General features: G+C 46.1%; 1 protein-coding gene across 2 annotated transcripts; it reads left to right on the top strand.

Moving 5' to 3' along the window:
- The first annotated feature begins 38,364 nt into the window (after nucleotides 1–38,364).
- On the top strand, nucleotides 38,365–111,103 carry NDRG3 (NDRG family member 3). Of its 2 annotated transcripts, XM_044296236.1 has the most exons (17): nucleotides 38,365–38,517; nucleotides 74,492–74,581; nucleotides 77,838–77,873; nucleotides 80,899–81,004; nucleotides 82,439–82,559; nucleotides 82,707–82,769; nucleotides 83,294–83,354; nucleotides 85,034–85,120; nucleotides 86,633–86,689; nucleotides 87,565–87,668; nucleotides 96,454–96,516; nucleotides 98,115–98,166; nucleotides 100,759–100,806; nucleotides 103,291–103,326; nucleotides 103,544–103,595; nucleotides 108,477–108,515; nucleotides 110,270–111,103. In XM_044296236.1, the coding sequence occupies exons 2-17, from the start codon at nucleotides 74,525–74,527 to the stop codon at nucleotides 110,449–110,451; spliced, it is 1,164 nt and encodes a 387-aa protein (XP_044152171.1). In that variant the 5' UTR covers nucleotides 38,365–38,517; nucleotides 74,492–74,524; the 3' UTR covers nucleotides 110,452–111,103. The 2 variants fall into 2 exon arrangements, with proteins under 2 accessions (XP_044152171.1, XP_044152172.1); XM_044296237.1 differs by lacking the exon at nucleotides 108,477–108,515.
- Nucleotides 111,104–144,179: the final 33,076 nt, after the last annotated feature.

Genomic DNA, 144,179 nt, shown 5'->3' with positions numbered 1-144,179 from the left:
TCCTGCTATATCAGAGCTATTTGAAATCTATCCCAAAAAGGGTATATAATATTCAAGGTGCACATTGGGTCATTCAGAATAACTTCACACACACGCTTCTGTGCATTTCCAAGTCTAATTCTGTCACTAAATCCATACCGGTCACCCAGCGCCTAAATACTAGGCCTCAAATTTATATCCCGCTGAATTTGAATACAATACATTGGGCCAAATAATATATTTGTTGTTGTGGTGAACCATAACAATGAGAAAAACATCTAGTAAGGGACGCGGACGTGGACATGGTCGTGGTGGTGTTAGTGGACCCTCTGGTGCTGGGAGAGGACGTGGCCGTTCTGCCACATCCACACGTCCTAGTGTACCAACTACCTCAGGTCCCAGTAGCCGCCAGAATTTACAGCGATATATGGTGGGGCCCAATGCCGTTCTAAGGATGGTAAGGCCTGAGCAGGTACAGGCATTAGTCAATTGGGTGGCCGACAGTGGATCCAGCACGTTCACATTATCTCCCACCCAGTCTTCTGCAGAAAGCGCACAGATGGCGCCTGAAAACCAACCCCATCAGTCTGTCACATCACCCCCATGCATACCAGGGAAACTGTCTCAGCCTCAAGTTATGCAGCAGTCTCTTATGCTGTTTGAAGACTCCGCTGGCAGGGTTTCCCAAGGGCATCCACCTAGCCCTTCCCCAGCGGTGAAAGACATAGAATGCACTGACGCACAACCACTTATGTTTCCTGATGATGAGGACATGGGAATACCACCTCAGCATGTCTCTGATGATGACGAAACACAGGTGCCAACTGCTGCGTCTTTCTGCAGTGTGCAGACTGAACAGGAGGTCAGGGATCAAGACTGGGTGGAAGACGATGCAGGGGACGATGAGGTCCTAGACCCCACATGGAATGAAGGTCGTGCCACTGACTTTCACAGTTCGGAGGAAGAGGCAGTGGTGAGACCGAGCCAACAGCGTAGCAAAAGAGGGAGCAGTGGGCAAAAGCAGAACACCCGCCGCCAAGAGACTCCGCCTGCTACTGACCGCCGCCATCTGGGACCGAGCACCCCAAAGGCAGCTTCAAGGAGTTCCCTGGCATGGCACTTCTTCAAACAATGTGCTGACGACAAGACCCGAGTGGTTTGCACGCTGTGCCATCAGAGCCTGAAGCGAGGCATTAACGTTCTGAACCTGAGCACAACCTGCATGACCAGGCACCTGCATGCAAAGCATGAACTGCAGTGGAGTAAACACCTTAAAACCAAGGAAGTCACTCAGGCTCCCCCTGCTACCTCTTCTGCTGCTGCCGCCTCGGCCTATTCTGCTGCTGCCGCCTCGGCCTCTTCCTCCGCCTCTGGAGGAACGTTGGCACCTGCCGCCCAGCAAACAGGGGATGTACCACCAACACCACCACCACCACCTCCGTCACCAAGCGTCTCAACCATGTCACACGCCAGCGTTCAGCTCTCCATCTCACAAACATTTGATAGAAAGCGTAAATTCCCACCTAGCCACCCTCGATCCCTGGCCCTGAATGCCAGCATTTCTAAACTACTGGCCTATGAAATGCTGTCATTTAGGCTGGTGGACACAGACAGCTTCAAACAGCTCATGTCGCTTGCTGTCCCACAGTATGTTGTTCCCAGCCGGCACTACTTCTCCAAGAGAGCCGTGCCTTCCCTGCACAACCAAGTATCCGATAAAATCAAGTGTGCACTGCGCAACGCCATCTGTAGCAAGGTCCACCTAACCACAGATACGTGGACCAGTAAGCACGGCCAGGGACGCTATATCTCCCTAACTGCACACTGGGTAAATGTAGTGGCAGCTGGGCCCCAGGCGGAGAGCTGTTTGGCGCACGTCCTGCCGCCGCCAAGGATCGCAGGGCAACATTCTTTGCCTCCTGTTGCCACCTCCTCCTTCTCGGCTTCCTCCTCCTCTTCTTCCACCTGCTCATCCAGTCAGCCACACACCTTCACCACCAACTTCAGCACAGCCCGGGGTAAACGTCAGCAGGCCATTCTGAAACTCATATGTTTGGGGGACAGGCCCCACACCGCACAGGAGTTGTGGCGGGGTATTGAACAACAGACCGACGAGTGGTTGCTGCCGGTGAGCCTCAAGCCCGGCCTGGTGGTGTGTGATAATGGGCGAAATCTCGTTGCAGCTCTGGGACTAGCCAATTTGACGCACATCCCTTGCTTGGCGCATGTGCTGAATTTGGTGGTGCAGAAGTTCATTCACAACTACCCCGACATGTCAGAGCTGCCGCATAAAGTGCGGGCCGTCTGTTCGCGCTTCCGGCGTTCACATCCTGCCGCTGCTCGCCTGTCTGCGCTACAGCGTAACTTCGGCCTTCCCGCTCACCGCCTCATATGCGACGTGCCCACCAGGTGGAACTCCACCTTGCACATGCTGGACAGACTGTGCGAGCAGCAGCAGGCCATAGTGGAGTTTCAGCTGCAGCACGCACGGGTCAGTCGCACTACAGAACAGCACCACTTCACCACCAATGACTGGGCCTCCATGCGAGACCTGTGTGCCCTGTTGCGCTGTTTCGAGTACTCCACCAACATGGCCAGTGGCGATGACACCGTTATCAGCGTTACAATACCACTTCTATGTCTCCTTGAGAAAACACTTAGGGCGATGATGGAACAGGAGGTGGCCCAGGAGGAGGAGGAGGAGGATGAGGAAGAGGGGTCATTTTTAGCACTTTCAGGCCAGTCTCTTCGAAGTGACTCAGAGGGAGGTTTTTTGCAACAGCAGAGGCCAGGTACAAATGTGGCCAGCCAGGGCCCACTACTGGAGGACGAGGAGGACGAGGATGAGGAGGAGGTGGAGGAGGATGAGGATGAAGCATGGTCACAGCGGGGTGGCACCCAACGCAGCTCGGGTCCATCACTGGTGCGTGGCTGGGGGGAAAGGCAGGACGATGACGATACGCCTCCCACAGAGGACAGCTTGTCCTTACCCCTGGGCAGCCTGGCACACATGAGCGACTACATGCTGCAGTGCCTGCGCAACGACAGCAGAGTTGCCCACATTTTAACCTGTGCGGACTACTGGGTTGCCACCCTGCTGGATCCACGCTACAAAGACAATGTGCCCACCTTACTTCCTGCACTGGAGCGTGATAGGAAGATGCGCGAGTACAAGCGCACGTTGGTAGACGCGCTACTGAGAGCATTCCCAAATGTCACAGGGGAACAAGTGGAAGCCCAAGGCCAAGGCAGAGGAGGAGCAAGAGGTCGCCAAGGCAGCTGTGTCACGGCCAGCTCCTCTGAGGGCAGGGTTAGCATGGCAGAGATGTGGAAAACTTTTGTCAACACGCCACAGCTAACTGCACCACCACCTGATACGCAACGTGTTAGCAGGAGGCAACATTTCACTAACATGGTGGAACAGTACGTGTGCACACCCCTCCACGTACTGACTGATGGTTCGGCCCCATTCAACTTCTGGGTCTCTAAATTGTCCACGTGGCCAGAGCTAGCCTTTTATGCCTTGGAGGTGCTGGCCTGCCCGGCAGCCAGCGTTTTGTCTGAACGTGTATTCAGCACGGCAGGGGGCGTCATTACAGACAAACGCAGCCGCCTGTCTACAGCCAATGTGGACAAGCTGACGTTCATAAAAATGAACCAGGCATGGATCCCACAGGACCTGTCCGTCCCTTGTCCAGATTAGACATTAACTACCTCCCCATAACCATATATTATTGGACTCCAGGGCACTTCCTCATTCAATCCTATTTTTATTTTCATTTTACCATTATATTGCGATGCTACCCAAAGTTGAATGAACCTCTCCTCTGCCTGTGTGCTAGGCCTAAATATATGCCAATGGACTGTTGCAGTGGTGGCTGACATGAAGCCTGATTCTCTGCTATGACATGCAGACTAATTCTCTGCTGACATGAAGCCAGATTGTCTGTTACGGGACCTCTCTCCTCTGCCTGGGTGCTGGGCCTAAATTTATGACAATGGACTGTTGCAGTGGTGGCTGACGTGAAGCCTGATTCTCTGCTATGACATGCAGACTGATTCTCTGCTGACATGAAGCCAGATCCTCTGTTACGGGACCTCTCTCCTCTGCCTGGGTGCTGGGCCTAAATTTATGACAATGGACTGTTGCAGTGGTGGCTGACGTGAAGCCTGATTCTCTGCTATGACATGCAGACTGATTCTCTGCTGACATGAAGCCAGATCCTCTTTTACGGGACCTCTCTCCTCTGCCTGGGTGCTGGGCCTAAATTTATGACAATGGACTGTTGCAGTGGTGGCTGACGTGAAGCCTGATTCTCTGCTATGACATGCAGACTGATTCTCTGCTGACATGAAGCCAGATCCTCTTTTACGGGACCTCTCTCCTCTGCCTGGGTGCTGGGCCTAAATTTATGACAATGGACTGTTGCAGTGGTGGCTGACGTGAAGCCTCATTCTCTGCTATGACATGCAGACTGATTCTCTGCTGACATGAAGCCAGATCCTCTGTTACGGGACCTCTCTCCTCTGCCTGGGTGCTGGGCCTGAATATATGCCAATGGACTGTTGCAGTGGTGGGTGACGTGAAGCCTCATTCTCTGCTATGACATGCAGACTAATTCTCTGCTGACATGAAGCCAGATTGTCTGTTACGGGACCTTTCTCCTCTGCCTGGGTTCTGGGCCTAAATTTATGAAAATTGACTCTTACAGTGGTGGGTGACGTGAAGCCTGATTCTCTGCTATGATATGAAGACTGATTCTCTGCTGACATGAAGCCAGATTGTCTGTTACGGGACCTCTCTCCTCTGCCTGGGTGCTGGGCCTAAATTTATGACAATGGACTGTTGCAGTGGTGGCTGACGTGAAGCCTGATTCTCTGCTATGACATGCAGACTGATTCTCTGCTGTCATGAAGCCAGATTGTCTGTTACGGGACCTTTCTCCTCTACCTGGGTTCTGGGCCTAAATTTATGAAAATTGACTCTTACAGTGGTGGGTGACGTGAAGCCTGATTCTCTGCTATGATATGAAGACTGATTCTCTGCTGACATGAAGCCAGATTGTCTGTTACGGGACCTTTCTCCTCTGCCTGGGTTCTGGGCCTAAATTTATGAAAATTGACTCTTACAGTGGTGGGTGACGTGAAGCCTGATTCTCTGCTATGATATGAAGACTGATTCTCTGCTGACATGAAGCCAGATTGTCTGTTACGGGACCTTTCTCCTCTGCCTGGGTTCTGGGCCTAAATTTATGAAAATTGACTCTTACAGTGGTGGGTGACGTGAAGCCTGATTCTCTGCTATGATATGAAGACTGATTCTCTGCTGACATGAAGCCAGATTGTCTGTTACGGGACCTTTCTCCTCTGCCTGGGTTCTGGGCCTAAATTTATGAAAATTGACTCTTACAGTGGTGGGTGACGTGAAGCCTGATTCTCTGCTATGATATGAAGACTGATTCTCTGCTGACATGAAGCCAGATTGTCTGTTACGGGACCTTTCTCCTCTGCCTGGGTTCTGGGCCTAAATTTATGAAAATTGACTCTTACAGTGGTGGGTGACGTGAAGCCTGATTCTCTGCTATGATATGAAGACTGATTCTCTGCTGACATGAAGCCAGATTGTCTGTTACGGGACCTTTCTCCTCTGCCTGGGTTCTGGGCCTAAATTTATGAAAATTGACTCTTACAGTGGTGGGTGATGTGAAGCCTGATTCTCTGCTATGATATGAAGACTGATTCTCTGCTGACATGAAGCCAGATTGTCTGTTACGGGACCTTTCTCCTCTGCCTGGGTTCTGGGCCTAAATTTATGAAAATTGACTCTTACAGTGGTGGGTGACGTGAAGCCTGATTCTCTGCTATGATATGAAGACTGATTCTCTGCTGACATGAAGCCAGATTCTCTGTTACGGGACCTCTCTCCTCTGCCTGGGTGCTGGGCCTAAATTTATGACAATGGACTGTTGCAGTGGTGGCTGACGTGAAGCCTGATTCTCTGCTATGACATGCAGACTGATTCTCTGCTGACATGAAGCCAGATTCTCTGTTACGGGACCTCTCTCCTCTGCCTGTGTGTGTGCTGGGCCTAAATATATGCCAATGGACTGTTGCAGTGGTGGCTGACGTGAAGCCTCATTCTCTGCTATGACATGCAGACTAATTCTCTGCTGACATGAAGACAGATTCTCTGTTACGGGACCTCTCTCCTCTGCCTGGGTGCCGGGGCCTAAATATCTGAGAATGGACTGTTCCAGTGGTGGGTGACGGGAAGCCAGATTCTCTGCTATGGAACCTCTCTCCAATTGATTTTGGTTAATTTTTATTTATTTAATTTTTATTTTAATTCATTTCCCTATCCACATTTGTTTGCAGGGGATTTACCTACATGTTGCTGCCTTTTGCAGCCCTCTAGCTCTTTCCTGGGCTGTTTTACAGCCTTTTTAGTGCCGAAAAGTTCGGGTCCCCATTGACTTCAATGGGGTTCGGGTTCGGGACGAAGTTCGGATCGGGTTCGGATCCCGAACCCGAACATTTCCGGGATGTTCGGCCGAACTTCTCGAACCCGAACATCCAGGTGTTCGCTCAACTCTAGCGATAACTCATCATGGCTTCCACATGGAGAGATCGGGGGTGCAGAATGGAGTTCCTCTCTCTCAACTGCGCATGTCTACCAGCTCATCATTGTGCGCACCGCTCCTCAGCCGCGCACCGTTTGCGTCACCCTGTATCATCGCATGACAATCATGTGAAAGTCACATGATCGTAATCCAGCTCCCGCCCATTTACACCAATAACGTCGGCTGCCAAGCGTCCTTATCACTATGGAGATACGCTTCGCAGGCAGAATGGATACACAAGCGCTTGCTATGTATAAGGGTGCAATCCCATAGACATACTCCACTATGGGACTGTCACCCACATATTTATGTATACAAAATGGATCAAGGCGGTCATATATATATTTTTTATACCGCCTATATAGTTATAAGCAGGATCCGGATGTTTCCATGGGTCACCAGATGCCATACACCATCTATAGAGAGTAATATAATAACAATAAATGACATGTTAAAAACAAGATAAAATCAAAAAAATCAACCGTCGAGAAGCATGCGCGCAGACGCACGCAGGTGACGTGCGCACCCCCCTTCCGGCGCCCCAAGCTCCGAGCCCGATGCGAGCACGCTTTGACCCAATGCACTGACGCCGGCTCAATTACCAGTCTGAGGCCGCTCCAGCTACCGCCTCGAGGCCGTCCTGGCTGATTCGATACTTGCACTGGGGCTGCCCTGACTACCGCCCTGAAAATGTTATTGCTACTACTTCGGCTATCGCCTAGCAAGCTTCTTAAATGATCGTCCAACCACCACCCTGCCTGTTGCTACCCTGCTGCCTGCTGGCCGCCTTCCATCTCCGCATGTGGGACAAGCATGCGGATCGCCCCCTGCCTCAGGAAATCGAGAGGAGAGCGGAGCTGCACGCAAGATCCAGGAGTGACAGTAGGTGACTCGGCTCAACGGGCGTGAGTGTCCTTTTTCCTCCCTCCATTTGTTGGCAGCGTGGTGAGAAAGACATTTTTGTATTTCCTGTTTGGAACTGTCATTTAATATTGGACATAGCAGCAAGTGAAGGTGCGGATTGGGGGGTTAGAGGGGGCCATGATAGCAGATCCTAAAATATATATGAGGGATTTGTGTGGTCCCCCCCCCCCCCCAGGCTCCAGGATATAAGAACTCAAATGGTAAGCTGCAGGGGGAGTCCACAACTTGGTGGGTTCAAGAAGACAGAGGGCAATCAGAATTGATATAGATGACCTGTCTGCATTTATTTGGAGTAATCAGAACAGCTGGTGACATACTAAGGGAAAGCTAGTCAATCTACCTCTATGGGTTTATCCCTAACGGACTTGGGGAAGACGGTGACGCTATAGTATGTGAGAGCTTCTACTGAAGAACGATATCACACAGGACGTGGGGAAACACTGGCAAATAATGAACTAATAAGAACTAACATGAACTAACCCTAATAATCTAATTAACTGGGGATTGCCAATGACCTATGGGCTTCTAACTATTTGAAATAGATGGACATATCAACCGTATAATCGTACAATTTAACAACGTCACTAAACTACTAAAGCAAGGAAGGACCGCTAATTGATAGTGACTATAGGAAAGCGGACTTGGTGGTTGAATGTGTATGTGCATGTTGGACTGACACATTGTTGCTCATTGGGGTGTCCATGTGTATTTTCCCCTTTTGCGTTTTTTTTTACTGTTAGAACATCCTGGGCCTGCGGGGGGATGAGGGAAGGGTGGTTAAGGGCGAGGTCAGAAGATGGCGAGACAGGCCACAGGGAAAAAGACAAAGGGACATTCGGAGTTGAAGACTAATATGCGTTGACAGAGTAGCCCCACAAATAAAAAGAAAGTAGACGGGCTCTTAGATCAAGAGGGCGAATCTCTTTTGAGGGAAAACTCCGGCCTGGTGCTATCTGAGGAGGGTTCTCAGTCAGGGGAGAGTGGTAATAAACAGTTAAATGAGGCGGAAAAAAATGCCTCGGAGCAGGCTCCAAGCCTGCAAGATATATTTCAAGAAATAAAAAAAATTATATGGCGATACAGGACCTCTCTCTCCAGACTGGGAACATTAGGGAGTCAGTGGGACTCCTCAGGGCGGATCTACAAAAATATAAAGATAGGCTGATGGAAGTGGAGAAAAGGACATCGGGAGTGGAGAATTTAATGCAGACAGTAGCCAAAGGAAAAAATGTAATGGCAGAAAATAAGGAATTAAAAAATAAACTACTGCACTTAGAAAACAGCTCTAGGAGGGCCAATCTGAGATGTCTGGGAATCCCAGAGGGCGCGGAGGGGCAAGACCCCCGTGCCTTCATACAAACGTGGTTCATTGGAACAACTGGGCCAAGACATCTCTGATTATAAAAACTTTGTGGAAAGGGCATATAGATTATCGGCAAAGATACCTCCCCAGGAACAAGACCGAGAGTAATGATGATAAACCTTTTATCAGTGAGATACAAGGAGGAGATATTACGCAGGGCAACGAGGAGAGGGAGGCTGGAATATTTAGATACAACAATAATGGTATTCTCTGATTACGCGAAAGAAACGGCAAATTAAAGAAGCCGTTTTTTTCAGTTAAAAAAATATTGCGATCAAAGAACGTGAAATACTCGATGCTGTTCCCGGCCAGGTTGAGGCTAGAATGGGAAAATAAAACGCTTTTTTTTTTATTCACCAGAGGCGGCTGGAGATTGGGTTAGAGATAAGATTAAGAGCTGAGTAGGAACAGGGCTGGGCGGGGGCCGAGAGGGGGAATGCTAAATTAGAGAACCAGGGCTTAGGCTATCCTGGCTCATTTAGGAGGGATGGGATGGTTTGGTATATGCGTACCGCTTGTTGTGTTTTTTTTATTTTTTATTCTTTCCTCCTTTCTCTCCCCCCGATATCGCTCCTCCTATCCCCTCCTCTCCGGGGTTTTGATAATACCTTGGAAACGGGTAAAAGTACAAACAATACCATATGAGAATCATCTCATGGAATATTAGGGGCTTGAGCAGGGGTATAAAGAGAGTTACTGTTTTTTATGCCATACTGTCACGGACGGTGTACAGGGAACAAGGCAAAGCAACAAGCATAAATGACTCGCTGGATCCAAAAGCTAAGGAACAAAAGGGAGACCCCTGCAGAAGACCTGGCACTTTCCCTGGCTGCTCAGCCTATGCAAAGATCCGAATGGTGGAAGTTTGCATATCCACGTACCTTGACTATATAATCCCTGAGCACCCTACAATAGTGAAGGGACACGACCACCGGCTCCCTACACAAGATACGGAGGGAGTCAGGGTCACCTGGGATCCAGCAAACAGAAAATAACAGATAAATGTTCAAACACTTAGCTTTGTAGCAGACAGGAGAACAAGACCAGCGTGCGCACACACTCCAGGAAGAAGTATAAGCCGCCCAGAAAAGCATTCTGGGGAGGAATTTAAAGGGAAGCAATTAGTCCAACACATGACAGCTGAGAGAGGCTAACGAGATGAGCAACTGAACAGCACAACAAGAGAACTCAAGGAGGAGGTTCTGAAAGGCCTCTGTCAGAGCTTCTCAGCTGTCTGGTTGTGACAGTACCCCTCCCTCTACGAGTGGACTCTGGACACTCAGAACCCACCTTCTCAGGATGGGACCTATGGAAAGCCCTGATGAGACGAGAGGCCTTAATGTCCGTCACTGGGACCCACATCCTCTCCTCAGGACCATACCCCTCCCAATGAACAAGGTACTGAAGAGAACCGCGGACAAGACGAGAATCCACAATCCTAGAGACCTGAAATTCAAGATTCCCATCAACCATAATCGGAGGAGGAGGCAAAGGCGAGGGTACAATGGGTTGAACATAAGGTTTCAATAAGGACTTATGAAAAACATTATGGATCTTCCAAGTCTGAGGAAGATCAAGACGGTAGGCAACAGGATTGATGACAGACAGGATTTTGTAAGGCCCAATAAACCTAGGACCCAACTTCCAGGAGGGAACCTTCAATTTGATATTCTTGGTAGGCAACCACACCAGATCACCAACATTCAGGTCCGGACCAAGCACACGTCTCTTATCTGCCACACGCTTATATCTCTCACTCATGCTCTTTAGATTATCCTGAATCTTTTGCCAAATAGATGACAAAGACGAGGAGAATCTGTCCTCATCAGGTAAACCAGAAGACCCCTCTCCCGAGAAAGTCCCAAACTGCGGATGAAACCCATATGCACCAAAAAATGGTGACTTATCAGAGGACTCCTGACGACGGTTATTTAAAGCAAACTCAGCAAGGGACAAAAAAGAACACCAATCCTCTTGATTCTCCGCCACAAAACAGCGCAGATATGTCTCCAGATTCTGATTGACGCGCTCTGTCTGGCCATTCGACTGCGGGTGGAAAGCAGAAGAGAATGACAACCGAACCCCCAAGCGAGAACAGAAAGCCTTCCAGAATCTGGAAACAAACTGCGTGCCCCTATTAGAGACTATTTCTGAAGGAATACCGTGCAATTTGACAATGTGATCAATAAATGCCTGCGCCAGCGTCTTAGCGTTGGGCAAACCAGGAAAAGGGATGAAATGCACCATTTTGCTAAAACGGTCCACCACCACCAGAATCACAGTCTTCCCCGAGGAACGAGGCAGGTCCGTTATGAAGTCCATGGACAGATGTGTCCAAGGACGGGAAGGAATGGGTAAGGGAAGGAGAGGACCTGATGGCCGTGAATGAGGGACTTTGGCACGAGCGCAAGTCTCGCAGGCTGCCACAAAACCCTCAACCGACTTACGAAGCGCAGGCCACCAGAATCTCCGAGCGATGAGATCCAGTGTGGCTCTTACCCCCGGGTGCCCAGCAAGGACCGTATCGTGGTGTTCTTTAAAAATCTTGTGTCTTAAAGCGAGAGGCACAAACAACCTCCCAGGAGGACAAAGATCAGGAGCCTCTGACTGGGCTGCCTGCACCTCTGCCTCCAATTCAGGAAAAAGAGCAGAGACCACCACACCTTCAGCCAAAATGGGACCCGGGTCTTCAAAATTCCCGCCTCCCGGAAAACAACGTGACAGGGCATCTGCCTTCACATTCTTAACTCCAGGGCGGAACGTGAGAACAAAATTAAACCTAGAAAAGAACAAAGACCATCTGGCCTGTCTCAGGTTCAGACGCTTGGCTGACTCCAAGTAGACCAGATTTTTATGGTCAGTAAATACGGTAATAGGGTGTCTGGCTCCCTCTAGCCAATGGTGCCATTCCTCAAAAGCCAACTTGATGGCCAACAATTCCCTATCTCCCACATCGTAATTTCTCTCTGCGGAGGAGAGTTTTCTTGAGAAAAAGGCACACGGTCGCCAATTGGCAGGAGAGGAACCCTGAGACAAGACCGCCCCCACACCCACCTCAGAAGCATCAACCTCAACTATGAAGGGTAAAGAAACATCAGGTTGCACCAAGATGGGAGCGGAAGCAAAACTCTCCTTGATATCAGAAAAAGCCTTACGCGCCTCTACTGACCAAGAAGAAAAATCTACCCCCTTTCTGGTCATATCAGTGAGTGGTTTAACAATAGAAGAGTAATTCAAAATGAACTTCCTGTAATAATTGGCAAAGCCCAAAAAACGCATCAGCGCCTTCTGATTCTCAGGAAGCTCCCACTCAAGCACAGCGCGGACCTTCTCGGGGTCCATGCGAAAACCAGAAGCGGAGAGAAGAAACCCCAGAAATTGAATTTCTGGAACCGCAAACACACATTTTTCCAGTTTCGCATATAATTTATTCTCCCGCAGGATGAGCAAGACCTGACGTAAATGTTCCTTATGAGTTTTGAAATCGGGAGAAAAAATCAAAATGTGATCCAAATACACTAATACAAATTTTCCCATCAAATGATAAAAAATGCTGTTCACAAAATGCTGAAAAACGGCTGGGGCATTCATCAAACCAAAAGGCATAACCAAATTTTCAAAATGGCCCTCAGGGGTATTGAAGGCCGTCTTCCATTCGTCCCCTTCTCTGACCCTGACCAGGTTGTATGCCCCTCTTAAATCTAATTTGGAAAAGACTTTAGCCCCAACAACCTGGTTAAACAGGTCCGGAATCAGAGGAAGCGGATAAGGGTCACGAATTGTGATACTGTTCAGCTCCCTGAAATCCAGACAAGGTCTTAAAGAACCATCTTTTTTCTTAACAAAGAAAAAACCAGCGGCAACAGGTGACTTTGAGGGTCGTATGTGTCCTTTTCTCAGACTCTGAGATATAAGCACGCATAGCGATCCTCTCAGGTTGGGAAAGATTGTATAAACGAGATTTAGGCAGCTTGGCGTCTGGGATGAGATTAATAGGGCAATCGTACTCCCTGTGCGGGGGCAAATCCTGAACTCCACTCTCAGAGAAGACATCCGAAAATTCAGAGAAAAAAGATGGTACAGTCTTAGTAGCAACCTCAGAAACAGATGTCATGAGGCAATTCTCTCTGCAAAAGTCACCCCAACCATTTATTTGCCTCGCTTGCCAATCAATGGTGGGGTTATGCTTAGTGAGCCAGGGCAGCCCCAACACCAGAGGGGTAAGCAAACCGCTAAGGACGAAACATGACACATCCTCAACATGAGCATCACTCACAATTAAACGGATATTGTGAACTATGCCCTTTAATGATTTCTGAGAAAGTGGAGTGGAATCGATAGCAAAAACCGGAATATCCTTTCCCAAAGTGCGCACCTGGAAACCATGAGTTATCGCAAATTGATTATCAATGAGATTGACCGCTGCTCCACTATCTACAAAAATCTCACAAAAAATGTTCTTGCTCTCTAGCGCCACCCTAGCCGGCAGGACAAAACGGGAACTACAAGCAAACGGAAAACCTTCAATTTCCGCCTCAACCCTGCCAATAGTAACAGACGGAACATTTTTAAAAGATTTTTTCCTGTTTGTTCCTTTATTACTCCCAGAAAACTGCCTGGATCTCCTAGAGGGACAAATATTTGCCAGATGATTTATACCTCCACAACAAAAACAAACCCTCCCATGCGAGCTGAATCTTCTATTGTCAGAAGCAATCAACCCCAGCTGCATGGGCTCCTGCTCAGAAGGGGCTGACAGCGACTGAGACCCCTGCGCACAGAATGGGACCGCTGCACTGTCCTGAGACCGAGTATGACAGGAAGGAGACATCTCTCCTCTCTCTCTAAGACGCCTGTCAATACGAACGGCCTGAGACATAGCAGAGTCCAAAGAAATAGGCCTCTCATGAAAGGCAAATGCATCTTTCAATCCCTCTGAAAGACCATGGCAAAATTGACTTCGGAGTGCAGCATCATTCCAACCAGTATCAATTGCCCATCTCCGAAATTCTGAGCAGTATATTTCTGCGGATTGTTTACCCTGGCGTAATAGACGTAGTCTAGACTCAGCCAGAGCAATACGATCCGGATCATCATATATCTGACCCAGGGCTAAAAATAATTCATCCACTGAACGGAGAGGCCGTGCCCCCTCCGGCAGCGAAAAGGCCCAAGACTGAGCGTTACCTCTGAGCAGCGATATAATGATCCCCACCCTGCGTTCCTCATCACCAGAGGAATGGGGAAGAAGGCGAAAATGGAGTTTGCAAGCCTCTCTAAAACGCACAAAATTCTCACTACCCCCGGAGAACGTATCCGGGAGCGAGATCTTAGGCTCAGAACAAACTCCATGAACGCAAGCTGAACCGGTCACTTGAAGCTGAGAAAAAGTCTTACGGAGATCAGCTACCTCCAATGAAAGACCCTGGAAGCGTTCAGCCAAAAGTGAAACCGGATCCATGCTTGAGACGGTTTTGGCGGCTTATAATGTCACGGACGGTGTACAGGGAACAAGGCAAAGCAACAAGCATAAATGACTCGCTGGATCCAAAAGCTAAGGAACAAAAGGGAGACCCCTGCAGAAGACCTGGCACTTTCCCTGGCTGCTCAGCCTATGCAAAGATCCGAATGGTGGAAGTTTGCATATCCACGTACCTTGACTATATAATCCCTGAGCACCCTACAATAGTGAGGGGACACGACCACCGGCTCCCTACACAAGATACGGAGGGAGTCAGGGTCACCTGGGATCCAGCAAACAGAAAATAACAGATAAATGTTCAAACACTTAGCTTTGTAGCAGACAGGAGAACAAGACCAGCGTGCACACACACTCCAGGAAGAAGTATAAGCCGCCCAGAAAAGCATTCTGGGGAGGAATTTAAAGGGAAGCAATTAGTCCAACACATGACAGCTGAGAGAGGCTAACGAGATGAGCAACTGAACAGCACAACAAGAGAACTCAAGGAGGAGGTTCTGAAAGGCCTCTGTCAGAGCTTCTCAGCTGTCTGGTTGTGACACATACACAGGTTTCTTCCTGCTATAATCTGCTTGCAAGAAACACTTCTGACAGATGAGACGATGGTTGGGGTTTCCAGGCTGTGGATGCAGTATTCCTTTTATTCAGTTTTTTTCATCATAAGCGAGAGGTGTGAGTATATTAATACATCGGGATATAGATATTAAAATAGTGAAAGTAGTCACAGATAGGGAGGGTCGCTATGTTCTGTTGGACTGCATATTGGAAGGAAGAGAATGGATAATAGCTGGTGTTATATACCGCCACAAGATAGACGTCTTATAAAAAATACACGATTATGCACTCAGTGCAGGGGATAAACCACTTTTAGTTATGGGAGACTTTAATAATGTAATGGATGGAAGACTAGATAGATGCAGAATAGGTAACACTCAAGTCTTTTTTACACAGGATCAAACTAAAAAAATATGGAAATGGGTTGTGTTGACATTTGGAGGGTAATGCATTCAAAATTAAGGAAATATTCATGTTTTTCAAAGACTCATAGGAGTCTATCACGGATTGATTTAGTTTTTACAAATAATAAAGGTTCACTAGAGATTGAAGGTGTTAAATATGGACAACGTGGAATTTCGGATCATATTCCAATTAATATAAATATAAAAACAATAAAAAAATAAAAAAAAGGGATGAATATAAACATAGGATAGATAAACATAATGGGGGTACATAAGAAGGTCTTGAAAGATATAACAGAGTTTTTTAGATAAATGATGGCTCTGCGGCAATTAACCCGGTATGGGAGGCTGCAAAGGCTTTTATTAGAGGGATCTTTATAAAATATACAGTAAGGTACAAGAAAGGAATAAGGGAAAAAATAACAAAAATTGAAAAAGAAATGGAAAAAAAAACATACTGAAAATCCCACACAGAGCAAAGCTATAAAGACTGGATAGAGAAGGCCTCTAAATTACAGGATGAATAGTTTATACTGGCAGAACATCAAAAAGAAAACTACGTAAGAGATAATTATATTTATGCACACATACCAGGTAAAAAGCTAGCAGCTTTGGTAGCGGCCCAAACAAAAAAGAATAACTATATCCACTGCTTAGTTGATGAATCGGGTTATAAAATTACTGAACAAACGGCAAAAATAGAACTGTTTAAAAAACATTTTGAAGACATATATAGCAGTAAGATAAATAACTAGAGGAAACACAACAGTTTTTGGATAAAATCTTTATTTCTAGACTAACAGCAGAACAATGCGAGAGCCTGGAAGTCCCCCTAACTTCTTTAGAAGTAGATGATACACTATCTAGGATAACAAAAAATAAGTCCCCAGGAATAGACGGCATTCCGTTTGAGGTATATGCACAATACAATGAAGTACTAATACCGAAATTGCTCAGAATGTGGGCGGAATCGAGAAGGTAGGAAGGTTGTGTTTTTCTTTTTTTTTTTTTCTTCTTTTGGAGCAAGCGGTGGCTAAAGGGAGGGGGGCTGCTCTTATTGTATGCAATGTAATGAAAAATTGAAGGACTTGTAAGATGCTAGTAAGAAAAGTAATAAAGATATAATAAAAAATAAAAAAAAGATAAAATCAGCATATATGTTCTATACTGAATCGGACATGTAAGATGTCTTACTCTTTGTCATTCATTACCATTCACATTGAATTCAATATTAAGGCCAAATGGTTATAGCGCTCAGCTCATAGCCTGAGAGAAAAAAAAGCCTCTCAGGCTATGAGCTGAGCGCTGCGATTGGCCAGCGCTACAGCATGGGAGAAGGAGACGCCGGCAGGTTCCACTGGGTGGAGCCTAACATATGAAGATACCGGAGGCTATACCGGGAGAACGGAGTGGCGCCCAGGGATAATAGTAAGTGCAGGGAGATCCCTGGGCGCCGCTCTCCATGTCTGTATAGTTAGTTTAGATTTTTTATTCTAGTGAAAGGTCCTCTTTTATGTAAAAATCCATTTTAGCAGCTTTTTTCCAAGGATGCGTTCTCTATCACCTCCTCTTCTCAAAACCCCCACTGAATCAATCACACGGAATCTCAGTTGGTTGACAGAGTGACCACACTCCACAAAGTGTTTCGCCACCGACTTATCCACCATTTTTTACGGATTGTACTCTTATGTTTGTTGATCCTTTCCCTAACTTCCATGGTTCTACAAATGTAGAAATCCCTGATAACATATTTCTTCCCACAGTATGGATGGACATATTACCGCAATTGTAGCATCCTAGGCAAGGAAAGTTGCCCATTTTTCTTGGTGCTAAATATCTGTCTCTTCCTACCTTTTCCTTCTGTGTCAGTCTTAACCAACTTGTCCCTCAAATTAGCATTTCTCTTGTATGACATCAGTGGTGAATTACTAAACTCATGTACTGTTGGGAGACCCCTATGTAGAATATGCCATTCCTTCCTCAATATATAGGCTATGTCCCCACTGTGGTTACCAAACTCACATTCTGTAGCAATCTCCGTGGATATCCTCTTCTGGCAAATTTGTAACAAATCTCATTTACTCTACCCTGAAATCTGTTGTCATCTGAAACCACTCTCCTCACCCGTAACAGTTGGCTCCAAGGTAGTGAGTTCAGCATCTGTCGTGGATGATTACTGTCACGTCTCAATAAATTGTTTCTATCAGTAGGCTTTTTATACAGGTCCGTCTTGCTCATACCTTCCTCCACATATACCCTAACGTCCAGGAACAGCAGCTCCTCCTGTGACGCGGATATTGTGAATTGCAGACCCAGCATTCCCCTATTCAGATGTTGATAAAAGTCATCTAGTTTGTCTTTAGTGCCACTCCAAATCATAAAAATGTCGTCAATGTAACGCCACCAACACAGGACTCCCTCCATAAATACAGATGCATACACCAGCTTGCTCTCAACATCAGCCATGAAGATGTTAGCGTAGGTGGGGGCCACATTGGACCCCATGGCCACGCCCCACTCTTGCTGGTAAAAGGTGTCACCAAAGAGAAAATAATTTCTCCTCAGGACTACCTGCAGTACAGGGAGTGCAGAATTATTAGGCAAATGAGTATTTTGACCACATCATCCTCTTTATGCATGTTGTCTTACTCCAAGCTGTATAGGCTCGAAAGCCTACTACTAATTAAGCATATTAGGTGATGTGCATCTCTGTAATGAGAAGGGGTGTGGTCTAATGACATCAACACCCTATATTAGGTGTGCATAATTATTAGGCAACTTCCTTTCCTTTGGCAAAATGGGTCAAAAGAAGGACTTGACAGGCTCAGAAAAGTCAAAAATAGTGAGATATCTTGCAGAGGGATGCAGCACTCTTAAAATTGCAAAGCTTCTGAAGCGTGATCATCGAACAATCAAGCGTTTCATTTAAAATAGTCAACAGGGTCGCAAGAAGCGTGTGGAAAAACCAAGGCGCAAAATAACTGCCCATGAACTGAGAAAAGTCAAGCGTGCAGCTGCCAAGATGCCACTTGCCACCAGTTTGGCCATATTTCAGAGCTGCAACATCACTGGAGTGCCCAAAAGCACAAGGTGTGCAATACTCAGAGACATGGCCAAGGTAAGAGAGGCTGAAAGACGACCACCACTGAACAAGACACACAAGCTGAAACGTCAAGACTGGGCCAAGAAATATCTCAAGACTGATTTTTCAAAGGTTTTATGGACTGATGAAATGAGAGTGAGTCTTGATGGGCCAGATGGATGGGCCCGTGGCTGGATTGGTAAAGGGCAGAGAGCTCCAGTCCGACTCAGACGCCAGCAAGGTGGAGGTGAAGTACTGGTTTGGGCTGGTATCATCAAAGATGAGCTTGTGGGGCCTTTTCGGGTTGAGGATGGAGTCAAGCTCAACTCCCAGTCCTACTGCCAGTTTCTGGAAGACACCTTCTTCAAGCAGTGGTACAGGAAGAAGTCTGCATCCTTCAAGAAAAACATGATTTTCATGCAGGACAATGCTCCATCACACGCGTCCAAGTACTCCACAGCGTGGCTGGCAAGAAAGGGTATAAAAGAAGAAAAACTAATGACATGGCCTCCTTGTTCACCTGATCTGAACCCCATTGAGAACCTGTGGTCCATCATCAAATGTGAGATTTACAAGGAGGGAAAACAGTACACCTCTCTGAACAGTGTCTGGGAGGCTGTGGTTGCTGCTGCACGCAATGTTGATGGTGAACAGATCAAAACACTGACAGAATCCATGGATGGCAGGCTTTTGAGTGTCCTTGCAAAGAAAGGTGGCTATATTGGTCACTGATTTGTTTTTGTTTTGTTTTTGAATGTCAGAAATGTATATTTGTGAATGTTGAGATGTTATATTGGTTTCACTGGTAAAAATAAATAATTGAAATGGGTACATATTTGTTTTTTGTTAAGTTGCCTAATAATTATGCACAGTAATAGTCACCTGCACACACAGATATCCCCCTAAAATAGCTCAAACTAAAAACAAACTAACAACTACTTCCAAAAATATTCAGCTTTGATATTAATGAGTTTTTTGGGTTCATTGAGAACATGGTTGTTGTTCAATAATAAAATTAATCCTCAAAAATACAACTTGCCTTATAATTCTGCACTCCCTGTAGTTGGAGAACAAACCGACACACATCAGGAGAGAGCCCTGTGCCAGTGAGTGCCACATCAACGACATTTAAACCATAACTATGCTCAATAGATGTATATAGCGATGTTACATCAAAACTCACCAACCAGAACTCTGCAGGCAAATCAATCCCTCTTAACTTGGTCAAAAAATTACCTGTGTTCCATGATATAGGAAGAAGCATTGATCGCATGGACCCGAAGCAATCTATCAAGTGACATAGCCACAGTGCTGAATATTGATCCCCGGCCAGACACAATCGGTCTGCCTGGTGGACCCTCAAGACTCTTGTGGATCTTGGAGAGGACATACAGCAATGGGGTGATGGGATGCTGTACTATCAATTATTCACTCAAGTCCTTGTCGATGAGTCCCTTATCCAAGGCGTCGACAACGTTCCCGAGTGTCTTGGTGATGTCCCACTTTGGGTCACCTCCCAGTACACCTCCCCATCCTCCAGCTGCCTACGTACCTCACCAATATACTTGCCTGTGTCCATCACTCCCCCTTATCGGGGGAGCTTAATTGTTATCTCCTTATTCTGTTCTAATGACTTCACTGCCTCCCTTTCTTGTTGCGTCAGATTATGTCTCAATGTCAAACTATCATGTTCTCTCAAATTCCTAATCTGTTTAGTCAGTATCTCAATATATGATTCAATGATATGATTGTTTTGTGGGGGCATAAAGTTACTTTGTTTCTTAAATGCTAGATCCGTTAATGATAATTCAACCATTTCTTTATTTGTTATCTTAGTGTCAACCACCGTGGAGAAAAAAACCTTTCAATCTCAGTCTCCTGAAAAAACGCTGTAAATCTAACTCAACATCAAACCAATTAGTGTCTACTACAGGGCAAAAGGACAGTCCACGTCCCAATACCCTAATCTGATCGACAGTCAGTTCCATAGAGGAGATATTCACAACCAGCTGTTCTATCTCTTCTGATTGCGTCTGATCGGTCTCCCCTGAACCTCTTTGTTGTAACCTGGAAACATAGGTAGAGGCAGGTTCCTTCTGGGACCTATGGTGCTTCCTTCCGTCCTGTTGATATTTCCTTCCATTGCGCTTCCTGTTTGTTCTAAAAAAGCCGATTTGACCAACTCATCAGTGGATTCCGAATCACAGGTGGTGAACCCAAATCGCCCCTGATCAAACTTCTTCCCCTCCTTTTTTCTTGGTCTGTTCTCACTCTGCTGTTTATGCCAATTATATACACGCCCAGACTGGTAATCCTCCAAATCTCTGTGCCACTTATCTCGTTTAGTTTTCTCGACCTCAGCCCTATGTCTTTGTATATGTTGGGCCATCTTCTCCTTATGTGCGGAGAAATCATCCGCCCCCAGTAGATCTTGAATCTGGGAATCCAATGTTGTTAGCGTTGTTTTAATGGCATCAGCCTCTTTATGAAGATATTCAATGTTTAATAACATCAATTCAAATGAGTATTTGTTATTCTCCAACTCCAATTTTTTTTTCAAAAGTACTCATTATTGGGGAACAAGTTGGGGCACAGATGGGACCTCAGACCCCTAGGAATTCTTTGTGTCTTGTAATATTCCCTCAAGGTATTGAGATGCAATTCAATAGTTATAAGTCTCTTAGCGTCTTGCTCATATTTCTTTCTTAAAAGGTCGATTGATGGTATCATGAAGAAAGCCGGAATTAGACTTACCAGTAATTCATTTTCCATGAATCCACCATGACGGCCCAGAGAGATTGACCCCTGACCTCTGTAGGGGCAGGAACAGAGATAAGAAAATGCGTATTATCGCAACCTTTGATGATGCCCATGAATCAGTTCGAGCTATTCTTGCCCAATTCTGGGGAATTCTACAATCGGACCCAGATGTGGGTCATTTGGTGGGTGATGAGCCGAGCATTACATATCGCAGGGGGAGAAATCTGCGCGATAGGTTGGTGCACGGCTTATACCAATCCCCTGTGGCACCTACCTAGCTAGGGACTAGACCAATGGGCACATTTCGCTGCAGTGGTTGTGTGGCATGTGGCGCCATTCAGACTGGGAACAGCTTTACCACTACTGTCACGCAAAAGCAATACGCAATCAGGTCATTTATCAACTGTAAGACCCGAGGCATTGTGTACCTGGCAACCTGCAATTGCGGGATGCAGTATGTTGGAAGGACGATCCGAGAATTCCAGAGACAGATCGGGGAGCACTTAAATGACATTCGAAAGGGTGCGGATACTCCCATTGCACGTCACATTGCTTCTACTCATGATAATGACCTGGATTCTATTCATTTTGAGGGAATTAAAATAGTAAGGAGATCTGTGAGAGGTGGTGACCATGACAAAAGAATATTGCAGAGGGAAGCACAATGGACCTTTCGTTTACAGACAGTGCGTGCGAAGGGGCTCAATGATTTTATTTATTTTGCCTGCTTCATTTGATATGGTCCTAAGTGTACCTTATGTAATCAATTGTCTGGTGAATGTCCCATCTAGGGATCCCCCTTTAAGCCATTAGCAGTAATATGTGGAGGGCTCCCATCGTGGGATCCCCCTTTAAGCCATTAGCAGTAATATGTGGAGGGCTTACTGATGTCAGGATCCATACTTATCCCTCTTGGGATCCCCCTTTAAGCCATTAGCAGTAATATGTGGAGGGCTCCCATCTTGGGATCCCCCTTTAAGCCATTAGCAGTAATATGTGGAAGGCTTACTGACTTCAGGATCCATACTTATCCCTCTTGGGATCCCCCTTTAAGCCATTGGTGGTAATATGTGGAGGGCTCCCATCTTGGGATCCCCCTTTAAGCCATTAGCAGTAATATGTGGAGGGCTTACTGACTTCAGGATCCATACTTATCCCTTTTTGGATCTCCCTTTAAGCCATTAATGGTAATATATGGAGGGCTCCCATCTTGGGAAGCCATTAGCAGTAATATGTGGAGGGCTTATTGACTTTAGGATCCATACTTATCCTTCTCACTTCTCATCATCATTTTTTGTAGTCATATAAGCTTCTGACAGCCCTCCCCATTCACGGTGAGGGCGCATAGGACTCAGTGCTATGTAATGTGATCAGATGCAAAGGGATAAGCACTGTTTGCTCCTTCTAACTCCGCGTCCAGCATATTTTGCTGCAGTCTAATGCCGTCCTGCTTCTAAAAGAATCGCCGATATATTCCTTTTATTATTTCTGGTGTTTTGACACCCAGGAAGATTCGCCCCTGAAGTGGGCATGGGGGGGGCATGGGCATGGGTGGGTGGTTTGCGATGCAACCGCACCTCTAGCCCCTTGATTGGCCGTCTCAGGGATGAGCTCTGCCCTTGATGGGAGTGACCTAGGTGACTTAAACAGCTGCTCCTGGCGCCCGCGTCACGGCCATCCTAGCGACGATGCTGCCGCCTCCACAACTGAGAGGGGCAGCTCTATGTGTTTGTCTGCTATATGTTGTGTGTCTAAGCCCCAGCTCCTGATGATATACGTTATAAGAAACGTGTCGAGCAAATAATGGGCATACTATAGACATACACAAACGCTAGCTGCTAGGTTCAAGGCGATGTGCCGTCCCGGGCACTGAATTATCTGTGAGAGGGTGGAATTATTTGGGGCTGAATTAGGAGTAGCTGGGGACCTTGGAGTAGCTGTGCAGGATGAGCATACAATAAGGCTCTGAATTTTACTGCAGACAGCACCCTGGCCCATGTCTCTCCTGGTTACAATTCCCCTCCCCCACCCCTCTCTTAGTGCTCGGTTTCTGCTGATTTACTTGTGGTAGCATCACATCAGAACTCTGGTGGATGCTCCACAATTGATAAGGGTTTATCTACCTTGTAAGCTTTTGTCCGGCGGATATATTCACCCCATGTACCCCATACAAGTGAAAGGGGTTGTAATATATGACTGGCCGGAGCTAGTGCCTTTTCTGGCATTTTTTGCTATACAAGGGATAACCTCTACTGTGAATACTAGTCCCCTTAGGACATCACTCTCGTTCTATATTTTAAGGTATACCAATAAAGTCTAACATTTTAAGTATACAACAATACAAACGTTCAGTAGTTCAGTGATCAGCAGGAACAGAGATAGGTTAAAGGAACCCTCCCACCACCATTCACCAGTGAGTTCCAGATTATAGTGCCACAACCACCGGTTAAGAAGTGAAACAACTCAAAAAAAAAATGTGGTTTTTTTTTTGGTATTAACTCATACCAAATCCGTATAACAATTTCTTGGGTGGGATATCATGCAGTCATGGTGGATTAGTGGAAAATGAATTACCGGTAAGTCTAATTCCGGCTTTCCACTTCACCAACATGACGGCCCAGAGAGACATAACAGATTATATACGTCTTAGGGTAGGACCTTGCGACCAAAGGCCAGGTCGGAAGACCTGGATAAGTCAAGTCTATAATCTTTAACGAAAGTGATACACTTGTCCAGGTTGCGGCCCGGCATATCTGATCTAGGGAAGCTCCTGCCTTTTTAAGCGAATGAGGCTGATATGGCTCTCGTAGAGTGAGCCCGAATGACATCTGGACAACTGATGCCTTCGATCTTGTAGCAGTCTGTAATAGCCTGTTTTACTCATCGGGCAATGGTAGATCGGGAAGCTGCCTTCCCTTTATTTTTACCACTGAAGAGTACTAGTAAATTGTCCACCTTTCTTAGGTCCTTAGTTACCTCTAGGTATTTTAGTACTGTTCGTTTGACGTCCAGGGTATGGAATCCTTCCTCCCCAGATTTTTTAGGATTCTCGCAAAAGGAGGGAAGAATGATCTCCTGGTTTCTATTGAAGTCTTTTACTACTTTTGGCAAAAACCCCGGGTTTAGCCTCAAGGTAATTCAATCTTCCTGGATTGTGAGGTATGGTTGTCTTATTGACAATGCCTGGATCTCGCATAGTCTTTTTGCTAATGTTATAGCTACAAGAAAAGCCACCTTCTGAGAAAGGTGCTTTAGGGAACCCGAGTCCAGGGGTTCGTAAGGCGGACAGAGATGGTCTTAGTCTGGCTGCAGACCTCGAAAAAAGCGCTAAGCGCTGAGACCTGGACTCTAAGGGTAGATGGACTTAACCCAAGACTCTAGTCCTTTTTGCAGGAAGTCCAGGATCCTCTGTATATTTGGTTTAGCCTGGTCTGGGGCTTCTTCACCTCACCAGGTGGAGAATCTTCTCCAGATTTTTAAATAGATGGAGTTAGTCACTTTATTTCTGCTGGCCTTCAATGTAGATATCACTCCCTCTGAGAGACCTCTACGTCTCAGAAGGTCGGACTCAGGATTCAAGCCGAGAGATTGAAGATTTCTGGATGTGGATGGAGAACCGGCCCCTGGATCAGGATATCTTTCCTCCTTGGTAGAATGAATACTTCCTGTGGGAGAGGTTTGTTAAGATCTAGAACCAGCTCCTCTTGGGCCAGTACGGGGTGACCAGGATTATTCTGGCCTTGTCCCTGATGATCTTCTGGAGAACCCTTGGGATTAACGGGAACGGAGGGAAGGCATATGCAAGATCCCAGTTCCAGTGCAGGGAGAAGGCCTGTCCCTTGGGTTTAGGGAGCAAAAGGTTGATACCTTAGCGTTTTTCCTAGAAGCGAATAGATCTACTAATGGGAGGCCCCATCTCTGGACAATTAGATTGAAGACGTCGATGTTTAGAGCAGGGCTGTGGAGTCGGAGTCGGAGGCAATTTTGGGTACCTGGAGTTGGAGTCGGCAAAAAATGAACCGACTCCGACTCCTACTAGATTTAATTTGGAATAAAAACAAAAAAGCAAGTTGAAATGTCCCAATTCACAAAAAGTTTTAATTAATTACCGTATTTTTTGCCCTATAAGACGCACCTAGATTTTTTAGGAGGAAAATAAGAATTTAGGAGGAAAATAAGAAAAAAAATATTTTGAACCAAAAGGTGTGCTTTTGATGGGTTTTGAAGTAATGGTGATCTGTGGATAACACTGTTATGGGGGCATCTGTGGATGGCACTGTTATGGGGGCATCTGTGGGTGGCACTGTTATGGGGGCATCTGTGGGTGGCACTGTTATGGGGGCATCTGTGGGTGGCACTGTTATGGGAGCATCTGTGGGTGGCACTGTTATGGGGGCATCTGTGGGTGGCACTGTTATGGGGGATCATTGTGGGGGCATCTGTGGATTGCACTGTTATGGGGGCATCTGTGGATAACACATATATAGCATCTTACCTTATCTGTCATCCACAGATCCCCCCCCCTCCCATAACAGTGTCCCTGTGTAGTGAATGGGGGCCGGCATCTGTTTCTGTAATGGCAGCGGGGCCCGGTGCCTGCTTCATTCATAAAGAGGGCGGAGCAGGCACGTGACGTAGTGAGCTACGCTACGAGCAGCCAGCCGGCCTCCTGACTGCCAAGAAGTTATTAGTAAGTAGTACGGTGCTAGATTTAAGATGATTGGAATACTTTAACAATACCCACAAGTCAGATATGATTACCGTATACTACAGTGAGCGGGGGGCCCGGTGTAGTAGAATACAGTAACTGCACCGGGCCCCGCTGCCACTACAGAAACAGATGCCCCTCCTCCCTCTCAGCCTATTCACCGGACAGTCGCAGCATTCGCCCCATAAGACGCACTGCTATTTTTCCCCCACTTTTGCTAAAAATACGGTACTTCTCTACTGTAAGAATAAAGGCCGATGCATGCAGTGCGTCACGTTACCACAAAATGAACATGTTAAGTGACCATGAAGAAGCATGCTTTTCATATGCTTCACTATATGGCACGCAACGCAAAGTTAAGGAACAGCAATACTTATACTTTCCGCTGTTACAGGGAACGCAATGCCCATGGTTAACCTAGCCTCTCACTTATAACTGATTAAGTAAATATGTTTTTTCCAGGACTAGACACTTGTATAAGTGAAGGGAATGGATAGTCAATAGTTCAAGACTGAAGCTGTAAACCATTTGAAAAACTGCTGTCATTCAGCTAAGGCTATAAAAACTTGTAAACTTAGATTGTTAGCTTAAACTTTAAACATGACTATGGGATTCTACTAGGGAAATCATGTTTTAAAATAAATGCTCCTTCCCCTGCCCCTTCCTGGATCTTCCCCTGCCCCTTCCTGGATTCTCCCACTGCCCTATCTTCAGCAGAAGATCAGCACACAAAGGAGAAGGCAGCAGCTTCTGCCGAACTACCTCTCTCTGCTATAAGAGCTTAGAAGAACTTGGTGGAACAGCTGTATGTTGCCTTTCTTTCCTTCAAGGAATGTATGAAATACATTCGTATATTAAATACAGAGGAGTCGGAAGTACCAAAAACTGAGGTGTCGGACCATTTTTCTACCGACTCACAGCCCTAGTTTAGAGACCATTCCCCCTGGTCTAACGTGGTCCTGCTGAGAAAGTCCGCAGCACTGTTTAGCTTCCTTTTAAATGAATCTCAGATACTGATTTTACATTTTTTTCCCCCCAAAGGAAGATTCTTGCCCCCTGGTGTTTGAGGTAGGACATGGTCGTTACATTGTCTGAATACATTTTTATATGCTGGTTCTTTAGTTTTGGAGCAGCTGCTCGTATTGTCTCCCAAACTGCCCTGAGCTCCCTGTAATTTGAGGACTGAGCTGGAATTTTCGGAGACCAGTCTCCCTGGTAGAGGTCGGAGTATATTTTTGCGCCCCATCCTTTTACGCTGGCAACTGTCTGAACATGCACTGCTGGGGTCTTGAGCCAGACCATGCCCTTTTTTAGATTTTCTGTGTGAATCTACCACCGGACTGAAGATTTTACATGGCCCGGGATCAGGATCTTTTTGTCTAGAGAGGACAGATGTTTGTCCCATCTTCTTAGAAGCCAGGACTGAAGGGCCCTGTAATGAACCTGGCACCAAGGGACTGCTACCATACAGGCTGTCATTTGACCTAAAAGGCTCATTGTTTCTCTGAAAGAGAAGGAGCGACGTCCTAGGAAGGCCCTGATTGATGTCTGAAGGTTCTGAATTCTTTCTGCTGGAAGAAAGGTTGTCTGTTTTACCGAATCCAGCAATACCCCTAGGAATTTTACCCTGGTATCTGGAACTAGAAATGACTTTTTTAGGTTTATCACCCAACCTAGGGCTAAGGTCTCTCGATCCGCTATAGACTGATCCACCAGTGTCTGAAATCAGCAAAAATTTGTCTAGGTAAGGAACGACAGTCACCCCTGAGATCTCAGGGAGGCGACCATCTCTACCACCAGTTTCGTGAAAATCCTTGGGGACTGAGGCCAGCCTGAAGGGGAGAGCCACGAACTGGAAATGGTGAACAGCACCCCTGTGATCCCTCAATGCAAAACGCAGGAGCCTCCGAGACTGGATGTGAATAGGAACATGATAATATGCGTCCTTCAGGTCGATTGTGCAAAGGAAAGCGTCTTTTTGAATTAAAGGAATGGTAGAGTTTAGGGATTCCATCTTGAACCTTTTGTAAACTACGAATCTGTTTAACCTTTTGAGGTTTATAATCAAGCGAAAGGAACCCCCTGGCTTTTTTACTAAGAAAAGGTTGGAGTAGAATCCCTGCCCCCGTTGAAGCTCGGGAACAGGAACCACTACTCCTATGTCCAGAAGATTCTGGACCTCCTTCCAAATTTGGCTCTGCTGAAATGGGAAAGAGTGGTGAGATACCAGAAATACATTCAGAGGGGGGGAAGATAAAAAAAAATTGGGATAGTCTTCCCCCTATCCTGGCGTCACTGTTTCTCACCGCCCTTGTTCTGGGGATTAAGGAGGTACCCTCTACCTTTCCCCCCTCTTGGGTAACTCCAATGTCCGGATTTACCTTTACTACAAAAGGAGCTATTTTGAGAGTATTGGTTACGAAAGGAGGGTTTCTTTTTAGGGTTTTTTTCTTCAGGGAACCCTTTCTTTTTATCAGTAGCCTTCTCGAGGATCTTGTCCAATACAGGACCGAACACGTATTCGCCCGAGAAGGCTATAGAGCACAGCTTCATTTTGGAAGCAATGTCGCCTGACCAAGATTTCATCCAAAATCATCCAGGGCTGGTGCAAGGATTTTTGCCGCCCTAGGCAAAGATCCATTTTGCCGCCCCCTCATGTCACTCACTTACTGACAGACACACATACACTCACTGACAGACACACATACACTCACTGACAGACACACATACACTCACTGACAGCGAGACACCTACGGTATGTCAGGTGACAGCAGCAACGCCCCAAAAGATGTCATAAAGTGCATAGTGAGTAAGGCTACCAAGAGAGGTAAAGTGCCTAACAGGTCAGCGGCAATCCAGCCACGCATGTGATGGATCTATAGGTGCAGCAGGTGGCGCTGCTAATGTCAAGCCATCAAAGGAGCATACTGGGCTTCAAGAGCTTGCAATCTATCCACAGAAGCGAAACAGGTATCAACAGTCGTGGCCAAAAGTTTTGAGAATTACATAAATATTGGAAATTGGAAAAGTTGCTGCTTAAGTTTTTATAATAGCAATTTGCATATACTCCAGAATGTTATGAAGAGTGATCAGATGAATTGCATAGTCCTTCTTTGCCATGAAAATTAACTTAATCCTAAAAAAAAACCTTTCCACTGCATTTCATTGCTGGCATTAAAAGGACCTGCTGAGATTATTTCAGTAATCGTCTTGTTAACTCAGGTGAGAATGTTGATGAGCACAAGGCTGGATGTCAGGCTGATTGGGTTAAAATGGCATACTTGACCTGTTAAAGGAGGGTGATGCTTGAAATCATTGTTCTTCCATTGTTAACCATCGTGACCTGCAAACAAACGCGTGCAGCCATCATTGCGTTGCATAAAAATGGCTTCACAGGCAAGGATATTGTGGCTACTAAGATTGCACCTCAATCAACAATTTATAGGATCATCAAGAACTTCAAGGAAAGAGGTTCAATTCTTGTTAAGAAGGCTTCAGGGCGTCCAAGAAAGTCCAGCAAGCGCCTGGATCATCTCCTAAAGAGGAATTAGCTGCGGGATCGGAGTGCCACCAGTGCAGAGCTTGCTCAGGAATGGCAGCAGGCAGGTGTGAGTGCATCTGCACGCACAGTGAGGCGAAGACTTTTGGAAGATGGCCTGGTGTCAAGAAGGGCAGCAAAGAAGCCACTTCTCTCCCAAAAAAAACATCAGGGACAGATTGATCTTCTGCAGAAAATATGGTGAATGGACTGCTGAGGACTGGGGCAAAGTCATATTCTCTGATGAAGCCTCTTTCCGATTGTTTGGGGCATCAGGAAAAAGGCTTGTCAGGAGAAGAAAAGGTGAGCGCTACCATCAGTCCTGTGTCATGCCAACAGTAAAGCTTCCTGAGACCATTCATGTGTGGGGTTGCTTCTCATCCAAGGGAGTGGGCTAACTCACAATTTTGCCCAAAAACACAACCATGAATAAAGAATGGTACCAAAACACCCTCCAACAGCAACTTCTTCCAACAATCCAACAACAGTTTGGTGAAGAACAATGCATTTTCCAGCACGATGGAACACTGTGCCATAAGGCAAAAGTGATAACTAAGTGGCTTGGGGACTAAAACGTTAACATTTTGGGTCCATGGCCTGGAAACTCCCCAGACCTTAATCCCATTGAGAACTTGTGGTCAATCAAAAACCCATTAATTCTGACAAACTCCAAGAAGTGATTATGAAAGAATGGGTTACTATCAGTCAGGAATTGGCCCAGAAGTTGATTGAGAGCATGCCCAGTCGAATTGCAGAGGTCCTGAAAAAGAAGGGCCAACACTGCAAATACTGACTCTTTGCATAAATGTCATGTAATTGGCGATAAAAGCCTTTGAAACGTATGAAGTGCATGTAATTATATTTCACTACATCACAGAAACAACTGAAACAAAGATCTAAAAGCAGTATAGCTGCAAACTTTGTGAAAACTAATATTTGTGTAATTCTCAAAACTTTTGGCCACGACTGTAAATGACTGTCCTATTTCATTTCACATACTGATCCCTTTGTTGAAGGAAATAGGTGACAAGGCTAGTCGGGACATGTCTACACACTAGCACCTGCACCCAAATTCTTTAACGGGGTACAGGTGTAGCAGGGCCAAATTTGTCACTTGGCACATTGCACAGATGAGCCATCAGGGCTTTTACATAGGGCTGCCCTAGCCTGAATGGGCAGGCAACGATCCCAGAGCAGTGTGCAAATTCAGCTCTGCTACATATATTCTATATATATCCCCGATGGCCTTAGAAATCAAGTCCCCCATAGACGCTCATAGACCTACCGTAGGCAGTGGTGTCCCCTGTGCTGAAGGATACTGGGTAAGTGCAATGCCTCTGTTCAAACATGGTGGAGGAAGGTTCGGGGTCTCAACTGTTAACCATTTCAAGTCTGTCCTGGAAGTGGTTTCCGCAGGGAGCTGAGGGGCAGCTATGGCAGACGGGCGATAAGGAGAAGAAGGCGGGGGGAACTGGACGGCTCGCTGGCAGGTTCTGTTCACAGATTGTAGAAGAGGAGGCTTCACAGGCACTGACGTCTTGGGGAACGTACGGCCGGCTTGTGCCTGGATAGTTCCCACAGGTTCAGAGGTACTCCCGTCGTGAAGTGGAAACTCACAGACAGACACTCACTCACAGGCATACAAACACACACATATACTCACTGACAAACATACACTCACTCACTGACATAAATACAGACACTCACTCAGTCAAACACGTAAACACTCACCTCCCTGGGGTCCAGTGTGGTGCAGTTCCTCAGTCCTCCAGCGCGCCATTTAGTATGCCGGGGCCGGATGACATATTCCGACATCACAGAGGGAGCACGAGAGAGGAGTGGGGAGCTGCTAGAACAGCCTCCCTTGCCGCCCGCCTCCTCTCCTCCGGTAATTTACTGGCAGAGCAGGCACCTGCCATCAGGGTAAGCAGATGCCTGCTCTGCCTTATTTAAGAAGGACCACCACCTCCTGGCCCCCTTGTAACGGCATTGGGGGCGGCTTAAGAGCCGCTCACCCTGTCACTCAGGGCTGCAGCCCCAGTCAGGGGGAGCCCACTAGGGCGCCCCCAGCAGGCCGGCGCCCTAGGTGAACACCTAGTTCGCCTATATGGTTGCGTCTGCCCTGCCTCCGGGCAGCATTGGACATAGCCGCGTCCTTGGCCGAGAATCTAATTGTCTCGGCGGAGGCATCCCCTAAGAACCCTGTGGCAGATTTTAACAAGGGAATAGAGTCTAGTATTTTTTCCCTGGACGTCTTGTTGATTAGATGATTTTCTAACTCATTCAGAAACAGGTACATAGACCTGGCGACTGAAGTAGCGGCTATGTTGGTCTTAACACTGAACATAGCTGCCTCCCAGGATTTTTTTAATAGACTGTCCGCCTTCCTCTCCATGGTGTCCTTTAACTGACAGGAGTCCTCGAATGGTAGCGAGGTTTTTTTATTAACTTTGGCCACCTGGACGTCAATTCTGGGAAACTCTTCAAAGATCCTAGAGTCTGACTGGTCAAATACAAGGTGGTTCCTGAATTCCTTGGAAATACCTAGTTTCTTTTCTGGATGGGCCCATTTGTCCATCACCATCTCTTTAATATTTTCATTTATGGGGAATACACGGGAACGTTTGACCTTCAATCCCCCAAACATCTTTTCCTGAACTGAGTGGGGTCGCTGGATGTCCTCCACCCCCATTGTATCCCTGACCGCTTTTAGAAGGTCACTCATTTCGCTAGGAGTGAAGAAGAATTTTCTAGAGTCCTTGACGATTTCGCCCTCTGATAGGGGGTACTCGTCGTCCTCCTTTTTGGAAGATGAGGCCTCGCCCTCCAAATCCTCGGAGTCTGAGGAGGAGATGTCCGCCATTCTGGGACGCTTGGGTGGGTGAGCCCCCAGGGTGTCCTCACAGAGGGAGGCTAGAGAAGATTTAACTTCCTCCTGAATCATAGTTCTAAATTCCTGCATAATTGAGGGTTGCTCTTCTCTCACCAACTTGGCAATACAATCTTTGCAAAGTTTCTTAAGATAATCATCGGGAAGCCTCACGGAGCACTGGATGCATCTGGCGGTCTTCCTAGGCTTTTTCAAAGCAAGTTTGGCCTAAAGTGAGAGAGCAGCCCATCAATTTTGTGCCGATCCAGTATAGGTGCATAAACTTTAGATGCAGTATACCAGAAGATCCTAGGGGAGGGGGCTCATGCCAGTGGTTATCAGAACAGTAATACTGAGGCACTCTCCCCACTGACCCCGCATCTGTCAAGCTGCCGGCATGCCCAGGTGGGCTACTCACGCAGGGGCGCTCTGGAGCGGTCTGCTCCTTCTGCTGCGGCTCCTTCTCCTGGTCCAACATGTCGTTCGGCAATGCAGAGAGCGCAGCAGGAAAGTGCATGTGAGCTTTTGTAAAAACGTACACTTCCGGGTTTTGTCCGGCGACCCGGAAGTGACGTCAGACGCGCGCGCCTGCGCAAACGTCCTCCCGGCCAGCTACCTACACAGGGAGGTAGGCGACCCAGCGGCAGCTCAGGGCAGGCTTCCCGCAACAGGGAGTGTGACCCCGGCGTCTCCCTGTCAGCTTTGGAACAAAGTCCGCCGGAGAACAGGGGACGCAGTCCTGGATGAGAAGCCCGCAAGGGAGGCAATATTTTCCCCCGATGCGGTCAACCAGGTACAGAAAATAAAAAAAGAGGTCCTTATCCACTTCACCTCCCTGAAAGCCAGAAAGGACTTTTTTCTGTCCTGGCCACTATAGGGGCAGGAAAACACTGGTGAATGGTGGTGGGAGGGGTCCTTTAACCTATCTCTGTTCTTGCCCCTACAGAGGTCAGGGGTCAATCTCTCTGGGCTGTCATGGTGGTGAAGTGGAAAGAGACATCACTCTTATCCTCATTAATCAACCTATGAATGTCCTCTTCAGTATATAGGTACACATTCAAATTGGCAGTCTCTCTGGTCTTACCCGGTCCTGGGGGTACCTCCATCCTGAGTATTGGGGTCTCCCCTGATGCACGCTCCCTGAATCCAAATAGTTTAAAATACTATTTTTATACTATCCTCGGTATAGGTCATCAGTATCTGATCGGTGGGGGTCCGACACCTAAAACAGATGATCTGCAGGAGTCCCAGGTGTCAGAACCCCACTAATCAGATACAAATGACCTATGCAGATGGGGTTTGCAGCCAGCCTGAACCTAGAAGATACATTGGCTTCCATAGGTGAGAAGACTCTGAAATTTTCAGAAAAAGCCCAGAGAACCCATTTAAGGTCACATGAGCGAGTTTTCCACGTGGGTGCGATGAGTGAAGCAAGCGCACAGCATCCGGGCTTAATCTTGACCCGTTCATGTCAATCGGTCTGTGCCCATGAGCATTGTTTTTCACGCATCATTTCTGCCTTCAGGAAAAATTGCAGCATGTTCTATATTCTGCATTTTTCACGCAGCCCTGGCCCCATAGAAGTGAATGGGGCTTCCGTGAAAAACGGATTTCATCCGGATACAGTGCGTTTTTCACTGATGGTTGCTAGGACATGTAGGTTGTAATAGATTTTTTTCATGCTCATGAAAAACGCATCAAAAACTGATTGCACCCATGTGAAAAAAACGAAAAAACACTGAACACAATCGCAGACAAAACTGACTGAACTCGCGTGGAAAACCATCAGTTTTTCCCAGAATAGATCCTGAGAGAATCCGTAATGCTTGTGTGAAAGAGGCCTAAGGCCTATTTCAGACGGGCGAGATTTCCGTGCGGGTGCGATGGGTGAGGTGAACGCATTGCACCCGCACTGAATCCGGACCCATTCATTTCTATGGGGCTGGGCACATGAGCGGTGATTTTCACACATCACTTGTGCGTTGCGTGAAAATCGCAGCATGCTCCTCTTTGTGCATTTTCCACGCAACGGAGGCCCCATAGAAGTGAATGGGGCTGCGTTAAAATCGCAAGTATCCGCAGGCAAGTGGTCTAAGAGATTATATAGAGCTGGCGTATGCCATCAAGTATGCTCTGCTCATATGTTCAGTGTATGCACCGGGAAAGCGCCCAAAGCAAACTACAACAGAGACTGGGGAACTTTTATGGATGTTTTTAAACCTTTTTTTTTTTTTTCATGTGGCCACACGTTGCTTTACCCTGGGTTCACACCTGAGCGTTTTACAGCGCGTTCCTACGCGCTGTAAAATGCTCAACAAGGAGAAACCAATGCTTCCCTATGGGAATGGTTCTCACCTGGGCGTTTTACAGCGCGTACGATCGCGCTTTAAAACGCCCGACGCTCAAACAAGTTCTTGAGATTTTTTGGGGCGTTTTGTCGCGCGTTCCCGTACATAGATATTCGGGAACGCGCAACAATGTGTTCTCCTGTCTCTGTATGCGCGATTGTAAACGCCGGTACAATCGCGCATACAGAGCGCTCCTTTCAGAACGCTCAGGTGTGAACCCAGGGTTAAAGTACTTGCCAACTCTCTTGGTACATCTGGGAGGCTTTTTCAAAAATGTGGACAACTCTTGGACTCCTGGAAGAGCTGGCAAATCTCCTAGGTGCTTAAAGGGACTGTCTCATCATGGACAATGGGGGCAAATGGCTAGGATATGCCCCCATTGTCTTATCGGTGCGGGTCCCACCTCTGGGACCCACACCTATATTGAGAACGGAGCTCCACAAGTGAAGGATGAGGCACTGCGCATGTGCAGCCGCCCCCCCCATTTATTTTCTATGGGGCCGATGAAAATAGCTGAGTGCTGGCTCGGCTATTTCTGTTGGCCCCATAGAAATGAATAGGAGCAGGGGCCGCACATGCGCAGTACTCTCCCATTCACTTCTATGGGGAGTCGACTTGGTGGTGGCCGGACCGGAGTCCTCCAGCCACCATCTTGTCGGGCTCCGTTCTTGATATAGACAAGGCAATTCTAGCGATATGCCCCTATTGTCCATGATGAGACAACCCCTTAAAAGTCTCCCAGCACCTCACGGAGAGCATCCCTAATTGTGGGTGCGGGGCGCAGCAGTAAGGAGGCATGACCGGAGAGAGAGTCATGGCCATAAAGGGGGCTGAGTTTACTATAAAAGGGGCTCAGTATGTCAAAAGAGGGGCTACAGTCTGTACAAAAATGCAGCTCCGGTCCTGCTGTATCACTAATATGAAAATTATACTTTAAAGGGGGATTCTTAACTAGCGATATGCCATAAATGTCTGATGGGTGCGAGTCCCTCCGTAAAAAGCCGGTCTTAGTAAATGTTCCTCAGTGATTTCCATCAGTGACTGTGAGCCAAAACCAGGAGCAGGAACACAGAACAGGAGAAGATCTTTCCCTTATCTCTGTGGAGGCTCCAGTCCTGGTTTTGGATCACAATCACTGATGGAAATCACTGACCGAACACTGACGTGTGAATGAGGCCTAAAACACGTGGATTTAGTGCGGGACTGCAGCGAAAACCGTATGAAAACCTAAGCAATCCACATAAATGACACTGCAGTGCGCATATACCCTTAGATATGTGGTTATTACTGGTCCCTCACCAAAATCCAGTTGCGTTACTTTGCAGTTCAAAGGGTAAGATCTGGGGTAAATGTGCGACAGAGGGCGTTCACATCACCGTTATTTTTCCTTTCTTCTGATCTGTCAGAAGGACAAAAAAAACGGATCCTGTGCATCAGTTATACACATTTGGCATCTGTTTAAGCCATTTCCACCTGAGACGTTATTTCAGACGAAAAAAAAAAAGTCCTGCATTTCTCCGTCTGAAATAACGGATCTCTGAGGGAAATTGCTACAGACGGATGCCAAATATGTATAACTGATGCACAGGATCCATTTTTTTCGTCATTTTTCTGTTCTTCTGACAGATTGGAAAAAAAGGAAAAATAACGGCGATGTGAACGCCCTCTGTCGCACATTTACCCCGGGTCTTACCTTTTGAACTGCAAAGCGTGAAATCTACTCTGGTTTCAAAACCCGCACTGCAGGTCAGTATCTGTGCGGAACATTTCCCCATGTTAGGCCTCTTTCATAAGACCGTATGGCTTTTTCAGTGTTTTGCGGTCCGTTTTAAACTGATCCGTTGTTCCGTTTTTTGTTTCCGTTCCGTTTTTCCGTATGCCATATACAGTATACAGTAATTTCATAGAAAAAATTGGGCTGGGCATAAAATTTTCAATAGATGATTCAGCCAAAAAACGGAACGGATACGAAAGACATATAGATGCATTTCCGTATGTGTTCCGTTTTTTTGCGGACCCATTGACTTGAATGGAGCCACGGAACGTGATTTGTGGGCAATAATAGGACATGTTGTATCTTTTAATGGAACGGAAAAACGGAAACGGAATGCATACGGAGTACATTCAGTTTTTTTTGCGGAACCATTGAAATGAATGGTTCCGTATACGGACCGTATACGGAACGCAAAAAACGGCCCGCAAAACGGTCGTGTGAAAGAGGCCTTAGCCGGCACCGTTTGCACAAGGCCTTAGGCCTCTTTCACACGAACGATAGGGATTAGCTCCGGGTGCGTTCAGTGAAACGCGCACTATTTCACAAGCAAGTTCAGTCAGTTTTGTCTGCGATTGCGTTCAGTTTTTTTTCCGCACGAGTGCAATCCATTTTGATGCGTTTTTCACACGGGTGCAATCATCTGTGAAAAACGCATTGCACCCGGACTGCATCCGGATTCACTGAAGCCCCACTCACTTCTATGTGGCCAGGGCTGCGTGAAAAACACAGAATATAAAACATGCTGCATTTTTCACATAACACAGAACTGATGCGTGAAAATCACCGCTCATGTACACAGACCCATTGAAATGAATGGGTCAGGATTCAGTGCGGGTGCTATGTGTTGCGTTCACGCATCGCACCTGAGCGGAAAACTAGTTTGTGTGAAAGGGACCTTAAGCTAAATGCACACGATCAGGATTGCGTGCCGATTTTCCGCGTGGATTTGCATGCGGAAAATCCGCACCGTAGGTCATGTACATTGTAGTCTATGAGAATTTGAAATTCTCAATGCACACGATGCAGATTTTTTCAGAGCAGATTTTGACCTGCGGTGAGGATTTTAAAATCCGCTGAATTTTAATTTATTTTATTTTTCCTGACCAGATTTTCTTCATTCACTTCAAACTCTGCATGCAAATCCACACCGATTGATGCGGATTGACCGCACGGATTTGCCTGCAAACACCTGCGGATTTCAGTGCGTATTCTCCGCACATGAATCCTGAACGTGTGCATGTACCCTGAGGGTTTATTCACACTGAATATTCCAATGCAAATCAACCTGGAAAAAGCCTCCAGAATGTGTCCGTTGATTTCAATGGGAATCCCCGCTGCATAAATTACACGCTTCAAAAAAGATCATGCGCCAGCTTATGGCAAAATCAGCGCCTGAAATGGCCATCGAAACGGAAGCCGATTAAACGCCAAAGACTGAATTTATACTGTTCTTTTTTCCGCTTGTGGTTAAAAAAAAAAAAAAAAAACACGCCATGAAGAAAAACGGAGGACCTGGCCATTGTAGACGCAGAATCCACATGCAGAATTGGAGCAGGATGAAAAACTGCATTAAAAAAACATGCCATGGAAGAATACCACGCATAACCCTGAAGCAGATTCCACATGCGGTTTTTTTTTTCCTGTCTACAAAAAACTGAATGTGAACAAAAAAATTATTAGTCAAAAAAAACGCATGTACTTTGAAATCTGCATCAGCCTGGAAAACGCGTCAATTCTCAGTCAGGCGCTACTCATCAGCTTCTGCATGCCACACGACTCCTAGTGTGGCGCCATAGAGTACAGTGAGGCTGAGGCCCCTCTCCTATACACCCTCATCATCATCATCCCGGGAACACATGGAAATGACTACAGCGCCCGCCAGCCAATCAGCGCCGCGCTCTCACCGCCCAGAGAAGCTGTCACAGGCGGCCAATAGGAGGCCGCGTAACAGGGAGATTTAAAGACGCGCAGAGGGCGGAGCCGTTTTCTGTCAGTTCTCGGGGTTACAGCTGCCGCTCCGGCACCGCACCGTGAGGAAAAAAATCTAAAAATCACAGCGCCGGTGGGTTGCTGAGTGGTCGCCATCGCCGTGGTGTTTACGAGAGCTTCCTGAGGTGAGGCGCAGCTCTGGGCGTCGCTGCGGGTGGCGGGGAGGGAACAGGTGTGTGCCGCTCTGTGCCCGCAGGTCTGTGGGCAGGGTGCGACATCATCTCTCCAGGTAGGTCGTTGTAACGGCTAGTTTACATTGGGTGATGGCGTATTGCTGCGTTTTACTGCTGCGTATGTATATGCGGTTACATGTACTGTGCACTGTAGATATGTGTGTAGATTACATATAGATATGTATTCTGCTAGGTAAGTGTATGTGGGGGCGGGGACGTCTGTGTCATGGCTCTCAGATTAACCCTTACATCTCCGCTGTAAGTCTAGATAGCAGACATGTCTGATCTGATAATATATAATATATATAGCTGGCAGTGAGCCTGGCACCGTCAGCTCTGATGAGGGACATTCACTATTGGTTTTCACTTTGGATGATTGTATGGATCATCCCTCCCATCATCCCTAATGCACCATTACCCAGCATGTCACTCAGTCTGATATGGTCTGATGATGGTTCTGACCCATCTGGGTGCTGTGGGCCTGGTCCAGTATGGAGGAGATGGATAGGGTGCTCACTCTGCCCTGCAGGCTTGTCCTGAGGATCTGCAGTGAGGCCCATGCAGGGGACGCAGGCTCCGGCCACTAACGAGGAGCGCATTGGTTTCCGATTTATTACCTGTCAGGCCGCTGTCACGGGTTGGCTTTCCCCCTGCTGAACAGCCCGCATGGCTCCAAGGTCAAGGTGATGATGGGAGTTGTAGGTCAGGTGCTTGTGAGGGTGGTGCCTGGATCTTCAGAGGTGTGTGGTGTGTTTTTTTTTTTTTTTTGTTTTTTTTTTCCGCCTGTTTGTTTTGTTCCCGTTAAGAGATAGATATTTAGTGGTCTCATTCATTCATCAGTAGCGATGAGAGAATTTCCGCTTATGAAATTAGTTTGCGATTCGCTTACTGGTAAAAGCAGAATTGCGTTATGGATTCCGTTACCACGGACCATAACATGATTCTATGGCGAAATGCCTTTAGAGGCATTCCTTTATTCATAATAGAAGTCTATGGGCTGCATAATGGATCCGTCCCGTTTCCGTTATGAGGGGGACGGATCCATTATGCAGCTCATCGCTAATCAGGACATTGGCCCTAATCTGGACCTGAATGTGAATGTCAGGCCTGGATTCCTGTTCCTCCCCGGCATATTCTGTATATACTGCGCCCGCCCCCCAGAACCGTACTGGTGGGTGTGCTGACCTTGCATGCAGTAGGCTCCAGCATGTCAGGGGTGGATTTATTACTGTAAGCTTTTAGGGCAGTCTTCACGCATTTGTGCTTTTGAGGCTGACTTGGCGGATGGGCCCTTAACCCCTTCAGGAGCCAAAACTTTTTTTTTTTTTTTTTTAGGGGGGGTTTCAGGACAAGTTGTAATTTCTAATAGCAGCACTTAATGACATACAGTGTAGTGGAGTGGGAAGCGGGGGGGGGGGGGAACGATGACATTCCAAATGGGGTGGAATTGGAAAAAAAAAAATTCGGTTCCACCACAGTTTTACAGGTTTTGTCTGACCTGTGCCCTTCATTCTCCTGCCCAGTACGGTTAACAAGGTACGACACTTAGTTTTTATTGGGTTTTAATAATGAAAAAAATGAAAATAATTTTGTGTGTGTATGTATGTGTGTGTATGTATGTATGTATATATATATATATATATATATATATATATATATATATATATATATATATATATAAATTTTATTTATTTTTTTTATTTTTTTTCCATTCATTCTGGAGTATGTGTGACTTTTAATCACGTTTTATAACTTTTTTTTGATAAGTGAAGCAAAAAAATGTCAAATAGTCTTTTTACATTACACCATTCGCTGTATGGGATAAATATTTTGCCGTCTCCTCATACAGCTGATCGTTGCCTGACCTCCGACATATTGATGACCTATCCTGAGGAACCATCATTAGAGTAGGTGTTCTCCGTCTTAGGCTACTTTCACACTTGCGTTCAGAGCGGATCCGTCTGGGGTCTGCCCAGACGGATCCGCTCCTATAATGCAAACGATGGGATCCGTTCAGAACGGATCCGTCTGCGTAATATTTTAGAAAATTATATTTTAGATAATCCGTCCAGACTTTACATTGAAAGTCAATGGGGGACGGATCCGTTTGAAAATTGAGCCATATTGTGTCAAATTCAAACGGATCCGTCCCCATTGACTTACATTGTAACTCTGGACGGATCAGTTTGCCTCCGCACGGCCAGGCGGACACCCGAACGCTGCAAGCAGCTTTCGGGTGTCCGCCTGCTGAGCGGAGGACAAATGCTGCCAGACTGAGGCATTCTGAGCGGATCCGCATCCACTCAGTATGCATTAGGGCTGGACGGATCCGTTCGGGGCCACTTGTGAGAGCCTTTAAACGGAACTCGCAAGCAGAGCCCCGAACGCAAGTGTGAAAGTAGCCTTATTCAGCAGATAGATTGTGGTCCCTCAGTGGAAGCTCATTCTTAAAGGGATCAGATAGGATGACTTATCTAAGGGAGAGCAGGTATCAGGTAAGTACAGTCCAATATGGGAAGATAAAATTATATACTGTTTAAAAACAAACATGATTATAAAAACAATGGAACGATGATAACTGTTTAGAGAAAAAAATGATAGAGCTACTTGTACAATTTCCTTAAAGTGTCTGGTATGTAGTGCACCTACCTCTTTCTCATCTGTGGCTGATTGTATCCCCAGCACATGTTCTCTAATTCTACGTCTGTGTAGTCATTCCCATGTAGACCTTTTTATAAGTTGCCCAGTAGAGTCCTGGCAGCTTCAGCGCAGGCCGAGCTTCTGGTTTACTCCGCCCACTGCCTTTTTTTTTTTTTTTTTCCAACTGAATTAGCAGCAGGGGTGGAGAAAATCAGGAGCTCATGAATATTCAGGCCTCATCAGCATGCACTGAAGCTGTTAAAGGGGTTCTGCACTTTTATTTAACTGATGATCTATCCTCTGGACAGATCATCAGCTTCTGGTTGGTGGGGGTCCGACACCTGCGGCCTTCTCACTGTTTACCTCCGGTCCAGTGACGTCACGACTAGTATCAACTAGCGTGGGCGGAGCTAAGCTCTGTTCACTTGAATGGAGCTTAGCCCCGACCACTTTAGTTGATACTAGTCCTGACCCCCACCGACCAGAAGCTGATGATCTGTCCAGAGGATAAATCATCAGTTAAATGAAAGTGCGGAACCCCTTTAAATACAAGATCTTAGTCAGTTAACCAGGCCAATTTTTCTTACTGCGAGTAACGGTCTAATTTCTGAGCCCACAAACCTTTTGTGCCATTAGCTAACTATATAATATCAACAAAAATATATTGAAGGAGAAACTGTGGAAATGTGTATTTTTCAGGAGAACATTTCATTACCGTGTGTTTGAACCGTAAACATGGACGCTATATGTGCCCTTTATCTACTGGCCGGGACCAAATGTTCTAATTGGAAGCCATGACGCAAATGTGAATGAATCCTTAGTGTGGGTTGACATGTTGTGGTAAAAGAATTGCGTTTTAAAACCGTGGGGGCTATTTTGTAACATTTTTACGCCGTAAAATTGTTGCTTGACCCCTTTTTTTTGTGACCTTTTTTAAGTGTCTGGCTTCCTTTTTTTTTCTCTTTAGTGGAGGGAAACTCGGCATTAACGTGGATATGTTTCAAAAACTGCCCACTTCAGTTTTTTTTTATTTTTTATTGCGGCCCCAAAATGTGGCACGATGTGTGGCAGCAGCCTGAAATAGCGTTCTTCACCTGAGCTGTATGAACGTGGCCTAAGAGCCTGTTGGTTCATCCCAGGAACCGGTTGCGGCGCCATTACCACTTTGTGATGGTTTTGGGGCTCTGTAGGGGCCCGTGCATATTGTAGAAATGGTTGCAGCTCTTTTCCCTGTAGATGGTTCTTTATGGGTATATTCACATGGTACTTTTTAATGCAAATTTCTGCTCATTTTCCATTCCAAAATCCACCACAAACGAATAAACATTGCATTGATTTTAATGGAAATCCATGTCGACATCCAGTTTTCAGGAAGCCACGGTAGGTGGCTGAATCCACAGCGTGAGACATCAGAGGGTCTGACTTCTGGTGCTATTTCCACTGAAGATACATGTTAGATTCCCCCCACCCCCTTTGAACATACCCTATGACTTGTATATTTGGGGTCTTTGTCCTGTGACAAGATGAAGTTTTGGAGGATTATCATGTAGGATGATGGAAGATTCTGGTTGCAATTCCCAGCATTGTATTTTTCATTAATTTTGACCACATCAATTGACTTGCTGGATATATTATCCATCTGTGTTTGTTACACATGTTGTGGCCTGACCAGAGGGATCTGCGATACCGTGAGTATTGCGTCATGAATATGCTTGTGTGAATAGCCCCCTAGCTCTTCAGGTTGCATCTTCCATGTTCCAGTGCTGGTTTCAGGCATTCGTCCAGCAATCAATAGCTTGTTATGTGGGAAAGCTCCCCGTTGAGCCAGAAATGTCAGCCCAGAGCGCTCCCCGCTCCCTCCCAGTGCTTGGCTTTTATACATAGGAAGTCTTGTCCTTTTGATTCTCTGAAGGTTTTTGGTAGCGGTTCTTCCTCTCCAGACTGTACATTCCAGTGTTTTCTCTGATCGCAAAGCCTGATCAGTACTGGAAGCAAGCGGGGACCCACAGTATCAGGTCACCATTTCCTAAAGGGGCTCTGAAGAATGGTATTGGTGGCTACGGCCATTGTTCCTGTGAACGTCCTGACTTGAAATCACAAATGTGGAGAGGCTGATCACTTTTGATGTAGTCTTTTAGTGTCTGGTTCTTTTAGGGTACGTTCACACATGGCGATGTGTAATTTGGTGTGGCAGAACCACATCGTTAATATCACCCTTTGCAGTGGAGAGGGCAAAATCCCTAAGCTATCTCCAATGAGGAGCGTTTCTTGCAGTGAAGGGGTTGTCTCCTCTTGGACATTGGTGGCATATTGCTAGGACATTCTAGCAGTGTCAGATACGTGCAGGTCCTACAGAATGGGCCCCTAAAAGTGAAGGAGAGACTGTGCATGCCCAGCTGCTCTGCATTCATTTTTATGGAAGTGCATATGTGGCTGCTCTCCACTCACTTTGGGGGGTTTCATTCTGGAGATTGGTGGCATATCCTAGCGATACACCACCGATGTCTAAGATGAGACAACCCCATATAATGCAGATTTTGTTTCAGATCCAGCTGACTTTTTCCACTGTATTTAAAGGGGTTCTGCAGTTTGTTTAAACTGATGATCTATCCTCTGGATAGATCGTCAGCATCTGATCGGCAGGGGTCCGACACCCTGGACCCATCAGCTGTTTCAGAAGGCAGCGACGCTCCAGCAGCGCCGTGGCCTTCTTGCTGTTTACTGCAGGCCCAGTGACGTCATGATTAGTATCAACTGGCCTGGGCGGGGCTAAGCTCTGTTCACTTGAATGGAGCTTAGCCCCGCCCAGGCCAGTTGATACTAGTCGTGACGTCACTGGGCCTGCGGTAAACTGTGAAAAGGCCGCTGTGCTCAAACAGCTGATCGGCGGAGGTCCAGGGTGTCGGACCCCCGCCGATCAGATGCTGATGATCTATCCAGAGGATAGATCATCAATTTAAACAAACTGCAGAACCCCTTAAATGTCTGTGTAGATGTAGGGTTTACACATAAACGTACCTTCTACAGTGTGATGGTGGAGACCCACCTTAGTCTACTTTCACACTAGCGTTTTTCTTTTCCGGCGCTGAGTTCCATCCTAGGGGCTCAAATCCCGAAAATAACTGATCAGGTATATCCCCATACATTCTGAATGGAGATCAATCCGTTCAGGATGTCTTCAGTGCAGTCCTTTTGACTGATCAGGCTTTTCAGAAAACCGTAGCATGTTGTATTTTTACCTCCGGCCACTGGTGGCATATCCTAGCGGAACCGGAACACTTTGACTGAATGCCGGATCTGGCCTTTTTCCCATTGACTTGCATTTCTGACGGATCTGGCGCCGTGTGTTCAGTCAAACCGGATCCGGCTTTTGCATGTTGAACACGAAAAATGTGAAAAAAAAGTTAGTCCATAAATGGCGGATCCGTTTTTTCCAATGCATTTTTTTCATTGTGATCAAAACCCTGATCAGGATTCAAATGTAATCCGTTTTCACACGTTTTTCCGGATCCCACGGGCAGTTCCGGCGACTGAATTGCACGCCGGATTCAAACAACGCTAGTGTGAAAGTAGCCTTATAAATTCGCATTCTGCAGACCTAAGGGTGCAGTTACACAACTGCACTTATAGTTAGGGGTGCACCGAAATTCCGGCGGCCGAAAATATCGGCCGAAAATGGGCCTAATCCATTTCGGCCGATATTGGTACATATCGGCAGAAAATATGGTTGGTTATATACGTTCGGGCGGCCGGCGGCGCCCCTCATGCTGTGCCTCCTAAACGCTTGCCGCTCTAAAGAATCTCCGGCTCAGTGCTGCGCAGCCTGCTGTGTCTGCTCTGTGCTACTGCTGTTGTTAGTGTAGCGTGGCCGAGCTCTGTTCGTTCCGCGGTACAGGAGCTTTTGTTTCCTGTACCCGGCCGGACTGACAGGAAGTGCTCACTTAGTGTGCACTTCCTTTCAGTCCGGCCGGGTACAAGAAACAAATGCTCCTGTACCGCGGACCGAACAGAGCTCGGCCACGCTACACAGGCTACACTAGAGGTGACGGGGGAGGGGGGGGGGGTGTAAAATGAGTGACAAGGGGGTGTGTAAAATGAGTGACAAGGGGGTGTGTAAAATGAGTGACAAGGGGGGGGGGTGTAAAATGAGTGACAAGGGAGGGGGGGGGTAGAATGAGAGTGACAAGGGAGGGGGGGGTAGAATGAGAGTGACAAGGGAGGGGGGGTAGAATGAGAGTGACAAGGGAGGGGGGGGTAGAATGAGAGTGACAAGGGAGGGGGGGGGTAGAATGAGAGTGACAAGGGAGGGGGGGGGTAGAATGAGAGTGACAAGGGAGGGGGGGGGTAGAATGAGAGTGACAAGGGAGGGGGGGTAGAATGAGAGTGACAAGGGAGGGGGGGGGTAGAATGAGAGTGACAAGGGAGGGGGGGGGGGTAGAATGAGAGTGACAAGGGAGGGGGGGGGGTAGAATGAGAGTGACAAGGGAGGGGGGGGTAGAATGAGAGTGACAAGGGAGAGGGGGGGGTTAGAATGAGAGTGACAAGGGAGAGGGGGGGGTAGAATGAGAGTGACAAGGGAGAGGGGGGGGTAGAATGAGAGTGACAAGGGAGAGGGGGGGGTAGAATGAGAGTGACAAGGGAGAGGGGGGGTAGATAGAATGAGAGTGACAAGGGAGAGGGGGGGGTAGAATGAGAGTGACAAGGGAGAGGGGGGGGTAGAATGAGAGTGACAAGGGAGGGGGGGGGGTAGAATGAGAGTGACAAGGGAGGGGGGGGGGTAGAATGAGAGTGACAAGGGAGGGGGGGGGTAGAATGAGAGTGACAAGGGAGGGGGGGGGTAGAATGAGAGTGACAAGGGAGGGGGGGGGGTAGAATGAGAGTGACAAGGGAGGGGGGGTAGAATGAGAGTGACAAGGGAGGGAGGGGAAGAGTGAATTTTTTTTTTTTAAATAACCACTTTGGGTGGCATTGTGTGTATAATATCTATGTATCTGTTTAACTTTATATTTTAATTCACTTTCCTTTTTTTTTTACTTTAAAAAAAGTATTTTAAAAGTATTTGGGCAAAAAGGCAGTTTCGGTTTTCGGTCAAGGGCATCCTGAATTTTCGGTTTCGGACCAGAATTTTCATTTCGGTGCACCCCTACTTATAGTGCGACAATAGGGTATAACTACACTGCAACACACTCGCCTAAAGAATTATTAGGAACACCTGTTCTATTTCTCATTAATGCGATTATCTAGTCAACCAATCACATGGCAGTTGCTTCAATGCATGTAGGGTTGTGGTCCTGGTCAAGACAATCTCCTGAACTCCAAACTGAATGTCAGAATGGGAAAGAAAGGTGGGCTACAACAGCAGAAGACCCCACGGGTACCACTCATCTCCACTACAAATAGGAAAAAGAGGCTACAATTTGCACGAGCTCACCAAAATTGGACTGTTGAAGACTGGAAAAATGTTGCCTGGTCTGATGAGTCTCGATTTCTGTTGAGACATTCAAATGGTAGAGTCCGAATTTGGCGTAAACAGAATGAGAACCTGTATCCGTCATGCCTTGTTACCACTGTGCAGGCTGGTGGTGGTGGTGTAATGGTGTGGGGGATGTTTTCTGGGCACACTTTAGGCCCTTAGTGCCAATTGGCCATCGTTTAAATGCCACGGGCTACCTGAGCATTGTTTCTGACCATGTCCATCCCTTCATGACCACCATGTACCCATCCTCTGATGGCTACTTCCAGCAGGATAATGCACCATGTCACAAAGCTCGAATCATTTCAAATTGGTTTCTTTGAACATGATAATGAGTTCACTGTACTAAAATGGCCCCCACAGTCACCAGATCTCAACCCAATAGAGCATCTTTGGGATGTGGTGGAACGGGAGCTTCGTGCCCTGGATGTGCATCCCTCAAATCTCCAACTGCAAGATGCTATCCTATCAATATGGGCCAACATTTCTAAAGAATGCTATCAGCACCTTGTTTAATCAATGCCACGTAGAATTAAGGCAGTTCTGAAGGCAAAAGGGGGTCCAACACCGTATTAGTATGGTGTTCCTAATAATTCTTTAGGTGAGTGTATGTGCTATGATAGTCTGTGGTGCCGCACTGTCACCTGCGACGTACTGAGACATGACAGTCTCACAAAACTTGGATGGCTCTTTGTCCGACTGTTATGTTGCATGTCAGTGTGACACCTTGGACTGTCATTATAAAAAAGTCACATGACATTACTTCGACAAATGCCGGTAGTTGCATGAGGAATGTCGCTGCGTAGATATACCCTAAATTCTTCCCCACAAGTCAATTTTTGCAGCTTCCCCCCCACAGAGTGTTTTATAAAAATGTCATCCACTTTGCTGGTTCTATATAATGCAGAGGATTTACCACATGCAAATCAGTGGCATCTGGGCCAGACTATATCATACCGTATCTATAGGGTGACGTCATACACTGCAGAAATCATGTGTTTGCCGTCTAAACGGCTCCTTTCAGATGAATTGAACCGATTTTCTGACGCACCTTAGGCTTATTTTACATGAGCGATACAGAACTGGGCAGAGTTCTGGCGTGAAAAACTGATGTTTTTTGCCTCCTTTTTCCTTTAGTTTGCATCAGTGCTTTCTGAAAAGTTCATGCTTTTTAGACCTCATGCACACGACTGTTTTTCGGGTCCGCATCCGAGCCGCAGTTTTTGTGGCTCGGGTGCGAACCCATTCACTTCAATGTGGCTGCAAAAGATGCGGACAGCACTCTGTGTGCTCTCCCTGTCCTTTGCTCCGTTCCGTGGCCCCGCAAAACAAATAGCATGTCCTATTCGTGTCCGTTTTGCAGACAAGAATAGGCATTTCTACATTGGGCCGCCCGTTCCGTTTTTTGCGGTCCGCAATTTGCGGAACAGTCGGGTGCATGAGGCCTTACCATGTGGATGCCATCAATTTTTGTGTTTTTCATGCACGTAAAGAAAAACTTGAGAATAACAGATCTAGTGATAATCGGTGATAAATGGACAGACCTTCAGTTTTTTTCACAGACCAATTGATTTGAATGGACCAGTCCTGCATGAAAAATGGATGAGGATACAACATGCTGATTTATAATATTTTTTTTTTTCCTGAACAGACAGATGGACAATGAAAAACAACGCTCATGTGTATATACCCATTAAAATGAATGGGTCCATTTTCAGCCCGGATGCTATTCATTATAAAAATTGACCGCACCTGGATGGAGGACTTTCTCTTGTTAAATAACCCTTAGGGCTCATGCACACAAATGTATAATGTTTCAGTGTCTTTTTTTTTTTGTTTGTTTGTTTTGCTGCCTGTATGCAGAACCATGCGCTTCAATGGGGCCACAAAAAACGTATGCATCCCGTTTCCGTATGTCCATTCCGCTAAAAAATAGATCCTAGACAAGGATAAGACTGTGCTATTAGGGGCCAGCTTTTCTGTTCTGCAAAATACGAAATGCACATGGATGTCATTCGTATTTTTTGTGTATACGTGTTTTGCAGACCGCAAAACATTGTCCATACCGTCATGTGCATCAGCCCTTAGAGCAAAAAAAAATACATCCTGTGACATCCATATTGCATACTTTTTTGCGGATCCATTGTAGCAAGAATTGGACATATGGAAACTGAATGCCCACTGAGTAATTTCAGTTTTTTGCAGACCAACTGAAGTGAGTGGTTTCGCATACGGAGCTGTAATAAAACGGAACGGAAAAAATGTGGTCGTGTGCATGAACCTTTTAGGCTGTGTTCACATCAGCATTATTGTTCTCCTCCACTAGTACGGCATATAACTGACCCGAACGTAGCCAAACAGATCCCATTGACTATAATGTGGTCTGTTCAGTTTCTGTTCAGGAGCTAGCTTTTTCCCTCTGTTTTTAATGGAATCTGCAACAGAAGCCCCAAATGTAATTTGTAAACGAATGTGAACGTAGCCTTACAGAGATGGTGCGTACAATGATCGGGTTTGTTTGTTTTTGTTTACATAACAGCAGAAATAGTTCTTTAATTTAATAGTTTTATATCTGCAGAGTCCTCCAAACACTGCATATTTTTGCTTCAGCTTTACATACCTGTTTTCAGGTCAGCAGTTTCCTTCCCTGTTCTCAGCCTCACTGCATCCTGGCAGGTTGTTTACATGCAGAACTTCCTGTTTCCATCAGCTTCCTGCTGGGTTTTCTAACCAAACCTGTCATGCTTTGCTCTGTTTCTCAGCGCTTGCAGCGCTGCCGCACTGTTCCCATCGCACTCCCTACACCTCCCTTCTCCATGTAAGGCAGAGTAAGCCCTGTTAAATTGATGGAAACAGGAAGTTCTGCATGTAAGCTTCCTGCCAGGATACAGTGATGCAGAGAAGAGGATGGAAAGTGCTGACCTAACAGGCATGTGGGGCAAAATATGCACGGAGGAGTCAGAGGAGATACAAATTCATTATGCAACCGGATAAACCCTTTAAAGTGGGTTAATTGCCAACGCTTACTGACTAGTGAGTGTCTGAGTGTCTCCCACTGATCTACAGGATAAAGACTCTGTGCAAAGGTTATGCCTCAATTGGCGACTTTTCTGCACTCACACCAAGTTTAAAAAGAGGGCAGGTCAGGGGGTGGGCTGGCCGACATTTTCTATGCTTGTTTTTGGCATAGGAAATGGTGTAAATGTAAGCCAGCAAGGAAGCTGGTGTAGATAGACTGGCGGTAGATGCGCCGAAGTTATGTAGAGGCCGGCGCCTCCTCTTAACTTTGGCAGATTCACTGCCAGCTATAGGGGTTATTAAGACCAGTCTTAATAAATGACCCCCTCTGCCTGCCATGTCCTGCATTACAGCACAACCCCACACCCATTTAATTTCCCATGTCGGGGATGGGTTGAAATTTTCTAAAATACGTGACTCTTCACTTTATCATTTGGCGATTTATTTCAACAGGGAATGTAATGGTCAAAGTAATATTTGGAATGACAAGAGTGCAGGTGGCAGTACCTGCTCCAGTCCAAACACCGACCTGGTTTGTGGTTGATTCACATGGAGGGTTTTGTCTGTGACATAATCTGCTGCATAAACGTCACAAATAGAAGGCAAATTCGCTGTAAATACAGAGGACAAAGGCGCACCATAGGGTAAATATGTCTAGTACAATGCGATTAAGGGTCCATTCACACATCCATATGTGTTTTGCAGATCCGCTGATCCGCAAAACACGGACACCGGCAATGTGTGTTTCGCATTTTGCAGACCGCACATCGCCGGCACTATAATAGAAAATGCCTGATCTTGTCTGCAATTGCGGACAAGAATAGGACATGTTCTATTTTTTATTTTTTTTTCGGGAACGGAATTGCGGACCTGGAAGTGCGGATCCGGACAGCATATAGTGTGGCCCCATAGAAATGAATGGGTCCGCAATTCCGTTCCGCAAAATGCGGAACAGAATTGCGGACGTGTGAAATGGAGCCTAACTTAAGTCTCCTGGTTGGCTCAATCCTATTGTAGACATGTATGGGTGATGATCCCCAAAAATTATCTGGTATGCAGAGGTGGGTGGCAGACTCTCAGTGAAGAGTAAGTGCAGATAAAATGAAAGGACCCCGTGGCGCAAAAATCAGAGGCGAACACTATGTGATAAGGTGGATCTTTTTGTTTTTTTCAGAGTACTGAAAACAATAGTTTTTGGGGAAGACAACCCTTTCATCAGGTTAGCAGTTGCAACCGTCTACCTGATGAAGGGGTTGTCTTCACCTAAAAAAACGTCTTTTTATTGCTCTGAATTAACAAGATCCACCTTATCACGTCGTGTTCCTCTGGTTTTTGCACCAAGGGGTCCTTTCATTTATAAACGACTGACACCGCTGCAGTTTCTGCAGTGGGTTTTCGTGCAGATCCGCTCTAGGATTCGCTTCATTAACCTGAGCTAAACCCTGCGCAGGCTCCGTCTGTGGCTAGTGAGGGGTCCACCATGGCCTCCCATTGAAAACTGGCTGCGCCCAAAATTTTCTGTGTGAACCTTCTCCGCTCTGCACTCCCCGACATACAAACTGTGTAGATAGAAAATAAGGTTCTCCTGCCTCATGGTTTGCAGGTTGTACACTATAGATGTATATCAGTCGGTGTTTCATCTGTGAAGGATCTGTGAAAAAAAACAAATGTGAACGTGGCCTATGGCTACATGCACGTGGTGCGTTTTACTTACAGCGGTAAGGGCAGAAATCTAGCGTAATTCTGGGGCATGATTTACAATACTCCAAGTAAACTTATAAAGATCCCAGTGGTAGAATAGTACATTTCTCTAATAAGACAGATTCGAATTCTTAGATGGTGCAAAATGCCACACTATTAGTAAGTCTGCCCCAATGTCTTGTGGCTCAGCCTTTCACTTGCCACTCCAGTGCTTCGTTCTGGAGACGGTGGGAGATTTATCATCTCTCTACACTTTTCTGGCAAAACTTAATCAAAGTGGCATTTACACACCGTCCTTGCCACTTTCCACAAAGGGGGCGTGACCAAACAGGTGGCAGGGCAAGGATACCCAGCATATTTATATTCCTTTATGCCAGTTTTCTGCAATAAAGAATGAAGTTATGATCTGCTGTAGATTTTAGTGGAGGGCTGTGCACGGACTGCTGGAGGAGGCTGGCGCAGGGGATATCCAGACCAGTCTACTTCTACTGCATGTCCACATGCAAATGAGCAGTTAAGTGCACACATGATGGGCCCAGGCCACTCTGGGCACCCTTGCTCCTCCTACTTTCTCTGCCAGCACCTGCATTTTAGTGACTTGGACAAAAAGTTGTAATTATTGTCCTGCATCTCAACAACATGAGGAAGCCGAGCTGACATCCGCACGGCTGCCGCTTTAAACAGCAGTACAGTGGGGATGCCGGGAGTCAGACCCCCTACCTTTCTGATATTGATGATCTATCCTGAGGATAGGTCATGAGTTTTATGATGCTGGAATTCCCCCTTAACAGAAAGAAGCAACAGATCACAAAGTAAAGGGTATGATTACATGGAGCTGGGCGCGCCGTGCCAGCCATTGTGCCTGCTTAAATGGTGATCTTGCTGGTGACGGGTCCTCTTTAAGGAAAGTTCAGGTGCTATATTATTGTGGCGTAGACTATTGTAACCGGTAGAAACTTTAAGCCATTTATTATGTTCCTTTGTTTCGGCGTCTTTTCTTCCTGCGTGCTCTTGGATCTTGGCAGTACCACCGCTGTGCCTACTGCTTCTTTTGTTCTCAAGTGTATTTATAAGACCTTAATGAAGGCATGCGATCCTAGGTGTAAATATAACCTGAGATCTTGCAAATTACTTAGTAATACTTTAAAGCCGCGCAGTCCTTTTCATTATCGCTCAGCCAATTATTGGAGCTGCCGGCTGTGTTTCCACGTGTAATGTATATTCATGAATGTACCCATCCCTGCCCCTTGAGTCATTATATACCCACTAAAATGCATTTATTCAGCTAAATGTGCTGTTGAGCCTGGTAAATTGGAACTGACGACCTATCCTGTTCATACAGAAGACGTCTTCCTTGTACTTTATTTATGGCGCATCCGCAGTATACAGGCTTTATACCGCCATAGGACCTTCATCTATCAATGAGCGTGTTTCTGGATACAGGAGGAGGCTGGCGCCTATCAGAGCTATGAAAACTGCTGAGCCGTGAATATGCCATAGAGATCCATTCACTGCCTAGATGGGACGCAAAGTGGCTGATCTAGGCAGTGAATCTGAAAAAGGGTACATCTACGTGACCATTCTGGCCACCACAGATGTTAAGCGACCAAAGATCAGTGTGGTGGCCCTAAGAAGGAATGAGGTTGCAGCACCACTTGCATGTTTGTTGTGACCGCGACGTTAATCTCAAAAAAGAAAATCCAACACCCCTGGATTTTTGGCAATTTGTGTGTTGCATTCCTATTAAACGTGCAAGTCTCACTGTAACCCCATCATTCCTATGGCCGCCCTGATCTTTAGTCGCTTGACAGCTGTGTAGACGCACCCTTTAGACAGCATGCAAATGGGAATGTGTTCTATGGCAATTTCTCAGTGCAGATTTCACCCTTTGCATGGCAATACGAAAGAATGAACGTCCTGTGGGTTTCACCCGCACCGCAACATGTTGCAGAGATCTTAAAAATCTCCTCTACTTGGCTGGTACTAAATTACACGTTGGATTTGCTGCAAACACATCAGGGCAGCGAATTCCCACGTGTGCATGTGGCCTTATAGCAATGGGTGAGAACGTATAAATATGAAGAAATTACTCCGAGGCAGGTTTACTGACAGGTACACAACGTACATCATCCACGTCTATTGAGGTGCGGGATGCTGAGATCTGCAGAAAGTATTCATGGTGCCATACATTACAGTAGCAGTGGGTATATCTCTAAGGACGACAACCATGTCTAGTAAAGGTGTTGGCCTACAAAAAGAAATCCCCCTGACAATTTGTCAGATCAGGCAGCCAGATCTCCAAAACGGAGATGTAAACGCGGCCTAACCAAGACTGCACAGAGGGGCTATCTGACTGCAGGTTGGCTGCTCTCGAGTGAATCCGCATGAGGGCTGCAAACTTTGGTATTGGCGCGTATGGCGGCATGACCCCCTGCTCTGTGTAGACTGGACCCTCATTCACAGCGGGGACGCCAGTGAGAGGCACTGATTTGCTTCATTATAGTCTGCCCTCAGATACATCTATCCTTGTGGTACCACAGCCGTGTAAAAGGACTTCTGATTGCAGTAATCTCCAAGGCTCCCAGCATTGGCGGCTGCAGATGCTTCATTAAACGCCTATGCCGAGGATTAGGAGCACTACACCGCTTATACCTGTGTATCCAGAAGCCAGATGTAGCAGTGCTGCCAAGACTGGCCCCTACAGTAACCTTTAGGCTAGGGCTACACAGCTAGGTAGCGAGACAGCTGTTTGCAGCCAGTATCACAGAGTAGTAGTGATCCCGTAGAATTGAAAGTGTGGGTGTATTTTGTGGTTTTTGCCTTTCTGAAGTATTTCATTTTTTAAAATAAATGTAGTCTTATTTTTTACTCCTCTAGGGTTTGGCAATATCAAAACTATTCCCATGATAACGATATTGGGTAATTTATCACGATAATTACCCATTTATAAGAAGAAGAAAAAAGGAGATGTTATACTGTATGGGGGCAGCCGCAAGGAGACGTTATACTGACATATGATGGCCCCCAATATAACAATGTCATCTTGTTGGTCATGTATGGGGGAGTGAGAAGGGACTCGTGACGACTCATTCCCTAATGCCTGCTATTTCAATGTGCAGTAGTGCGGTACAGCTTGCAGGAAGTAGTAGGCAAGAGTCAGATCGGGCCACATCATGGACAGACCCTACACCTTTATTTACTCTGGTTGGGGCCGGCTGTAATATATATTAGGGTCTTTCTCTCCACTCGCAGGAGAAGTTGTAAACTCTGTGGCGGTCAGACGTGGTCTCTGAGTAAGAAACGTTCCCACCACTCGATCCTGCGCTGCTTGGCGACCTCGCTCGTCGTCCAATTCCAACGTCAGACGTTGGTGAGCGGGGACTTCATTATGTGAGTTGGGGGGGTGGCCGCTGCGGGCAGGAATTGTACTCCTTGTATGCAATCATGCAGGGGCGGGCAGCTGTGGACGCATATTTTGAAGCGGTCACATGACCGCTTCTATGACATAAAAAAATACTGCGGTTATTAGGAAACAGCGATATTGCTGTTTCCTAATACTGCGGTATACCACCAAGACAGGTATATCTCCCAACCCTACTCCTCTCCAGGGGTGGTGTAGTTCCGTTTGGTAGTCTTTTTTTATGGGGCTGTGCAACAATTTTATTTGAAAAGTCGCTAGAGGTCAGACTGAACCAAAAAAAAAGATAATAAACGAGGCGCAAAAGAAAAGACAAGTGTTGCCTGTACGCCTGATTGTTTTTGCCGCTTACTAGAGCACATTTATCAATCTCGCCTGTTTTTAGGTGTAAAATTATGTATTTCATTCAGCTGTCTTTAAAAGTATTTAAGTTTCACAGCAGAATTAGACTCGGCGTATTGTTATCAGTCTGGCCTCTAATGGCTTTTAACTTAGACTGGTCTAGTTTATTTGCGCAAAAATAGTCTAATCTGCAGACAGTTGTTTTGGGGTGATTGCCTCTCATTAGTGCAGAGAGTACTGGCTTAACTGGATGAGAGGCCTAGGTCAGGATTTGGGGGCAGAGCGCTCCTTTAATCAGCGTGAGGAGACTTATAGGCCATACATGCTTCTCTGGAATTCTGAGGGGCATCATCCTAAAACAGCTGTCTGCAGATGAGATGCTGGCTTATTTAATATCAGTCATGTCTCGATACCTGTTTAAAGGGTTGAACATTGACTTGTAGGATGCCTTACATCTGGTGGCATTAGAGGCAGAGCTTGTTAAGAGCTCATTTGCATCCCTTCTTCCTAGAATTCAAGAGGAGCATGTATGGTCTATAAGGCAGAGTTCACACTAACGTGTGTGACCCATGCTCGATGCTTGCCTTAGGCATCAGTGCTGACTTCCATACAGAAGTATTGGAATGCATTGATAAAGGGATTAGACCCCCAAAGTGGGACAAAAAAGTAAAAAAAAAAGTTGAAAATAAAGCCCCCCCCCCCCCCCCAAAAAAAATTTGTTTCAAGTAAAAATAAACAAAAGTGTAATTTTCCCCAAATAAAGTTAAAAAAAAAAATAGGGGAAAGTAGACATATTGGGTATTGCCGCATCCGTATCGACCTGCTCTATAAACATATCACATGACCACACCCCTCAGATGAACACCGTAAAAAATAAAAACTGTGCTAAATGAACAATTTTTTATTTTATTTAATTTTGTTTCAAAAATGATATGGTGTAAAACTTGCCTAATATGTATACTTATTTATGTATGCGTCGCCGTGTCCGTAATAACATGCTCTCTAAAAATATCACATGACCTAACCCCTCAGGTGAATACCGTAAAAAAGGCTAATTTTTTTTTTGTCACCTTACATCACAAAAAGTGTAATAGCAAGCGATCAAAAAGTCATACGCACCCCAAAATAGTGCCAATCAGTCATCTCATCCCGCTAAAATCCTACCCTACCTAAGATAATCGCCCCAAAACTGAAAAAACTATGGCTCTCAGACTATGGAAACACTAAAACCTTCATTTTTGAAACAAAAAAAATAATCATTGTGCAAAACTTACATAAAAAAAGTGTATGTATGTACAGACGTGGACAAAATTGTTGGTACTCTTTGGTCAATGAAAGAAAAAGTCACAATGGTCACAGAAATAACTTTAATCTGACAAAAGTAATAATAAATTAAAATTCTATAAATGTTAACCAATGAAAGTCAGACATTGTTTTTCAACCATGCTTCAACAGAATTATGTAAAAAAATAAACTCATGAAACAGGCATGGACAAAAATGATGGTACCCCTAGAAAACACAGAACATAATGTGACCAAAGGGACATGTTAATTCAAGGTGTGTCCACTAATTAGCATCACAGGTGTCTACAACCTTGTAATCAGCCATTGGGCCTATATATATGGCTCCAGGTAATCACTGTGTTGTTTGGTGATATGGTGTGTACCACACTCGACATGGACCAGAGGAAGCAAAGGAAAGAGCTGTCTCAAGAGATCAGAAAGAAAATTATAGACAAGCATGTTAAAGGTAAAGGCTATAAGACCATCTCCAAGCAACTAGATGTTCCTGTGAGTACAGTTGCACATATTATTCATAAGTTTAAGATCCATGGGACTGTAGCCAACCTCCCTGGACGTGGCCGCAGGAGGAAAATTGATGACAAATCTAAGAGACGGATAATCCGAATGGTAACAAAAGAGCCTAGAAAGACTTCTAAAGAGATTCAAGGTGAACTTCATGCTCAAGGAACATCAGTGTCAGATCGCACCATCCGTCGTTGTTTGAGCCAAAGTGGACTACATGGGAGACGACCAAGGAGGACACCATTGTTGAAAACGAATCATAAAAAAGCAAGACTGGAATATGCCAAACTACATGTTGACAAGCCACAAAGCTTCTGGGAGAATGTCCTGTGGACAGATGAGACAAAAATCGAAGTTTTTGCCAAGGCACATCAGCTGTATGTTCACAGACGAAAAAATGAAGCATATCAAGAAAAGAACACTGTCCCTACTGTGAAACATGGAGGAGGCTCTGTTATGTTCTGGGGCTGCTTTGCTGCGTCTGGCACAGGGTGTCTTGAATCTGTGCAGGGTACAATGAAATCTCAAGACTATCAAGGAATTCTAGAGAGAAATGTACTAGCCAGTGTCAGAAAGCTTGGTCTCAGTCGCAGGTCATGGGTCTTGCAACAGGACAATGACCCAAAACACACCGCTAAAAACACCCAAGAATGGCTAAGAGGAAAAAATTGGACTATTCTAAAGTGGCCTTCTATGAGCCCTGACCTCAATCCTATTGAGCATCTTTGGAAGGAGCTGAAACATGCAGTCTGGAAAAGGCACCCTTCAAACCGGACACAACTGGAGCAGTTTGCTCATGAGGAGTGGGCCAAAATACCTGCTGAGAGGTGCAGATGTCTCATTGACAGTTACAGGAAGCGTTTGATTGCAGTGATTGCCTCAAAAGGTTGCACAACAAAATATTAAGTTAGGGGTACCATCATTTTTGTCCATGCCTGTTTCATGAGTTTATTTTTTTACATAATTCTGTTGAAGCATGGTTGAAAAACAATGTCTGACTTTCATTGGTTAACATTTATAGAATTTTAATTTATTATTACTTTTGTCAGATTAAAGTTATTTCTGTGACCATTGTGACTTTTTCTTTCATTGACCAAAGGGTACCAACAATTTTGTCCACGTCTGTATATATATATATATCGCCACATCCGTGACAACCTGGTCTATAAAAATATCACATAATCTAACCTGTCAGATGACTGTTGTAAATAACAAAAAATAAAAACTGTGTCAAAACAGCTTTTTCTTGTTACCTTGCCTCACAAAAAGTGTAATATAGAGCAACCAAAAATCATATGTACCCTAAACTAGTACCAACAATACTGCCACCCTATCCTGTAGTTTCTAAAATGGGGTCACTTTTTGGAGTTTCTACTCTAGGGGTGCATCAGGGGGGCTTCAAATGGGACATGGTGTCAAAAAAACCAGTTCAGTAAAATCTGCCTTCCAAAAACTGTATGGCATTCCTTTCCTTCTGCACCCTGCCGTGTGCCCGTACAGCGGTTTACGACCACATATGGGGTGTTTCTGTAAACTACAGAATCGGAGCCATAAATATTGAGTTGTTTGGCTGTTAACACTTGCTTTGTAACTGTAAAAAAAATTATTAAAATGGAAAATCTGCCAAAAAAGTAACATTTTGAAATTGTATCCATTTTCCATTCATTCTTGTTGAACACCTAAAGGGTTAACAAAGTTTATAAAATCGGTTTTTAATACTTTGAGGGGTGTAGTTTGTGGGGTCATTTTTGGGTGGCTTCTATTATGTAAGCCTCACAAAGTAACTGACTTCAGACCTGAACTGGTCCTTTTTTAAAAAGCGGGTTTTTGAAAATTTCTGAATAATTTTTAAGATTTGCTTCTAAACTTCTAAGGGCTCTTTCACACTTGCGTTCTTTTCTTCCGGCATAGAGATAGCTAGATATATCTATCTATCTATCTATCCATCTTTAAAAAATATGCTAAAAATGTTGAAAAAAAAGTATATATATGCGCGAGTGTTCTAAACCATAATTGTTAGTGCACTGGTCTATTAGTTATTTGGGAAGAAACCATTTCATACACTCTAATCAACAAATGGAAGGTATTCTAGTAGCGAAAAAAAAAATATATATATGGTGCACCGAAATTTCGGCGGCCGAAAATGCACCTAATCTGTTTCTGCCGATATTTTTACATATCGGACGGAAATAGCGGGGAGGGACTGGGAGGAGGAGCTGGGGGCCGGTGCGTTCACTGTTCTCCGGCCCCCAGCTCCAGTAGTTATAAAATGTGTGCAATTAATAAGCATTCTATTCATGAGGCCCCCTCTGCAGTATTACATTCAATACAGCCACATCCTACTCATAGGGCTGTGCTGGCCGGCCGGGCAGACGAGCGGCAGCGTCACGACTGACGTCACATGCCTGCGCCGCCTCCTTCATTCAGAAAGTAGGCCGGGCACATGATGTCAGTTGTGACGCTGCCGCTCGTCTGCCCGGCCAGCATTAAGATGACAGCCCTGTGAGTAGGATGTGGCTGTATTGAATGTAATACTGCAGAGGGGGCCTCATGAATAGAATGCTTATTAATTGTACAACATTTTATAACTACTGGAGCTGGGGGCCGGAGAACAGTGAACGCACCGCCCCCCAGCTCCTCCTCCTAGTCCCTCCCCGCTGTTTTCTATTAATTGTACAATGGGGGGGGCTGTGGATGGCACTGTTATGGGGTGGGGGTCTGTGGATGGCACTGTTATGGGGTGGGTGGGGGTCTGTGGATGGCACTGTTATGGGGTGGGTGGGGGTCTGTGGATGGCACTGTTATGGGGTGGGTGGGGGTCTGTGGATGGCACTGTTATGGGGTGGGTGGGGGTCTGTGGATGGCACTGTTATGAGGTGGGGGGGTCTGTGGATGGCACTATTATGGGGTGGGGGGGTCTTTTAAAAGTATTTGGGCAAAAAGGCGGTTTCGGTCAAGGGGTATCCTGAATTTTCGGTTTCGGACCAGAATTTTCATTTCGGTGCACCCCTAATATATATATATATATATATATATATATATATATATATATATATATATATATATATATATATATATATATATATATATATATATATATATATATATATATATATATATATATATAGTGTGTGTGTAGGCAGTTTGCCTGGATTTGTGGGAGGGGCTGAGGTCCGCCTCCAGCCTATTTAGGGCACCCCCTTACCTGGCTCCTGCACCATCCGAGGTCTGAGCTTTGACCCTCCCACCACTCCACTCATTTACAACTCATTTCTTCCATATCTCTATCCTTGGGTGGGCCCTCTTCTTTCTCAGGCCTACCTCATCCTCGGTTTCAGCACACCACAACCGACTACGCTTATTCCCTGATTTCCTAGGGTTCTTCACTGTACTACCGTAAGCGCCTCACACAAATATATATATTAAAATAAATCCTTTGAAGATAACAACCCACTAAGTTATATTTCCCTTTCGCCCATGACAGCACCCTTGAGAGACCGCCTCCATCCAGGACAGGAAACAGGAACTTTCGTGGAGAGCTCATAAGGAGGAGCATGGCCCCGAGACCACCAGTTCCTGTTTCCTGTCCTAGACAGAGGACGGTTCGTGGAAAAGAGGAGAGAAAAGCTAGGCTGCAGGGCCCCGGAGGAATTTTTCTAAAGTGGGGTTACCTGTTCCGGCATAAGTCTTCTCTAGGAGCCGCCGGCCGGAGTCTGGTGTCTGCTGCTGGGGTCTGGCTTACGCTGCGCTGGCGATACTCTGCAGTCCCGGGCTCACCGAGAGGTGCGTTCGGCACGCCGGTCCTTCCTGACAGTGCTCAGGCGGGCCGGGGCCTTCTTCTTGCCGCGCGCAGGGGGAACCAAAATCTCGCGATCCCAGTGAGATCCGGGTCTCGGTAGAGACTTCCGGTTTTTGGAACGCACGTAGCGTGCGTTACGGAAGTAGGAAGTGCCTTCTCCTACTTAGGCCGCAGAGGGTTTCCAGCAGGACCCGACCGAGGAGATTGGACCCACAGGCGCACGGTCAGCAGCAGCCCAGCCAGCCAGCCTGCCTTACAGGAAGCCAGATTTCCTTTGGATCCGGGCAGTCACTCTCTATCCCACAGCAGTATGGAGAAGGAGAGTGCCCAACGCGCCGATCAACAGGAGGGTCATGAGACCAGACCGGTACTCCTGGTGGGGTAAGGGGGATCATTCCCCACCATTTATTTCATTTTTTAGGCTAAATCTCCTTTCCCTCTTGTTTCTTCCTGCATTTAGACTACAAAAGAGGGCCCTAGAAAGGCAATTTCAAAGACCAGAGGGAAGGAGTGTGCCGTCTGTAAAAAGAAACTGGCCCCCTCTTGGTTGAAAAAGCTATGTCAAAGTTGTATTGAGAAACTAGTGGAGGAGGAGTCCCCATCCCTTCTACAGAGTATTAGGGAGATGGTAAAGACGGAGGTCTCGGATTCCCTGAAAGATTTCAAAAAGAGCTTTCCCGCTGTAGCCTCTACCTCCCTGGGAACCAGATCAAGCACGGCTAATAGATCTGACTCAGATCCCTTAGAGGATAGTGATACGGGAGAAATCCTAGATAGCCCAGACTCGTCCCAGGATGAAGAATCCACGGGCAGGCCACTTTTTTCCCCCGATGATACGGAAGCTTTACTAAAAGCAGTTCGTGCGACTATGAAAGTAGACGAACCCAAAGACCCAAGATCCGTTCAGGATATCATGTTTGGTGATCTCGGGCAGAAAAAATCTAGAGTATATTCCCGTTAACGAGAATATAAAGTTTTTAATACAGAAGGAATGGAAAAGACCCGATAAAAAAAATTTTGTGCCAAAAATGTAAAAAGGAAATATCCCTTTGACGAGGCAGACTCAGTAAACTGGGACAGACCTCCTAAATTGGATGCACCTGTTGCAAAAATTTCAAAAAAATCGGCCCTTCCGTTTGAGGACTTGGGTTCTCTTAGAGCCTATGGATAAGCGAGCAGAGGTTTACCTAAAAAAAGTTTGGGAGACCTCAGCCCAAGCATTCAAACCAAATATTGCCGCCACATCCACTGCTAGGTCTCTGAAATTATGGCTAGAAGAATTGGAATCTCACATTCAGAACAAGACCCCGAGAGATCAATTGTTAGCCGTTTTCCCCACTCTACTTAAAGCAGTAGACTTTATTTCTGATGCATCAGCAGATGCTTTAAAATTAAATGCTAGGTCAGCTGCTCTTTCAAATTCAGCCAGACGAGCTATTTGGCTAAAAGGTTGGTCGGGAGACACGGGATCTAAAAATAAGCTTTGTGCAATTCCTTGTCAGGGCGATTATCTTTTTGGATCCGTCTTAGACGACCTTTTGGATAAAGCCTCGGACAATAAAAAAGGATTCCCTGTCTCCAGACCCCCGAAAAAACAACGGTTTTTTTCGCAAAAACAAGAAGGATTTTTTTAGGGGGCAGAGGAAAGACTTCAGAGCTGACAACAAGAATAGGAAAAGCAAGGGGTTTCTCTTCAGTTCCCAATCCTCCTCAACCTCTAAACCATCACAGCAATGACGGTTTCTCTCCCGTGGGGGGCAGACTTTCTCTCTTCCTCTACGCCTGGGAAAAAATCTCCTCAAGTCCCTGGATTTTAGGCGTTATAAAGGAAGGGTTTTGTCTAGAGTTTGTCTCCCGCCCACCGGACAGATTCAAAATCACGAATTTTCTAGGAAACCCGGGGAAAAATCTAGCCTTACAACAAGAGATTGCATCCCTACTTCAGGAAAAATGTTCTAATTCCCTGTGCCGGAGGCAGAGAAGGGCGAGGGTTTTTACTCCTCCCTTTTTCTGGTCCCCAAACCGGATGGAACATTCAGAACTATTATAAATCTAAAGGATTTAAATCAATTCCTCTCTTACAAAAAATTCAGAATGGAGTCGATCCAATCAGTCATAAAACATCTATTCAGGGGCTGCTTCATGGCTACGATAGACGTAAGAGATGCGTACTACCACATTCCCATTCGGCTAGACTGTCAAAAATTCCTCAGAGTCGCGGTTTCTATAGGAGGTCACATCCAGCACTTACAATACACAGCCCTTCCCTTTGGGATTTCTCAAGCTCCCAGACTTTTCACGAAAGTCATGGCAGAAGTCATGGCTCATGTAAGGGAAAGACATTTTACTAATTCCGTACCTAGACGATCTCCTGGTGGTAGCAGAGTCAAAATCCATTCTAGAAGCACACCTCAAAATAGTGCAGATCCTAGAAGACCTCGGCTGGCAAATAAACGGAGAAAAATCCCATTTAATACCTTCCCAAGTTTGTATCTTTTTAGGGATGATACTGGACTCAAAGAAACTACTCTGTATTCTACCCCAGGACAAGATTCAGAGATTAATACAACAGGTTCAGTCCCTGATATCGGCAGAGAACCCTACTATCAGACAAGCAATGGCGGTCTTGGGCAGAATGACCTCCACTATACCAGCGGTCAGTTGGAGCCATCTTCACTCCAGACCCCTACAGTGGCAAATTCTGAAGGAGTGGCAGGGCTCCCTCCGCCCATTAGATACACCTTTCACACTCACCCCCCAAGTGATCCAGTCCCTTCACTGGTGGCTGAACCCCGTAAACCTGTCCCAGGGGCTCCCTTGGTTCCAACAAGACTTTGTTACCCTTACCACCGACGCAAGTCCTTCCGGTTGGGGGGCCTGTTGCCAAGGGTACTTAAGACAAGGTGTTTGGGAAAGAGAGCAGAGTCTAGACTCCCAAAACATGAGGGAACTGAGGGCGGTCTTTTTCGCCTTAAAGAGTTTCTTCCTTTACTACAGGGAAAATCTATAAAAGTTTTTTCAGACAACGCCACAGTGGTCTCCTATCTGAACAAACAAGGAGGAACCAGATCAGAAAATCTTATGCAGTTAACAACGGATATCTTTTCCCTTATAATTCCTTCTGTGCCGTCCCTTATGGCAATACATCTAAAAGGTACAGAAAACAAGGTGGCAGATTTCTTAAGTCGAAATACACTAGACCAGGGGGAATGGTGTCTGAACCAAATGGTGTTCGATCAAATAATTCGACTTTGGGGTCGTCCTCATCTGGATTTGTTTGCCACCAGAGAAAACAGAAAGTGTCATCGTTTCTTTTCCCTCAGCGCGAGAGATTCACCAACAGGGATAGATGCCTTCTCCCTTCCCTGGCCGAACCAGCTCCTCTACGCCTTTCCTCCATTAAGACTTCTTCCAAGATTCTTACAGAAGCTGAGACAAGAAAGAACAACAGTGATCTTAATTGCTCCTTTCTGGCCCAGAAGAACCTGGTTCACCTGGTTGAGGAAGCTATCCTTGACGGACCCTTGGATTCTCCCGGAGTGGCAAGATCTTCTATCCCAAGGACCAGTCAATCATCCGAGTGTGAAGCAGTTACACCTAACAGCATGGCTCTTGAGGGGGAAATCCTAGAAAGTAGAGGACTCTCCAAGAGCGTAGTTTCCACTTTACTATCCTGCAGAAAGGATGTCACCTCCTCTATTTATCTCAGGATTTGGAACACCTTCCAGAAGTTTGCCAAGGATCCAGTGAATCCTTTAAATCCCCCACCTATGTGTAGGATTTTAGATTTTTTGCAAGCTGGACATGAAAAAAATTTGAGGCCAAGTACTCTTAAAGTACAGGTATCCGCTTTGAGTGCGTTCTTTGATTCTCCCATCGCTAGCCACCCGTGGGTCCGAAGATTCTTTAAAGCCATCAGCAGGCTTAGGCCTATACCTGGACCTTCAATTCCCCCCTGGGACCTCAACTTGGTCCTCACTAGCCTCACAGAACCTCCCTTTGAGCCACTTAAACAGTTACCTATAAAGATCTTGTCTTTCAAAACAGCGTTTCTTGTGGCAATTACCTCAGCAAGGAGGGTTGGTGAGATTTCAGCCTTCTCTACCTCGCCTCCTTACACTAACATCTTAGATGATAGGGTTCTCATTAAACCAGACCCTTCCTTCTTACCGAAAGTGGTTTCTATGTTTCATAGAACGCAGGACATTATCCTTCCTTCCCTGTGCCAAGATCCGAGAAATGAGAAAGAGGAAAAACTGCACTGTTTAGATGTAAAAAGATGCCTATCTCATTATCTGGAGGTTACTAGTCAGTGGAGGAAAACCTCAAAACTCTTCATTCAGTTTAGTGGGAAAAATAAGGGCCTCCCAGCCTCTTCTAAAACCCTTTCCAGATGGATCGTGAGAGCCATTAATTTGGCCTATTCTTCAGCTGGAAAGGCTCCCCCGGGGGGCTTTGGTGCTCATTCTACAAGATCAGTCTCCACCACTTGGGCAGAAAGGGCTGACGCTACCTTAGAACAAATTTGTAGAGCAGCCACATGGCAGTCGCCTGGCACCTTCTTCCGTCACTACAGATTGGACCTAGGCAATAGAGAACAGCTAGCCTTCGGTAGGAAAGTCCTCCAGGCGGTAGTCCCACCCTAAGAAATAAAGGGATTTCTATTCTAGTCGTCTCTCAAGGGTGCTGTCATGGGCGAAAGGGAAATTTAAGATTACACTTACCGGTAATCACTTTTCCATAAGCCCATGACAGCACCCGGGTTTATTCCCACCCTGATATACATATAAAAAAAAAAAAAAAAAAAAAGATATACAAAAAAAAAAAAAAAAATAAAGATATATATACATATACAAAAAAAAAAAAAAAAAGAGGACAGTGTGGTCTAGGACAAGTTCTTGCGAATTAACTGGTGGTCTCGGGGCCATGCTCCTCCTTATGAGCTCTCCACGAAAGTTCCTGTTTCCTGTCCTGGATGGAGGCGGTCTCTCAAGGGTGCTGTCATGGGCTTATGGAAAAGTGATTACCGGTAAGTGTAATCTTAAATTTTAACATATACTTCTCAGAGGGATGGTGGCGCCTCTCCAAGGCACACTTTGCCACCAATGAAGATAACTCTCCCACTAACTCAAATACAGGAGACTGGTACTGTCGCAGGTCCGGTGTCGGCTATATGATTCTGCAGCCAGTACCCGCCTCCTGTATTTGAACTGATGAGTGAGTTAATGTCGTTGGTGGCCACAGCCCCTTCCCTCCTCCGCCCACTCTTTCCTCTCATTGGAGGCAGCAGCACAGGGGGGAGGGGGAGACTGCTTCCTTTCTCCCCTGTGCTGCTGAGAGAACATGTTGCACACTGACAGCAGCGCGCTCCATTTTCTCTGATATTAGGCTGTGCAGTAGCACAGCCTAGCATTGGTAAGCGGAAAAACCCGGTAGCGCTAATTTGATACCCGAGACAACCCTACCGCGCATGCGCGACTTCCGCTCCCATTAATTTCTATGGGTCCGATGGAAATAGCCGAGCCAGCGTTCGGCTATTTTCGTTGGCCCCATAGAAAATGAATGGACGGCAGCTGTGCATGTGCAGTGTGCCCTCCTTCACTTGCAGGCTCTGTTCTCAATATAGGTGCGGGTCCCAGTGGTGGGACCCGCACCTATAAGACAATAGGGGCATATCCTAGCGATATGTCCCCATTGTCCATGATGAGACAACCCCTTTTAAGGCACTTTGTCGCCCCCCCCCCAAAAAAAAAAAGCTTGAATGTATTAGCGATCGAATCTCAGGTTTTAGTAGCATACATTACACTTGAGGATTCTGTCCTTGTCTGTAGGAGCCAACGGTGGCAGCAAAAACTTCCAAAAAATGTGCGTCTGCTGAGTGGCTGTGCTCAGTGTGGGGAGCTTTACCTTTTGCAGCCCCTGCTCAGGTTTTTGGCATCCTCATCAGCCTTGAGACAATAAATGCAAAGTGCAACCTTATTTTAGACTTCAGTTGTTAATGATTTTAAGGCATGCAGAAGGACTGCTCACAGATGGCGCGCAGTTGGCTCAGGATCCCATGGCTGGTTTCCATGGTGAAGGAACCTGTGGGGTTTCAGTACTTGTCTGCTTCAATCTCTGAAGCTTTCTTCAGCTTTCTGCAAGAAATCGGCAATTAGAAACTGCTAAAAATTAACTAGATACTGTACTTTAGGCTTCCCGGGTTGAAATCACTTATGTTCACGTCATGATTCTTCTCCTCCTGTGTAGACATTGGGCACTGTTCTTGCACACACTTATATATTAGATATTGTAATACAGGGTTATATTTCTGTACAGGGTTGGGTGCTATAAGAGAAAACCCGCTTATCTGCTCACATTATATCATTGTGCTAGAGGCACAGTGGCCACATTCACACCCAAAAGTCGTTGGGTACAAGACCTCTCTATAAGGGCGCCTTCACACGCCGCAGATTTTGTGGCACAAAATCTGCGACTGAAAATCAGTTCCATTCATTTTAATGGGGTAGCAAGCACGTGGATTTCTGGAAGCTTCATTAAGGTGAAAGAAATTAATTTTCAGTTGCAGAATTTTCTGCCACCTGTGCAGGTGCTCTTACAGTTCTTAAATTTAGCAGAGATTAGTGGTGTGAGAAGTAGAATTATAACTCTGCCCATACTGTGGACACCCCGGGGCGTAGCACAGTTCTGCTCGCCATGGATCTGACCACACTTCTAGCTGACATGTAATTAGGGGTGGGCGTTATAGGCTATATGCAATATAAATTTGTCCCACGATATGGATTTTGTGCATATCGCCGGTCTGCGATATGACCATGGATCTGCAGTTCCGATCGGAGTCCCAGCAGTGTAATGCTGGGGTTCCGATCGGTTACCATGGCGGCAGGAGGCTGGCTGCCATGATAGGTCAGTGAGCAGCATTATACTCATGTGCGCGGTGGCCGCCGGGCGCTCCTTCTTCTGTCTGTGCAGCGCATTGCTAATGCTTATAGCTCACGTGCGCCGTGGCCACCGGGCTCTCCTTCTCATAGGTCTGTGTGGCGCATTGCTAATGTTATAAGCATTAGCAATGCGCCGCACAGACAAAAGGAGCGCACGTGAGCTATAAGCATTAGCAATGCACCGCACAGACAGAAGGAGCGCCCGGCGGACATGGCGCACGTGAGTAGAATACTGCTCACTGACATATCATGGCAGCCAGACTTCAGTAGTGTCCTGCTGCCATGGTAACCGATCGGAGCCCCAGCATTACACTGCTGGGACTCCGATCGGAACTGCTGCTGCCACCAATGATGTGGGGGGGTGAGGGGGGCCCCTGCCACCAATGATCAATACTGGGGAGGGAGGGCCCACTGCCACCAATGATAGGAGGGGGACCCTGTGGCCACTGCCACCAATGATTAATACTGGGGAGGGAGGGGGTGGGTTTGAGTTACCAGAGGGGGCTGATAAGAGGGAGAGGCTGGGGGGCTGATCAGAGGCTGGCTGCCATGGTCAGCTCCCTGCTGTTGTGTGCACAAAGCACAGGGCAGCAGGGAGAGTGTAAAGTCCTATTCACCCTAATAGAGCTCTATTAGGGTGAATATAAAAAGGGTTCTAGCCCTTAAGGGGGCTAATGGTTATTAAATAAAAAGTAAAAAAAAAAGTTTAATCCCCCTCAAATATAGAAAACAATATATCACGATATATATCTCACATGCTTAATTATATCGCAATGTAGATTTTAGGCCATACCGCCCACCCCTACATGTAATGAATGGAGCAGTAGAACATGACCGGTAATGTGGTGCAGGAATGAAAACCCAGGGGTGAAATCTGGTCTTTTTAGGGCTGTTTCACATGAACGAGTACATTGTGGGAATCGTGCCCCATGTGTGAGCGTGATCCCCCATTCTGGACTTGCAGGAGTGCACGGCATTATCATGCTATGTGCCTCTGCGGGACCTTACTGATACATAAAGCCTTCTATGAAGCAGCGGCACATGGCATTATAAATCATATTGGCACTGGCACTGTCCGCTCCTGCAAGTCCAGAACTGGGGATCACGCTCACACATGGGGCATGATTCCTGCAATGAACTCGCTCGTGTGAAACAGCCCTTACTGTAGGTTCTCACAGAGGATTTTGGGCGCAGAATTCGGTACTGAAAACTGCACTTCATGCGGGTGAGGGTTTTTGCCTTAAGATTTTCAAGACTATGCCAAGAATGTACAGGTACATTCTTGGGGCAGTTACCACATGGACCCCTCGCAAAGCCGCAGCGGGAGCCTGCTCACGTTTTAATCCCATTCAATGGCGTTTCGGCATGAAACGACATGCATAGTGCAGCGGTTTCTGCTGTAGGATATGCAGTGTATCTTGCCGCTGATGGGCTTCTCCATGTGAACTTGGGCTACATTCATATGACTATGTGTTTTGCGGTCCTCAAAAAAACGCATGACTTCTGTATGGCATACTTTTATTTAATTTTTTTATTTTATTTTGCGGATCCATTGTAACAATACATATCCTTGTCCGCAAAACGATGAATTCCTCAGTGTCTGTCCAGGCTTTGTGTGATCAGTGAATCTAGTTTATTTAAGGATAGCAGGTGCTTTCTGTGCCACCAACATGGTCTAACAGGTAAAACAAGGATCAATGGATAGTATTCTTCTGTATGCGTCCATTGTGCATTCCCCCCAGAGTTTGCAGGACTCCCTGTCATTGTACTGTAAATGTCCTTGGCTTTCTGAAGGTGACATTAATCTTTCATGAACATGCAGTTTCCTCCCCCAGAGGAGCACAGGAGGCATGAATAGTAATGTTCGGTCCCAGGCACTGTACTCTGAGGTCGCACTACGTTTTTTCCAGAAAAGTAAAAATACTCCTCTGACCATTTTGAGGAGTATCTTTTTACCTGAGGAGTACGAAAGTTACGGTAATTAAAAATACATAGGCCTGCATTTGGAGCCTCTGTTGCATATTCTGTTGAAAGACCAGACAAAAAAGCCTCATATGCAGCACTTTTTTGTCTGGTAAAAATCCCGAATGGAAACTGAACGGATCCCATTATAGTCGGCAGAGTCTGTTCAGCTTCTTCCCTGTGGGGGGGGGGGGGGGGGGACGGGGACAGGAGGAAGGGGGAGCAGGGTTACTAGTGGGGAGGAGCAGTAATCGGGGTGACGTGAGTAGGGGAAGCAGGGTTACTAGTGGGGTGACTGGAGGAGGGAGGGGAAGCAGGGTTACTAGTGGGGTGACGGGAGGAGTGGGGGGAAGCAGGGTTACTAGTGGGGTGATGGGAGGAGGGGGGGAAGCAGGGTTACTAGTAGGGTGACGGGAGGAGGGGAGGAAGCAGGGTTACTAGTGGGGAGGAGCAGTAATCGGGGTGACATGAGTAGGGGAAGCAGGGTTACTAGTGGGGTGACTGGAGGAGGGAGGGGAAGCAGGGTTACTAGTGGGGTGATGGGAGGAGGGGGGGAAGCAGGGTTACTAGTAGGGTGACGGGAGGAGGGGGGAAGCAGGGTTACTAGTGGGGAGGAGCAGTAATCGGGGTGACGTGAGTAGGGGAAGCAGGGTTACTAGTGGGGTGACTGGAGGAGGGAGGGGAAGCAGGGTTACTAGTGGGGTGACGGGAGGAGTGGGGGGAAGCAGGGTTACTAGTGGGGTGATGGGAGGAGGGGGGGAAGCAGGGTTACTAGTAGGGTGACAGGAGGAGGGGGGAAGCAGGGTTACTAGTGGGGAGGAGCAGTAATCGGGGGTGACGTGAGTAGGGGAAGCAGGGTTACTAGTGGGGTGACGGGAGGAGTGGGGGGAAGCAGGGTACTAGTGGGGTGACTGGAGGAGGAGTGGAAGCAGGGTTACTAGTGGGGTGACGGGAGGAGGGGGGGAAGCAGGGTTACTAGTAGGGTGACAGGAGGAGGGGGGAAGCAGGGTTACTAGTGGGGAGGAGCAGTAATCGGGGTGACGTGAGTAGGGGAAGCAGGGTTACTAGTGGGGTGACGGGAGGAGTGGGGGGAAGCAGGGTTACTAGTGGGGTGACGGGAGGAGGAGTGGAAGCAGGGTTACTAGTGGGGTGATGGGAGGAGGGGGGGAAGCAGGGTTACTAGTAGGGTGACAGGAGGAGGGGGAAGCAGGGTTACTAGTGGGGAGGAGCAGTAATCGGGGTGACGTGAGTAGGGGAAGCAGGGTTACTAGTGGGGTGACGGGAGGAGTGGGGGGAAGCAGGGTTACTAGTGGGGTGACGGGAGGAGGAGTGGAAGCAGGGTTACTAGTGGGGTGACGGGAGGAGTGGGGGGAAGCAGGGTTACTAGTGGGGTGACGGGAGGAGGAGTGGAAGCAGGGTTACTAGTGGGGTGAAGGGAGGAGGGGGGGAAGCAGGGTTACTAGTAGGGTGACAGGAGGAGGGGGAAAGCAGGGTTACTAGTGGGGAGGAGCAGTATCGGGGTGACGTGAGTAGGGGAAGCAGGGTTACTAGTGGGGTGACTGGAGGAGGGAGGGGAAGCAGGGTTACTAGTGGGGTGACGGGAGGAGTGGGGGGAAGCAGGGTTACTAGTGGGGTGATGGGAGGAGGGGGGGAAGCAGGGTTACTAGTAGGGTGACAGGAGGAGGGGGGAAGCAGGGTTACTAGTAGGGAGGAGCAGTAATCGGGGTGACGTGAGTAGGGGAAGCAGGGTTACTAGTGGGGTGACGGGAGGAGTGGGGGAAGCAGGGTTACTAGTGGGGTGACGGGAGGAGGAGTGGAAGCAGGGTTACTAGTGGGGTGACGGGAGGAGGGGGGAAGCAGGGTTACTAGTAGGGTGACGGGAGGAAGAGGGGAAGCAGGGTTACTAGTGGGGTGACGGGAGGAAAGGGGGAAGCAGGGTTACTAGTGGGGTGACGGGAGGGGGGGAGCAGGGTTACTAGTGGGGTGACGGGGGGGAGCAGGGTTACTAGTGGGGTGACGGGAGGGGGGGGGAAGCAGGGTTACTAGTGGGGTGACGGGAGGGGGGGAAAGCAGGGTTACTACTGGGGTGACTGGAGCGGGGAGCATGATTGGGGGAGGAGGGAATCGCTTACTTGAAGACTGACAGGCTGGGCTCCTTAGCTCTCCAGCGGCCCTGTCATGTATGCAAGGGTCCTTGGGCAGTGCGCCCTATTCTCCTTACTACAGGCACCCCCTGGAGCCGGCCACTCCTACTTCTAGCTCCCGCCGGCTTCCCCTGCCTGACTCGCTCTGGCGTGCCAATACTCACTGCGCTGATGAATGTGGGGGAAAAGTCTAAGGCGTATTGGTGCGCCTTTAGACTTTTTACAGAAAGTAAAATTGCCTGAAGAAGCATCATAGACTTTTGTAGAGGCGTTATTGGGACCTCTGACCGTACTGCAATACTTGGCTGCAGAAATCTGGGCCTGAAACGGATTTCTGCCACAGATATTTTAGCTTGGCCCATTGCCATTCAATAACATGTCGATTGTAAAATCCTGGGCATGTTTAGTATTCTGTGCATACATGTATCTTTTCCACTGCACGTGAGTGGGGTAACAAACCCTATTGACAAACCCTATATTAACAAACCCTTGCATTGGCTGCAGATTGTTGGGGTGTTTAGGTCAGGATTAAGGCACAGAATCCATGAAATATGATGTAGGGACGTTCAGGGTTGCGTATATACACAGGTTTCACATTTAAAGGTCTTGTCAAGGAATTGTATGAACATGGCTGTCTTATTCCAAAAACAGGCCTTTACCTCTCCATGGGTTGTGTGGTACTGCGGACCGGCTCCATTGAGGTGAAGAGGGATGTGCTGTAATGCCACATGCAACCTGTGGACAGGTGTGGTGCTGCTTTTAGAAAAAAACTGCTATCCCTTTCCAGACAGCCCCTTTTTTAATAAGCATTTCTTAACCACTTAATAAATATGATGGGGCTGCAGTGCTGAATAGGGGACACTGTCTCGGTTTTTGTGAGAAGACGATGCCTTTAAATGAAAATGGCTGCTTATACAGAGTTTTGCCCCTCTCCAAGTCCTTGACTTCACACATAATAACTTATCAGCTTCCTATAAATGCTGGCCTGCAGCCAAGCATAGGGGGCTAGATTCTAGATGGATGTTCTGTATCACCTGCAGGGTCAGACTACACAGGCTTTGTCTGTAGTCTGGTACGATGGAGACACCTAGGTCTGCATAGAGCTGTATACCACAAAATAAGACTCCTCCTTAAAAGATAAAAAATTAGGAACCCAACATTCATAAGATCTGCATGAAGTAAAATTCCTCTAGCCTGCCCTCCAGTGGTCCAGATTTTAACCAGTTGACCATGACGTGGGAAGTCATGGCTGACTGCTTGGTATGCATCCAGAATAGCTTCGTCTCCACTAGTGTAACATTTCATAGAAGCGGCCTATTAAAATTCCAGGGCCTAAGTACATATAAGATGTATATATAAACCGAGTAGTTAATGATTACCCACAGCCCAGTCATGAGGTTTTAAAGACTAGTCCTTCCATTTCCACCTGCAGTGTTGATCCGGAGGAAGGCAAAAACCTCTAAGAACCCTCTTCTGTGTGGATATAAAAACCTTCTTTGTTCTAGATGTGCAAGGTGTCCTCTTCTCACAGTCCTCGATAAATGCCTCATATGGCACTGATGCCTATGACTTGCATGCTGGTGCAAAACTATATAATCCAGTACGAGAGGATGTCTGGGAATGCTGGGAGTTGTTGTTCTGCAGCTGGAGAGTCACAAGTTGTAGATAAATTGTGTAACCTGATGTATCCCTAGACTGGTGGCCCATGAGCCAGGAAACTATATTTCACCCTTGCTGACTTTCATGCACACCCATCTTTAGAAGTAGGCTTGAGCAAATCGACCTATGGATCATATATCCAAAGTTGATTCCTTCAAATACATTTTTTTTTTTTTTTTTTTTTTTATGCGGTTTCCGTACAGCATTAAAATGTATTGTCTCTGTGGAGCCAAACTTTGTTGTGCAAGACTTGGATGAATTACTACAGTATTCATATCTGCGTGTTTAAAATAGAAATCTGAAGTGGGCTTTGGTACTGGCTGGTACCTCTGTGCAGAAGCCCAATTCGAATTCCTATTTTAAGATGTTTACCGTAGTAATTCACCCCAGTCTCAATCAATGATGTTTGGTTCCACTGAGCCAATACATTCTAATGCTGTACAGAAACTGCATTAAAATCGAAGTATTTGAATGTATCCTCTTCAGATCTATGATCAGAAGGTCTATTTACTCAAGCCTACTTGGGAGCATCTCATTAGGGTTACGGATGTGAATGAGCAATGTTCTTCCAGCATTGTGCATGACCCTTTTGTCTCATCAGTCCATAGAATACTTTCACAGTAACATTTTGGATCATACAGGTTGGTTTTGGGCAATCTTGAGATGGGATGCAGTGTTCTTTTTTGGACAGCAGCAACATCCTTCTTGTCCTTCCATGAACACCATTCTTCTATGTTTCTCTAACATTGGACAGGGGTTCCTGCAGTTTGTCAGATCTTCTGTAGGTCTTTTGCTGTTACCCCTGGGTTCTTCCTCCTCTTATAGGATTGCCTGTTGTGCTGTTGGTGTCATCTTAACTGGATGCCCACTGCTAGAGAGACTGGCAAGAGACTGAATTTTCTCAGTCTGTAGATACGGTAATCTGTCCGTGTGGTGTCCAGTGACGTATGCTGCTTTTCTTTCCACACTGCATATAGATCCCATTTACACTTCTGAATAAATCCTTTTTTCCCCTTGTAACAGGAGTCTCCTTCTCTTCAATTACTGAATTTAAAAATGGATGAACTGCAAGACGTCCAGCTGACAGAGATAAAACCTCTCCTCACTGACAAGGTAAGACTTCTTATTAGTCTGAAGTGTCATCCAACTGTCTTGGAGATGGTGACCACATTCACTTTTTTTTATTATTTCTCCTATGTATGCAGTCCTAAGGACTGTAAAATACATGCAGTTGTGAGCACCAGGCCGAACTTTACATTTCACCCTAATCCTGCAGATAGCAGTCTAGTTCATACAGGCCTAAAAGAGCCACAATATGACATGCACTGATGCCCTCCGTACCAAGGACATGATGGCTTCCCTTGTGTAGATTAGATGATGGCATGCCTGGCAGGAACAAATGCTGCTCTGTTCATCCTGATATCTTCATAGTTGTGCCAGTGGACACTTGTACATCAGTGTGGCATAAAGAAGCTTTGTGTCCTGCAGGCTTCCAGTATATTAAATGAAGCCTGTTTTTAAAGGGGCTGTCTCACTTCAGCAAATGGCATTTATCATGTAGACACAATGCATGCAAGACACTTACTAATGTATTGTGACTGTCCATTTTGCTACTTTGCTAGCTTGATTCATATTTTTTATTAAATATTTTTTTCCCATCGCATTATACGTTGCTTGTATACAGGGGTTTCGGACCACTTGCTGGATTCCAAGGTGGTCGTAACTATGGAAACGAGCAGTGTATAATGTGATGGAAAAGTGAAACAAGCCAGCAAAGGAAGCAATATGGCCAATGACAATACATTAGTAAGTGCCTTGTATTAACTCCCTCTACATCGGGGTGGGGAACCTCCGGCACACAGGATTATTTCATATGGCTCCCTGCCCCCTGCCAGAGCATTCACTGATTTTGCCAGCTATATTATAATATCTCAAGACGTTTATGATGAGTTCTGCCATTACATTGCTTCTCGTGATGTTTGTAGAAGCGCTGCTCCCACCCGGCTGTCTGCCAACTAGGAGCAGCGCTTCTACAAATTCCGTGAGATGTGATTGCTTCTGCAGTGCTGCTCCCACCCGGCTGTCTGCCAACTAGGAGCAGCGCTTCTACAAATTTCGTGAGATGTGATTGCTTCTGCAGTGCTGCTCCCACCCGGCTGTCTGCCAACTAGGAGCAGCGCTTCTACAAATTCCGTGAGATGTGATGGCTTCTGCAGTGCTGCTCCCACCCGGCTGTCTGCCAACTAGGAGCAGTGCTTCTACAAATGCCGCGATATGTGATGGCTTCTGCAGTGCTGCTCCTACCCGGCTGTCTGCCAACTATACGCTGGTAAGTCATCAGATCGCTTCTTGTGCTGGTTGTAGAAGTTTGTTTTCCATTGTAACGCAATTTCTGTGTTGGCGCCAAACCAGTTTGGTGAATTATAAACATATAAAAGTGCTATTTGTCCTGCAAATGGCTGCGCAAATGTATTCCTTGGAGAATGAAAGTGCGTTAACCCTCTGACGCATTTCTGTTTTCCCTTATACTATAGCACGCTGGAATTTTGTATGGCCTGCGAACAATGTTACAGATATCCAAATGACCTCGGCAGCAAAAAGGCCCCGATAAATGCCATTTGCTGAAGTGAGACAACCCCTTTAATATCAGTCATTGAACAATTTTCCGGACTGATGCAAATGATGCATGATCAATGATGCATCAATGATAAATGATCCGTCATAAATGTAATGTAATCTGGTAATCCATCCTTGCTGCTCTTCCACTTTCTTGTCCTCACACTTTGCAAAGCTGTCAACTTGATTTACAGTGGGATGAACTTTTCACTGGCACTCAGCACATTGGAATTGCCCAGTTTTTACAGATCCTGCAGGCTGGCAGTCTTCTCAGCTCACACTGCCACCTGCTGATCATTTCAGCTGTCTTCAGCCGTCTGAGCCTTTATTTCTTCGGTGGACTGGTAAGCCAAGGGTTTTTGAAGCTGACGCCAGTGGGGTCAGGAAGCTTTTTTCCATTATACGCAGGGTTGTCCTCTGTAAAGCTGGATCCATGTCGTCAGTGCGGCAGCTCACTAATACAAATCTGACTGCACTCTGCTTCTGCGACTTGTCAACGGAGTTTAGAAAACCCAAATTGCATGTATTGTACTATATTCTGGATTTTCAGTACAGAGACCTCCCTGACCACCACCAGCTATGTCTGAATGGGGCTGTATACACTGCTGGCTCTTGAAGGTGTCCTGCAGGATGCAGACGTCGGGTGACTGACAAGTGACGATTGTTTTTCTTTCCTCAAGTCCAGATAATCCTGTGTGATCTCCTGCAGCACATCGCGTGATGTAAAATAGCAGCTGCTCTTCTCCCCCACCAAAATGGAAAATCTGAAATGATTCACTAAAGAACAGTTGCAAAAAATCACCTTGGAATAATGTAGATGTTGGGATCTCCGTCTTGCCTTTAGTTTACTTGTGGTCATGGCTGCGGATGCCAGGACCTTGTGTGAGAAGTGGCCTGCCCTGTTTACTTTCCTCAGACCTGGACTGAATGGATGGTGTGCCCTTAGCCATGAACAAGGGTAGGCCTATAAGGGGACATACCCTGGTAGAAGTAGAAATAAGGGACGGTGGGAGGGGCACAGATAGCTCATGGGCAAGGAGGGCCGCGTGCCTTGGCTTTTTAAAAGGCACCTCCGCCCTTCCCACAAATACAGACTGACATGTCAGCCTTAACTACATATTGTCATAAATGGAGGCCTGTGAAGATGCTGCTTACTGTGCCCTCATCCACCTGCAGTCTATTCTCCGGTACTAATCACATCCACCAGCACTGTTACTACTGTGCCACAAAAACAAATGCTAACGTGCTGGAGGACCGCTGGTCAACACATTACTTGGGCTGCAATCTGGTAGTTTCCTCCTATGTTACGCTGTAACAACCCTAGGTCAGCCCAGGTGTATGATAGCTAGAATGTTTCCATTCACTGACTGCAATAAGGTCTTGACTGTTGCGAGGAATTGAAGCTCAGTTATAGGCGATTATAAATGTAACTGATGTTTAAGCCTTATTTACAGAATCCTGGACGCCCCCTTGAATTTCTCCTCCTCTTGTATAGGGGTCAGCAGCTCCCAGCACTCTACTTGTGAAACTACAAATCCGAGCATGCACACGCGTGGCCGTTCTCTAATCCTCTAATCGCCCATAAGAAATGAGTAGCGCATGCTGGGAATTGTAGTTTCACAACTGCTGGCATGTTGGTTGTGGACCCATGTGCTTCTTTTTTTTTTTTTTTTTTTTTTTTTTTATGTATTGATTTGTGAATGTTTTAATATGGATTTTCTTTTTAAATACGCATGTTCTTTCTTTCCCTTAGACTACTGGCCGTAGCTTTGAGGATTTTGATGGACAGGTAAGAATGAATCTTGTCATAAAAGCTTTCTGGAACTTAAACTGTTTGTCTAATTTGTATGAGGCGACGTGTGACAATAGTATGGGGGCGACCTGTGACCCTGTGTGTGACAATAGTATGGGGGCAGCTAGCTACTTTCCAGAAAATCTGTAATACTGCTATATGGTGAGTGCACAGAGGATCCCTGCCAGTGATGAGCCTGGGGCCGAGAACAGACTGCCGTAGTATCAGACTCTTGCACGGCTTGATTATTTCATAAAACAATGGGGGTCATTCATTAATCCCCCTACACCAGCAGTTTTTTTCCTCCATTGTGCCAGTCATCTGCCATCTATTACTGACAGCTCTTCTTCGGTTAGATGAAGGCTTTGTTTCTTTTCTCTATTTTACTTACTAAAGGGTTTTTCCGATCACAGCAACTTAAGGTATGCCAAAAATGCCCAGTGGGTACCGGGACATGCACCTCTGATTATGGGACCCAGTCTTGCGACTGCTGAGAGTAGGGAGTAGCAGTATATGCATGGCTCTCTATTCCTCTATGGGAGTCCTGAGCATAGTCAAACGTGGTTACTCCAACTATTTCCAGAACTGGCATAGAAGTGAATGGAGCGAGCAGCTCATGTGTGGCCACCTGCCCATTCACAGTGCCCTATCACTGCCAATCCTGCTAATGGCATGGTGTGCAGGAGCACGCAGCGCCATCAGGGGCAACACGTATATTAATAGATTTCCAGCATAGGGGGCGGTAGAAAGAGATTGAGAGCCAATAATCCACACTATTTATTTATGTGTGTATGTATGTATGTATGTATGTATATATATATATATATATATATATGTATGTATATGTATAGATATATAGATATATAGATATATATTCGGTGGCAGGGTTAAGAACCCAAACTTTATTCCCAGCAACGTTTCGGCCTACTCAATGAGCTTGACAAAGGCCTCATTGAGTAGGCCAAAACGTTGCTGGGAATATTTGGGGTCTTCACCCTGCCACCGAAATGACTGTACAATAGAGTGAAATGTTTGGAGCAATCCTAGATGCCATGGACAGAGGAACAAAGAACTGACATTTAATTATCTGATTCAGACACCACTGCAGAGATCATCACGGGGTCATGAATGCAGCTGTCGCTTTCAGTCTGTGGTGCAGACCATTAGTGGAAAAGTGGTGCTACACTAATATAGATGGAAGTTATGAGCGGTATGGCAGACTCCACATTAAAGGGCATCTGTCAGCAGATTTGTACCTATGACACTGGCTGACCTGTTACATGTGCACTTGGCATCTAGAGGCACCCTACTGTTACACGTAGAGGCTCAGCTTTCTGTGCAACTGCCGCACCCTCTGCAGTTTGACAGGGCCTAGGGTGATGACCTTTTTCGCTGCCAAAGTGAAGAGGGTGGGGAAGTTGCAAAGGAGGAGTAATGGCAACGCCCCTGTTGCTCCTAGAGGTTAATTTGCATATATTAAAACCTCCTATTTCTCAGCAATGCGGGCACATATGAACATCTGGACCAACACAGATGCCTTCAGCTGCTAAGTGCACATGTAACAGGCCAGACAGTGTCATGGGTACAAATCTACTGACAGATGCCCTTTTAATTGCACTGTAGATGGGTGATGGCTAATGTGTATAGTCGTTGATGGCAATTTCTGATTCTTCATTTAGATGCAGCAATTGAGCACACAATTTTCAGGAAGAAAATTCTTCCTTCCTGACAATCTTGTTAGGGGGGGTGGGGTGGTAAAGAACTACATTTACATGCAGCGATCACCTCCACAGTATGGGGATGAGCGATGGGTACACCTATCACTCGTTTCTATACAGATTCATTGTTCCTGAGTGGCAGAAAGTTTGTTCCCGAATATCGGGCAGTGTAAACCAGCCTTGGGGCTCATGCACACGTATGCATTTTCTTTCCGTGTCGTTCCGTGTTTTTTTTTTTTTGGACTGTATACGGAACCATTCATTTCAATGGGTCCGCATAAAAAACGGAAGTTACTCTGTGTGCATTCCGTTTTCGTATGTCCTTATTTCCGTTCTGCTAAAAATCAAACCTGTCCTATTGTCTTCATTACGGACAAGGATAGTACTGTGCTATTAGGGGCTAGCTGTTCCCTTCCGAAAAATACGGAATGTACACAGACCACAAAATGCATATGGTCGTGTGCATGAGGCCTTAATGTCAGGACTGAACGCATACTTTTTGTGGCACATCCAATATTCTGCACAGCCTTGTAGCCTGCAGCTGTCATTATAGGGTAGCCATTCAAATGAATGCACCTTGGCAGATGCCAGGTACTCGGTGCCAAGTGTCCTTAAAAGCAACTACTCCTATTGGTCCCTAAATGCAGAAGTGGAGCTCAGGTTTCTTCTGTATGCTGACTGGTGGATAAGTTGGGACTTGATCTGTGACAATCGACCATCTTAACAACCGCAGGGGGTGGGTGCATACTGAGAGTTGCAGTTTTGAAACGACTGCAGAGCCACATGGATGGACAGTGAGACCACCACATTATCATAACTATGGTAAACCTTGGCCGCACAGCGAGCTGCAGGTAATGCAGCGTGTTTATTTCCAGTCACCCATCATCCGTATTACGTGTTGAAATCCAATTAGTCGGTGACTAATCCCCCTCTGCTCGTGCTTGGCTCTTGTTTGTTTCTGGAAGTCTTGTTCCTGTTTATCACACACATAGTGATGGCGCACTTGGATGTAGACAGCCTATACCTTTCCTTGGTTCCCTTGGTAAGTTAATGAATGCTCAGGATGGATGATTCTGGCTGCGAGGAGGAGTAGACAGATTGTGACCAGAATTATCTGCGCTTCATATTAACAGATGTCTCGTTATACCCATAGTATTTACATTTTTCCAGTATTTCCATTTAAATCCGTTATTTTTTCTTTCATTAATGTGTCCTTGTGTCCAGATTGTAAACTTGTCACTTTTATCTAGAAGGACCTGTGCTTTCCAAGCCTTATATCCATAACTTTTCTCTGTTTTACACAGGAACATGATATTGAAACTGCTTATGGTGTGTTACATGTCACCATGAGGGGCAACCCTAAAGGCAATAGACCCGTGATCCTCACATACCATGACATTGGCCTGAACCGTAAGTCTTTATTTAAAATGTTTATTTTTTTTAAAGGGGATACTGCACACCACCTGACATGTACTAACAATTCAGGAGCCATCTTCTCTTATAATGCTATGTTGTGCCATTCCTCTGTTATCCCTATGTGAAGTTTATGATTGAATTGCCAGCAGTCTACAGGAAAGGCTCCAACTGGGTGTTAGCAGTTGGGGCAGGAAGGTGTCCCTGTACAGTCGGACGCTATCAAACCAGTTACACCTTTTATTCATGAACTTCTAGTATGGATAATAGAGGCATGGCACAACATATTGTTATGAAATGGTTATTGCACAGGCGATGCACACGGTTACTAAGACAGACATGCCTGGAGGGGTGACATAACATACCCTGGACTTTGTCACTTCCTGGGACATTAATGAAAACTATGAACACACTACATGACCATGCCCAGGAAGCGTGCTGTGCGACTATATGGAGAGAACTTCTCCTGGAAACAAAAATAAGATGTGAAATTAGGAGAATCATTGTCACTTCTAGAACAATTTAAAATGATGGATCTGTAACGAACGCACAATGTGAGCAAGCAAATGCGACTGAAAAAATCACTTAATTCTTCAGGGGAATCCACAGCAAAATACATATGTTTTACACGCTGAGTTTGTCACGGATTTCACGCTATACATTGTGAAGGGTAATATCTGCCAAGACTCGACAAGTTGCAGGTTTTAGAATCTGCATGGAAGGGGTCAGTTTATGCGCAGATGTTTTCCTGCAGTGTGGTGTTCATCCATTAGGGTGCTGACCCATGTAACCCTATAACCCATCATGTTAGTGAGTTCTCACCTACTGCCGGGACATGCAGCAATCCATAGTGCTGATCCCATAACAGTTGATCCAATAAGTCAAAACCAAGTTTTGTAGGGTCATCAGTCTGGTACCACCCTTCCTGGAAGATGTACAATATGAAAGTGGTCAAAGCCGTTGGGAGGAGAATTATCCTCGTACTCTGTCATCATGCATCCGAAAAATAAGGTGCTAGAGGGGGGCCGCCGATTGTTCATTTATACCTCTGTGGCAGGTTATGCATACACAACTGCTGTGTGTTGGGATCATATCTGTTAGAGCTCCCTCTTGTGGATATAAATTGAAACTGCCAGCCTCAAGCTTCTATGGTCTTGCTAAGAACTGGGCACAGCCCCCTCCTGCGCCTGTGTGCATTGTGCGTTTTCCATATGTCTTAAGTGTTACTGGGATGACCGCACACTTATAGCTGTGGTTCTTCTCATTAGCAAGCTGGTTTCAGTGTAGAAGGGGGTTGTCATGTTGCGTCAACATTATCAAGTGTGGTGTATAGAGACCTGTTTGAGACCACCAACCTGCAGCTTTATTTCTGTTCTTTTGGTACCCATGCTGTGTGAGCTGCAGCTCATTTCTTTACTCACTGTATTATAGACAAGTCCTGCTTCAGCACATTCTTCAACTATGAAGACATGCATGAGATCACCCAACATTTTGCTGTTTGCCATGTGGATGCCCCAGGGCAGCAGGTGGGAGCACCACCATTTCCCACTGGGTAAGTGCACACAATATGCAGAGTGTATTTGAGGTAAGTGGGCAGAAGGTGCTGGTTGGAAGGTTACACTCATCATTTTAGCCCTTAGTATGATCTGTGCGGATTGGGCTTCTGGCTTTTAATGTACCATATTTCCATCTGGTTCAGGTACCAGTACCCTACAATGGATGAGCTGGCGGAGATGTTGTCTGCAGTCTTAATCCACCTAAGGTAAATTCTTAATTGATCAAGTGAAGCCAAAATTTGAAATGGGAAGAATGGAAACATAGTTTTGAAATAAGCTATAATCCTTTTTATAGACTTGGAGCATAAAGGTTTTTTACTGATGACCTATCCTCTGGATAGCTCATCAGTATTTGATCAGTGGGGGTCTGACACCCCGGACCGGTGCAGAACACTTGTTATAGAAGGCAGCGGCACTCCGGTGAGTTCTCACAGCTTTATGTGTATGCCATGTGACGTCACATTTTATCAGTTACATGGCCTAGGAGCAGCTTAGTCCCGTTAAAGTGAATGGGGCTGAGCTACAATACCAAGCACCGCTGTCCAATGGACAATGCAGAGCTAAGGTGATCAGCGGGGCTCCTGGATGTTGGGCACCCTCTGATCATGGGGTCATCAGTATAAAAATGTCAGAAAACCCCATTAGTTTATGCTTTCCATGAAGATATCCTACCCGTTAATGAGCAATTCCACAGAACCTACATAATGTTTTACCATTCCAATTCTTCTAGCCTGAAAACGGTAATCGGAATTGGAGTTGGAGCTGGTGCCTATATCTTGTCAAAGTTTGCCGTGAGTACACTTAACCTTAAAATGCTCACCTCTATGGTGGTGTGTTTAAAATGGCACTGCTAAGACTACTTTCACACTACCATTAATATTTTCTGGTATTGAGATCTGTCATAGGGTCTCAATACCAGGGAGAAAATGCTTCTGTTTTGTCCCCATAAATTTTTCAATGGGGACAAAACATAACCGAACGGAATGCTCCAAAATGCATTCAGTTCCGTTCTCATAACGGAGAGCAGCATGCTGCAGTTTGCTTTCCGTCCTGGGATGCGGGGCAAGACGTACAATGCAAGTCAATGGGGGACGGATCTGTTTTCTCTAACACAATCTGACAATAGAAAACAGATCCGTCCCCCATTGACTTTTAATAGAGTTCATGATGGATCCGTCTTGGGTATGTTAAAGATGATACAACCGGATCTGTTAATAACAGATTCAGATGGTTGTATTATCAGTAACAAAAGCGTTTTTGCTGATCCCTGCCGGATCCAGCAAAAAACGCTAGTGTGAAAGTAGCCTAAGAAGTTTCTGACCTGCAAAGGGATACAGTGCTCTGTAGAGCCCTTCATTACAGAAATAGGTGAAGATCTGAGAGGGGCTTCATCAGTGTAATCGTCTCACCTTTACCACCAACTTTTTTTTGCCTGAGCAAAATTTTACAGCTGGCATACGGATTCTTTTTCTCCTACTCTAAGAGCCCATTTGCACAGGAATTTTATTGTGGACCCCTATGCTTAAATTCTACTGAAAACCGGCGGTTGTGTCCTCTCTGCCTCCCATACATCTCAAAACTGCACTTAGCGGCTGCTTATAGCCACTCCAAGAAGTGATATGTCCATTCTGGGCATGACAGCGGCTTTAAGTTGCCGCTTCGCAGTTCTCTGCGCTGCCTTCTTTTGAAACAAACGAGCGGTAGAAAAGAGGCAAGTTTTCTGCAAAATTGTGTTGTGGCTAAATCCGCCATGCGAATGGGCCTTAAGGATCCATCTAGATGGGACAGATATGCTGCAGATTTGCCATCAGATTTGCATGTTGCAAATCTACAGGCTTGCAAAATGCTTTGTAACAAATCTAGTCCACCCACTGTAACAAAAAACTCAGCGTAAATTGACCTGTGGTGCATATTTTAAATCCACAGCATGTCAGTTTATGCTGCACACGTCACCTTTTGCAATGCATCTGTCCCATGTGGCCTTACTGTGTAACGGGGATGCTCAACCTGTGGCCCTTCAACTGTTGCAAAACTACAACTCCCAGCATCCTCCTAATGGATGTAGGTTGTTCAGGCATGCTGGGAGTTGTAGTTTTGCAACAGCTGGAGGGCCGTAGGTTAGACATCCGTGCTATCCAACCGAACTGCCTAAAGCCTCTGCTACAAAGCACCTATGCTATGGGTGTTGTAAGGTTTCTTAGTCAACAGTAAAACCCAGTGGGCACATGTGGGGGGTATATGGCAGTATGGAAAATCACAATACATTAGTAAGTGCCTCATATTCACTTTCTCTATGTGATAAATGGCATTTGCTAAAGTGAGACAACCCCTTTAAGGTTTGCAAGTCTTGATCACAGATATGCTATCTGCTTTGATTAAACAGCTCCTATGCAGGCTTATACAGGACACACACTTTTTACAGACGTTATAATTGGCTTGATACATTTACTGTTCATTCCTGGTTCCACAGCTGGATCACCCAGACCTGGTGGAAGGTCTTATTCTGCTAAACATTGACCCCTGCGCAAAAGGATGGATGGATTGGGCAGCCACGAAGGTAAGACTACGACCTAAATATTATTCCCTGTGTGTTTTGTATAAAAGTCTATTATTTGACCTACCTCCTATGTTGTGTGTTTTTTTTTTTTTGTTTTTTTTTTTACCACAAGCCTTGTGAAAGTAGTTTTACATGTAGTCACTCATAATCAGACACACAAAAGGGAGGCTTCTAAGGGGAGTGTGGAGGGGAGCGGTTTACTAGATATGGGAGACTGAACTGCTTAGTGATCACTAACAGCGCTCCAGATGGCGACCAAAATGGTAGCCAATGCGCCTTAAAATTAGCAGATGGCGAAAAGACTTTTATTTTATTTTTTGCCATGTCGCCATCCATCCCCCCCCCAAGTATTAGTCATTGGTGGCAGTGGCCACAGGGTCCCCTTCCCTCCTCCTCAGTGGCAATTCCCATCGGAGCCCCGGCAGTGAAATGAGCAGTGAGCTCTATTAGGGTGAATAGGACAAGGGTTGTAGCCCCTAAGGTGGCGACTAGTAAATAAAAAAGGGTTAAATAAACAAACGCCTAAATATTAAGTATAAATTGCCCCCTTTCACAATTTCTCTTACGACGTTCACCGCATAGAAGAAAAAAAAGCTGTCACCTTGTCTCCCCCCCCCCCCCCCCCCCCCAAAAAAAAAAATAGAATAGAACTGTTCTAGTATGGGCCGGACATTCCATAAAATGCGGAATGTTTTGGTTTGTTTTTCGCAATACCTTTTTATGGTATCGAAACCAAATAAAAATGTTGGTGCCATGACAACCCTAATATGTAGTGCTGGCTCATTACTGTGACCTGCGTCTCAGTAATGGCGGTCCAGTCTAAACGTTGTACAGGTCTCCAGTGCAGACGAGAGTGTTTGCTCTGAGAGCGGGGCTACTGCTCTAACAGACTAGCAAAAGCACAATCTTGGCCGTTTTTTACCGCTTAGATGCCACAGTCCATAGCAACTGCGGCATCTAAGCAGTTACAGAGGGAGCAGATTCTGTCTCCCATTGTCGTTCCATCCCAAGTTAAAATATGCGTTTTTTTTTTGTTTTTTTTATTGGAAAAAGACTTTTAATGGAAGAAAATTCTTCTAAAGTTTCCCCTCGACGTATTTGGTATTGTCGCGTCGATAATGACCTGCACTAAACAATTATTTACATGTTTAAAAAAATGTATACATTTTGTATTGTGCAAAAGTAACATTTCTAAAACCCTACTGCCTCAGAGAATTAAGTTGTTATTAATGCCAAAAAATCTATAATGTATAAACCGTGGCGGTATTGCTACCCAAAATGGTGCCATTAAAAGCTACAACTTGCCCTGCAAAAAAACAAGCCCCCATACGGCTACATAGGTGGGAAAAATAAAGTTGTACTTGATGGAAGGCGACAGTGGAGGGGAAAAAATGCTTGGTCACTAAGGGGTTAATTTGGCTTTGGCTTTACGTCAGTAAACCTAGCATTGTATTGGGACTGATATTGCAGATCTGACAGGAAGATGCAGAGAATAATTCTGTTCTTTTCTAGCTCTCTGGCTGGACAACAAACATAGTGGACACCGTGCTGGCTCACCTCTTTGGCTATGTAAGTCGTGGCTCTATGTATTTTGTGTTACTACTCTTATGTACAAATCCTTTCACTCTTTTCATTTCACTTGTGAGGGTGGAAATGAATAGCAGCAGTCCCACTGTGCAGCTTGTACAAGTGAAGCACATTGAAACCATGCTTTACCTGTGTAACCCACACAGGGGAAAATTGCATGTCAAAACTGCAGTAAGGCCTCATGCACACAAATGTTTGGGTCTGCATCCAAGCCGCATTTTTTGCGGATGGAATGCAGACCCATTCACTTCAATGCGGCTGCAAAAGATGCGGACAGCACTCCGTGGTGTTGTCGGCATCCGTACCTCCGTTCTGCGGCCCCGCAAAAAATATATATATTCTTGTCCGTATTATGGACAAGGATGGGACTGGTCTATTGAGGGCCCGACCTTCCGTTCTGCAAATGTGGAGTGCACATGGCCGGTAAAAACACGGTACGGCCGTGTGCATGATGCCCAAATCTGAGGATTTTGCTGAGCAGCATGTCTAAATCTAAAGTCTAGCAGCAGATCTAAGTGGTTCCTTTCTGATAATATGCTCCTGTATATCAGACACATTTCAGAGGCCACTTGGTTCTCTGATGCATTAATGAGTGATCTGCCTGATCATTAAAGGGGCATTCTCATGGCATATCCACAACATGGCTACTTCTCCATTCATTCTCTGTATGGATGCACATATATTTAGGACATATCTGTGTCGCTTGCAGAAATGCCCATCACAACTAACTAGAAAGTGTCAAACTGATTAAAACACGATTGGCAATTGTTCTCTGCCAGTATATGGTCAGTTACTTATTTTGGGTGGACATCCTCCGTTTTCTCTTGTAAGTTTTCGTTTTAATTTGTTTTTTTTAGGAAGAATATCAGTCAAATTTGGACCTGGTTCAGACCTACAGATTACACATCGCTCAAGATATCAATCAAGATAATCTTCAGCTCTTTGTGAATTCGTATAACAGGTAAATTACATCCATGCAATTGCGTACTGTGCTGAAAAAGCACAAGGACCCTGCTAACACCATCTACAGACATGGTGTACCCTTATGTTTACACAAAAAGCTGAAAACCGAGGCTTTGAGGCACCCGTACTCTTATTCTTGGGCTACTTTCACACTAGCGTTTTTGCGGATCCATCATGGATCTGCAAAAAAGCTTCTGTTACAAAAGTACAACCGCATGCATCTGTCATGAACGGATCCAGTTGTATAATGTCTTCTATAGCCATGACGGATCGGTCTTTAACACCATTGAAAGTCAATGGGGGATGGATCCGTATTCTATTGTCAGAAAACGGATCCGTCCCCATTGACTTCAATTGTGTGCCAGGACGGATCCGTTTGGTTCCGCTTCGTCAGGTGGACAGCAAAATGCTGCATGCAGAGTTTTTTGGTTTACGCCTCCAGACTGAACGGAGGCAGACTGATGTGTTCTGAGCTGATCCTTTTCCATTCAGCATCCATTAGGGCAAAACTGATCTCTTTTGGACTGCTTTTGAGAGCCCTAAATGGATTTGACAAATGGCATGCCAAAACGCAAGTGTGAAAGTAGCCTTAGGTGTAGTCCGGCTGATTTAAATATTATTTTTTATTTTTTAGAAATGGCAGTGTGAATTTAACAGTCACTATCAATCTATTCAGTTCTGCTCCTGTTCTGGCGCATCCTGGTCTCTGCTCCCTTCGAACATGCTCCGAGCCAATTACTGACCACAGCGATGACCTGCCTCAAACAGTGGTTAGCTGTGTGTTGACCAAGAAGCAGAAACTGGCATGGGGCTGTGAATGTCAAAACAGGAGTAGCAGGCGATTGCAAAGATTAGTGACTTATTTTACAATTATGTTTTTTTAAATTAATCAGACAACACCCTTAAGGACATGCACCATACATGTATGGCGGATGTTTGTACTTTAAAGATGGCACAGGCTCAGCTGCTGAGTGGGTGCTGTAGCTGGTTGGTGCCTGCTGTTTTACACCGCAGACACCCGCAGTCCATAATTAGTCTTTGATCTGTATTATTGCCAAACTCCTCAGATCCCGTATTTAATTGCCGTACCAATTGCAGTGGTGAGCAGGTGTAATTAAAACTATGGCATCCCTGTTCACTTCTATGGGACAGCTGTCTGTTCAAGTGAATACTACAGAACCGCTACAGTTGCTGCAGTGAGCAGGTAAACAGAGCAGAGAAGGCAGCGCTTGCATGACAGCTGCCTTCCCTTCAAACTGCTGATTGATGGGGGTGTCGGGAGTCTGACACCAGCTGATCTGATATTTAGTAACCTATCCTGAAGATGGGTCACCAATAGTGTTTAGCAAACTTGTCTTATGTTTGGCGTCTAAGGTTCGGGTTATCAAAGAATTGCGTTACGGATTCCGTTACCACGGACCATAACGGAATTTAGAATCCATAACGCGATTCTTCGATAACCCGAACTTATCGTTCCTACGCGCTGTAAAACGCACAACAGGCAAGAACCAATGATTCCCTATGGGAATGGTTCTCACCTGGGCGTTTTACAGCGCGTATGATCGCGCTGTAAAACGCCCGACGCTCAAACAAGTGCTTGAGCTTTTTTTGGGGCGTTTGTCGCGCGTTCCCGCACATAGATATTCGGGAACGCGCGACAATGTGTGCACGGCTGTCTCTGTATGCGCGCTTGTAAACGCCCGTACAAGCGCGCATACAGAGCGCTCCTTTCGGAACGCTCAGGTGTGAAAGCAGGGTAAATGTGTTATTTTATTTTTAAATATAAAAAAAATTACTTGCCCCTAGTTTTCAGTAATAAAAGTAAAGATTCTAGATGCCTGTATCCCAAATTGTCCAAACTATTTAAAATATAAATGTATTTGTCCCGTATGGTGAACGGCTTTATTTTTATTTTTTTTATTTTTTTGTGTGTTTTCGCCTTCCAAAATGTCATACACTCTCCAAAATGGTATCAATCAGAACTAGCTATCGCTATACAAAAAATTAGTCCTGCTACAACTCCGTAGACTTAAAGGGACACTGACAGGCCCAATAACCATAATTAGCTGTACATATCCATGCACAGATCTTCTAATGTGCATTAAAAACATATAAGTATAACCCCTGTCCACATTATGAATACAGTAAACTCACGTTTTCCCCGGCGCCTCCACAACGGCATTCACAGGAGGGTGTCCCCGCCTCCAGGACAGGAAACAACGAGGAAGCACAGGATTTAAGGAGCCTCCTCCCCTTACCTTACCAGTCGTTGTTTCCTGTCCTCGGACGTGCGTGGAAGCCGCTCCTGGGGTCATCCAGGAAATTGAATACCGCACCGGCCTGGTCCCTTCCCTGTTGTTCAGGAGGGTCGGTGCAGGGATTGAGAGACTCCGGGGACGCATTGCCTCCCCTCCTCGATCCTGCGGAGTAAGCCCTGTCTTCAGGCATCCCCGGGCTTGCGAGTCCGTCGGAACTCGCGCGGGATCTGGCGTGGTGACGTCAGCGGAGCGAGATCTCCTTGGGCAAGAGGTTCTCGCGGGACGCTCCTGCGCGGCGGGAGATTTAAAAAGAGCAATCATATCCTCCTGCGCCGGTGATCTGCAGAGATGCCTTCCAGCGACAGAGAGTCGTCCAAACGCTCCGGTGATCCCGCTGTCTCGGCCCTCAGCCCGGTAAGCCTCCTCCCAGGGGGGAGTAATCCCTATTTCCTTATGTCCTTCCTAGCAGTAGGTTTATACAGGTTATGGGATCCCGAACCCCCCCCCCCCCCCCCCCCCCCTCTACACGCTGGGTGTCCGTAGTTCACTATACTGACCCCTCACCACCATTACTCCGGGTCCCTCTTTGGCCTATACAAAGTTTGTTTTATTCCCTTAGGACAGTGAGTCCAGGAAGCTTAAAGCCAAAGGGGATTCGGGGCGCCGGAAGTGTGGTGGTTGCCGTAAGGGCCTGGTGTCGGACCCAAAAAAGTCCCTCTGCCCTAGATGTATTGAAAGGGTTATCGCTGAAGAATCCCCTTCCTTCGTGGAGTCCATGCGAACCCTCATTAGAGAAGAGATTAAGGCTGCAGCTGACTCTAGACAACTGGCACCTTCCCCTGGGCCTTCCCGTTCCCTAAATCTGGAAATATCAGAGCAGGTGGATCTGGATGAAGGGGAGTTGCAGGATGATCAGGTCTCCTTATCCTCTGAGGAGGCCGCAGGGAGGCCTATGTGCTTTCCCGAGGAAACACAGTCCCTACTGAAGGATATTAAATCTACGCTGGGATTAGAAGATGTCAAAGAGACTCAGTCCCTTCACGATCAAATCTTTCAGGGCTTGGGGGAGAAAAAGAAGAGATCCTTCCCCATCCACAATAACCTCAAAGCCCTTATTTCCAGGGAATGGAGGGATCCTGATAAAAGGTGGACTGTCTCGGCCGCCTTTAAACGCAAGTACCCCTTTTCGGAATCTGACTCTGATTTGTGGGACAAAACTCCCAGAATAGATGCGCCAGTGGCCCGTATTTCTAAAAAATCCTCGCTGCCCTTTGAGGATATGGGTCTCCTGAAAGACCCAATGGACAAAAAATGTGAAAACCTACTAAAGAAATCCTGGGAGACAAATACAGCAATGTTGCGCCCCAGCATAGCGTCCACTTGTACGGCCAGAACCCTCTCGGTTTGGCTAGACCAGCTTGAGAGCAATCTGTCGGGGGGTACGTCCAGAGAGGAGATCTTAAACTCTCTTCCCTCCCTGAAAAGAGCATCCAATTTTTTAGCAGACACCTCGGCCGACTTGGTTAGACTCTCTGCAAGGAGCAGTGCTCTGGCCAATGCGACCCGTAGGGCGGTATGGCTCCGTTCATGGACTGGGGACGCAGGTTCTAAAAACCGCCTGTGCTCCATCCCATGTGAGGGGGATAGATTGTTCGGCTCCGCCCTGGACGATATTCTGGAGAAGGCCTCCGATAGGAAAAAAGGTTTCCCCTCTGATAACCGTTTTTACCAACAGAGACGCTCCTTTCGAAGTCAAAAAAGGGCAAGATCTGATCAGAGTAAAAGGGATGGCTCAAAAAGATGGCAACCTTCTAGGGGTAGAGGAAGAGGATACCTTCCTAAGCCAGAAACCTCTACCCGCCCTACCCAGTGACACGCCAACCCAGGTAGGGGGCAGGCTAAAGCAATTCTCCTCCGCCTGGCAAGAAATTCACGCCTCCCCTTGGGTCACTCGTACCGTAAAGGAGGGCCTAAAGCTAGAGTTTGTTTCCCCACCCCTAAGTCTTTTTTGTATCAACCAAAGGCAACAGCCCGACAAACAGGCATCCCTAGAGTCAGAAATAACTACCTTAATCCTCAAAGGAGTGCTCATCCCTGTTCCGGAAGAACAACACGGCAAAGGCTTCTATTCCCCTATATTTTTGATAAAAAAAACAAATGGCTCCTTTCGCCTGATAATAAATTTGAAGTCCTTAAACAAATCCATCGTTTACAAAAGATTCAAAATGGAGACCATAAAATCTACCACTCAGATCCTTCCGCAGGACTGCTTTATGGCTACCGTCGACCTTCAGGACGCTTACTACCACGTCCCAATATACCACAGGCACCAGCGTTTTCTGAGGATCGCAATTTATTATCAGGGAAGATTGTCCCATTTTCAGTTCACAGCCCTTCCTTTCGGCCTATCCTCTGCCCCCAGAGTTTTTTCAAAAATAATGTCAGATGTCATGAAGTTCCTTCACCTTCAGGGGGTACAGATCGTCCCGTACCTGGACGACTTTCTGGTGTTTGCGGAGTCGCGCCAACTTCTACATTCACGCCTCAAACAAATCCAGGACTGTCTTACAACTCTAGGGTGGATAATAAATCCCAAAAAATCAGACCTTATCCCCAGTCAGGAAAAAGTGTTTTTAGGGGTGCTGTTGGACTCAAGGCGTCTAATGTCCTTTCTTCCTCAAGACAAACAGTCTCACTTAATCCAGACAGTGTCTCTTTTTTCCAGCAAAGATCGGTCCTCGATAAGAGACATCATGGCGGTACTGGGACTGCTAACAGCCGCAATCTCGTCAGTAAGGTGGGCCCAGAGTCTCACAAGAGTCCTTCAGACCTTTCTCCTATCTTCATGGGACGGAAAGAACTCGTCTCTAGACAGAAAGGTTCACGTTCCCAGACAGGTAAAACAGTCACTAACCTGGTGGAGAGTAAAAGGGAACCTGAGCATAGGAGTTCACTGGCGCCCAAGAGATGTCATGGTCATTACAACAGACGCCAGCAACTCAGGGTGGGGAGGTCACTCTTCAGGAGCGGTAGTTCAAGGATCCTGGGGAAGAGACATGCAGGACGCCTCCTCAAATTTAAGAGAGCTGTCAGCTGTCCACAGAGTTCTCCTTTCCCTTTACAAAATTCCCTCTCCAAGACACGTAAGAATATTAACAGACAACACTACAGTCGTGGCGTACATAAACAAACAGGGGGGAACCAGAAGTCGCTCACTGGCGGAAGTGTCAAAGGGCATTTTTTGTTGGGCAGAAAGAAACCTTCTGTCCCTTTCGGCGGTGCATATCAAGGGGGAAAAAAATGTGGTGGCCGATTATCTCAGTCGACACCTCTTAAGGGAGGCCGAATGGTCTTTAAATCACCGCGTCTTCATCCAGATCTGCCGAATGTGGGGGACCCCAGTGTTAGATCTGTTCGCCACCAAAAGCAACAAGCAGGTCAGAAAGTTCTGTTCCCTCTCGCAAATGGATCGCCCGGTATGGCTAGACGCCCTCTCCAGGCCGTGGCCAAGACAGCTCCTTTATGCCTTCCCTCCATTCAGCCTCATTTCAAGGGTCCTGGTAAAGGCTCAGAAAGAAGGGGTCCACGTAATTATGGTGGCCCCCTTCTGGCCAAGAAGGGCTTGGTTTCCACTCCTGCTCAGACTGTCAGCCGGTGTTTATTGGACACTGCCATCAATCCCGGACCTACTCCACCAGGGACCAATAAATCACCCCAGTGTAAATCAACTCAGTTTGACGGCCTGGAATCTGAACGCCTCCTGCTAAAACAGAAGGGTCTGTCGGACGCAGTCATCTCCACGATGCTCAAAAGCCGGAAACCGGTAACTTCCCGGATCTACCTGAGAACCTGGAATGCCTTTTTGTCCTTCTTGGGAAGTGTAGATTCTCCTGATGTTCCTCAGGTCCTCCAGTTCCTGCAAGCGGGGCTAGAAAAAGGCCTCCGTCCATCAACTCTGAAGGTTCAGATTTCCGCGCTCAGCGCCTTCCTAGACGTAAAACTAGCAGATTCCCCTCTGATCAAGCGGTTTTTGAGGGGGGCAGGAAGAACTTCGATCCTCCCTCGTCCAGTGGTTCCTCCCTGGGATTTGGGCCTGGTTCTTTCTGCTCTCACTACTCCTCCGTTTGAGCCAATTGATGAGATCCCTCTAAGGCTCCTCACCATGAAGACGGTTTTTTTTTAGTTGCCATAACCTCTGCCAGAAGAGTGGGGGAAATTCAAGCTTTCTCTTGCAAGCCTCCCTATCTTACAATTCTGGATGATCGTATAATCCTCAGGCACTGTCCAGCCTTTCTCCCAAAGGTGGTATCCAGATTTCATCGTGAGCAGGAAGTCTCCCTACCCTCTTTTTTTCAGTCTCCTTCTAATGATTCGGAAGATACTCTCCATAATCTGGACGTCAGGAGATCAGTCCTTTCTTACCTTCAGGCCACTAAACCGCTTAGAAAATCGGACCATCTCTTTTTACAATTCCAGGGCCCTAATAAGGGGCAAGCGGCTAGCAAGTCAACCATAGCTAGGTGGATTAGGAACATAATATCCTCTGCCTATGTTACCAAGAACTGTCAGCCGCCGGAGGTACTAAAAGCTCATTCTACAAGGGCAGTAGCCTCATCCTGGGCAGAAACGAAGGCAGTCCCTCTGGAACAGATCTGCAGGGCCGCCACATGGGCCAACCCTATGACTTTTTTTCGGCACTATAAGCTAGATGTAGTAAGGGATCAGGACTTGTCCTTTGGTCGTGAGGTCCTATCTAGTGTGGCCCCCCCCCCTAATATTGATTACTCTGTTAATCCTCCTGTGAATGCCGTTGTGGAGGCGCCGGGGAAAAGGGTAAATTACTCTTACCGGTAATTGGATTTTCCAATAGCCTCCACAACTGCATTGGGTTCCCTCCCAAGCTTTAAATGTAAATGAATGATGTAATTTGTTTACTATAATATATAATTTGTTATGCATCACTTCTGTGTCCTCTCTTATTGACTGGTAAGGTAAGGGGAGGAGGCTCCTTAAATCCTGTGCTTCCTCGTTGTTTCCTGTCCTGGAGGCGGGGACACCCTCCTGTGAATGCCGTTGTGGAGGCTATTGGAAAATCCAATTACCGGTAAGAGTAATTTACCCTTTTGTAACCTGAAGTAATCGCTTTTTTCTGCCCAAGGGGCAGGGTTTCAGCTCCACTTGCGCCCAGCCAGCCTCAGCCCAACCGCCGTTTTGAAGCGCCGCCCAGCTCATCAATATTCACTTCGCTGGGCGGCTTCTGCTGTCCCCGACCTTCCGAGATCCGGCGCATGCCCAATAGAAAGCTATGGGCATCGGACTCGCTTTCAGCTTCTGCACATGCGCCCAGCACCCATAGCTTTCTATTGGGCATGCGCTGCATCTCGGAAGGTCGGGGACAACAGAAGCCGCCCAGCGAAGTGAATATTGATGAGCTGGGCGGCGCTTCAAAACGGCGGTTGGGCTGAGGCTGGCTGGGCGCAAGTGGAGCTGAAACCCCGCCCCTTTGGCAGAAAGAAAACTATTACTTCAGGTTATAAAACGTGAGTTTACTGTATTCATAATGTGGACTGGGGTTTTTAATGCACATTAGAAGACCTGTGCATGCATATGTACAGCTAAATATGGTTATTGGGCCTGTCGGTGTCCCTTTAAATATAAAGTTATAGGGGTTACAATATGGCAATGCAAAGAAGGAAAAAAAAGGGGATGTGTCACTTCAGCAATTAGCATTTATCATGTAGAGAAAGTTATTACAAGGCACTTACTAATGTATTATAGTAGCCCATATTGCTTCCTTTGCTGGCTAGATTCATTTTTCCCTCACATTATACACTGCTGGTATCCAGGGGTTGCGACCACCCTGTAATCCACGCGGTGGCCGTGCTTGTACAGTATAGGAAAAAGTGCCGACCTCTTTGGTGTCTGGGACTGATGGAAAAATGAATCCAGCCATTAAAGGAGGCAGTATGGACAATCACAATACATTAGTGTCTTGTATTAACTTCTCTACATGATAAATGCCATTTGCTGAAGTCAGACAACTTCTTTAAATCACAAGGAAAACTATATAAATATATCGTTATAATTGTACAAACCCAGAGAATGAAGGGCATGGAGGTCAGGTTTACTGCATAGGGAACACTGTACAAATGAAACCCATAAAACTTTGGCTGAATTGAGTAATTTTTTTTTTCCAGCTTTATACTATATTGTATGTAATATAAATGGTGCCAATAGAAATTACAACTTGTCCCGCAAAAAGTAAGCCCCCATACGGCTGTGTGAATGGAAAAATAAACTCATGGCTTCTGTAGGGCAGGGAGTTATAAAAAAAAAAAAAAAAAAAAAGTCACTTGGTCCTTAAGGGGTTAAATTTAAATGGCAAAGCAGTCTAGGAAGTCCTATTAGACTCATCCTGAGAGTCGTGTGCTCAGTGTTATGTTTTCATGCAAATCTGCAGACAGAGATTCTCTATATATCAGCCTGTTACTAATTGCAGATATCTTTGATTTATTCCTGCACCAGCCGCAAAGATCTGGAAATAGAAAGACCACTACTTGCTTCCAATAATTCTGAAGGCACGCTCAGGTCAGTGGGTCGAGGCTTTTTTATTTTTTTTTATTTTAAACTGGCATTTGTGCTGTCATTTTCAGAGTTTGGCTATTTGGTCTTGGCCTTCTTAGGCTACTTTCACATTTGCAGTTTTGCTGTACAGTTTTGAGATCCAGCAGGAGCATGTAAGTCATTGGGCGCCAGAGGCATATTTATTTTATTTTTTTGTTTGTTTGGTGTCTGAAAAAAACTGATCTGGCACCATTGACTTGCATGAGTTTTTTTTGTGCCGGCTTCTTCAGTTTTCCATGCCATGCACATAGAAATGCTGCTTGTAATACTGTACAGCTGTATTATATAGTATGGTGCACATGGAATTCTATAGGCTGATTATTGTATCTCTGATTTTATACAATGGCACAGTGGGTTTTGTCCTCAAGGATTTCACACAATGGGCCTTGTGAGGTATTTTCTTCTGGTGGTATGGCCTATATCAGTGATGGCGAACCTATGGCACGGGTGCCAGAGTCGGCACTCAGAGCCCTCTCTGTGGGCACTTGCACCCTGGAAAAGTCTATGGTGTACCAATATGCCTTAGGCCTCCTGCACACGAACCCCGTGGCCGTGCTGCGGGCCGCAATGCAAGAACACTGACCATGGGGCAGCCGCAGTGGATCACGGACCCATTCACTTTAATGGGTCCACGATCTGCAAAAAGATAGGACATGTTCTATCTTTTTTCGGAACGGAAGTACGGGATGAAACCCCATGGAACCTCTCCGTAGGGTTCCGTTCTGTGCTTCCGTTCCGCACCATTCCGCATCTCCGGATTTGGCGGACCCATTAAAGTGAAAGCGTCCGCATCCGTGATGCGGAATGCACGTGGAACGGTGCCCATGTATTGCGGATCCGCAAATGCGGTCCTCAATATGGCAACGGGACACCTACAGTCATGTGCAGGAGGCCTTAGACTTTTCCTGCCATTCATCAGCGCAGGCGTACTATGAACACCACAGGCAGCGCACTGAGTGTAAACAGGCTTTTATAGCGAAAAGTACATGGAAGATATACTATACTGGACTGTAGTATTCAGGGGAAATTCCCATGTTGGCACTTTGTGATAAATATGTGGGTTTTGGGGTGCAGTTTGGGCACTCGGTCTCTAAAAGGTTTGCCATCACTGGCCTATATGGTATTTTGTAAGGCAGTGTATTCTACCATAGAACGACATATGCAGTGCCTATAGGTCCTTGTTATGGAAGGAGTGTTAGCCATTTTATGTAGAGGGGATTTGGTAGTGTAGTACTAAGGGGGCGGGGGGGTGGGGGGTGAAAACATACAGTGTACACTTTGTAGATTGTTAGAAAATGGACACAGAGCAAGGGGCTGTATAAAATAAATGAAACTCCCTTAACTGCCTTTTAAATGTCCCGCCGCTCTGGGCCTGCAATGATGAGGTCTTGTCAAATTTTTGCATGCTTACTTGATCACTGAAGCCATTGGTTGGCTGCAGTGGTCATGTTAATGTTGGACAAGATGCCATCATTGCAGGCCCAGCAAGGACTAGCGCGAAGAAGCTGAAGTGTTGGGACGTTTTTAAACCCCTTTTAAGTCTCCAGGATTTTGTGTTCTAGGTGCCCTGCCTTGTTGGTGGTTGGAGATAGCTCTCCTGCAGTCGATGCTGTAGTAAGTACTTAAGTTTTTTTTTTTTTTTTTTTATTACAATTACTGTACCAAGACACAACTCTGTGTATGTAACTAACAAGGAATGAACTTGTATTTGTTTTATAATAGCTGACATGTAAATGATGAGTGTAGGAACTCTGCAAGTAGGCTGGGATTACATGTTCTGGCTGTCACATGCACCAAAACGCTCCAATCCTAAAAAAAAAAAAAAAAAAAAGCCGGGGACGAGCAGGCGGGTATGCCCCCCTAAAAGTTTAAGTAGAGTTTGGGATAAATATAAAAGTTTGAAATGTGCAGGGTTCATACATGTCATTTACTTAGCACGCGCTCCAGAGCTGAAGAGGCCAAATCTCCAGGATCCAGATGTCGCTAAACACATCCAAAGCTGAAGCTTCTGCGACTGAAAACCAGTTCCGTTCATTTGAATGGGCGTTGCAGAAATCTATGTGCTTGTTGTGAAAACAACCCATTGAAGAGGTTATGCCATGATTACGTTAAAAAATGAATCAGACATCATACAGTACATGACCATCTTTCTAACCAAGCTAGAACCAGTCCTGTACTTCACATGGACCAAGAGATCTCACTGTCTGATTGCTCTGCTAGGATCTCTTCAAGCTGGTGTGTCCTTTCTTAGGGGACATGTCCTTTCTGCTCTCTCCCGATCAGTTTAGGGGTAACTAGTATGCCGAATAATATGAAAATAACATTTATTAGCGGAACAGCCACCAGTGCAGGAATGTCACTATCTTCCACGTGTGAAGGTTTTTTTGGGTGCAGGAATGATTAGATGTGTAATTGCTCATCATCTAATGTAGCAGACCACCTCTGATTGTTAAGATTGGGGGTGACCAGCATGAAGTATAAAGTTCCTGGGGAAGGTTGAGATGACAGTAACGGGTAGGGGTCTTTCATTTTCCCTCACTTGCTGACACACAACCAGGGAGGCAAACTTTTCAAGCTGCTGCCTGACTCCATACTGGTAGTACGTGACAGTGAAGATTCTGGACTGTAATATAATTCTAAGCTGCACGGCTATATATTCTAGTCACGTCATAACTTCATAAACCCTTGCAAAATAATGTATTTCCCTTGCAGTAAAACGGTTAAACTTCAGGTCTTTTTTTTATTTTATTTTTTATGTTTATGTACCTGATAACATTAAAGGGAGTCTTTCATCTAAACTGACCATTATAGAATACTAACACCATGATCTGCATTATAGTCCCCGTATTGGAATGCTACTTACTGTTTAGCTGTCTGTTGCTTATTTTCGCAAAAAACAAACACATATTCAATATGTTATTGAATAAAAGTGTTTATTTTCACAAAGAAAAAAAAAAGAAAAAATGTATTCAATATGTTAATTAGGTTCTGAAGGTGCCCAGGGGCAGTGTTCAATTGGCCGGTGCCCAGGCCCCTCCTAGGTTCTTCAGAAATCCAGCGCTGTTCACAAGATTCGCCGCACCTGCGCACTTCATTCCCTATTATGGGCAGAGGCACAAGAGCATTCAATGCGCATGTGCCGGAATGGGGAATGAAGTGCGCAGGCGCAGCAAATCTTGTGAACGGTGTTGGATTTCTGAAGAACCTAGGGTGGGCCAGAGGGTGAAGGGGTTTCTCATGAAAAGCGACGAGGCGCCTGGGCATCGGCCGATTGACTGCTGTCCCTAGGCACCTTCAGAACCCATTTAACATATTGAATACGTGTTTGTTTTTATAATTTTAATTTTTTGCAAAAATAAGCGACAGACAGCTAAGGCTACTTTCACACTAGCGTTCGTCGGTCCGCTCGTGAGCTCCGTTTGAAGGGGCTCACGAGCGGACCCGAACGCAGCCGTCCAGCCCTGATGCAGTCTGAATGGAGCGGATCCGCTCAGACTGCATCAGTCTGGCGGCGTTCAGCCTCCGCTCGCCTCCGCACGGACAGGCGGACAGCTGAACGCTGCTTGCAGCGTTCGCGTGTCCGCCTGGCCGTGCGGAGGCGTGCGGATCCGTCCAGACTTACAATGTAAGTCAATGGGGACGGATCCGTTTGAAGATGCCACAATTTGGCTCAATCTTCAGGCGGATCCGTCCCCCATTGACTTTACATTGAAAGTCTGGACGGATCCGTACGAGGCTATTTTCACACTTAGCTGTTATATGCTAAAATAATGCAGACGGATCCGTTCTGAAAAAAAGGAACACATACGGAAATGCATCAGTTTTTTGCGGCACCATCTATTGAAAATGTTATGCCAAGTCCAATTTTTTTCTGTGTAATTACTGTATATGCCATACGGAAAAACGAAACTGAAACGGAACAACGGATCCGTGAAAAACGGACCGCAAAACACTGAAATAGCCATACGGTCGTGTATAAGAGGCCTAAAGCAACTAATGTGTAGAACTCTTTCCAGTACACAGGAATTCTCTGTAGCTCTAAGGTATTCTTGGTTGGAAGTCTGTTATGGTTGGATCTGCTGAAAGTCGAATGTTAGTAGCTTACCATAGGGGCAGGATTGATAGCAAATCCTACTAAAATGTTTAACATTTTGTAAAATCTGCTTTATATGTATAAAAGTTTAGCTGATCTCCTTTCCATTGCAGGTTGAATGCAACTCCAGATTAGATCCAACAAGAACAACACTACTGAAGGTGAGTTTTTTACCTTTCTTCACGAGCTTTAGAAAGTGCTATATAGATAGATCTCTCTATCTCTATACTGCTCTGTATGTGGTACTCATTGGGGGTATTCTCATGGTTTACGACGGATATAAACTACTCTACAGCCCTGCAGTTGGCGCACATGCTCTAGAATGTAGAAAAGTATACCGCCAAACGTTGTGTGTGTTGCAGTGGCCCACTATATAGGGAAGTGCAGTCTGCAAGGCTTTACTATAAAGTAAAAAAGGAACACACTGTACTACCCCAACATAAGCCAAAAGCACATTCTTTTGGCCTCTGTTGGTTAAATGGAAGCCTTGAAATAGGTGGTTGGAGCTTTCCCAGTGCATATGTTGAATGTATTCATCTGAACATAATGGAAACGGGGTACTGGTGTTAGACTTCCCACAATCTGATATTAATGACCTATTCTAAGGATCAGCTGTTTAAGGAGGCAGTGGCGCACCCCTGTGGACATACATTGTACAAGTCCTTCTAAAAAAATTAGCATATTGTGATAAAGTTCATTATTTTCTGTAATGTACTGATAAACATTAGACTTTCATATATTTTAGATTCATTACACACCAACTGAAGTAGTTCAAGCCTTTTTATTGTTTTAATATTGATGATTTTGGCATACAGCTCATGAAAACACCAAATTCCTATCTAAAAAAATTAGCATATCATGAAAAGGTTCTCTAAACGAGCTATTAACCTAATCATCTGAATCAACTGCTTAACTCTAAACACCTGCAAAAGATTCCTGAGGCTTTTAAAACTCCCAGCCTGGTTCATTACTCAAAACCGCAATCATGGGTAAGACTGCCGACCTGACTGCTGTCCAGAAGGCCATCATTGACACCCTCAAGCAAGAGGGTAAGACACAGAAAGAAATTTCTGAACGAATAGGCTGTTCCCAGAGGGCTGTATCAAGGCACCTCAGTGGGAAGTCTGTGGGAAGGAAAAAGTGTGGCAGAAAATGCTGCACAACGAGAAGAGGTGACCGGACCCTGAGGAAGATTGTGGAGAAGGACCGATTCCAGACCTTGGGGGACCTGCGGAAGCAGTGGACTGAGTCTGGAGTAGAAACATCCAGAGCCACCGTGTACAGGCGTGTGCAGAAAATGGGCTACAGGTGCCGCATTCCCCAGGTCAAGCCACTTTTGAACCAGAAACAGCGGCAGAAGCGCCTGACCTGGGCTACAGAGAAGCAGCACTGGACTGTTGCATGTAATTCGGAAATCAAGGTGCCAGAGTCTGGAGGAAGACTGGGGAGAGGGAAATGCCCAAATGCCTGAAGTCCAGTGTCAAGTACCCACAGTCAGTGATGGTCTGGGGTGCCATGTCAGCTGCTGGTGTTGGTCCACTGTGTTTTATCAAGGGCAGGGTCAATGCAGCTAGCTATCAGGAGATTTTGGAGCACTTCATGCTTCCATCTGCTGAAAAGCTTTATGGAGATGAAGATTTCATTTTTCAGCACGACCTGGCACCTGCTCACAGTGCCAAAACCACTGGTAAATGGTTTACTGACCATGGTATTACTGTGCTCAATTGGCCTGCCAACTCTCCTGACCTGAACCCCATAGAGAATCTGTGGGATATTGGGAAGAGAAAGTTGAGACGCAAGACCCAACACTCTGGATGAGCTTAAGGCCGCTATCAAAGCATCCTGGGCCTCCATAACACCTCAGCAGTGCCACAGGCTGATTGCCTCCATGCCACGCCGCATTGAAGCAGTCATTTCTGCAAAAGGATTCCCGACCAAGTATTGAGTGCATAACTGAACATCATTATTTGAAGGTTGACTTTTTTGTATTAAAAACACTTTTCTTTTATTGGTCGGATGAAATATGCTAATTTTTTTAGATAGGAAATTTGGGTTTTCATGAGCTTTATGCCAAAATCATCAATATTAAAACAATAAAAGGCTTGAACTACTTCAGTTGTGTGTAATGAATCTAAAATATAAAGTCTAATGTTTATCAGTACATTACAGAAAATAATGAACTTTATCACAATATGTTATTTTTTTTTAGAAGGACCTGTATAGCAGCTGTGCTTGGCATTGCAGCTGTCCCATTCACTTCAATGGAACTGAGCTGCGCCTAGGTCACATGACTGTTGAACTTGACATCACTGGCCTAGAGGAAGCTGCGACAGCACCGTGGCCTCTTCCAACAGCTGATCGATGGAGGTCCCCGGTGTCGGACCACCCCGCCTGAGCCCCTGTGCAGGTCTAGACAGCCGGTCTAGGCTTCCACCATCTATAGGATTAGTACATCCTGGGCCATTGTGTTTAAAATGCTGCATAGAAATCATTAGAGCGTGCATTGAAAGGCTGTGCAGAGATGTCCAGTCTTTCACTTTGTCATGTTTTATTGCTTACACTATTATTCATGGACTAACTTTGAATAAAATGATGCCATTGCTGCCTTCTCACTACATACGATTTACTGATTCCTTGTCTTCTAGATGGCAGACTGTGGAGGGTTGCCCCAAGCTGTGCAGGTTGGTGGTTCTTATCAGTTTATTTCAGACCAGACCCTGATGAGATGAGAAGTTCTCATGTCATGTATGAGCTCATTCTTACTGCTAGTCACATTGTTACCGCCCTTAAACATACAAGCTGAATATGTCTAGTAATCTGTACTAATCACTACAGACATAGTATTGCGTCTGACAACTGAATACTTTTATTTATCCCGACATTTTTCTTATTACCTAGCCTGGAAAGCTGGCGGAGGCGCTGAAATATTTTGTTCAAGGAATGGGATACAGTAAGTGACCACTTATATTTTTTTTTCATTCTTTTCAAGTTAGGCACCAACCAATTTAGATGAAACCTCTGCAGTCAGGGGGGGTCAGTGGGACCTTTACAAAATTGAAAGCCAGTTCCTAAAGGATCAAAAGTTTTGTGAAAAGTTAGTGACATGTCAGATACACATCTGAGTTTTTTGAATTATGGGGGTCTGAGTGAAACGCTCGCGATCCCTAGAACAAGGGGAGAGAAGTGCATGCTCTCTTCTCTCTGACTTCAATGGGGAATGCGGCTAAAATCCGCTTTAAAGAAGTAACCTGCCACTTCTGAGGCATTTTGCTAATCGGTTGCTAAAGAAGAAACAAAAGCTATTACCGTATGTGCGGGTGGTGGAAGCTGTTGCTGTTTTAGCCATGTGAACATGCCCTGTTTTTGGAGAATGGATAATGGTGTCTGGTTAGTAAACGGTAAATTTCATAACCTGGGTGAAGTTTATGAACGATAAACTGGTCATGTAATCAGCTCCTAGTATTGGAGGGGTCAATAATTGTAAGCCTCAGACATATAGGCTTATGTATTTAGTGTCGAGTGAAGCGAGCTTTAGATAATAGATCTCAAGTCGTGTCTGTCAAAACTTTGTTTGAATGCTGTACGGAGATCCATCCCTGTACAGCACTAAAATGTATGGGCTCCCGCGAGACTTTGGTTAATAACTTCAAACTTCGATTTTTAAAACTTCATTCTGAAGTCAGCTTTGGTACCGAGGTAACAACTGGTACTGAAACAGACTTCGGAATGAAGTTTTAACATGTTTTTCAAGTTTGAAAATCGATGGCCGAAGTTGTTCACCAAAGTCTCGCCCCTACATTTGAATGCTGTACAGAGATGAATCATTCTGCACTTCATTCAAACTAAGTTTTGACCGAAACAATTTTGGATCTATAATGGTCCCATGTTCATATGTCCCCGCATTGGTGAGAAAAATGATGTTTTTAATATGTGTAAATGAGCCTCTAGGAGCAACGGGGGCGTTACTATTACACCTAGAGGCTCTGCTCTCTGCAATTAGTGATTCCCCCTCTGCTTTGACAGATCCAGGCAGTGTAAACATCATAACGCCTGGCCCTGTTGGTTACAGTGGAGAGGGCGCAGCAGTTGCATAGAGAGCAGAGTCTGTAGGTGTAATAGTAACGCCCCCGTTGCTCCTAAAGGCTAATTTGCATATATTAAAACATAATTTATCTCAGTAATGCGCACCCCTGTGGACATACATTGTATAGCAGCTGTATGTCATATGAACATGGGAACATATAACATATGAACATGGGACCAACACAGGATGCCTTCAGCTGCCAAGCTCACATGTAACAGGTCATCAGCCAGTGTCATGGGTACAAATCTGCTGACAGATGCCCTTCAAAATGACTTGTAAATGAATCCCTAACGTGCACGTGACTACATACAGAATTGCAAAATCAGTTATAGGTTAACCCCTTAAGGACGCAGGATGTACCGGTACGCCCCATTTCCCGAGTCCTACGCCCTAACTTTAAATCGGGATTCCGGCGCCCCAGGGGTTAATCTGAACAGTCACAACGCCAGCCCCCCCCCCCCCCGTGTCGGCGATCGCAGCAAACCTCAGGTCAATTCAGACCTGCGGTTTGCTGCGCTTTTTGCAGTTTCTGATCCCTGCGGTCCCTGACAGCGGGGATCAGACACTTTTGAGTGCCTAAAATAAAGATTTTTCACCGCACCCCTGCACGATTTTATGCCGGTGGGGGCGGGTGGGGGGGTGTCGCAGGCGGTGCGGCAAGCAGGATCGCGATCCCCCGCCCGCCTCCCCTTGAAAATTCGTTGGCTTCTAGTGGGTATACCAGGATGTCAGCACATTGCTGACACCCTGGTATAAACGGCTGACATCTGTGCAGATGTCAAGCCGTTTAACCCTTTCCATACCGCAGTCCGTACGGACCGCGGTATAGAAAAGGGTAACTGTCAGGGTCAAGTGGCTCCCTCCCTCTCCCATCGGGGGGGCTGCTGTGCCTTTGCAGCCCCCCGATGGAGAGGGAGAGAGCCCCCCTCAGCCCTGTGTTTACCCTTCCCCGTCTGCGAAGTTGTGGCAGACGGGGAAGGTTCGAATGGCAACAGGACGCCTTCTCAGGCGTCCTGCTGTCCTTGGTGCTGAACAGATCTATGCTAAAAGCATAGATCTGTTCAGACAAAGTGTAAGTAAAATACAGTACAGTAATATATTGTACTGTATTATACAGACATCAGACCCACTGGATCTTGAAGAACAAAGTGTGTCTGGGTCAAAAAAATGTTAAAAAAAAAGTGAAAAGTTAAGATAAAAAAAATAAAAAATTATCACTGAATAAAAATTGAAAAAATAAACTACACTACACATTAGGTATCGCCGCGTCCGTAACGACCTGATCTATAAAACGGTCATGTTACTTCCCCCGGTGAACGGCCAAAAAATAAAAACTTTGAGAAAATTGAAATTTTGCCCACCTTACTTCCCAAAAAAGGTAATAAAAGTGATCAAAAAAGTCGCATGTACGCCAAAATAGTACCAATCAAACCATCATCTCATCCCGCAAAAAATGAGACCCTACTCAAGATATCGCCCAAAAACTGAAAAAACTATGGCTCTTAGACTATGGAAACAATAAACATGTTTGTTTTTTGTCTTTTTGTTTCAAAAATTAAATCATTGTGTAAAACTTACATAAATAAAAATAAAGTATACATATTAGGTATCGCCGTGTCCGTATCGACCGGCTCTATAAAAATATCACATGACCTAACCAGTCAGGTGACCACCGTTTAAAAAAAAAAAAAAAAAAAAAAAAAAAAAAAAGGGTAAAAAAAGCCTTTTTTTTGTCATCTTATGTCACAAAAAGTGTAATAGCAAGCGATCAAAGTCATATGCACCCCAAGATAGTGCCAATCAAACCGTCATCTCATCCCGCAAAAAATGAGACCCTACTCAAGATAATCGCCCAAAAACTGAATAAACTATGGCTCTTAGACTATGGAGACACTAAAACATTTTTATGGTTTTAAAAATGAAGTTATTGTATAAAACTTACATAAACTAAAAAAATTGTATACATATTAGGAATCGCCGTGTCCGTGACAACCTGCTCTATAAAATTACCACATGATCTAACCTGTCAGATGAATGTTGTAAATAACAAAAAAAAAAAGGGCCAAAAAAGCTATTTCTTGTTACCTTGCCGCACAAAAAGTGTAATATAGAGCAACCAAAAATCATATGTACCCTAAACTAGTACCAACAAAGCTGCCACCCTATTCCATACTTTCTAAAATGGGGTCACTTTTTTTGGAGTTTCTACTCTAGGGGTGCATCAGGGGGGCTTCAAATGGGACATGGTGTCAAAAAAAACCAGTCCAGCAAAATCTGCCTTCCAAAAAACGTATGGCATTCCTTTCCTTCTGCGCCCTGCCATGTGCCCGTACAGCAGTTTATGACCACATATGGGGTGTTTCTGTAAACTATAGAATCAGGGCCATAAATAATGAGTTTTGTTTGGCTGTTAACCCTTGCTTTGTAACTGGAAAAAAAATATTAAAATGGAAAATCTGCCAAAAAAGTGAAATTTTGAAATTGTATCTCTATTTTCCATTAAATCTTGTGCAACGCCAAAAGGGTTAACAAAGTTTGTAAAATCAGTTTTGAATATCTTGAGGGGTGTAGTTTCTTAGGGGTGCATCAGGGGGGCTTCAAATGGGACATGGTGTCAAAAAAACAGTCCAGCAAAATCTGCCTTCCAAAAACCATATGGCGCACCTTTTACTCTACGCCCCGCTGTGTGGCCGTACAGTAGTTTACGGCCACATATTGGGTGTTTCTGTAAACGGCAGAGTCAGGGCAATAAAGATACAGTCTTGTTTGGTTAAAATGGAAAATTAGGCAAAATAATGAAATTCTCAAATTTCATCCCCATTTGCCAATAACTCTTGTGCAACACCTAAAGGGTTAACAACGTATGTAAAATCAGTTTTGAATACCTTGAGGGGTGTAGTTTATAGAATGGGGTCATTTTTGGGTGGTTTCTATTATGTAAGCCTCAAAGTGACTTCAGAGCTGTAGTGGTCCCTAAAAATTGGGTTTTTGTAAATTTCTGAAAAATTTCAAGATTTGCTTCTAAACTTCTAAGCCTTGTAACATCCCCAAAAAATAAAATATCATTCCCAAAATAATTCGAACATGAAGTAGACATATGGGGAATGTTAAGTCATCACAATTTTTGGAGGTATTACTATGTATTACAGAAGTAGAGAAACTGAAACTTTGAAATTTGCTAATTTTTCACAATTTTTGGTAAATTAGGTATTTTATTATGCAAAAAAATTAATTTTTTTGACTTCATTTTACCAGTGTCATGAAGTACAATAAGTCAAAGTGTTTTAAAGTTATCAGCACTTAGTGACACTGGTCAGATTTGCAAAAAAGTCCTTAAGGTGAAATAGGGCTGAGTCCTTAAGAGGTTAATCTCTGTATAATGAACTAGATACAGATTTATCATTTACATGTTAGAGTTTTTCCAAATATCTGTGCTGTCATTCAATGAATTTATACTGTTGACTTCCATGGACAACAATCTGTCCGGGTCTTGTGATCGCACAGGTCCATGGCTTCATACAGTATAGTATCCGTGGAAGTAGTCGGTCATTCTGATTGACTGCAAGCAGAGATCTTGAAAGCCCAAGATCTATTTTATATAGAAAGCATTTTACAGAATTGTATAATTTCATAAAAAGAATGACCTCTTACTTGCTTGAACTGTACATTATATAATATTCTGGCTGAATCCGTGTGTATTCCTAACTGTATCCTGTGTGTGCCCTCTCTTGTTGTATGTCCCCACAGTTCCGCACGTTCAGCTCAGTCACTTGAGCAGTGAATCAGGTATCTGTAGCGCAGCGAGAAGCTGCTCCTTCGTGGAAGTTGTATATAGCTGTGTGTATATATGTAACCGCATTGTACTTTGGCATGTGGGTGTTTGACAGTTACTGCATGATGCATGGCAACATTTTCAATCTGTACATTGAGTCGGTTAAAGGGGTTCCCAGTTTTCTATAACTTAAAGGGTTGCAGCCAAATATATGCTGCTTTCTTCAAAAAAAAGTGCCATTGTGGTATTGCATTGTTCACCCCAATGAAGCTGAGCTGAAATGCCAGACACAAGCCCATCACGTGTGGATAGAAGCAGTCATGTTTTTCTAATGCCGGGAGACCAAGTTTAGTTTTAGCCCCTTTTTTTACCCAAACAACGGTCATGTGCATAAGGCCTAAGCCCTGCCAAAAGGTAAGGAGTAATAGGATGCATTGACAGTTGTAATATACTGCAGTGCAGAAGGATTTAAAAAAAAAAAAAATATATATATATATATACAAAATCTAAAAACTTGGAATTTCTTTTTTAGTCTTCACAGTGCATGATATAAAACACCATTTAGCAGTGATACTAATTAGTTATTTTATTATGTTTATATATTTATTATATATTTGATGCATGGCTTTTTTTAGCTATTTGGGGCTTTTTCATAGTAAAAAAAAAAAAAAAAAGCTGTTTACTATGAAAGCCACAAATGGCTTAAAAAAAAAAATGCTATGCATCAGATAAATATATAAACTTAAAATAACTAATTGGTATCATTGGTAAATGGTGTTGTATATCATGCACTGTGAACACCGTAAAAAATTAGAGGACCTTTCACCCAAAAAAAAAAAAATTCTAAAGTAACTATACAGACATGTAGAGCGGCGCCCAGGGACCCCCCTGCACTTACTGTTATACCTGGGCGCCGCTCCGTTCTCCCGTTTAATGCCTCCGGTATCTTCATAGTTAGGCTCCACCCAGGGGAACCTGCCGGCGCCTCCTTCTCCCATGCTGCAGCACTGGCCAATCACAGCGCTCAGCTCATAGCCTGAGAGAGACAAAAGCCTCTCGGGCTATGAGCTGAGCGCTGTGATTGGCCAGTGCTTCAGCATGGGAGAAGGAGGCGCCGGCAGGTTCCCCTGGGTGGAGCCTAATTATGAAGATTCCGGAGGCAATAACGGGAGAACGGAGCGGCGCCCAGGTATAACAGTAAGTGCAGGGGGGTCCCTGGGCGCCGCTCTACGTGTCTGTATAGTTAGTTTAGAAGTTTTTTTTTTTTTTTTTCTGGTGAAAGGTCCTCTTTAATTCCAAGTTTACATATATATTTTATTTTTTATCCTTTCATCTGAAAATGATGACGTCAAGTGTAGCTCACTGTGTAAAAAAAACAGGCTCTCGCTCAACTCCATTGACTTACCAAATGTTATATAGGTCCTACCTCAGCTCTTCTCACAAGAACAGGACCCCGCAATCAATAGAGATCAGTGTTTCAGAAAAAAAAGCCCTTATATTTGTCAATGCAAAACTCCAACCCAAGGTTAGGGTGGAAAGAGGTAAAAATGAGAGGTGACATGCTTGCCACATATCAAAGCTTATACAAGAGTTGGGGATCCCTTTTAACGTGACCTCTCCGGCTCGGTGTGGTGCTCATGCTCTGAATGTACCCACAGCATCCAGTCAGTCCTGTTCATTGCGTCATACATGGTAAGTGTCTGTTGGATGACTTGCAGTAGTTCTACTTTATTGTTTTGTATTCAGAAATATCCTGATTTCCTTTCAGTGCCGACGTCCGGTATGACCAGGCTTGTACGGTCTCGCACCCACTCTGCCTCAAGCAGTGGCTCAACTGAGGTGCCCCGAAGCCGCTCCCAGACCAGCAATGCCACGGTAGACGCCACGCCAGGCTCTGCAATGATGAACGATCACAAAGAGGCTTCTCAGACAATAGAGTTATCTTGCTAGATCTCGTCATCCAACTGTCTGCTGTACTATGGACCCATGCAGACCTACAACCTGAGCGGCTCCGGAAATATCCTTCCTATTCCTTCCCATGAAACCGTGCATGAACAGTTCTGTACCTTATCAGATTAGTCTTTCTTTCCAGTAAAACTAACCGCAGTGATCCCATCCCTTGTATCATTCCTGGAGTTTTGTTGTGTTTGGACTGTTCTGTGACGCACGCTGAATCTTGCGTGGTTTTATAGCCAACGTGGGTTCACGTGTTTTTTTTTCATCTCTACACCTGATGTTAACACACCTGATGTTTTTTTGTTTGTTTTTTTAACAAGGAGAAAAAAATGTATTGGTGTGGTTCTTTCTAGATTGCCTGTGGTGTAATGACCGCTAATGCACTGTAGAACTTTCTTCATACTGCTCTATGGTTTTAGGAACAGACACTGCCAATATATCATCTAAGCTAATCTGAGCCTTCACAAGAGACATAAAGGGATCTTCTAATGCTTTTAACCTCAAACATAGAACAAAGCGGAAGCATTCTGCAAAACGCCACCGCTTCTTGACGTTTTCACCATTTTCTCATTGTTCAAGCTGCCGTTCTGCTTTTGTATTATATATGTTTGCCTTTGTCATTTCAGTGAATAAATATACAATAATTTATGAATGTCCTCTTACAACGCAGAAACGAGCAGAAAATATGGATACTTTCCATTCAAGAGTTTACCTGAGATTAAAAAACGGGGTGCAGTAGGCTACACAGCCAGTGGGTGGTGGGGGGAGCAAAAGCATATTGACATTTTGTCTAATCTCAGGCAACCCCTTTTTTAAAGAGCTCTCCTGGCGTAAATTGTATTCCCCACCTTTTCTTAGAAATCAGTGTTTGTGCTATTGCTCTGGTATTCCTCCTGGAAATGTATAAATGGTTACCTTTTTTCCCTTGTCAATAGGGCGTGTTCCTTTACTGTCTAATGCCGACCATACACGTCAGACAGCTGTCAAATATTTGGCCTATAACTCTGTCTCTCCTGGCCCTCCCATATGCATGCATGTTTTCTGACATGGGAAGGGGGGGAGAGAGACAATTCCAGACAAAAATCTGCTTAGTCCAGTCCTCATCTCCCCCCAACATCTGCCTTTGGACCCATTCACTTTAATGGGACTGCAAAAAATGTGGACAGCACTCAGTGTGCTGTCCGCATCCGTTGCTCCGTTCCTGTGGCCCCGCAAAAAAAAATATATAACATGTTCTATTGTCTGTTTTGCAGACAAGAATAGGCATTTCTACAATGGGCCGCCTGTTCCGTTCTACAGGTGGCTGACGTTTTTTGCGGAACGCAAAAAAAGCGGTTGTGGGCATGAGGCCTTTGGAGTAGAGTCGGGGGACCCCATACACTTTAGATGTATGTGGCCAACTTTACACTGTCAGCGTGAAGGGCAGTGTACTCTGTGTAGACGCATACCCCACTGACAATGGGATAGAAACACAGTTGTCATTTGTTTTCTAGGTGGAATAAGGTTAGGTCTACACAGGACATGCTTTGGTGTAGGAAATCCACAATGCGTTACATGCAGATTTGGCTGGGAATTTCACAGTATGCATTTCAAAGAAGGAAATTTGCTGCAGAAATCTGTTAAAGGGAGTCTGTCACCACATTTGAGCATATTAGACTGATTAAATAGCGTTATATGTGCCACCCAGATCTTAAAAACTGTACCTTTGTTGTATCGAATGGTGTTTTCTTTCAGCCAAAAATTAACTTTTAAGATTCTGTAAATGCGCCTTCAAGTGCCCAGGGCGGCGTCTCAATCATCTGAGCCCCAGGCAGCACCTCCTCAACGGCTCATAACCCCGCCCTCCGTGTGCCTCTGCCCGCCCGTTTACTCTCCTCCTCTCTCTCTTTCCACTGCGCCCGCCACGAATTTGACCACGCAGCCGTAGTGGAAAAAGAGGATGATAGTAAACGGGCGGGCAGAGGCACACGGAGGGCGGGGTTATGAGCCGTTGAGGAGGTGCTGCCTGGGGCTCGGACGATTGAGACACCGCCCTGGGCACTTGAGGGCGCATTTACAGAATCTTAAAAGTTTATTTTTGGCTGAAAGAAAACTCCATTAGATACAACAAAGGTACCGTTTTTAAGTTCTCGGTGGCACATATAACGCTATTTGATCAGTCTAATATGCTCAAATGTGGTGACAGACTCCCTTTAAATCCTCACTGTGGGTCTAGTCATGTGCAGATTCTGCTGTGTGTGGATAAGACTTTTTAAATTCCCATCAATTTTCTACCGTAATAAATAGCTGACTTTTCTGCACACAATTCCCTGTGTGGCCATACACTTTAAGAAACTGCACAACGGAGTTCTAAAAAAAATGAAAATAAATGCAGAATTATTTAATGGGAAGAAGAGTATTTATGAGAGCGGGCATGTTGCGAGGTGAAATTAATAAAGTATATTATAAAATAAAAAGAATCCATCTTGGTAAAAACCAATTTAACTTATGCCAGAGCTCAGGAGCTCAAAGGGTAAAGTCTGGAGCAGGGATCAGCAACCTTTGGCAATCCAGCTGCTGTGAAACTACATCTCCCATCATGCACATGTACTTGGCTGTTTTTGTAACTCCCACAGAAGTGAAAGGAGGATCCTGGGATTTGTAGTTTGAGAACAGCTGGAGTGCCGGAGGTTGCTGATTCCTGGTCTGGAGATTTCTGATCTCTGGATCTTCTCATGCTTTAGAGCTGCTTCACGCGCTGCGGACTTTGTAGCAAAATTTCCTGTGACTGAAAATCTGTTCTATTCACCTGAAATCCATGTGTTGCTGCCCCATTCAAATGAATGGAACTGATTTGAAGTTGCAGAAAATTCTGCAACAAAACCCACAGCGTGTGAAGGCATTCTTATTTGCAAGTGATCGGTTTTAAAGGAGGTCTTTGCATACTAGCCCAGTTGGCTCGTTTCAGACAAGTATATTCACCGCAGAAAACGTTCTCCATATGGGAGCTGTATTTCCAGTTATGGACTCTTCTCATCTGTGGTGGATTCACAGCATCCTAATGATTTATGATGTGATTTCCTTCCTGATCAGGAGTCTACTAAAGTCGTTACAAAAGGCCGTGACCACAATTCAGTAGACTCGTGGTCAGGAAGCCGTTCACCACATAAATTGTTATGATGCTGTGAATCCACTACAGATGAGCAGTGTCCATGATGGGAAATACAGCTCCCACATGGAGCGTGTTTCCTGGAGAGAGCATGCTTCTCTGAAACTAGCCTAAGGCCTCGTTCACATTTCCGTGTCCATTTTACGTCTGTGCAAAAATCTGTCAGTGTTTCATCTGTGAAGGAGCTGTCCTTGGTCCATGTGTCCGTCTCTGCATTCCGTGTGTTATCTGTATCCCACGGACAGTGCTCAGCTGAAACTGAATTTCCAGAGCATCTCTACCAGTGGTCAGTGAAACACTGGCACAAGACAGGTGCCATCTGTGTTGTCAGTGGCTTTTCATGGACCCGTAAACTTCAATGGGCATGTTTGGTCCGCTTGAGAGGCCACAGTAGTGAATGTGTCTAATTTTTGCACTGACCTACATTCAGTGCTAAAAATGCCTCCCCCACTGCCCGTGCCCCTCACTGGTTCTACCTACCTTGCTTCCTGGCTCCCACGTTGCTTTTTATATCGGCACGGCTGCGGCTGCATCTCCCTTTCGTGGATGAAAACATCCGGTGACTGGGACGAGCTTCCTAGCATCATGGGTGATGCTAGGGAAGCTCGTCCCGGTCACAGCCTTCTATTGGCTGCTTCCCCCTCCTTACCGGATGTTTTCTTCCGCACGACTGGGAGATACAGTGGCGGCCATTTGGGCGTCAGAAGAGACTTGGGGGAAAGGTAAGTAGAATCGGTGTGAGCGGCCTGGACAGTAGGAGGCATTTTAGGGGTTGGTTAACCCCTTTTAAAAGTCAATGGGTACATGTGCTGTCCGTCATTCACTGAACGTGAACGAGGCCTAAGGTGAACACTTTGCAGGGCTGGTGGAAGACCAGAGATCAGAATCTCTGCCCCACATCCTTTACCTGGGGGCATATAATAATAAATGGCATTGTTTTACCTTGATGGATCCTTGGTAATCGCAGTGTTTACTAAGAAAGCAATATAATCATATAGGTTTACCTTTAAATCTATAATGAGGGTAACAATATATGGGCTAAATGGGTTTGGCATCCAGTTAAATTGATTCACTTAGTGGAAATGAACAGTCACTTATACCAAAAATACTAGTGATTTTTCTAGTGACGTGCTGTCAGTACTGGGTTTGTAGAAGCCACAGCGACTAATTTCTGATCCACATCTTGCCAGGTCAGCTACTGTAGAATATATAGAGTCCTTTATGTAGTCCTTTTTATATCGGTTTTTGTTTGTAGCTTAGATCTGTGCCCCCTATCAGCACCTCTCCTGGATTACAGATGGACATGACTGTTTTGTGCCTAGTCACCTTTTTAGCCAGCAGTAGTAATAGATCAGTAAGACTTAAAGGGATTGTTACTACTTTCTATCTTAATAGCAAGCCTATATTATATATTTTTTCCTGTAGTTGGACAAGAATGTAGACTCGTGTATAACTGTTATAGTTTTCTGCTGTTTAAATAAAAGCGTTGTCCTTCTAATAGACTATGTTCTTACTAATAAAGAAAACTGCAATGTGTCCAGTGTACGTGTCCTTTCCTGTATGTACATGGGCGCTCCACAGCTATTCTAGGCGCTGTGAGGATCATGGCTGATCCAGTGCAAGTATTGCAGATTCTTGCATTTGTTTGCTACTGTGCAATTGAAGTGTCTTTTGCAATTGTAATCCATAAAATGCTAATGGGGACAACACAAGTGTCCTGAACCTTTTTCCTTTTGGCACGTGTCCCAGTTATACTTTTCTGCCATGGAGTTGGTTTTCAAATTTTCAGTTAGGGCTCATGCCCACGACCTTATTTTCTTTCAGTGTCCCCTATTTTTTGCGGACCATATGCGGAACCGGTCATTTCGGTGAGTCCGCAAAAAAACCTGAATTTACTCCGTGTGCGTTCAGTTTCCCTATGTCTGTTCTGCAAAAAAATAGAACATGTCCTATTATTGTCTGCATTACAGACAAGGATAGGACTGTTTTATTAGGGGTCAGCTATTCCGTTTCCCAAAATACGGAATGCACACGGATGTTATCCGTATTTTTTGCGGACCGCAAAATACATAGTCATGTGCATGAGCCCTAAGGCTGGTTTCACACAAGCAAGTTCAATGTGTTGAACTCACAGCGTGTATCTGCAAGAACTCCCATCCTGACCTACGTAGCACTAATACTGTAGGATGGCATAGCATTATATAGATTTAAAATGCTATGTAACCCTTAGGCCCCTTTCACATGATCGAGTTTTCCTGCACGGGTGCAATGCGTGACGTGAACGCATAGCACCCACACTGAATCCTGAACCATTCATTTCAATTTGTCTGTTTTCATGAGTTTATTTTTTCCAGGAGTCAGTTCTACGTTGCGTGAAAAACGCAGCATGTTCTATATTCTGCTCTGGCCCCATAGAAGTGAATAGGGCTTCAGTGAAAAACGCATTGCATTCATTTTTTTCCGCGCAGGTGCAATCGCAGACAAAACTGACTGAACTTGCTTGCAAAATGGTGCGAGTTTTACTGATTGCATCCGGAGCCAATCCGTCACGGCTCGTGTGAAAGAGGCCTTATAAAACACGTTCCAGTACTCTAAGGCCCCTTTCACACGGGCGAGTTTTCCGTGCGGGTGCGATGCGTGCGGTGAACGTATTGCACCCGCACTGAATCCTGACTCATTCATTTCTATGGGGCTGTGCACATGAGCGGTGATTTTCACGCATCACTTGTGCGTTGAGTGAAAATTGCAGCATGCTCTATATTGTCCGATTTTTCACGCGACGCAGGCCCCACAGAAGTGAATGGGAAGCGTGAAAATCGCATAGCATCCGCAAGCAAGTACGGATGCGGTGCGATTTTCACGCACGGTTGCTAGGAGACGATCGGGCTGGAGACCCGAGCATTATTATTTTCCCTTATAACATGGTTATAAGGGAAAATAATAGCATTCTGAATACAGAATGCATAGTAAAACAGCGCTAGAGGGGTTAAAAAATAATAATTTAACTCACCTTAGTCCACTTGATCGCGAAGCCGGCATCTCCTTGTGTCTCCTGCGCTGAACAGGACCTGGGGTGAGCATTAAATAGAGGTTAAGGACCTTCGATGACGTCACTCCGGTCATCACATGATCTTTTACCATGGTGAATCACCATGGTAAAAGATCATGTGATGACCGGAGTGACATCATCAAAGGTCCTTAACCTCTATTTAATGCTCACCCCAGGTCCTGTTCAGCGCAGAGGAGACACAAGGAGATGCCGGCTTCGCGATCAAGTGGACTAAGGTGAGTTAAATTATTATTTTTTTAACCCCTCTAGCGCTGTTTTACTATGCATTCTGTATTCAGAATGCTATTATTTTCCCTTATAACCATGTTATAAGGGAAAATAATACAATCTTCAGAACATCAATCCCAAGCCCGAACTTCTGTGAAGAAGTTCGGGTTTGGGTACCAAACATGCGCGATTTTTCTCACGCAAGTGCAACGCATGACAATGTTTTGCACTCGCGCTGGAAAATCGCGCATTTTCCCACAACGCACCCGGCTCTTATCCGGGCAAAAAAACTGACGCCCGTGTGAAAGAGGCCTAACAGTTATACAATGCATTCCCGAACTTGAAGGGTTACATAGCATCATAAATTTATATTACGCTATGCGATCCTATCAGTGCTACGTAGATCAGGATGGGAACTGTGAGTTCAACACATTAAACTCGCTTGTGTGAAACCAGCCTAAAGGGACAGCACTCGTTGTCCTCAGCCACCTTTTACATGGCCCAATGTAGTAAGTGATTGGAAGGAAGAGTTCCTTCTTGACAGTCTGTTTGCCCGCCAGTGGAGGAGAAAACTACATTTAAATGCAGCCATCTCCTCCGCAGGATGGGGCGGAGCGATGTCAAATGCCATCACTTGTCCCCATACAGAATCATTGCCGGCACACAATGATTTCGGTGTCTGCATGAAATATCCAATTACCCGATGAGCAAGTGGTTTTCTCCTTTATCGGGTAAGGGTTCATTCAGACGTCCTTAGAATGTGTCCGCAACCGTTCTGAAATTATCTGGAACTGGTGCGGACCCATTTATTCTCTATGCGGCAGGAATGGATGCGGACAGCACACGGTGTGCTATCCGAATTTCCGGAGCACGGCTCTGGAAAAAAAAAATGGAACATGTCCTATTGTCCGCAGTTGCAGTTCTATGGGGGTGCCTGCTGGGTGTATTGCGGATCAATGCACTACGGATGTGTGAATGGACCCTAATCAGAGGCAGCTTTACCCAGGAAGATTATTGCTAACAAGCTTTCATTCAGACTCTCATTAGCTATAATCTGCCCGAACTGCGGGCAGTGTAAACTGCCTTTTAAGATGCACTCATTCATGGTTTGGTTGATAATCTGCCCCCGGTATGCACTCTTTGCCTGCAGTGTGTTGCACTTTACAAGCTGGTCTGGCATACGCGATAGCATGGCGGTCTATCACTACACAGTTTAACAGTTGTGGTGCACGAAATCATCCTGACATTACAAAAAAATAGATTTATTGCAGGTTACATACTGTACATCTTCAAACTTTTATCTCTGAAGTGTGTGGGTGGGGGATGTTTGCGTCCACACCTTTTTAATTCAGTCTATACTGGCAAGGTTAAAGGGGTTGTTCAGGTATACCCTCCCACCAGATCTGACAGGAAAGACATCCTTGTACGCTGGTTGGAGCAGTTGCTGAGGCAACTCTTTGAGTTACATGGAGGAGTCCTATTCTAATTAATAGACCTGTGCATGAGCTTGTTGGGTGCCAGTACTAAGCCTCATTCACACATCGGTGATTTCCATCAGTGATTGTGAGCTAGATACAGAACAGATGCAGATCTTAAACTTAGGCTCCATTCACACGTCCACAAATGGGTCCGCATCCGTTCCGCAATTTTTCGGAACTGGTGCGGACCCATTCATTTTCTATGGGGACGGAATGGATGCGGACAGCACACAGTGTGCTGTCTGCATTTGCGGAGCGCGGCCCCGATCTTCGGGTCCGCAAAAGATAGAACATGTCCTATTCTTGTCCGCAGCCTGCGGACAAGAATAGGCATTTCTATAGGGGTGCCAGGCTGGTGTGTTGCGGATCCGCAACACACCACGGATGTGTGAATGGAGCCTTATGTCGGAGGCTCCAATTCTGGTTTTGGCTCACAACCACAGACCAAAACACTTGGCTTTCCTTTGGGGAGGAGAGTGTGCCTGGACATTTCTTTTAACACTGGTCAAACAAGGCAATATATGAAATGAGCAATAGTCTGTAATAAATGCATTTTAAAAATCCCTGATAACTAAATGTTAAAAAAATTTGTGTGCTCAAATAGGAGCTTTAAAATCATTACAAAAACAGTTAAATATATAAAAATCACCCCCTTTCTGTATAAGAAAAAAAAATGCCTAAATAAAAAAATAAACAACATGGGTATCGCTGTGACTGCAAATGCCTGCACTATTAAAATATAAAAATATTTTTTCAATATGGCAAATGGCAAAAGAAATCAAAATGGCCAATTTGCTATTTTTTTTTCCCCATTTGCTTCACTTGCCCAAGAAAGGTGAGCAAAAAGTCATGCACACTCCAAAATGGTATCAATGAAAACTACAGATTGTCCTGCAAAACATGAGCCTATAAAAAAAAAAGTTATGGGGTTCAGAATATGGTGATGTAAAAAATATATATATATATATTTTTTTTCAAAGTTTAAGTTTAGTCAAAATTCATAAGTACTTGAGGAGGTCAGATCAAGATGTATCTGCCTTCTTGATTATCCAGAATACAATTGTCACTCAGGAGGAATAATCTTAAAACATAACATTTAATGTCTAAATATCTAAAATCCTTGATACAATGTGCGAAAAAGAAAATTAAATATAGTGAGATGAACACGGTGCAGGGCCCTTAATGGCTATGGCCCATGGTCATCTCAGTATATTGATAATAAATTAAATTATAGTGCACGGCGGCACTAAGAGGGTAACCAGTGTGTCCTACCGGTACCCAGGGAAGGTTGTCAGTTGCTTCAGCACACGATGATCCAGTAATCGTTCTTCCTGTATAGATGGTCGGATGAACCAATAGGGAGATAGCAACCGGCTGACAGTCTACCACATGTGTGTAGGGTCCCTAAGGAAATCCTATGGCTGTCTAGCCAATACCCTAGAAACTAGAAATGTGATAGCAACCTGACCACAGGGCACTCGTCCTTGAAAGGACGACCCTGTCCGGAACCTTTCCCTGACTCTATAAACTATATGTCCCTAATTTATGCATGAGCATAGTCCCTACACGCATGTTTCACTGCCAGGACATTAGGCAGTTCATCAGGAGAGATGATATAATAGTGAAGCAGGTCAATCGCAGATGGAGTGGAAAAACCTGATGACCAGAGATGACACAGTCAGTCAAAGTGGTCAGTAGGTGCACGAGGATAATCGGCTCCTATGTGGGCTACCCCATAGATGGAGGGGTTTAGGAATAATGCAGTAAACCGATGTGTGTAGCTGCATATGGGACGCCAACTAACCTGGCGTTCGTTCCTAGTTGAAATAGCCCAGTTCCCGCTGCTGATGACGTCAGTAAAACACGTCAGGTGGCGCAGCGCTCGCCCGCACGTAAGCGTCGCGCATGCGCACAACACAGAATTGAAACGAGGCTTGGTGCGCAGGACAAGTGCCTGATACGAAACGCACTTCTGCGCATGCGCGAACTCGCATCGGATGTCGCGAGATCGCGGAAGCTAATGCCAACAACGAGAGAAGTTGGAGGCGACTCAGGTATTTGATGCTTCACAGTCTGCATACGGTGTACCTACGATCGGACAATTATAGGTACAGCTAGGCATATTAAGCCACAATCGGCTCTGATTTTTAGATATTTGGGGCTATTCTTCCCATATGGGGTCGGAACAGCTGACGGATAGTGAAAAAACACAGCGACAGATCATAGAAGATGGTCGCAGGAGATAAGATATTATCTCATGTAGGCTCTTGGTCAATATAAGTAAATGACCTATAATCTGATGTTGCAACATTATGGTGCAATTAGTTATTATCAAATGGGTGTTCAGACCACACATATGGGTTAGAAAGTATCTGTCTCAGGTGTTTTTAAGATAACGGAAAATGGCAGGAATAACTGGGTAATGGCTAATACGTTAGGGCTGTTGTCAAAGAGACGGTGGTATAGATCCTCAAAAGCTGTCAGTCTACAAAAAACAGCTGTATTTCAACTGTTCATTGAGACCGTTAGGTGTGACAGTTTTTAAGAGAAATATCCACCTTGTCTCACGCTGTAGGAGGATCCTATCCCAATCGCCGCCTCTTTTGGGGGGGCTGACAGTCTCTATGCCCATAGCCTTAATGACCTTGGGATTGCCTTGGTGTAATTCACAGACATGTCGTGCCACTGGGGTATCGCGACGCTTATCGATATCTAGGAGATGCTCACCAATGCGTCTGCGCAACTCGCGCTTTGTTTTTCCAATATACTCCATGTGGCAAACACAAGTGATTTTATATATCACCCCAACAGTTCTGCATGAGATGAAATCTTTAATCTCAAAGTTACGTTTAAGGTTTGTACTGTAAAAAGTTTTTCCCGGGCTTATATTACCGCAGGCCACACACCCACTGCATCTAAAACATCCCACAGGCTGACGTCCAAGCCACATACTTGGCTTTACTGGTGGTGCAAGGTGGCTATGCACCAATAAATCTTTGAGACTTTGTCCCTTCCTAAAAGTCACCTGTGGCTGTTCATGCAGGACTTCCCGGACATCCGGGTCCATAAGTAAAATGGGCCAGTGTCGTTTTAGAATCTCTTTTGATTCCTTTGCGGAACCGTCAAAAGTTGTGATAAACCTCACTTTCCTGTCACTTTCTTGTTTAGTTTTTGGGGTAAGTAGTGTCTCTCTTGGAGTATTCTTCGCCCTCTGAAAAGCTCCCCTCAATACCTTATCAGGGTAACCCCTGGCCCTAAATCTTTGCCGGAGGTCTGCTGCCTGTCGTAGGAACTCTTGTTCCTCAGAACAGTTTCTGCGCAAGCGCAGGTACTGTCCATAAGGTATTCCCCTCTTTAGTGGCAGAGGGTGGCTACTCTGCCAATGTAGGACAGAGTTTGTAGCAGTAGTCTTGCGAAAAACAGTTGTAGAGAGCTCACCACCAGGATTCTTGGAGATGCGGACATCAAGAAAAGGTAGTGAACTCTCGCCAATCTCGTAGGTAAAACGGAGGCCAATACTGTTAACGTTAAGAGAGTCCACAAACCTTTTGAAATCCTGGGTGCCCGCATTCCAGACAATCAGGATGTCATCGATGTACCGGGCCCATAATGTGATGGGCCCGGTCATCGATTCACCTTCCCCAAAGACGACGGTCGCCTCCCACCAGCCCAGGAGCAGATTGGCATAAGACGGCGCACAGGAACAACCCATGGCCGTGCCCCTGAGCTGGTGGTAAATGCGACCGTCGAAGGTGAAGAAATTATGCGTCAACAGGAATCGAAGTAACCGCAAAACAAAAGCATTATGCGCCAGATATTGTTGTCCTCGCATACTGAGGTAGTAACTAACAGCCGTAAGGCCCGCCTCATGAGGTATGGAGGAAAACAATGCCTCCACATCTATACTGATCAGCAAGGAATGGTCTTCAATATAGATCCCTTCCACCCGCTTCAGAAGGTCCATCGTATCGCGGGTGTATGAGGGGAGTGCAGTCACAAAAGGCATAAGGATCTGGTCTACATATATCCCTATGTTTTGGCAGATGCTCCCGATGCCGGCGACGATTGGTCTCCCCTTGAGTGGTCTAAGGCCTTTATGGACCTTGGGGAGACTGTAAAACGTGGCCGTAACGGGGTGCCTAGGATACATGAAGTCCAGCTCCTCTTGTGAGATAAGATTCTCAGCTTTCCCGGCCAGAAGAATCTCCCGTAGTTCAACCACATATGATGCCGTAGGATTGGACGTCAATAACTGGTAACTATTGCTGTCTTTCAGGATATGCTCACACATAGATAGATAGTCTGGTCGATTCATAATAACCGTATTTCCACCCTTATCGGATGATTTGATGACTATATCCTTGTCCTCTTTCAAAGACTTAATAGCACGATGTTCTTCAGATGAACAATTATTGTATTGTGGAGGATACTCTTTGGACATCAAATCAGCACTGACAAGTTGTAGAAAGACGTCTACACATGAAACGTCACCAGTAGGCGGCATTTTATTGCTTTTGTTACGTAGAGGGGTGAATGGGCCAACTCCCCGCAAAGTGTGTTCGTCTTCTGCTAAACTATGCAGCAGCTCCACATCCCTCAAAATGTCTGTTGGTATGCCTAAAATCTGACACCTCTTCTTTTCGGCGATCTTAAAATGTTTATGCCACCTGAGCTTTCGTATAAACAAATGGAGGTCTTTGACCCAAGTGAACATATCGGAGTGGCGGGTGGGGACAAATGACAACCCCTTTGATAATATTGCCAATTCGCTATGGGTAAGGGTATGGCTAGACAGCCATAGGATTTCCTTAGGGACCCTACACACATGTGGTAGACTGTCAGCCGGTTGCTATCTCCCTATTGGTTCATCCGACCATCTATACAGGAAGAACGATTACTGGATCATCGTGTGCTGAAGCAACTGACAACCTTCCCTGGGTACCGGTAGGACACACTGGTTACCCTCTTAGTGCCGCCGTGCACTATAATTTAATTTATTATCAATATACTGAGATGACCATGGGCCATAGCCATTAAGGGCCCTGCACCGTGTTCATCTCACTATATTTAATTTTCTTTTTCGCACATTGTATCAAGGATTTTAGATATTTAGACATTAAATGTTATGTTTTAAGATTATTCCTCCTGAGTGACAATTGTATTCTGGATAATCAAGAAGGCAGATACATCTTGATCTGACCTCCTCAAGTACTTATGAATTTTGACTATACTGTACCATTGATATGGCAGGCTTTCTGGATAGTGGCATAAACACAGAGACATGGTTTGAAGAGGCCAAAGAGGTCTTTTCTGATAAATCTTATCAGCAAAAAAAGAGTATACCTTCCTTCAAGATTGCCTTTAAGGAACTAAATCGTCTTTACAAAGAGCACTTGGCAAGCTGGTGGGAAGTACAGAGCCTTGATAATTATATAAGGCAGGGCATTGTACCCCGAGGACTCCGCATTTCTGTCACCCCAGTACAGAAACAGCGGAGCCCTGGGTTTACCACACGTTGGGAGCAACTGGCCACTAAAAGCTCACTCCAGTTGATGACACTTCTACTGGAGGAGGAAAGACTGAATTTAACTAGCCTAACTGACAAACTCAAAACTCAGATCGAGGTTACAAAAACTTTCGTAGGTGATCCTGAATTTCAAAATAAAGAAAAACAACTCCAAGTCACAGTTGAGAAATATCAGTATTACCTACGAGAACGAAAACATAGGCAGTTTAATAAGGATTTAGCCGAATTTAAAGAGAATAAGGCCTTCTCTGTCTTGAAGGAAGGGATCCCTAAAGAAATAACTTCAGAGATTTCCACCACTGACACCGAACTTTCGGACAGTGAGAGAGAGTCTGGGGGTAATTCTAACCGAAATAAATCAAGAAATTTCAATAAAAGAGGGAGAGGTAGGGGGAGAGGCAGAGGCATAACTGGTCCAAATAAAACCGTTTTTTTAGATCAGGGTGTGAGTTACCCGTTAAGGAACCGCCCCATCACACGGGAACCATCGGGCCCGAAATAATAAACCTTTCTAGCCATACCCTTACCCATAGCGAATTGGCAATATTATCAAAGGGGTTGTCATTTGTCCCCACCCGCCACTACGATATGTTCACTTGGGTCAAAGACCTCCATTTGTTTATACGAAAGCTCAGGTGGCATAAACATTTTAAGATCGCCGAAAAGAAGAGGTGTCAGATTTTAGGCATACCAACAGACATTTTGAGGGATGTGGAGCTGCTGCATAGTTTAGCAGAAGACGAACACACTTTGCGGGGAGTTGGCCCATTCACCCCTCTACGTAACAAAAGCAATAAAATGCCGCCTACTGGTGACGTTTCATGTGTAGACGTCTTTCTACAACTTGTCAGTGCTGATTTGATGTCCAAAGAGTATCCTCCACAATACAATAATTGTTCATCTGAAGAACATCGTGCTATTAAGTCTTTGAAAGAGGACAAGGATATAGTCATCAAATCATCCGATAAGGGTGGAAATACGGTTATTATGAATCGACCAGACTATCTATCTATGTGTGAGCATATCCTGAAAGACAGCAATAGTTACCAGTTATTGACGTCCAATCCTACGGCATCATATGTGGTTGAACTACGGGAGATTCTTCTGGCCGGGAAAGCTGAGAATCTTATCTCACAAGAGGAGCTGGACTTCATGTATCCTAGGCACCCCGTTACGGCCACGTTTTACAGTCTCCCCAAGGTCCATAAAGGCCTTAGACCACTCAAGGGGAGACCAATCGTCGCCGGCATCGGGAGCATCTGCCAAAACATAGGGATATATGTAGACCAGATCCTTATGCCTTTTGTGACTGCACTCCCCTCATACACCCGCGATACGATGGACCTTCTGAAGCGGGTGGAAGGGATCTATATTGAAGACCATTCCTTGCTGATCAGTATAGATGTGGAGGCATTGTTTTCCTCCATACCTCATGAGGCGGGCCTTACGGCTGTTAGTTACTACCTCAGTATGCGAGGACAACAATATCTGGCGCATAATGCTTTTGTTTTGCGGTTACTTCGATTCCTGTTGACGCATAATTTCTTCACCTTCGACGGTCGCATTTACCACCAGCTCAGGGGCACGGCCATGGGTTGTTCCTGTGCGCCGTCTTATGCCAATCTGCTCCTGGGCTGGTGGGAGGCGACCGTCGTCTTTGGGGAAGGTGAATCGATGACCGGGCCCATCACATTATGGGCCCGGTACATCGATGACATCCTGATTGTCTGGAATGCGGGCACCCAGGATTTCAAAAGGTTTGTGGACTCTCTTAACGTTAACAGTATTGGCCTCCGTTTTACCTACGAGATTGGCGAGAGTTCACTACCTTTTCTTGATGTCCGCATCTCCAAGAATCCTGGTGGTGAGCTCTCTACAACTGTTTTTCGCAAGACTACTGCTACAAACTCTGTCCTACATTGGCAGAGTAGCCACCCTCTGCCACTAAAGAGGGGAATACCTTATGGACAGTACCTGCGCTTGCGCAGAAACTGTTCTGAGGAACAAGAGTTCCTACGACAGGCAGCAGACCTCCGGCAAAGATTTAGGGCCAGGGGTTACCCTGATAAGGTATTGAGGGGAGCTTTTCAGAGGGCGAAGAATACTCCAAGAGAGACACTACTTACCCCAAAAACTAAACAAGAAAGTGACAGGAAAGTGAGGTTTATCACAACTTTTGACGGTTCCGCAAAGGAATCAAAAGAGATTCTAAAACGACACTGGCCCATTTTACTTATGGACCCGGATGTCCGGGAAGTCCTGCATGAACAGCCACAGGTGACTTTTAGGAAGGGACAAAGTCTCAAAGATTTATTGGTGCATAGCCACCTTGCACCACCAGTAAAGCCAAGTATGTGGCTTGGACGTCAGCCTGTGGGATGTTTTAGATGCAGTGGGTGTGTGGCCTGCGGTAATATAAGCCCGGGAAAAACTTTTTACAGTACAAACCTTAAACGTAACTTTGAGATTAAAGATTTCATCTCATGCAGAACTGTTGGGGTGATATATAAAATCACTTGTGTTTGCCACATGGAGTATATTGGAAAAACAAAGCGCGAGTTGCGCAGACGCATTGGTGAGCATCTCCTAGATATCGATAAGCGTCGCGATACCCCAGTGGCACGACATGTCTGTGAATTACACCAAGGCAATCCCAAGGTCATTAAGGCTATGGGCATAGAGACTGTCAGCCCCCCCAAAAGAGGCGGCGATTGGGATAGGATCCTCCTACAGCGTGAGACAAGGTGGATATTTCTCTTAAAAACTGTCACACCTAACGGTCTCAATGAACAGTTGAATTACAGCTGTTTTTTGTAGACTGACAGCTTTTGAGGATCTATACCACCGTTACCACCGCCTCTTTGACAACAGCCCTAACGTATTAGCCATTACCCAGTTATTCCTGCCATTTTCCGTTATCTTAAAAACACCTGAGACAGATACTTTCTAACCCATATGTGTGGTCTGAACACCCATTTGATAATAACTAATTGCACCATAATGTTGCAACATCAGATTATAGGTCATTTACTTATATTGACCAAGAGCCTACATGAGATAATATCTTATCTCCTGCAACCATCTTCTATGATCTGTCGCTGTGTTTTTTCACTATCCGTCAGCTGTTCCGACCCCATATGGGAAGAATAGCCCCAAATATCTAAAAATCAGAGCCGATTGTGGCTTAATATGCCTAGCTGTACCTATAATTGTCCGATCGTAGGTACACCGTATGCAGACTGTGAAGCATCAAATACCTGAGTCGCCTCCAACTTCTCTCGTTGTTGGCATTAGCTTCCGCGATCTCGCGACATCCGATGCGAGTTCGCGCATGCGCAGAAGTGCGTTTCGTATCAGGCACTTGTCCTGCGCACCAAGCCTCGTTTCAATTCTGTGTTGTGCGCATGCGCGACGCTTACGTGCGGGCGAGCGCTGCGCCACCTGACGTGTTTTACTGACGTCATCAGCAGCGGGAACTGGGCTATTTCAACTAGGAACGAACGCCAGGTTAGTTGGCGTCCCATATGCAGCTACACACATCGGTTTACTGCATTATTCCTAAACCCCTCCATCTATGGGGTAGCCCACATAGGAGCCGATTATCCTCGTGCACCTACTGACCACTTTGACTGACTGTGTCATCTCTGGTCATCAGGTTTTTCCACTCCATCTGCGATTGACCTGCTTCACTATTATATCATCTCTCCTGATGAACTGCCTAATGTCCTGGCAGTGAAACATGCGTGTAGGGACTATGCTCATGCATAAATTAGGGACATATAGTTTATAGAGTCAGGGAAAGGTTCCGGACAGGGTCGTCCTTTCAAGGACGAGTGCCCTGTGGTCAGGTTGCTATCACATTTCTAGTTTCTAGGGTATTGGCTAGACAGCCATAGGATTTCCTTAGGGACCCTACACACATGTGGTAGACTGTCAGCCGGTTGCTATCTCCCTATTGGTTCATCCGACCATCTATACAGGAAGAACGATTACTGGATCATCGTGTGCTGAAGCAACTGACAACCTTCCCTGGGTACCGGTAGGACACACTGGTTACCCTCTTAGTGCCGCCGTGCACTATAATTTAATTTATTATCAATATACTGAGATGACCATGGGCCATAGCCATTAAGGGCCCTGCACCGTGTTCATCTCACTATATTTAATTTTCTTTTTCGCACATTGTATCAAGGATTTTAGATATTTAGACATTAAATGTTATGTTTTAAGATTATTCCTCCTGAGTGACAAAAGTTTAAGTTTATTTTTACACTATTTAGGCCTCATGCACACGACAGTTTTTTTTCACGGCCCGCAAAAACGGGGTCCGTGGGTCCGTGATCCGTGACCGTTTTTTCGTCCGTGGGTCTTCCTTGATTTTTGGAGGATCCACGGACATGAAAAAAAAGTCGTTTTGGCGTCCGCCTGGCCGTCCGGAGCCAAACGGATCCGTCCTGAATTACAATGCAAGTCAATGGGGACGGATCCGTTTGATGTTGACACAATATGGTGCCATTTCAAACGGATCCGTCCCCATTGACTTTCAATGTAAAGTCTGGAGTTCTTTTATACCATCGGATTGGAGTTTTCTCCAATCCGATGGTATATTTTAACTTGAAGCGTCCCCATCACCATGGGAACACCTCTATGTTAGAATATACTGTCGGATATGAGCTACTTCGTGAACCTCAGATCCGACAGTATATTCTAACACTGAGGCGTTCCCATGGTGATGGGGACGCTTCAGGTTAGAATACACTACAAACTTTGTACAAGACTGCCCCCTGCTGCCTGGCAGCACCCGATCTCTTACTGGGGGATATGATAGCACAATTAACCCCTTTAGGTGCGGCACCTAAAGGGGTTAATTGTACTATCATATTCCCCTGTAAGAGATCAGGGCTGCCAGGCAGCAGGGGGCAGCCCCCCCCCTCCCCAGTTTGAATATCGTTGGTGGCACAGTGTGCCAACCACCATCGGCCCCCCTCCCTCCCTCTATTGTATTAAATCGTTGGTGGCACAGTGTGCCAACCACCATCGGCCCCCCTCCCTCCCTCTATTGTATTAAATCGTTGGTGGCACAGTGTGCCAACCACCATCGGCCCCCCTCCCTCCCTCTATTGTATTAAATCGTTGGTGGCACAGTGTGCCAACCACCATCGCCCCCCCCCCCTCCCTCTATAGCAGTAACATTAGTGGCAGTGTGCGGTCTCAACAGTAGAAGATTCATACTTACCTGCTTGCTGCTGCGATGTCTGTGTCCGGCCGGGAGCTCCTCCTACTGGTAAGTGAAAGGTCTGTGCGGCGCATTGCTAAAGAACTGTCACTTACCAGTAGGAGGAGCTCCCGGCCGGACACAGACATCGCAGCTCCCAGGTAAGTATGAATCTTCTACTGTTGAGACCGCACACTGCCACCAATGTTACTGCTATAGAGGGAGGGGGGGGGGCGATGGTGGTTGGCACACTGTGCCACCAACGATTTAATACAATAGAGGGAGGGAGGGGGTCGATGGTGGTTGGCACACTGTGCCACCAACGATTTAATACAATAGAGGGAGGGGGGCCGATGGTGGTTGGCACACTGTGCCACCAACGATTTAATACAATAGAGGGAGGGAGGGGGGCCGATGGTGGTTGGCACGCTGTGCCACCAACGATTTAATGCAATAGAGGGAGGGAGGGGGGGGCGGCGATGGTGGGGGCACACTGTGCCACCAACGATATTCAAACTGGGGAGGGGGGGGGTCTGCCCCCTGCTGCCTGGCAGCCCTGATCTCTTACAGGGGAATGTGATAGTACAATTAACCCCTTTAGGTGCCGCACCTGAAGGGGTTAATTGTGCTGATCACGGCCCCCTGTAAGAGATCGGGTGCTGCCAGGCAGCAGGGGGCAGTCTTGTACAAAGTTTGCAGTGTATTCTAACTAGAAGCGTCCCCATCACCATGGGAACGCTTCTGTGTTAGAATATACTGTCGGAAATGAGTTTTCACGAAGTGAAAACTTAGATCAGAAAAAGCTTTTATGCAGACGGATCTTCGGATCCGTCTGTATGAAAGCAACCTACGGCCACGGATCACGGACACGGATGCCAATCTTGTGTGCATCCGTGTTCTTTCACGGACCCATTGACTTGAATGGGTCCGTGAACCGTTGTCCGTCAAAAAAATAGGACAGGTCATATTTTTTTGACGGACAGGATACACGGATCACGGCCTCGGCTGCAAAACGGTGCATTTTCCGATTTTTCCACGGACCCATTGAAAGTCGATGGGTCCGCGAAAAAAAACGGAAAACGGCACAACGGCCACGGATGCACACAACGGTCGTGTGCATGAGGCCTTAGACATAAAAAAAAAAAAACAATACATATGGGGTATCGTTGTAATGACTCGGCATGGGTCAGTTTTGCTGCAAACGGAATGCCATGGGAACAAAACCCTTAAAAAGGAGAATGCAACAAAAAAATAAAAATAAAGGGGAGGGATAAGTAATAAAATGTGTCAAAGGATTAGACAACACAAGCCGCAAATGATAGAGGGAGTACCCACCTGCAGCACACTAACTTCACTACCAGATGCACCATTGCAGGTAATGTCTGGAAGTAGGTCAGCAGCACCTTTGGCTCCCAAGATTGGGAAAACAACCAGTGCAGTTCATCCAGGATTGAGATCAAAGGGAGGCTATAAACCAACAGCTGGATAAAAGATATTGCAATGAAGATGTGTATTCACTCTACTAGGGAGGGGGAAACCCTCAGGGGAAGCACATAACCTGTGTCTCTCCCACACCAGCGTTGCTTGTAGATGGAGTCCCACCGGTGGCTGATGGATACAGGAAACACACACTTTTCCACAGGTGGATCAACCTTTTAATTACTCAGGGAGCGTAGCTCTCCTCTTCGTCAGGCGTACAAACAATAAGCAACAGTTAGGGCTCATGCACACAAACGTATATTCTTTCCGTCTCTGTTCTTTTTTTTTTTTTTGCAGACCGTATGTGGAACCATTAATTTCAATGGGTCTGCAAAAAAACAAAAAACGGAAGTTACTCCGTGTCCGTTCCGCAAAATAATAGAACATGTTCTATTATTGTCCGCATCACAGACAGGGATAGTACTGTTCTATAAAGGGCCAGCTGTTCCGTTCCACACAATACGGAATGCACACGAACGTCATCCGTCTTTTTTGCGGACCACAAAATACATACGGTTGTGTGCATGAGCCCTTAACATGACACACTAGGAGATACTTAGGGTCCTTTCACACGTCCGTAATTTGGGTCCTCATTCGTTCCGCAATTTGCGGACCCATTGACTTTCAAGGAGGCTGATATGGATCCGCATGCGTTTTTTGGGGGATCTGCAATCCCGTTCCAGAAAAAAATAGAACATGTGCTATTCTTGTCCGCAATTGCGGACCAGAAAAGGCATTTTCTATTATAGTGTCTGTGATGTGCGGTCTGCAAATTGCTGATCGCACATTGCAGGTGTCCGTGTTTTGCAGATCCGCAAAACACTTACGGACGTGTGAATGGACCCTCAAAGAGGTTATCTAGGAAAAGAAACTTATGAAATCCTCAGGATAGGTCATCTGTATCAGATCTGCAGGAGTGCAACAGCTGGGACCTCCACCGATCACCTGTTAGAAGAGGCCATGAGCACCGCAGCCTCTTTCCAGGCCAGTAATATCACTGTAAAAACCTACAACCACCTCATATTATCCAAATTGTCCCCAGATAAAAAAACTGCACAAATCCTAACCAAAAGAAAGATCAATGGAACTATAACTATAAAATATGTAATAATCTTTATTAATCCAAATATATAATTAAATACAATTGTAAGGAGAAAGAGTCACGATGGAAAATGATCCAGAAAAAATAAAGATTATTACATATTTTATAGTTATAGTCCCATTGATCTTTCTTTTGGTTAGTGACATCACTGTACGTCAGTCACATGGCCTGGTTGCAGCTCAGTCACATTGAAGTGTGTGACTGGCCGACCTGCAATACCAAGCACTGCCATTATACGATGTATGGCGCTGTCCTTGGAAAGCTGCCGGGAGCCTGCATCACTCAACAGAGCTCAGGAATTGCAGCGGCTCCCTGAAACAGCTGATCGGCAGGGATGCTGGGACTTAGACCCCCGCTGATGTGATAATGATGACCTATCCCGAAGATGTCATTATTATCTTTTTCAGGATAGTCCCTTTGAGCAGCTTTGAAAAAATTAAAGGTGGAATCTGAATGGGCAACTAAGCCAGTTTTCCTTAAAGGGGTTATCCCATATCGCTAGGAAATGCCCCCATTGTCTGATAGGTGCGGGTCCCACCGCTGGGACTTGCACCTACAAGAAGAATGGAGCGGAGAAAGTGGAGGAGGGTGCACTGCGCATGCGCAGCTGCCCTCCATTTATTTCTATGGAGCTGCCGAAAATAGCCGAGCGCTGGCTCGGCTATTTCCGTCGCCCCCATAGAAATTAATGGAAGCGGTGGCCGCCTCCCATTCACTTCAATAGGAGAGGCAAGGCGCTGCACCTGGTGGTGGACGGACCCCGGGAAACCCAGGGTCCTCCAGCCACAACTCTCCCTGGCTCCGTTCTCCTTGTAGGTGCGGGTCCCAGCGGTGGGACCCTCACCTATCAGACAATGGGGGCATATCCTAGCGATATGCCCCCTTTGTCTAAGATGGGATAACCCCTTTAACACCAGTTTTGATAACTCTTCCCCCTTTGTTTTTTCTATGCTGAAAAAAATTACTGTATGTGGAATCTGCTTTAAAACATTTTTATCCTATCCATTCAATGTGAACTTTTGAATCTGCATCAAGAATTAACGTCACTGCATTTTTCAACCCTATGGTTTTTAGACAGCTAGCCAAAGAAAAATGTAAGAGTCCGTGCCAAAACTCAACTCAGCTTTTGACATAATTCTGTCAGTACGAATCAGTACAGATGATGTCTGGCAGAGACACACAGTATTATAAACCATTAGGAGATCAAAGGAGCTGTGTTCACTATTAGAATTTACTCTCCCTCATGGAGTGTGTTTCACGCAGTGAACACGCTCATCTGATACTGGCCTTTGGGAGAGATTACTGCGTACAGTTTATAAAGTTGTGAAAAAATCTAAGATTTGAGCAGCTCTCACCTGCCAAGGATTCCACTGTTATAGCACCGAACAACTCCTTCACCCGAATCAGGAGCAATGACGAAAATATGGAAAAAGAGGTTTTGTCCAGCTTGTGGTTGTGGTAATCCAAAAGGCTTATTCAATATTCAATACAATCCAGGTACAAAAATGCAGAGTCTACATGTTTCGGGCGCAATTCAATCTCAGCCCTCACAGTCATGAGTAAGGGCTGAGATTGAATTGCGCCCGAAACATGTAGACTCTGCATTTTTGTACCTGGATTTTATTGAATATTGAATTAAGCCTTTTGGATTACCACAACCACAAGTTGGACAAAACCTCTTTTTCCATAGTTTATACAGTTAATATAGTGTAGTGTCCCACTCGGTAAAGGTGGGCACTACACGAGGGTTAATATGTCTATTGCATCAATGTAAATTTCCCTGTATTATCTGGGTGTCAGGCCTGTTAGGGTGTAGTTCAGCCTCCCAGACACTAGAGGGAGCTAGAGAGCCCTAAGTATATATAGGTAGGCCCAGACAGGGGAGAGTAGTTCATTCCAGGTGGCTAGTAGTGTAACCTAGTCAGCCTGAAGCTCCTGAGCCTAAGTTTAGCTCAGTAGAGTCACCCCAGAAGAAGAATTTACCTCCTGGGAGAAACCTGCAGCTTCCCTCACAACAGGAACAGTACAACCAGCTCAGAGAAGTAAGCTGAGAGGCAGAGGTAATACAGGATAGAAGCAAGGTCTGTGAAGCATTAACTGTTTACCCTCCAAGTATCTTGCAAGATTGTTACCTGCCATATTAAGAAGTAAACCTGCTTGTGAATGATATGATTCAAGGGACTGCATAATCGACTGTCTGTACAAAGTTGGACTGTTTCCAAGTAAAGCGACGTTTGGTTCACCATACCATCTGTGTACCTCAATTATTACTCCTATAAATCGGTGTGCCACCGTTACAGGCACTGGCGTCACGATCCTTAAAGGGACCTTGCCCCAGGCACTCAAAATACCTGCAACATCCAGGGCACCTCATACACCATCAGGTCTGGTCCCTAAATACAGAGTGTGCCTTAGAGGAACTTGTGTCAACCTCTCCTTCACTGCCGCATGCCTGCCCAGGGTTCTCCTGCAAAAAGTGAGTAACCCTCGATTGCCCATAACCGTGACCTCACTATCGCAATACCCTGCAGGTCTGGCGTGCTGCAATAGTATGCAGTATAGGGCCCTTTACACAGGCAATTATCAGGAATTAACCATTCATTCCTGACAACTGCCTGCTCCTCAGGGGAGGTGAAAGCTGTATTTACATGCAGAAATTATCTCCTTTGTGTTCAGATTGCTAATAACCATTTGCTCATTCATCAGTCTTCATGGTCTCCTGCATCTTTACACAGTGCAGTTATCTGAAAGGAGAGTTTCCAGGATGATTGTCCCAACTGTCTGTCCATGTAAACTGTCCTTCAGTGCCCCCTAGTGGACGTTGTTGGCAGCCAGATTTGTATCATTCAGTTGTTTCCATGCAGGAATATTTGTAGCTCTGTATCAAAAGTGACCTGTAGTCTGCTGCATTTCCATTTTACGTATGCTGCAGATTTCACCCACTGCAAAGTCTACATGTAAGATGCTGATTTTGCCACAGAATTGTAGCGGCTGTTCCGCTCCCATATGGCTGTACCCCAACTCTGATGCCTCTTGTTACTAGCTGGAGAGCGACACACTACAGATCATCTAAACCCTCAACAAATCTGGTGCTGAAACCTCGTCAGTTGAACCCCATAGCAATATTATGACGCCTGCACTACTAAGGCCAAGTTCACACTTCTTCGGTTATTTGGTCAGTGATTTCCATAAGTTATTCTGAGCCAAAAATGGGTGTGGATCAAAAGCACAGAACAAGTGAAGATCTTTCCCAAGCGTTCCATCCGCAGCGAGTCCGCATCTCAGCACCCGGCCTGAACTGACATCGCTGCCGGGGGTCACCCAGCATTATATTGATTTATGATGCTATGTAACCCTTACAGTTCTGGAATGTACTGGATAACACTAGCATAATGCTGAGTTCAGGTCGAGTGCTGCAATGCAGACTCGCTGCAGGAGGAACGCTCGTCTGCAAGGGGCCTAACTGATGGAAATAACTGACCAAATAACTGAAGTGTGAACTCAGTCTAATTAACACTTCTAAATCTCTGCCAGAACACATGCTTATTGCTAGTAAGCAGCTGCTTTAGGAGAGATCAGTCGTCAAGTAATCTTCTAATCCTGAGAAAACCCAGAATTACAGCAAAATCTAAAACAAATTTAGGTGGTTTGCGTGAGGCTAATTACCAGAAAACAGATCAGAGGAGTGTCAGCTCTTACAGCAGGTCAATTTTTGCACGAAAAAAATGCAAAATGTACATGAGATTTGTCCAATGTCATACACATTGCTGGTACTGTGTTAGGCTGGGTTCACATGTGTCTGATTACAGTAGCTGCAGATTTTCTGCAGCACAAAATTAGCAGCATTTCTGCTTCTAATCTGCAGCAGAAAACGAAACGCCCCAAAGGCTGCATACACACGCTGCAGATTTTGTAGCAGAAAGGCTGCAGATTAGACGCAGTGTCATTCTTTAGATTGGAAAGGATGAAATCCACAATGAACTCTGTGGTATGAATTAAGATGCTGCAGATTTCAAATACGCAATACCGCAGCTTTTTTTTGCTGCGTTTTTCTTTATGCAGCATGTGCATATGAATTCTGAAATTCTCATCCTCTTTGCTGGTACTGTACAAAGCGGTGGGTTTGCCACACCAAAATCCGCAACAGCAAATCTGCAGCGAATCAGCCATGAGTGAACCCAGCCTTAGGCTACAATCACACAAACATGGTTGTGACGAATACCACACTTCGTGCCCGCTTGACGTCGCCTACGTCGAGCTCACGAGACGCGGTATTGACCCTGGTTACCAGAAACGTGGCGTTACGCCCTCCGGGAGGAGCAGGTAAGGTCGGGTTGGTACAGTTTACACACACACCTCCTGTCCACGCGGGCACAGAGAGGCAACAAGCTGAGAGAGCCTTTTCACTGCCGCAGTGAAAACAGCGCTGTCTCAGCCTGGGAAATCTGCCACCAGCTTCTCGTTTGATATAAGCCCGGTCCGCTAACGGGATAATATAGGGTCAGAAACCAACCCGCAGTAGCTTATAACTAGGCCAAAACACGGATGTGGGGATTCGTGATCGAGATACAAGATAGAACAAGATTAAATGATATATTTAATCTCCGTAAGGGCAAACTAGATTTAACACAATATACACGTAGTAAAAGGCTGACATGTCAGCCTGCATTTGTGGGAGGGGCGTAGGCTCGCTTAAAAGGGAGCACGCCCCCTCCTTCACTTGCGTGCGTTTTCGGTGGCATCTCCCACCACGAGCGTCACGCCCTCCCTCACAGCGCGCCTTCTCAGGTAAGTAGGGCTCCTCTGGTCCACCGTCGCACTCGTCGGACTAACCGGGTAAGTGCTCCCCTCCTTCCGCTTCTCCGCTCCTTTCCCCGCGCCCTCAGCGGTCCCCACTCAGCTCCCAGCCGGGCTGCGCCGCACTTCCTGCTTGACCGGGGTCACGTGGGACGCTAGGTCTGGGGTTGGCGGCTCGGCCCCTGGTTGCCCCGGCAACGAGCTCGCGTCCCCGGCTTCCACCCACGTGACCTCGGCGCTGGCGGGTGCCGCGCGGCGTGCGTTTCTCCCGTCATGGCGCCGGTGCAATCCATGGCCCCGGCGCCCTTGGCATGGGGGGCGGAGCCGGCGAGGGAATGGGGCACTCAATGTGGCCGCGCCATCCGGTCCCCGGCTGTTCTCACGCCGGGGGCGGCATTCCGGCCATGCAGGCCCGTGGGTGTGCAGGCTGATTCTCCAGGCGGCGTCTTCGTTGCCTCAGCAACGGTGTCGGCACCCCGCCCCGCTGCATGCCTTGAGCGCCCCCTCCTGGCTGGCGGGTGTCATTACTGTCAATCATAATCAGGGGGGGGTATCTGAAGAATGGCTTGTCTCATGGTAGGGCAATTGTGGTATTGAGGCTATTAAGCCCCGCAGGTCGTAGCACGGTTGGCAAGGAATTGGGGTCACTCAGCGCCCCCTTCTGGCTTGCGGGTGTCTTTTCAAAAAAAAACAAAAAAACGGCTTGTTATTGTTGACTGTGAGGACGCGTGCAGGTCCGCGGTTCTCCCCCTCACGGCATCTAAATTCTTTTCCAAACCACAGGTGCTAAGCCTTTTTCGGTGCGCATTAACCAGTTTTTTGCTCTCACTCGATCCAGTCCGAGCCGACCGTCGCTCTGTCACTTCGCAATCCACAGAGTTTTGGTAAAATACCATTGTTCTTACCACACTTCTTAGTGCATGTAGCTAAGCAACTTCCTTGGTTCTTCTCACCCGCGGGTAGGGTCACTTTCAGTCACTGGTTGTCTCGTCATGTACCAAGTCACGTTCATCACCATGCCGGCGGCACTTTCATCTCAGTTGGCTGTTTGGGGCAGGCCTATGGATCGATGGACGGCACGGTCAGGCTTCGCTTCTGGCCTTCCTATGGCCGCACCCTGCCAGGCATCCGCTCCTCCGTCCATCATAGGCCTGTCACTTTCAGACTTGTGCTTTGGTCCATTTGCAGCCTGCGGCTTCCCAGGCCGTGCAAAGGTTTCATCCGGTGCCTGTCATGTTCATAGCTCACGTCAATTTCCGTCCGGGTGTCTGTCACACTCATGCTGCTCACTCTTGTCATGCATCATCTGTCATCTGGTCACGCCTCAGGCTTACGTATGTTCTTTTTCATTGTATTCCATTGCCGTTATTTTTTGTTTTTCATAATCTGTTGCCTGTTACGCTTCAGGCTTACGTTTGTTTTTCATAATCTGCGGCCTGTTACGCTTCAGGCTTACGTCTTTTCTTCCAGGTTGGGTGCCTGTCTCGGTTCAGGCTAAATTTTTATTTGTTATCTGTTGCCTGTTACGCTTCAGGCTTACGTTTGTTTTTCATAATCTGCGGCCTGTTACGCTTCAGGCTTACGTTTTTCTTCCAGGTTAGGTGCCTGTCTCGGTTCAGGCGTAAGTTTATTTGTTATCTGTTGCCTGTTACGCTTCAGGCTTACGTTTTTTTCCAGGTTGGGTGCCTGTCTCGGTTCAGGCGTAAGTTTATTTGTTATCTGTTGCCTGTTACGCTTCAGGCTTACGTTTTATTTTCTGTTTTTAATCTGTGGCCTGTTACGCTTCAGGCTTACGTTTTCCTTTCCAGGTTGGCTACCTGTCACGTTTCAGGGTTAAGTTAATTTGTTATCCGTTGCCTGTCACGCTTCAGGCTTATGTATTACATTTATCATCATCTACTACCTGTTACGTTTCAGGCTCACGTACCAAAAAAAAACCAAAAAAAAAAAAACCCGCGATTGTCACCTCTCACGGGTCAGGCTCTCGTCGCTAACGTACCATGACTGTTACCTGTCATTTTTGCCCGTTCTGCACCAGGCTTTCATGGTTTATTTTGCAAACTGTTGCGTATCAGCGTTGCATCGTTATTTACCAATTCTGTCGCTTATTACGTTTCAGGCTCGTTCCATTTGTTTCGTCGGTACTAATCCAGGTTTGATGTTCTTTAAAAAAAAAAAAAAAAAATTTCACGGCCTGGTAGCTTGTACGTCACTGCACACCTTAGTCTGGCATGGTCCTCCACGGTAACGCCCGTTTTTGTAGAACTAGGCACTCGCCACCTTAAACTCCTCATTCACCAGTCACGCCTCGGGTGTCGCCTCTCAGTACGGGGCCTCCAGCTCAGCTCTTTTTTTGGTTTGTCACCTCACAGCTGCAGCATGTCGCATATCTCCAACATCGAGAAGGCCTCATCCGTTCCCGAGACTCCCGCATCCGAGCGGCCCAGCTCCTCATCACTAAGGAGTTGGACTATTGCAAAGTTGATTGCGGAACTAAACAGAAGGGGGATTCAACACCCGGCTTCCGCCCGGAAAGCTGAATTATATAGGCTGCTCATGGCAGAACCAGCTGCCCCGGACTTGGAGCAAGTCTCTATGTCCACATTGCAAGTGTCACTGACGCAGCTGCACGCCATGTTGAACACTATTGCCTCCTCAGTCTCGGACGTGCAGTCCAGACTCCTGGCTGTCGAGTCTCATCAGGGGCTGGCATCCGTCCATCCAGGTTCTCCTTTGCCTGTAGCCTCCACTTCCGTGCTCGTTCCCCCAGGTAGGGTCCCTTGCGCACCTGAGGTAGCTCCTGCATACTTCATCCCTGGCAGCATTAAAAAGGACATTCTAGAGGGCAAGGACGTCAATCTGGCATCCATCCTAATAGCTACCCATGACACGATTGAGAGCAAGACCATAGCTTGCGGCGACATGTCAATCGTCCTCAAAGCTAGGGATCCCCGCCTCAACAGAAAGCTATCCATCACGGAGTTTGTCCTGGCATTTAGCTTGTTCAGGGACGTCATCTGTTCTGTCCATCCTGAGAGGCGGGAGGAGTTAGATACATATCTTTACAGGGTCACGGACTTGGGCCACAAGTACGGTGGGCACGCTTTCTACGACTACCATCGCTCCTTTTCAGCCAAAGCGGCCGCCGCGCTGGTTCAGTTCCAGCATATCACGAACTGGGCCGCTATGGACATGGAGCTCTTTTGCCGGCATTTCGCAGGGCTCAGGGCCCCAGCATGCGCCTCTTGCCAATCAATTGCCCACTCAGCAGAGTGGTGCCCCAACTCAGGTCCCTCCACGTCCCAGGGCAGGTCCCTCCCCGGCAGCTCTGGGCCCCTTCAGCGGTCTGGCCCATCCACAGACAAGCTAGGGCGGCCGATAGTGTTCCTGGGCAACAGCCAGGTGTGTAATAACTTTAATCAAAATGCGTGTTACTACAACAAATGCAGGGCCCTTCACGTTTGCGCGGGCTGTTTCAGGGCTCATCCCCAGTTGGCTTGTCCTCAAAGGTCCAGGCCATCCTGACTAAGCGGGGTCAATGTGGTTCTGCTAGCATCCCTGCTACAGAATCATCACAACCCTCAGTTCGTGCAGTTCCTGGTTTCCGGGTTCACAGCAGGTTTCCACACAGGCCTGATAGCTCTCCCACAAACTTCTTGGGAAGGGCCCAACCTGCTGTCGGCAACCAGTGATCCTGAGCCGGTGGGTGCGCTGATCAGGTCTGAAGTAGAAAAGGGGTTCCTCATCGGCCCCTTTTCCTTCATACCCTTTGACCTTTGGAGGATAAACCCCGTGGGCATCGTGTCCAAGCAGTTCACTAATAAAAAACGCTTAATTTATGATTTGTCTGCTCCACATGGCTCCAGCACACCCAGTCTGAATTCTTTGGTACCCTCCGAGGAGTTTTCTATGAGCTACGCCACCATAGATGAAGCTATTCAGTTGATCCTCAAAGTAGGTCGGGGGGCATGGTTGGCAAAGGCGGACATCGCCGATGCTTTTAAATTACTGCCCATTCATCCACAGCTCTGGAGGTTCTACGGCATCCGGTGGGAAGATCAGTATTTCTTTGCCAATCGCCTAACGTTCGGGTCCAAGAGCAGCCCCTGGCTGTTCGACCAGTTCGCCCAGGCATTGCATTGGATCCTGGTCAACCACTGCGGTTGCCCTCTGGTCATCCATTACTTGGATGACTTTCTGTTAATCGAAAGCCCAGACTGCCGGCCAAGCAAGCTCCAGGCGCTGCTTCAGCTGTTTGCCCAACTCAACGTCCCGGTGGCATCCTCCAAAACAGAAGGCCCGGCGACGGTAATCACCTTCTTGGGCATAATCCTGGACACAGGGAGGATGGAAGCCAGGTTGCCAGCTGAAAAGTTGGTAAAAATCAGGGAGGCCATTGCAAGGTCAGCAGGTAGCAGGACTTGCACCAAAGTAGAGTTGCAGTCCCTGCTCGGCATGCTCAATTTCGCCACCAGAGTCATGCCCCAGGGCAGGGCCTTCATGTCCAGACTCCTGCAGCTACTCCCTTCTGCCCCCGAGCAAGACAGTCTCGTCACCTTGGACACCCAAGCCTTGGCTGATCTGGCCATGTGGCAGGACTTCATGGCCTCATGGAATGGAGTCTCCTTGTTCATACCTCAGCCGGGCCCAGCTTCCACATTGGTTTTTTCGGACGCCGCCGCCTCCAGAGGTTTCTCGGCGATCTGTGGAAACCAATGGTTCGCGGGTGCCTGGCCAGCAGAGGTGTCATCCGCTAGAGCCGCGTTGAAATCGCCCCCTTGTTGGAAGTTTACCCGATTGTAGCAGCAGCCCAGGTTTGGGGCAGTACATGGGCCAACTCTTCAGTGGTGTTTGTAACCGACAATCAGACAGTAGGTGGACATAGTCACCAGGGGCAGATCACAGTCTCCCCAGATCATGTCCTTTGTCCGCAGGTTAGTCTGGCTTTCATTGGAACATAACTTCCATGTGGCATGCAGACACATTCAAGGAGTACATAATGTGGCCGCAGACGCCTTGTCCCGCTTTAATTTTAAAACTTTCTTTCAGGTCATGCCAGAGGCAGACCGTGTGGGGCTATCTCCTCCGATGTACCAAAATCTGGTGATGGATTAAACTTTCTCATTGATTCAGCTAAATCTTTGATGCAGGAGTCTTTATCTCGTAACACTGCCAGAAACTACAGGACCGCATGGAACACCTTTCAACAGGTTCACGGGTCTGCATCCGAGACGAGACACCGATAAGACCACGTACATCACAGCTTTCATTGCCTACTGTCACAAGGATCTCAAGCTATCCTTCAACACCATCAAATTGTACTTGTCCGGGGTCCAACATTTCTCCATGTTAGAAGACCCCGAAAGCAGGTCGGTTTTCCTTTCCCAAGCAGTCAGGGCAACCCTCAGGGGCGTTCAGAAAAGCAACCACGTGGCCATCCCGTCCAGGCAGCCGGTGTCAGGGGATTTGTTTAGAAAGCTTTCCTCCTCCCTAGACGCCTTTCCTTTTGGGCTCCTTTCCAGCACAGTCATCAAAGCAGCAATGTACCTCGGTTTTTACGGGTTCTTAAGACCAGGCGAATTCACCCGCAGTTCAGCCAGGGCCAAGGGTTTAACCAGGGGTCAGCTGGCATGGCACGACGACCATTTCTCCTTGTACCTCCTCACGTCCAAAACCATGCAGGTAGGTCCACCGGTGGAGGTACGCTTCTACCAATCTGCCAACGCTTGGTGCCCGGTCCAGGTGCTGGGGAGTTTGCTAGCAGCCCTGGGAGACGCAGGCCCAGACAGCCCGTTGCTCCCGTTCCAGGCCTTGGCCCTCACGACCTCCCAGTTCATCTCGCACGTGCGCACCCTGGCTTCGGGCTTGGGTTTCGACCCAAAGGCCATTTCAGGGCACTCCTTCCGTATTGGGGCAGCATCCGCGGCTTCAAAGCATAACGTTCCCGGCCACGTCATCCGGAGAATGGGCCGCTGGCGCTCCTCTTGCTTCACTCGCTACATACCGAACCCCCAAGCCGAGATTTCACAGGCTTTTCACAGTTTGGTACTGTAATTGATCATTGCAATAAAGGTTCTCTCTTCCTACTCAGGTGTGGTTTTTGCCCCCTTTTAGGTCTACCCTCGGCATGGCTAAGGGCACACCTCCAGCCATTTTAGTCAGGTAATCAGGTTCCTGACAGGTTCCCGGTTCGTCATAGCGCTTGCTCTCGGCTGTAGCCTCGACCACAAGTAGTAAAAGGCTGACATGTCAGCCTGCATTTGTGGGAGGGGCGTAGGCTCGCTTAAAAGGGAGCACGCCCCCTCCTTCACTTGCGTGCGTTTTCGGTGCCCCACCCTCCCTCTCCTTTTTCTCTCCTTACTCATCAGGGTATGCCCCCTTTTAGGTCTACCCTCGGCATGGCTAAGGGCACACCTCCAGCCATTTTAGTCAGGTAATCAGGTTCCTGACAGGTTCCCGGTTCGTCATAGCGCTTGCTCTCGGCTGTAGCCTCGACCACAAATAGAATATACACAGTGGTCTGAGGTTACAGATACGGGTTATATGGGTACAACAGGGTTAGGCCTCATGCACACGACACGACGTGTTTTTTCACTGTCAGTGATTTGGCTTCAGTGGTCCGTGTACGATTTGGCCTCAGTGGTGTTACCTTGTGTCTTCCTTTTTTTTTGTCTGACAGGGGAAAAAAAAGGAAGGTTAATAAAAAGTGTAATTTTATTGCACCATGGTCTTGTAAAAAAACAACGGACGCGGACACGGATGACGTACCAGTTGTGCATCCGTTTTTTTTAACGGACCCATTGCCTTGAATGGGTCCGTCCTCCATTTTCCACTGACAAGAATAGGATAGGTTATATTTTTTTGGACGGACGCGGAGAAAAAACGGAGGGCTATCAGTTTTTTTTCACAGCTCCATAGAAATGAATGGGACCTCCGCTAAACTGTGAAAAATGACGGAACGGACGTGGATGCACACAACGGTCGTGTGCTTGAGGCCTTAAGCAGAGTAAAAGTCAGTTACCGGGTAAGATGAAAGTTCCTTTTGGTGTGAGATGTTCTTTGCTGGAGTCCACATGAAGGGCCGTGATCTCAGCTAGTTCCTGGGTCCCTCTAAACACATTTGTAAGATGTGACCCTTCTTCAGAGAAAGACACGCCTGCTTGCTGGCACAAGACTTTTAGCCTGTAGCCGACTCCCACCTCTTCTGGGCTGGCAGCAAATGACCCACAAAACTCTTTAGCTTTCATAGCTCCAGACCAGAGGGTCACAGGGAGATGGTTCTGGGACCAACGGACCTGCCTGGGTTTCGGCTACAAGCAGAGTCCAAACCTGGTACCGTTATTTGGTTTCTGTGGGGAGATATGGATATCTCCCCTCCCTGACCTCGACCTATTAAACAAAGACCATGGGCACGTACATTGTGGCCACTGGGACACAAATATGTATCCGGTTTGTGTCTGCGATGGCCGGGTGATTCATAATTCCTTATGAAATGTAGGTGTCAACATGTCTGGGAGGTCGCATTGATCCTGACAGGGCTGATACCTCCTGCTGGGGGTTTTCCTGCTGGATTTAGCTTGGCTCCAAACGGGTTGACTGAGGAGTGAGTCTATCCACTTGGGGCATCCTTTGAGCTAGGACCCCTGTGGGTTTCAACCATCTGCTTTTCAGATGGCAGATCTAGTGGAGTGAAAGCCTA

This window comes from Bufo gargarizans, chromosome 6 (genome assembly GCF_014858855.1).
Source record: "Bufo gargarizans isolate SCDJY-AF-19 chromosome 6, ASM1485885v1, whole genome shotgun sequence".
Classification (NCBI taxonomy): Eukaryota; Metazoa; Chordata; class Amphibia; order Anura; family Bufonidae; genus Bufo; species Bufo gargarizans.
The sequence above is the reverse complement of the archived record's forward strand: the minus strand, read 5'-3'. Positions and strand labels throughout refer to the sequence as shown.

Excerpts from the sequence above, each read along its gene's own strand:
- NDRG3 (XM_044296236.1), top strand. The coding sequence starts at position 74,525 with ATGGATGAACTGCAAGACGTCCAGCTGACAGAGATAAAACCTCTCCTC. Across the intron at positions 74,582-77,837 it reads AACCTCTCCTCACTGACAAG|ACTACTGGCCGTAGCTTTGA; the intron begins GTAAGACTTCTT and ends TCTTTCCCTTAG. Across the intron at positions 103,327-103,543 it reads GGTTGCCCCAAGCTGTGCAG|CCTGGAAAGCTGGCGGAGGC; the intron begins GTTGGTGGTTCT and ends CTTATTACCTAG.